General features: G+C 41.2%; 2 protein-coding genes across 4 annotated transcripts; one reads left to right on the top strand and one right to left on the bottom strand.

The window, feature by feature from the left end:
* Window positions 1–82,011: 82,011 nt before the first annotated feature.
* IFTAP (intraflagellar transport associated protein) lies at window positions 82,012–140,821 on the bottom strand. Of its 3 annotated transcripts, XM_032488482.1 has the most exons (8): window positions 140,650–140,766; window positions 127,052–127,166; window positions 122,287–122,442; window positions 101,328–101,482; window positions 99,991–100,062; window positions 98,559–98,625; window positions 89,774–89,943; window positions 82,012–82,240 (listed from the first exon to the last, which is right to left on the bottom strand). In XM_032488482.1, exons 3-8 carry the CDS (start codon window positions 122,417–122,419, stop codon window positions 82,100–82,102), a joined length of 738 nt encoding a protein of 245 aa, XP_032344373.1. In that variant the 5' UTR covers window positions 122,420–122,442; window positions 127,052–127,166; window positions 140,650–140,766; the 3' UTR covers window positions 82,012–82,099. The 3 variants fall into 3 exon arrangements, with proteins under 3 accessions (XP_032344373.1, XP_014423579.2, XP_006195208.2); XM_014568093.2 differs by lacking the exon at window positions 127,052–127,166 and having other exon boundaries at window positions 140,699–140,821; XM_006195146.3 differs by lacking the exon at window positions 127,052–127,166 and having other exon boundaries at window positions 140,650–140,801.
* Window positions 136,727–143,263, top strand: RAG2 (recombination activating 2). Its single transcript, XM_032488481.1, has 3 exons — window positions 136,727–136,984; window positions 139,726–139,793; window positions 141,088–143,263. Exon 3 carries the CDS (start codon window positions 141,116–141,118, stop codon window positions 142,697–142,699), a length of 1,584 nt encoding a protein of 527 aa, XP_032344372.1. The 5' UTR covers window positions 136,727–136,984; window positions 139,726–139,793; window positions 141,088–141,115; the 3' UTR covers window positions 142,700–143,263.
* The last annotated feature ends 916 nt before the right edge of the window (window positions 143,264–144,179 follow it).

The raw sequence follows: 144,179 nt of genomic DNA, 5'->3' as shown, positions 1-144,179 counted from the left end.
CTAAGACCAGAGCAGGGTCTCGGGGATCTAAGGGAAGGAGGGAAGATGATCTCTTGGTTTCAACCTCAGCAGATGCCAGGCAGTCAATCATGTACGTAGATTCCTACGTTTGACCCTACACTCAAGTATGAGAAACTCTCATTAGGATGTTAATCACTGGATGTTGATTATAACTCTAAGGTCACAGGTCGTGGTGTTCTCCTCTCAGAGAATAACATTTGAGATATTCATGTCTTCTTGCAAAATTTAAGAAATTGCAAAGAAGTCAATCCCAATCACCAGATTTTCCATTCCAGATTTCCATTACAGATTGTATTCAGTAGGTTATTTATTCTTTGAGACCTGTGTCCTAACTACATCACTGCTGAATTAAGAATGAGCCCTGTCAAGTGAGCTAGCCTTCACAACAGACTCTTTTAGTCCTGCGCCAAAGGCTTTGGAATCGACCCAATAAAACCTGCCTCCTTACATCCATATTATTTTACTGCTTGAGAATCACCTTTAACAGATTCCTGAACATCGGCATAGATGGTCTAGAAGCTGGTTCCCCTAAGGGCTCAGTGAGAACCAAGCCTCTGCCATCTTTCTTTTCAAAAGCCTAGCCTTCACTTGTTTTTTTAATGCCTAGGCCTTGAATAACCATTTCAATGGCAGCAGAAATATCTTCATACGCCACATCTTTCCTTGCAGCAGTGGGATGTGCCTCTGGCATTCTACTTCCCTGTTATTTCCCTATTCCTTTAAGAAATTTGAGCTCTCTCAGAAAGTTTCCATGATGCCAGCGCTTCTGTTCACATCCCTCCATAAATACAGTCTTCTCTTGCTCCTTTTCTTGCTCCTTAGATTGCTCCCGTTCCTTCTCTACCAAGCATGGGGCAACAACTCTGTTGAAACAGAAATACCTTCCAAATCTAAGGTTCAACCCAGTTCATTTCAACTGGTTTAGAAGGTTTGGGACTTTTCTGCATTCATTTTTTACCTTGCTTCAAATGCCTTTAAATTGTTAGGATGCTTAAATCATTTGGGGTTCTAGATAATGTCTGATTCATAAACAGGCAACCAAAGGGTTGAGACCCTGTAGATGAGAGGAAAATGAAAAAGGCAAGAGGAAAGTGATGAAAACTTAGGACTTCGGAGACACTGATATGCTGCATGTGTGGAAGTGTTCTGGACTTCAATGGTGAGAACAAAATATTTAACAACTGTAAATTGTTTAAAAATCTAAGAACCCAATACCGTATTATACGTCACAGTGCTTTGGAAAGTATTACGTCAGAATGAGGGACTCCTGTTAGTAGTCATCACGATTGTATAAGATGCCAGTAATGACTGTATTTATGGAGAGAGGTGGACAGAAGCGCTGGCATCACGGAAACTTTCTGAATGAGAGAGGCTGTCCTTCCCGTCAAGGTTGGTGTGAGTAAATTAGCGGTCATTTTCACGTTTTGGCAACACAGGTACTTTGTCAAAGTTAACACAAGGTTTTTACACCCTGAAAGGGAAATGTCACCTGGTCCCTGTTGCTGGCCTGAATTTAGCCAACAAAGAGCTGCCTCCTGGGTCCAGGATAGAAAAGAATAACGGTGGGGCTCAGGGCTGTCAGAGCTCAAGGCCAAGTCAGATTCACCAGCTGCATCTACATAAGGACCCTCCTAGGTGCTGCCAGGAATAAATCAGACCCTCTGACTCCACAGCTTCCAGGACACACGGGCAGGGGCGGAGATGAATATGATATGGGAGAGATCCATTATCATCCTCTCAGGCATGAGCAGACTTGGGTTTGGATCATCCTCACTAACCTACACAGCCAAACCACAGCGTGCGCCTGGCAAAGGCCCACACAGACACTGTCAGAGCAAATCCTCGGGGTGCTCTGCTGTCCCCGCTGCTTTTGATGGATGAAGTGACTGCTTGCCAAGGGATGAGAGGTCCAGGACGAGCACCGGCAGGCCCTGGAGTACTTGGAGATGATCCAGGGAGGACAAGTGTCCATCTTCAACACTCCAGAGCTACAGCCTGGTAGAAAGGCATGGTTAGCCTCCAGCCACCGTGATGGGAGGAAAGCACAAAGGGTGTCACAAAATGGTAATGAGATTGCCTAAGGGCCAGCAGATCCATTAGTCAGAACTGCTGTCCAGATATCAGCCGCTCTGGTATTGAGGACCTTGATTCTCCCTGTGACTAGGGGAAAGTGACCACACCGTGCCCAGACCGCGCCGTACCTCAGCTGCCTGGCGAGACAGCCAGTGTTCCCCAACAAGGGGCCCTGGGGCACGCTGGGGCGTCGCGCCGGGGCAGAGCAGTGTCAGGACCCCTCTATGACAAGGAGCCCTGTGGCATGCTGGGGCGTCTCCCCGGGGCAGAGCAGTGTCAGAACCCCATTATGACAGGGCTCTCCCTCTCTGTTCCACTTTCCAAGGGCTGTACGCCTGTTGTCCAGGGCCCGCCCACCTGGCAGACACTGGTTCAGCTTCACAGAATTCTGTCCTAGAGGTATACATGGAAGCTCCCACACGCATTTGGGAAGCTGAAGAAGAGGGATTTTTCTAGTATTCACTAAGAAATCATGGCAGGGGCTTTGTCCATGCTCTTATCTTGTGCTACAGGACATGATCAATGAAGACAAAATGGATTTTTCTGGCAATCCAAAGGTAATATAACGTAGTAGATTAGAAAACCCAGAATTCCAGTCCTGGCTCCGACACTAACTAGATGAGCAACCTTAGCTAAATGTTTTAACTCTCTAAGTGCCTGGAAAATGAGGGTACTCACATTTTCCCTGCCCATTTCCTGCCTCAAAAGTCTTCAGTAAAGATTAAACGGAAAATTCGGTGGGCAAGAAATTTGTCTGTTTTTTAAAAGACAAACGAACTTACAAAACAGTAACAGACTCAAACATAGAAAGGTTACCACAGAGGGAAGGGAGTGGGAATAGATAAATTGGGAGTTTGAGATTTGCAGATACTAACTAATATATATAAAATAGATAAACAACAAGTTCATACTGTACAGCACAGGGAACACTATTCAATATTTTGTAGTAACTTATGGTGAAAAAGAACATGAAAACGAATATATGTATGTTCCTGTATGACTGAAGCATTGTGCTCTACACCTGAAATTGACACGTTGCAAACTGACTATACTTCAATAAATATATATACACAAAAAAAGAAATCTGCGTTTTTTAACTTTGAAAAACACACAAATATTAATATTAGCAGGACTATGTGTCTTCTTACACTGCACCCAATTAAAACAACTTAAAAAGAGTATAAAATGTTAAGAACCAAATTAGACAAGACCCTCCCTCAAAACTCATGGCTCTGAAAGTAGCTGCTATCACTAATTAATGGAATACGTGCCCACCGAATCATTGACATTTATCGTGGGGAAGGAGCTGAGAAATTCTTTAGTAGAAGCAGTATAGCACAGCAGAGGAGAGTGTGGATTTGGAGTCAGACCACCTGGCTCTGATCCTCACCACCTTGAGCAAATATTCAGTCTTGCTAAATCTCAGCTCCTTGTCTCTAAAATTGCAATGATGATGGGACCTAGCTCATGGGTTATTTTGGAGACGGACCAAGGTAATGTGCATAAAATGTTCAGAATGCTGGGCTTAGCACTTAATGAATGCTCCATAAATGAAAGCCATCATTGTCTTACGGAGGCCAAATGTGCAGAGTAGGGAAGCTAAGCGGTTTGTGCAAACAAGAACCTGAACTCAGAGGCAATTCTTTCTCCAGGAGCCCACCCAGAATTTTGTGGTGTCTCCATGACTTGGGAAACCTAGAACAACTTTACCTGGGTATCTGGATGTCCTCACCTATCACTGGGAATGTTCATAACGTTCATGTTCAGTTATGTTTCAACTCAGTCTCAGTGCTGAAAAAAATTAAAGTGAATTAAACTAAAGGGAAAAAAAAAGAACCAGTCCAAGGCAAATTTGCAAGAGAGGCCAGCTCATGCCAGCATTACGAACTTTCCTTGCCATTACAGAGGCATTTTCTGATGCTAATTTTATACTAATTTTAAGCAGTATTGAAATATCAAGAAATATCTTATCTTGAATTTGATCTGTTGCATAGGTGTCTCCATAGATTAATTAGAGGTTTCTTATGCATGTCTTGTCACCGTCCCTGTCAGTGCAGCTGCAACAGCTGAAGGAACATTTCATACAAGGGCACATAATACCTCCAAAGAGACCAGCTTCCTTCCCTCCCCTGGCATCACAGAACTTATTTCACTCCAGGAGCACCTCTGCTTTTCTTCATCACAGATCTGACCTGAATGGAAGGTCTTCTCCTTGGCCAGGACTGTCTATGAAGTAAGCGAGGGGAGAGGCCAAAGCTAAGCCAAAAAGTTGAACGAGGAACAGTCTTGCATCTAATCCCTGTAGTTAGCCTGGCTTCTCCTCTTCTCCATCTGCCAAAAGAATACTTCTCCGATCTTCTTTCTCTTCCCATGATTCTCTGTCAGCCCTGTCAGTCTACAGCCAATGCTCTCTCACTGGGTTTTAAAGCATCACTACACTGGGAATGCAGTAATTCTGACTCAGGGCTCCAATTTATCACTACAACATTGCTTCACTTACGAGATGTCCCTTCATCCTGGATTCCTGAAGAAGGACATACTTGTATTAAAATCCCCCCACTGGGGTATTTCTCTCCGATGAACAAGTGCACTCAGTATCTGCATGTGTTTAGCAACACAACTGTTTCCAGGTATCTCCATTCTATTGTTATCTCACCCTCTTATTTAATTATTTTGTAACTTGTCTTGTGCTTGTCTCACTGCACCAACAGATTTCAAATTCCCTGAAATCAAATCATACCATGTTGTTATCTGCACTGAGGGTCCTGCCAGTGGTGTTCGGCCAAAGTACCTAGCATATCTTTGCCTTTATCAGTCACTCAACTAAAATACACACACACACACACCCCCCACTGTAATTACCTACATACAGTTTTTGCCCTAATGAGTTTCCTATACTGTAGAAGGGGTTAGCATGAAAAAGAACTTTAACAGAGTTGTAAATAGGTTTCTGTTACCTGTACCAACACCCAATAGATAGAACACCTGAAAGTCTCAGAGGGTAACAGTGAATGGTCAGCGCAAAAAAGTTGGGAAATTGTGTTAACCTCATCATCCTCGCCCACAGGGAAAGATAAATAGCGCCCAAACCTACTGTGAAAAAGAACTCCCACGAAACTTCTCTCTCTTCTCCATCTTCTCCCAACTCTAACCCTTCCCATCACCTGGACGACCTTCACCACAAAGGAACAAGAGAGGTTTCCTGTTTGCACTACCCATGAGTCTCCTCTCATCATGAGGCGGTCAATTGTTTAAAACATCCCCAAATAGTCCTTGGCCAGACTCTTTAGAAACCAATCGTCTTTGAAGGAATCAGTTTGCCTAAATTTTATATTATCAGCAAGCTGGTGGAAACACCTAAGGGAAAATGGAGAAAATAGCAAAGCTATTGGAAAACAATTACTTAGGGTATCAGAAGGAAGAAAAAGAAAGATACTATGCAAATATATGACCCCTCACTCTTGAGAGCTATTCTCTCTTGATAGCAGCGATGTTAGATCCCTCCCTGAGAATTCGGCTTGAAAGGAAATCTTCATATGGTTAATATTAGACCTCTGGGGCATCCGGCCTATCAGTGCACTTCAACATTTCAAACCACGGCTCTACTCGGATCCTTCGGTGGGTGCTGTCAGGAGTGCTGTCCTGAGGATTCTCATAAAAAGAGCGGGTTCAACAGGAGAGTGCTATGATAGATTAGCCACGTCCACCAGTGTCAGCATGGACGCCAGGGCTCTGTTAGCCCAAAAACAGACATTCCAAACAGGAGCTATCATACAGTGCCGTGGAAGGTCTGAGGAGAGGAATTAAAAAGTATTCCCAAAGGGGATTGTATGTGAGTTAAGCCTTAAAGAGGGACAGGATTTCAATGCACCGGTAAGAGGGGCCATTGGGGCAGGTGAAATGCAACAGCATGGGCAAAGGTGCAGAGGCAGGGAAGCTGGGGGCTCTGGCACCTTTGAGAAGCAGTGTGTGGCCTGTGGCAGGTGGTGGGTCCAACAGACGCTGCTGATTCAGGGTCCCCACCAGCGACGTTCAACAGAAATACAATGTGAGCCACATGTGTAATTTACATATTTCTAGTTGTCACATTTTTAAAAAGTAAAACGTTAAAAATCAGTTTCTTTTTCTTCCAAAAGCATTCCATTGTGGACTAAACATTAGAGAACTTGCAACAGAATTCAAAAGGCGTTAGACTAGCAAGAGTGGTCTCGCAGCTGAACTACGCCAGCTTCCATGGCAGATACAAGGAGAATCATAAACCATGTGATAAAGACATGATCATAAAACGAAAAGAAATAAAAGGAGATCCCAAGCGCTCTGGTTCTGATCAGACTTGCCGATAACAGGAGAGGAGATAAAAAGGAAACGGGAGGGTATCGGAGCCATAAACATGCTCTTGAGGAACGTCAGCAGTCGCATGCTCGGCCCCTTTTTACAGGCAGAAGAAATGTGGAATTCATTTTTTTCTGGGAGAATCTGAGTTGTTCCTTGTAAGATAATAACACTGAGGAGATTTGATAGTTGCTCAGCTAGATTAAATCTTCATTATCTTCATTTAGGGTCCGTCTTTTTTTTAAGTAAATCTCTTCCCATTACGATGGGACAACAACGATGAGTGCTTCCTAGTCCCTCCTTCCCAAAGCATCTCCCTGCTACCACCTCTCAGACAAAAATGCATGCACCAGATTTGAAACCCCAAGAGGACGTCAGCTAGATTTTAGTTTAGAGATTGTAAGGGAGTGAAAATGCTAAATTAGACAGCGCTACACTGCAGAAGAAGCGCACTCTGGGGAGTCAGTCCACAGTGAGTCTAAATCCTGGTTCTGCCAGTTGTTAGCTGTGAAAACTTGGGCCATTTCCTGAGCTTCACTTAGTCCCGGTTTCACAGTCGCTAAAGTGGGTATGATAACACCTGTCTTCTGGAGTTTTTGTGAAGATTAAATGAGATAATACACGTAAAGCGCCAACACAGGATAACACTGAAGATTCTCAGTAATGAGCACTTCACGCTAACAACCCATGAATGTTTATTAAGCACTTCCCATATGCGAGGCAGTGTTCCGGGTGCTGCTGAAACAACAGCGAAAAAGGCAGACTAACTAGTGTTGTTGTCTTACAACATCAACAAAAATAACTCCCATCAGTACAGACTCTCAGTATGCCAAAGAGATACTGTGACAGTTCCTGTCCTGAAACTGACATCGGACCTCTGAAGTTAGATGCTTTCCTTAGAGATCATCCAGTCCTGCTTCCTGATGAGAGCGAGGAGAAAACAGTTCCAGGATATAAAAAGACACTGAAGTCCGGGGACACAAGATGAGCAAGACTAAGTGCTGTCCCCACTAGCTGATGATTTCCACAGAGGATGGAGACACATAAAACACAGCAGCAGGTGTGTGACAGTGTAATACCAAACTCTCACTGAAGACATATTGGTTATGATTAAATATGAAAATACACATAAAGGTCTCGGCCCAGAGATGGTGGAAATGGTGATAGAAAATGTAAGAGAGGACCACATGCTGGAGCAGAAGTGATAACACTGGTATAGATGACTTGAAATGGGATCCAAGTCTATCACAATCATCAACTTCCTTGGCTGGAAAGGTTCCAGCAAAAGTGGGTCTTTGCTGCTGGATGTGAATTAGAAAACATGGAATCCTGGACAGAGATGGAAACCACCTTGGGACAGCAAAGGAAGCCAGCCTGAGGACGAGGTGACCCACACAAGTCAGAGTAGCAAGACCTAATGAAACTCAATTCTTGGTGACAATCAGTGAAGTACTGGATCTGGCCTCACCTGAAGCAGGTATACTTTTGTAGTTTTCAATTATGGGGACCTGGAATGTCTCTTTATGGTTTAATAAATTTGAGTCAGGATTTCTGGTACTTTTTACTGAAAATATCCTAATTGGTATAGCACAACCAAGCTATAGCAAGCAAATAGCCTAAATGGTACAGCAAGCCTTTAGTATTTCTTGTGTTGTGCTTATCCCACATTCATTCCCTTTCTAGAGCTTTAATTTCCTTATGGGGAATTACACCACCACCACCACTCTGTGTATCTTTGGTAAATCCAGGTGCCTGCCTCCCACTGCCTAACCCATTCTTTCCTTGGCCAAGATGAAGGCATGCTACCTAAACCCAGAAAATCAGATACTCCTGGGACTCTGAATCCTGAAAGACTTTTGCAAGAGAAAAATAAATGCTTATAGAGCATTCATTATAGTAGTAGCTGTAACCTAGTCAATTCTAGATAAAAAAATAAACTTTCTATTTCTTGTTCTCCAGATATCCTTTAGTTCTTGCTCATTCCAAACCAAATCCTCAAGTCCCTTATCAATTTTGAAAACTCCTGTGTCCTTCTAATAAATTCCCTATTGCTTCAATCATCCAGAATTTGTTTCTGTTACTTGCAACCGAGAGCCCTACTTGGACAAGGCCTACTAAGTACGTAACCTTGGTCAATCCTCAATTGCCCTTTGAAATAAACATTATTGTCTCACTTTCACCAGTGAGGACACTGAAAACCAAATGGATTAAGTAATTTTCCCTGGAGAGTCAGGATTTGAACCACAGTTTTTTATTCCAGAGTCCACACACTTTCCATTACACCTCTGCCAACGTGTGGGAAGAGAAGTGTCCAACAGTGGGAAGCAAGGGTAGGAGAACTAGATTTTCCTTCCAGCTCCATGAATCTGTCTTGCAGAATTATTTTTCTCAGTATTTTCAAGAGTCTCATGCCATCTGAAATCCTCTGATTCTGTATTAAGGGCTTTGACCATGCCACCCCTCTTGTGCAAACTAAGAAAGCTGCATTATACAAACAGAAGAAAAGTCAGGAAAGATTCACATTCAGTGATAAAGTCTCTGAGGACGAAGAGGTGACCATCAGCGGTCCAACCATATTCATTTACAGAAAATAAACCAACCAACCAACAGACTCTGATTAGTAGACACGTTCAGGAATGGAATGGGATGGTGAGGGGTGGAGAGTTCATCGTATTTGAATTTTCTGGTCAACTGATTGTCAGCAAGAATTACTCTTTATTTCAATGTTCGATGTTTTTAATATCAAGATTTTTTCTTTCCTTTTTTTTTACTTTGCAGAAATACAGTTGAATTCTTCTCTATATTGAATCCTGTAATACCATACCAGCATCACAACAAACAGTAATTCTTATTTTACCCTATTGTGGATTTTTCATTCATTCATTCATTCTCTGAGCATCCACTAAAGGACACTGTGGAGCTGTGGAACTGACACAGACAATTTCTTACAGCCCTTGAACTCACCAAGTTTATGGTAAAAAGGGACAAAGGGACTATGGACAGGAAAGGTAGCGATCACAATACAACAGGACACACGTTATGACAAGGGAAGTAGAGTGCTCATGGAAACACAAAGGAACAGCACTCCACCCAGGATTTAGGGACCAGGGAAGGTAAACATGGCCTTGAATAATAAGAATGCTCAATGCAAAAGGAATAGCATGTGCAGAGATATGAAGCTGAAAGAAAACATGGAATTTCCGAAGAACTAAGTTTAATTTGTTTGGTGTGTTGGGTGCAAGGAGACAAGTGGTAAGAAATTAGTCCTGAAAAATAAGCAGGGGTAAGATAATAAAGGACCATGCAGACTTTGTAAAGTTTAGATTTGATCCTAAGAAGACGTGAAAGATGTGGAAGGAAATGACGGTGGTGGTGGTGGTGATGAAGATGGGACGCCATGGTGATGCCCTGTGTCATTATAGGACAAATAAGTTGTAGTAGATGTGGCTGCAGCAACAGAATGAGCATCTCTTGAGCCTCTACAATGAGCCAGACTCTGTAATACGCAATTTCTTAGTTGATACTCACAATCCCCCAAGAGGAAGTACACAACTTCACTCTGGCTGCTATGTTAAGTATGGATTAGAGGAAGACAAAATTGGAAGAAAGAAAACCAATGAGTAGGCTACCACAGAATTCAAATTCAAGATCACAGTGGTTTGGACTGAACTCAGTAGCATAACAGTGACGGGAATGGGAGACTTCTGACAAGCACTAGGTCTAATACTCCCAACCCTGTAGTACTCCGTGGTTATTACTGAGAATATCGATTCTTACTGTCTGATGTAACCTAGAAAATGTAGGTGACTGTGTTTCATCTGTTTCAACCCACTTTACATGTCCTTGTTGATCAAACCTTTATAAAGAATATTATAAATTGTTTCCTTCTTACAACAAATTCAGAAATAAATGTGTTCTGTCTTTTCAGAGTTCTAGTTTGCAGGATTATGATTTTTGTCCGTTTTACCATCAACAGAGAGTGAACAGAGAAATTAGAAGGTCCCATAGAGACCCACAGACCACAATGAGATTGACCTAAATCCTTTTTTAAGAATTCCAGCAAATATCTGGCCTCCAGAGCATTGCTATAAAGAGGAATATTGAATTTGCCAATGTGACCACTGTACTGAGTGGGTCATATGGGATGGAGTGCAATCATAAAACACAAAACAGCTTTCTTTCCTTCTCCTGTGCCTGTGTCCAGCTGAGACAGCAGTCAAGCAGACCCCATGGCTTCCCTGTCCCTTCAGGTCAAGAATGATCTCACTTTAGTAATTTAAATAGCTTTTCCAGTATAATCACCAAAACTCAAAAAAAAAAAAAAAAAAACTTCATTCAATATAGAATTCCTCCCCTCTCCATGCCCCCTGCTTCAAGCTTGGAGCCTGCAGTGGGGCCAGGGGCATGGTTGGCCACTGCTGTCCCAATGACTCCCCCATTCTTCCCTACACAGTGTGTTTCTAGAAATGGTTTCTGTTTTTCTGGGCAGGGGCTCAGAGGGAAGGAGGGGGAGGGGAAGGGCACCACCAGCTCAGTCTTTGTGGCAGGGACTGCTGTAATTTGGTGTCAGGTTCCCCTGGGGTGTGGAGGTGGTTCTTCCAGGGATCAGTTTGACAGGTTTTCCAGAAATCCTCCATCTGGAACCTTTGCACCCCTGTCCTCCATCTGCCCACTCCACATGGACTCAGGGTCTGTTTGTCCCTCCAAGCAGTCCCTTTCAGAGGAAGCCCTCAGAATACATGTGCAAGTACGCACAGACACAGAGGCTGGCTCCTTACATCAAGCCCCAGGAAAACAGGTGTCTGTGCCCACACAGCTCAGTCCCAACACAGCCAAGCTAGCAGCTCCACCCAAAGCTCCCCTCTGACCTTTACTCACTAGGAGTCTTACGCTTTCTAAAGTCTAGAGATCGCGTGTCAAGCTTTCCAAGAGCTCCCTTGAAGCCTCTGTCACTGGGTCTAAGGTGAAGAGAAGCGACAGGCAGTCTTCTGCCACCACCCTCACTGTGTGGTAGGGGAAAGACATAACCCTGACAACCCTCTCCAACCACCTTCTTGACAAGGAAACTGAACCCGACCTTTACTGAGGGACCTGTCCAAGGTCCTAAAATGGAGCAAGAGTGCAGTTCATTTTGTTACACCTTCTTACTGCATGCAGTGGGGACTTGAACCTTTCTATACTGGCACAAGAGCTCTAGCCTATATGGGACTTCCAGCCACAGCAACAGCAATGCAGAATAAGGAAATTGAGGGAGGGGTACTTTTAGAAATGCTGCTTCATTTGAATTAAAAATGACTGTATTACATTGTCAGCAGCCTTAATATAACCTTAATAATATAGCCTTAACATAGCCTTAATAATATGCGCAAGAACCAAATCAGTATCCACATAAAGGAACCCTACACAAAGTTTTTATGGCTAAGCCTCTTTTTTTTAATCCACTGCCACTATATAGAAATATTTTTTCTATATAGAATATTTTAGAAATATTTTCTAAATAGAAATATTTTATTACACATACAGATATACACACGTACACATGCACACAATTCATAAAGTAAATGCTGAACTGGTTTAAGTAGAAAAGGAAATGCATTCGCTCACAAAACTCAAAATTCTAGGGTATTTTCACTTCAGAGGCTCAAAGAGAGATGCCAGTATCTGGTATCTCACCGTCTCCCAGCTCTGATCCCCGACCCATGGGCTTCAGTCTCAGACTCCATGTGGTGATATGGTAACTGCCTTTTTCTTTCCAGACCAAAACCTCTGAGCATCAACACCAATACAAAGGGGAGTGTGCTTTTCTACCAACACTCTCAGAATTGCCTCCTGGAGTCCCATTGGCTCTGACAGGGCAACTTGTCCATCTCTGAAGGAGTCACAGAATACAGATCTCTGGTTGGCCACGCTGGAGTTAAATGCCTACCCACGGGACCACCCAAAGCACACAGATGAAACAGTGAAGGAGTAGTGGTTACCAGAGGAGAAACATAGTCCTCTTTAAGAAAAAGGGTAATGAGATGATGAGAGACAAGAATTAACATAGCTACTACATTCATGAGCAAAAAGAAGAGCTTATTCAACATTATGACAAACTATCTAAATTGTACCACTGACTAAGTAATGTCTTTTCTCAAGTCTTTAAAAAAACTGAATTATCCATCTTCATCATTCCCTTTTGGGCAACATTCGCACAGGCAATCTGACCCAGGAACAATAAGGCACAAACCCTGAAGTTTGAGGTTATATTTATATTCAAAGAAACACTCATATATCCTGAAGTTTGAGGTTATATTTATATTCAAAGAAACACTCATATATCCTGTCATTCTTTAGCTGATGGCTTAAGAATAATTGGCTGGAGGAGATAAAGAGAGGAAAGGATAAAGCCTCATGCTTCTTAAAGGTTATCAGTGTGAAGCAGAGAAGGGTCCTGGTTCACGAGGGTCAGAAGCATTTGTCTCTGAAGCTGAAATGATCTCACTGACAGGTGTAAAATCCTATCATGGGGAGTCTGTAGAAAACCTTGACCACAAAGGAAAATCAAAAGCTGTGAAAATCAAACCCAAAAAAACAAAACATGTTCAGAGCTGGTTATTACTTAAGAGCTGTTCTCAAAGCTGCTTTATCCTCTTAGAAGAACTAACCAGCTCCATATTAAAAGACATGGTCACAATCTCACAGGTACCCATCATGTCTGGAACTTTGCAAACAGTAGTCACCGTGGAGATGTTTCAAGTACCCTCACGTGAGCCTGCATCATTTCAGTCCATTTTCCAAATGGCTCTAGATTATTATCTTGCCAGGTAAATTGCTTTCTAGCTCTCCTCTATGTCTCTCCCTCACCTCCCTTCACCTTTAGTTTCTGCCACAATATTTAAAAAAAAAAAAAGGAAGAGTGAATCCCTACCATCTGAGGTTTCAGGCTCTGGACTAGAGACTGAACCAAGAGGAAGAAAATAAAATTCCCAAGCAGACACTATTTACAATGATATAAAAAGAATCAAATAGCAAAGACTATATCTAACAAAAGATATACAAGACTTCTACACAGAAAACTACCAAATATTAAGAGAAATTTAATAAGACCTAAATAAATTGAGTGATATTCCAGGCTCATAGACAGTATCACTCAATGTTGTAAATCTGGCAATTCTCCACAAATTGAAGATAAATGTAAAGCAATCTATATCAAAATCTAAATCTCAGCAGCTTTATTTTTAAGAATTTTTCAATCTAGTTTTTAAATTTACAAAGTAAACAAAAGGTCGAGAATAGCCAAGATAATGATGAAAAAGAATAACAAAGTTGGAAAACCTATACTACGAGATGTTAAGACTTCTAATACCAAGACACTATAAAACTACAGTAATTAACAGCGTAGGTATAGATAAAAACATAGAAAAATAGAACAACGGAACAGAATATGGAAACAGATCCTATGTGTCCAATCACTCAGTTTATGACAAAGATGACATTAAATGCAGTAGAGAAAGAGTGGTCTTTTCAATAAATGATTTTACATCAATTGAGTATCCATAAAGAAAAAGAGTGAAGTTAGAGTTATAACTCGCAGCATACACTAAAGTCAACTGCAGACAGACTGTAAATGTAAATGTGAAAGATGAAAAACACATCTTTAAAATAAAATAAAGGACAATATCTTCATGATCTTAAGGTAAGCAAAATCTTTTAAACAGAACAAAAACGCACTAAATATAAGGAAGAAATCAATAAACCCCATGTTATCAAAATAAGGAATTCTGCTCACCAAAAGATACCATTAAGATAGTGAAAAGGCAAGGCACAGAAAAAGGAGTGGGAAGAAGTATCTGAAATATGTATCTATATATCTATATACATATATAGATGTATCTTACAAAGGACTCACATACAGAATGTTTGCAAGAAAAAGGCAGATAACCAACAGAAACATGGACAAAACAATTCAACAGGCACTTCACAAAAGAGGATGTCCAAACAGCCACTATACCTATGAAGAGATAGATGCTCAACTTCATTAGTCATCCGAAAGATGAGAATTAAAACTGCAATGTGGCTAAAATTTAAAAAAAAAAAAAACACTGAAAATGCCAAATGTTGATAAGGGTGTGTTGTATCCAACTCACTGCTAGTGAGATGATACACTGACATAATCACTTTCAAAAATCTAAATATGCACCTATCCTGTGATCCAGCAATTTCATCCACAGGTAGATAGTCAACAAAAATGAATGTACATATTCACCAAAAGGCCTGGACAAGAGCATGATTCATAACTGCCAAAGACTGGAAGACCCCCAAACACCCATCAACAGCAGGATTCATACAGTGGAAAACTGTATTACAGTATTACCTATTAGGATAGCTATTATGGTCGTGGGGTGGTGGTGACTAGGGGTCTAAGGGAGGTGGAACGTGAGTAAAATGTATACTTTTGATGTGGGTGCTGATTACACTTACATTATAATTACAAACATATAACTATATGTTCACTAGGTAAAATTCATTTATAACCTATATAGTTTTCCATATACTTACATTTCATAAAGAAGTTTCAAATATTGGAGATAAAGAGGGAAAGAATGAAAAGGGGGAAGTGCTTGCAAATGCTCAGGAAACAAATGAACTGAAACAAGTTCACTGTTGGTCCCTATTTTCTGCCAGTTGGACATGACTTCCTGTGACACCCCCAGCAGAGAGCAGCCCCATCCTGAGGCAGTTCAAACATCAATACCAAACTATGATGTTGGCCACAGTTGCAATAGTCCAGTCTCTTTCAGGGCTTGAGGAAGACGGAATATGCAAGAAAATGTTTCCTGGTCTGGCAAAGAGGGCCATTCTGCTAACATACTGTTTTCGGTTTAGCAGGCGGGCCCTATCTACTCAGTGACTTCATCCAGGCTCATAGTTTCAAATGACATCTAAATGCTGATGACTCCCAAAATGTATAAATCCAACTCAGAACTCTCCACTGAATGTCAGAATTATACAGCTTAAAGCATACAAAATTGCCATCTTTCTGGGTAAAAATGGTAACTTACAAATCAACTGCCTAATTTATATATCTAATAAGCATCTCTAATATAACTTACCCCAAACCAAATCTTCCCCTCCAGCACCTGCCCATCTCGCTACATGGTGATCCTATCTATGCTTCTTTGGCTCTGGCTAAAAACCCAGAGTCATTGCTGACTCCTCTCTCTCTGAAATCATACACTGAATTCATCACCAAATCAGCCCTGCCAAGCCTACCTTCGAATTATATCCAGAATCAGACAACTCCTCCCCACCTTCACCATATCACCTGCGTCTAAGCCACCATCACTGACTCCATGACTTTTTGTAATAATTCGCTCTGCGTGCTCCCTTGTCCCTCAACCCCCAACTTAGTTCATCCCAGAAGCCAGAGTCACCTTCAAACTGTTAAGTCAGATTGTACCACTCTTCTGCTGAAAACCCTCCAGTGGTTTCCCATATCATTCACAGTAAAGGCCAAAGACCTACAAATGTCATTGGACCACCCATCACCTCTTCCGCTCGGACTGCCCCCCCTCCTCCCCTGTTCATCCCACTCCACACTCTGGCTTCTTGCTATTCCTCCAACATACCACGCACACTCCCACCCCAGGGCTATCTGCTGTTCCTTCTGCCTGGAAACACCACCATATATCCACACTTCTTACTCCTTCCTCTCCTTCAACTCTCAGCTTTTCAAGGAGACATTTCCTAATAACCATATTTAAAATTCAGAACCTTCCCTAATACGCACTTTTTAATGACATCCGTGTTCAATTTTCCTGCATAGCATGTATCACCACCTAACATACTATGCATTTTACTTCTCCATTGTTTTATTATAAACAATTGGAACATGAGTTTCATAAGCACATGTATTTTTTTGTTTTCTGCTGTTTCCAGTATATGGATTAATGCCTGGCACATAGCAGACATGAAATAAATATTTCGTAAATGAATGAATAAGGAAAAGAGGAAAGAATACATCAGGGACCCAAACTCCTTCTAGCTTCCCACTCCACTTAGGATGTGACCCTCATCCTCAAGGCCCAAGATGGCTGCTCAATCCTTGACATCACATCTACAATCTAAGCAGCAGGACTGAGGAAGGAGAAAGAAAGGCATGCCCCCTGTATTTTAAGGAATCTTCCATAAGTCCACACTTTATTTCTGTTTATATTCTATCATCTGTAACTTAAGCCATGCTTTCCCAACCTTGGTATCATTGACATTTTGGGCCAGATAATTCTTTGCTATGGAGAGACTGTCCTGTCTCTTTGCTGGATGTTTAGCAGCATCTCTGCTAGCGTTCCACCAGATGCCAGCAGAGCATACCCTTCACCCCACCTCCAAGTTGTAACAATGAAAATGTCTCCAAACATCGCCAATTTCCCAGGAAAGGAGGGATACCCTTGGTTGAGAACCACTAACTTAAACTCAAAGAAGGTGGTACATATCACAGTGCACTTTGAGATACAACAGGAGAATGGATGTCTGGCAAGTAACCACCAGTTTCTGTTGAGAAAAAAATATTCCTCCCTAGAGGCAAGCACTGTTGTCTCAGTGTTTGGAGATAATTTCAGAAATATTCAATTCATAAAAAATTATTTTACTTATATAAAGTATAGCTTCTGTCATACTAAGCTGTGCCTTGCTTTTTTTTCCTACTTAGCAAGGCCATTTTTTTCTGAGATATGATATGACCCTTCTACCTGTAGACTCAAGTTTTGCTTTACTTCTAAAAAGTTCTCTTAAACTTTAAAATTTTAATTTAAAAAATTACATTTTTAAATATTAGTTCAGTTTCCTTATTTACCTTCATCATTAACACCAAATATGGGTATTTTTTTTTTACTTTTTTTATTGAAGTATAGTCAGTTTATGGTGTTGTGTCAATTGCTGGTATACAGCACAATGCTTCAGTCATACATGTTTATATATATATATATATATATATATATATATATTTGTTTTCAAAATATGGGTATTTTACACTTCCTGTGTCTTTGATATCTGTTATTTTTGTCCTAATCTTTAAAAAAAAAGTCCGTGGTCATTTACATCTCACTTTCCTGTGCCTTACATTCACAAATGTCTACCCTTTATAGTGTTGCATTCGAGCCTTTGTTGAACTTTTCTTTCTTCTCCATCTCTTCCCAGAGCTCTGTCAGCTCATGGAGCAGCTCTCTCTGGAATCCTACCTTTTTGTTCCTTGTTTTCTAGGGGCAATTACTTCATTATATTATTTTTAACTAGTGGTGATAGGTTTGATCATCATTATTGTTTCCTAAAGGCAATATTTTTCTGGTGAATATTCTTTATCTGCCATTAGTTGTTTCAATTCTTTTTCTCCCTTCTTTCTTCTAGTGTCTTTTATAGATCCTATGGCCACTCTCTTTTCATTGTTACTCATGAGTGAGATGAGTCTTAACTAAATTAAATATTTACAAAATATATCTCAAGGACTCACCAAGGACTATAAGCCAAACCAGAAAGAATTCTCTGTTACATGAAGCTGTGAGTGGAACTGAATTGTTTTAGACTTCTCTTTCCCCTAGTCAGCAGGGACCCATAGCTGCTCCAACTTTTCACAATACAGGTTCTCTCTCTCCAACCCCACCTCATCCCCAGTTTGCTTCCTTGTCTGTGTAATTTTTCATTCAGTCCTGCCTGCCATCCTCTTTACCAGCGAGGCCTGGCAAAGTCCCTGTAACATAGTCTCTCTGCTCAAAAAGAGAATAAGACCAAGACCACCAGTTGCTACTAACATGTGTTCTCTTTTTACTGAACCAGACTTGGGTCCGCTCACCCAACACGCAGCAAAGCCAATCTACTGACACCACAACTTGTGGTGTGAAGGAAAAAGTACAGTGTTTATTGCAAGGCACCCAATGTGGGGCCAAGCAAAGAGAACGGGTAGCTCATGTTCAGAAAGACCCAAATTTGCCTATGGCTTTCAGGGAAGGGTTTTTAAAGACAGTATTAGGGGTGAGGGTTGAAGGGTGCCTGATCAGCTCGTGGACATTCTTCTGATTGGTAATGGTGATGTAACCAGATGGCATTTCAGGAGTCATCGTCACCAACCTTCTGGTTCCAACCAGTCTGGGGTCTATGTGCTGGTGGTCAGCATGTGGTTAATTTCTTCCACCTCATGGGGGGTTTAGAATCTGCAAAACAACTCAAGGATATGACTCAGGATATTATCTATAGCCTGTGGGGGGGAACTAAAGGTCTTTGACTTGTTTTATGGCTAAACTATTATTATTTTGTTTTGCTTCACTGTTTGCCCTTGTTTCTGCATTTTCTCACTTCTCAATTTAAATCTGCTCTTTGGACCGTGGGGAAGGCCTGGGAGGCTAAAGCTTTTCTATAAATAAGAGGTGGGGCACATGACAGGTCTGTCCCCAGGATGGCCCCACAGGGTCTTGCTCAGTTTCATTATATCAGAACTGCCATATCACTGGAGATAGCAATATAAACTGCTAGAAAATTACTTTTTCTGGACTTCCTTGCAGCTTTATGTCACCATATAATCAGGTTCTAGTGGATATCTTTGGGAAGGAATTCTGGAAAGTCTCTATTAAAAAAATACGGAAAGCTGGAGAAAGTTCTTGTTACCCTCCCTACTACCGCCTGGAGCATGGGTGTGATGGCCGATGCTCCAGCAAACTCTTGGGTCAAGAGGTTACCCTAAAGATGGAAGCCACACACCAGGATGGTGGGGCCAAAAAGCAGAAAATCTGATTTTTTTGTAACGATGAAGCCACTACACCAGCTCTGGATGGCAAACCACTCTAGACTTCTTTTATGTGAGAGAAACAAATTTCTATCTGTTATTTTGAATGTTCTGTTAGGTGCACTTGAACTTAATCCTAACTAAAACAACACAGCTTTGTCCCTGAGGGTATTTTACTGACTTTGAAGAACCGCTCTGCAGGCCTTGTCTGAGATCAGCAGCCAAAGACGTCCTCTCCTGATGGAAGAACCACTATTTGACTTACTGCTTTTGACATCTCTTCCTCAAATGTTACAGTTTGGAGTTATAATTGTCTCTTAGTGTTCTTTAAGATGGAACTTGAGTTTCCTCAATTTTGAATACCCTCCTTTTTTCTTAAATGCAAGAGTAGACGGGGGAATGCTTCCCTATCCTACTACTTTGAAACTAGAAGGAGGAGAGTTTTTTTGAAGATAGAGAAGAAATAGTTTGAAAACAGCAAAAGGAAATATGAAGGGCGCATTCTCTACTTCCAGGCGCCTATCTATGAGAGATACGAGCTTCACACAGGACGTCTGCAGAGTAAGTGGTATCATCAGGAGACAGCTTGTTTTTTTCAGGGTAAAAATACTGCACTCGAAGTAGATGCTGAGGATACAGAGGTATCAGCTAAATGATAACCCAAGAGTTACAAAGACAGAGTAAGAGGGAGGGGCTGAAAGAGCAAGGTAGCGCACTGGGTGGCCAGAATCCTACGGTCATTAAAGGTCAAGGTGACATGGGTAACCTGGGAGACTGGGCTTTCTTTCTTCGTGACTGAGGAAAACCAGCAAATATCCTGAAAGCTCCAGAGGAAGGCAGATTCATCCTTCTATATTGCATTTGAGGAGATATATATCTATACCTATACTTATATAGATATAAAACTTGGATCTAAGTTGTCATATGCATGAAGAGCTACTGTCTTCTGAGGTCTTACTATTTCTTTAGCCTTGATATTCAACACCTTCAGTCTTCCATCTCTTAAAGTTTATAGAAATCTTCCCTCTACTCCCTTCCATGGTATTCAGATACTCAACATAATTATATCAATTAGATCAATTAGATGAGAGATAACAGAAAACAAAAGCCTGGAAGAAAAGTGCACTGTAGACAGCTTCTGCTATCTACCTCAATATTATCTCTCCTGAGGTAAGGAAACTTAGCACCTAGAGGAATGGCGGGGATGAAAGGGGGAAATAGAGAGAAAAACACGAATTATTATGTCAAATATTATCCTGCTCCCAAAGCCCTCCCTTGCTCTGATTCTCCAGACAGGTTATTGTGAATGAAAAATACTGCCTGCCATATCAGGAAACAAAGGATGCTGCGGCTATCAAGTCATCAGTCACTACCACCCCGACAGTGAGCCGAAGGGAACTCAGGATGGAGAGGAGCAGGCAGCCCAGCCTCTGCGCCACCCCCATGGTGTACCCTGAGGCGACTCAGGATGAGAAAGCAGGGGATTCTGGCCCCAGGTAGCTCAGGTGCATATCAAAGGAATGATTTCAATGAGCCCAGACATTTGCATCTTTCTCATACATAGAAAAGCACTAAATTCCTTAACTTGAGGTCTCTGGTTTTGTTTTTTTGTTGTTGTTGTTGTTTTCATATTTTTTTCCATCAAAGGTTAGAACAAGATATTGAACATAGTTCCCTATATACAAAAGAAACTTTTTAAAATCTATTTTTATATACAGTGGCTAACATTAATAAATCTCAAACTCCCAAATTTATCCCTTCCCACCCCCTTTTCTCAGTAACCATAAGATTGCTTACTAAGTCTGCGAATCTACTCTGTAGATGAGTTCATAGTGTCTTTTTTTTTAAGATTCCACATATGAATGATACATGGTATTTTTCTCTTCCTGACTTACTTCACTTAGAATGACGTCTAAGGTCCATCCTTAGATGACCTCTAGGTCAATCCATGTTGCTGCAAATGGTATTATTTTATTCTTCTTTATGGCAGAGTAGTATTTCATTGTACAAATATACCAGCTTCTTTATCCAGCCATCTGTTGATGGACATTTAGTTGGTTCCATGTCTTGGCTATTGCATACACTAATTAACAGTAATTTTTTGATGTTCCAACTACCTGGCCTTTGTTGTAAAAACTCCTATATATCCCAACTCCTCCCCCACCTCTTTGGAGCAGTCTCTCAGAGCTGTTTGAGAGGCCACATTCCAGGCTTAAGTCCTCAAAAATGTCCGCCAAATAAAACATAACTCTCAACTTTTAGGCTGTGCATCTCTTTCCAGTCAACAGTAACCACTGCCTTTCTCTACGGTGACTACAGCCAAACCCTGCTTTTCAGGTCAGCAGAGTAGCAATGCCCCCTTGGAGAACAGCAGGGGACCTCAGAGCCTCTCTGCCCCTAGACCTCTCCCCCTGCTCTTGTTCCTTGTGGACTCCTTTTGACCCTCATGCTTTGAGAGCAAGGGTTTTAAAATGCATTTCAAGGAAAAGCTTATCCACAATTTCAAAATGTGAAACATACAATGTCAGCATTCTGGCTGAAGCAGAGGCAGGGACCTGAGTTCTGTGCACTCAGCCTCCTCTTGTCACCGCCATCCTGGCCTGATCCTCCCCCTGCCACACACTCACCTTCCTAAAAACTCTCGATCAGGATGACCAGTTCATCCCAGTTTGCCCAGGACTTTCTGGGTTTTTTAGAACTGGAAGTCTCACATCCTGAGAATACCCTCAGTTCCATGCAAACCAGGATGACTGGTCACCTAACACTAAACACACCTCCACGGTGGTTTGAAAATCACTGATTTTAAAAAATCCATTGCCCTTGTCAAAACACAAGCATTTCTAACAAAGGTAACATGGTTAGTCATTGCTGGCTTAATATGAATTAGTTCATCAGCTACTTTCCGAACAGAAGCCAGGTGAAGAATGGGACTTAATGCCAAAAAGGACGGAACGGACGCATCTTTCACATGCCCTGTTGGTGTTCTTGTCAAAGTCAAATTCATTCACCCAGTTTCCTGCACTGTCACCCTAGCAGAGCACCTCTGTCATTCAAATGTACATGGGGCCACACCTGCCCCAGCTGGGAGAAATGAGATAGATGTTTGGGACTTGAGTACCCACCCCAAAGCAGCACCCACCCCATGCCCAAGTGTGTAGTCGGGAAATATGTAGTCAGGGCTGCAGAACAGGCTAAAACTAAGGGCCCACGTGGGACTCAAGCCTTGACTTCATTAGAATAGCTCTCTAACCAAACTAAGCAGCCATAGAGAAGCCTGGATAATTGACTTGGAAAAGCTTTCAGGCTCAAGAGTCTCTCACAGCAGCTGGAACCAAGGCCCAAACCAGAGAATGAGTGCCCAGCAGAGAAAGGGACCATTCAAAGACACCCAGATGATCCTCTTGTTGGCAAAGTTGTCCAGATGCTCATGCAGTTTTAATTAAGCCCAGTCCTAATTAATCTGTGACCTTATTCAAACCGTTTCCCTGAGCCTCTAAGGCCTCTCCAGATTCAGTTGCCCTTTCCCTCCAAGTTGAATTCAAAGGTCTGTTTTTCTTATTAAGTTTAATTGAAAGATGACTGAACCATGATCTTTCATAAACAGGGAATTCCCCCCACCAGTAGCACTTGTAAAGCAGAGGGCTGGCAAAGAGGCAGCAGAGACATAATACAGTTTCTACACAATCTGCACAATGATGAAAGGCTGGGTCCAGCCTGGACCACTTCAAAGATAGCCCATCAGACCTCAGACACCTGACAAACTGAAAGCAGCACATTGCGTTTAGAACAGCCGCACTCAGCGTGGCAGCAATGAGACCACGGACAGACGGACTGGGAGCAGGAAGCGATGAGAGAGAAGCAGTGCAGACAAGGGAGCAGCAGTCAAAGGGAGAACACCCATCCCCTGCCCTCGAACCCAGGGCTTCCCACTCCCATGCCAGGGCACGCTGTGTGCTACAAATGACTCCCAGGTGTTTCCAGATAGTGAGCCCCTCTGTGCTGGGGCTTGAGGGAGGTGGAGACGCCAGGCCAGCTGCCTCCAGCTGTGAGCAGCCTTCCTCATCTCCCCATATGCTGTAGGAATATAGTCATCGTCACGTGTGCCACGTTAAACAATGTTGAAACAGTGCTAAAAATGTTGGGGAGCACTGATAAAAATCCATTCATTACCCCCATCAAACCCTGAAACTGCATCCGGGCTTCTTCTCTACCAGAACCAATACCCCACCGACCACGACAAGCCACCGTGGTATAGAAAATGCGGGCTGCTCTTTGCAACAGCACGCTTATGTTATCGGTCTAGGATATATTAGGGTGGTCTGTTTTTCGAGGACCTGTTTCCGAAACTTGAAAGCACCTGGGTGGATTTAAGTTATGTCGCTCTCCCGTAAAGCTTCTAATTAAATCATTTCTATAGTTTCCTATTGTCTTTAGGGTAAACATCAAAGTTGTTACCAGGACCTGCAGGACCTCCCAGGGTCTGGCTTCTATGGGGCAATGAGGAGTCTTAGTTGCCCATGACAGACCCACTCTAACTGGACTCAAAGCACCTCTGGGAGAGACAGTCAGAAGGCTCCCAAGTCAGGAACAACAGCCCACCTCACCCAGACTGCTCCGCGAAGCCCTCTTGGACACTGTCCCGCACACAGACTCCCCAGTGCCCCCGACCCTCGCCCTTGCTGAGCACTGATCACCAGAACTGCTCCTGAAAGCCACTGCCACTGCTACCACACTCCCTGAGGATGGATTCTGCACGGCTCCCGCTGCCTCACCTTGCTCTCCCTTGAAAAGAAATTGCACTGGGGTGGGGCTTCTAAATGCCAGAGCTTACAACAGGGCTGCGTCCTGTCTGTAAGGGAAGCTGGGGAAGAGAGTACTTGGGTGTCTGCTAATTAGGAAGGTAGAGGGCACAGCGTGGGAAAGAGGAAAGATGACCAAAGATGGTAGACAGTTACAAACTTGACAAATGCCCATCTGCTCCACTGCCTAACACTCCACCTCCCTTGGTCCTTATCACCCCAGCCACATAGGCTCCTCTCAGTTACTCAAAACATCATCACACCTCCTTAGAGTAGAATAACCCCCCACCCAAGGATGTTCACACCCTAATCCCTGAAATTTGTGCTTATGTTGTCTCACATGCTGGAAGGAGCTCGGTAGACGTAACTGAGGACCTGGAGATGGAGAGAGTACCCTGGGTTGTCCAGCGGGGCCCAATGTAATCACAAGGGAAGCAGGAGGATCAGAATCAGAGGAGATGTAACAGGATGTGATAACAGAAGCAGAGCGTGGAGGGGTGCAAGATGGGGCCATGAGCTAAGAAATGCCGGCAGCCTCCGGGAGCTGGAAAAGACAAGGCACAGACTCTTCACTAGAACCTCCAGAAGGAACACAGCCATGCAGACACCTTCATGTTAGCCCCGTGAGAACCATTTCTGACGCTCACCTCTAGAACTGTAAGAGAATGAACCTGTGTTGCTTTGAGCCACTAAGTTTGTGGAAATCTGTTACAACAGCCAGAAGAAATGAGTACACTCCTGCCTTAGCAGGTGCTGTTCCTTCTGCCTGGAGCACATCCCCTCAGCTCCCCCTATTCCTTCACATCTTGGCTCATTCGTCCCTTTCTCAGAAACTGCCTCTAAGCTCCCAGACTAGGGCAGTTCCCCCCGCGTCTTTTCTCACAGCCCCATGAACTTGTGCTTTATGGCACTTACGACAATTACAACTTTATGCTGGAGGTATTATTTAATTCTACTCTTACCAGACTGTAAGATACCTAAGAACAGGGGCATGTCCAGTTTTGCTCACCACTGTATCTCCATCACCTGGCACAATACCTGGCACACAGCAGGTGCTCAGGTAGTATATGTTGGAAGGATGGATGGATCTCACACACATACTGTCAACCCAAAAGCAAATAATACTTGGCTGCTTATTCAAAAAAAAATATCTAGACATAGCTTCTAAAAGTAACACGGCAAAGAGCAAGCACTCAATAAACACCGGATGGATGGACCGACACACGGATGCATGGAAGCGTGGATGTGTGGATGGTTACATGGACCAACAAGAGAAGGCACAGAATGCCCTAATAACCAAACACATATTTTCAAATCTTGCTGGAGGATTAATTTTACAAGAATAATATTTTGATCAATAGAACTGCCTGGATTACAAAATAAATAAGTCATGGAGATATAATGCACAGCATGGTGACTATAGTTAATATAAAATGAATGTATTGCATAGTTGAAAGCAGCAAGCAGAGTGCATCTTGAAAGTTCTCACCATAAGGAAAAAAGTTTGCAGCTATGTAAGGTGACAGATGTTAACTGAAGTTATTGTGGTGATTATCTTGCAATATAGATAAATATTGAAACATTATACAGCAGAAGCGAATTTAATGCTATGTCGAATACACCTCAATAAAAAAAAAAAAAAAGACACTACCCTGAGACCATGACCCTTGAACACTGAATGATACTCCCCTCCTTAACTGCATTCCCTGCCTGTCATTTGCTCACTGTCTCCAGAAAACCTTTACTGAACTCTTACTATGCGCAAGCATTTCAGAGACACCAACAAGACAAGGTCAAGGATCCCCAGCTCTTCTAGAGCTCCATGACTCATCCTTCACTTCGTTTAATCCTCACACACCCTGTAAAAGAGCTCGTTTCCTGCCTGCGGCACCAGGCTGACAGCCGGCCCAGCCTGTGTGGACCCTGCCCTGGGCTCCGTTCAGATGGAGTAAGGGGCACAAAGAAGATGTTATCAGTTGGCATTTTCCAAATGCTATTCTGACGGGGATTTGAAAGCCTGACCTTGCTTGTCGAGAAGCATTGCCTTTTCCTGACAAAAGGGCTATTTTGCCGTATAGTCCTTCAGAGTCTGTATCACAGGATCCTTAACCTTTCTGGAACTTTCCTCTACCTACTGGCAGCCACCTCTCTACAAAATGGAGATATGGACATCATCTTTCGTGCCCTTTCACTCCTTCGTTCTCCCTCCTGATGCCTGTTTGTGCCTTTCTCAGTCCCAGGTGCCGGATGTCCGTCCCATTCCCAGGGGCCAATAGTTACAACACAGTTCCTTAGGTGTGCGTCCTCTCGGGATTATTTAAATTGTGCAAGATTTCCCAGAATATTAAAGTTCTTCAGAGTGAAATGGCAAAGGATAAACATTTGCGTATGATGCTTGATGAAGAGACAAAAAAATTTTTAGAGCGGAAAGTTTTGATCAGAGCCTCACAGTATCTCCTGGAGGTGGACCACCATGCCTACATCCACGCACACCACTGCACTGCCCCTTCCCTCGGAGGCCCAAAGCTGAGTTTAGCCCTTAGTGAAGAGAAGAGAGACACACAATGGTGGCACATGCTGGGAGCTAACTACTAAATGGTGATCTGCTAGAGATGGAGACACATGCATGCAAGGGACGAGGCACTTCAGACCAACTGCCCGAGCCACACCTGGCACTGGGCGATGCTGAGAGCAGCTGCTGCTGTGAGCTCTGCTGTCTCAGCCTGGCTCAGTGCTGGGGCAGGACAGAAAGCCCGGCTCTGGAGGCCGTCCTCCAAATACCTGGAATGGCTTATTTTTTTTTAAGGGTTTTTATATGTAGATAGTGAAGATACAGGGTGAAAATGAGACTCCATCATTTTTAACAAGGCCCTTTTAAACCCGGAAAGAACAGCCCCATCGATCAAGAAATTATTCTCATTAGTCACTTTCTAGCCTGTTGCCTCTGGATTGCACTAGGCTGCCGGCAGAGACACAGGGCCACAATTAGTAACGGTTATCACCACAGATGCAGGCTGCAGCCGCGGTCCGCATGGGTAAGAGTCACACAGGAGCCCGCGCACCCACCCTGCCCCAAGGCATCTCCGGGCTCCTGTCTTAGGGGCCCTTCATTTCTCAAAACTAATCCAAATGAGACTGTGAACCCACCATTCATTCGTGTGTGTGTGAGAGCAGCCTTTTCATGAAAGACCCAAGACACCAGCTGAACAGGATGAACCAGAAACAGCCCGATGTGTGAAGAGCTTGGGCCCTGAAACCTGACAGAACCACGTCTGAGCTGGGTTCTCCATTCACTAGCTGTGACCTCGGGCCAACTACTCAGCTTCTCGGGGCCCTGGTTTTCTAATCACTGGGACAGGGATAATGGTATTGTTTTGTACAGCTGCAGTGAAGGCTAGAGAAAATGTATTTAAAACACACATCCCAGCACCTGTCACTTAATAAACGGCAGGAGTTATTACTGGTAACCAACGAGCGTGCACGTGCACTGGGCTCTCTCGCCCGCTCCCTCACTCTCCACCCCCAGCCCGCCCCCAGCCCTCCTCCTCTCCCGCATCCTCCCTGAACTTGTACCTACCACAGTCCTACAGCTGCTTTTCCCTTCAGATGCCCACATGACCAGTCAGTCCCTCAAAAAGAATTTATCAACTCAGACCAGGTGCTGAGCAATAAACTAGGTCTTGTTGGAGACACTATTATTACTGCTATCAGCAATAGCTGATTTCGGCTTTCTGACATAAATTTGGCTGTTACGTATTCTGCTGCCATCAGGGAGCAATCTTACAGTGAGGACCCTTCCCTCCCTAATGGAAACATTTGGGGGAAGTGGGAGGAAATGGCCATCAAGTGGGCACAGAACAGAACAGCTGGAAGTGGCCTCCCTAGCTGGCAGCTTCCCGTATTATGACAGGTTTGAGGCAGATTCTGATGGCAAGAAGGGCGCACGCAGGGACAGAGTGGCAGACGGCACTTCCTCAGATGGAAGCCTCCACAGGCTTCCAGATGCAACCGCTCCCTCTAACCTGCATGTTCAGAGCGGCTCCAAAGTGCCCTTCCCAGGACTCCCAGGGCCATGTATCATTGTCAGCTTGGCTGCCAAGTCCGGCTTTATGGAAGCACCTGGGAAAGGCAAGGCAGCTGATGGGGGCAGGGCAATCAAGGGGAAAGACAGCTGCGCTGGGGGCCCAGGGCCCAGGCGCCCCGGGTCTGGCTCCCGTCCTGCCACCACATGAACTTCTGGCAAGTCCTTGTCCCCCTATGGGTCGCAGTTTCCTGTTGGTGAAAAGGCTGACCTGAGCCCAGCTCCCTCCTGTAGGAGGACCCCTCTGCCAGGTGCTCACTTTGCTTCTCTGTAGTTTCTACTGTGTCTACACTATACACATACGTTATACGTGTAATTTCTGAGGTTTCTTCCAACTGTACTGCTCAGGTCTTGTCCACCCCTGAGCCAGTGGAGTCAGTGGGGCCAGTTTCCAGGCTCAGCTCCACCACCAACTCACTATGTGGCATGTGCTCATCTGAAAACTAGGAACAAGAAAATTCATGTCTAATAACTTCCCAGCTTATCTCACATAGTTCTTTCGAGTGTCCAATATGATAATATGTTACAAGTCAAGACATCCAATAGCCCTGATGTCACTCAGGCGCTAGGAGGAAGTGTGCCACCTCCCACTTCCTCACTAAGCCAGCAGGACCAGGTGCACTTCAACAGTCACCGTCCAGGTGGCCGCCCAGAGCAGTCCCCAGCAGAGACTCGTCATGGCATCAGAGGGAAAGGACTGGCCCAGACAAAATGCCCTTTAATATCCCTCTCAACCCATGAACTGGAAGTAGCCTACTAAAGGAACAGAAGAGTAAAACAGCCACAGTGGACCACGGGAAGGAAACCTGTGATCTCCCCTGGATCCATCTCCTTGTGAAACCAGCTCTCAAGCTTAATCCCTCTGACACCAAACCACGTGCTCCAGCCTCCATGCCAGGATGTAATTCTGTTTCGGACCGGAGGGGTAAGGGGAGGAGGCCAGCCTCGGACCAGGGCCTCCTGACTCTCCCTCCTGGTCCGGACAAGCAGACCTGCCACTTGACTTTGCTCCTCTGTCTTCTCTCTTCCGCCTCAGGCTTAATAAGAAACCATGTTCTAGTTACACTAGAAGGCAAACTAGAGTTACATAAAATACCGTGGCCACTAGCCACAGGGGCTATTTAAACTTAAATTAATTTAAATTGAATGAAATTAGATATTTACATGTTCTACTCAACGGCACTGGTTGACACCATCAAGGAGTGGTGAATGGTCCACATATACCATTCAACTGCTTTACAATGAGCTGTATTATGTTTTTATTAGAAAAATCTGTGGAAAAGAAGAAAGGCTTTCCTATGGCAAAACAATAAATATTATATAAAGGGAAGTGAAAATTTAGGAGAAAATATTTACAAAATAGATTAGGAGAAAACTGTTAATACACTTCATAAATTAACCTAAGTGGTGAACAAAGCATAACAATAGGTAAGTCAAGGTAAAGAAATTAAAATGACAACAAAAAGCATGAGATGTCTCTCAGCACATCAATAATTTAAAAATGAAAACGAAAGCAATGAGATAAATGAAACCAGCAAGTTGCAGAAGTTATTTTACCAGGTGGTATTTTTGTAAAACATACATATTTGTATGTGATCATGCATATATAACTGTGAAATAGATTTAGAAATCAAAAACAAAGGATCCTTCAACAATACTGAGAGAGTGTGGGGAGTGTGTGTGTGTGTGTGTGTGTGTGTGTGTGTGTGTGTGTTCCAGGAAAAGGCCTATAAGAAAGATACATCCTCATCTTCCTATGGGAGTTGTCTTAGTTCGCATTTCCCCAGAGGCAGACCCTGAGACGAGGATTTGCCAGTAAGTAGTTTATTTGGGAAGTGCAAGGGACACTCTTAGGAAAGTGGGAAGGTGACCTAGGGAAGGGAAAACAACCAACAAAGAATGTATTATTAAGCCAGATTTTTTAAAAAAGAAATCCAAAACAAAGGGTTAAAGTGTTATACAAATTTCCTTACATTCTTATAATTAAATGACATCATACTTTCAAATGATCAGCCTTTATTTTCCTCTATTTATCATCAATATTATTTCTGTATTAAACCTCTTATCTGCAGCCAAAAAAAAAAATCAAAACGAACAAAGTCCGCCCAAAATGAGAAGCTTCTTAGAAAGAATGTGAGATAAACGTGCAGGATGCTCTGAGTTTTTTGGGGTTTTTTTCTTTTTTCTCTAGACATCCACATCCCATCCAAATTGCATATATACACTTCTCTTGAACCTGCTTGAGAAAAATAGTAAATTTATTGACTCATGGAATTGATGAGTCCAAAAATGGGTCTCACTTCAGGCTGAATTGGATCCAGGGGCTCAAACTATGTCATTGAGGTTTTTTTTTCTCTCCCAGTCTTTCATTTCTGTTTCCTGTTGTGTGCTGGCACCATTTTCTCCAACAAGATGCTCCTGTACACAGTCAGCAGGATGAACACCAAAGCCCCGTATCCCAGCATCCCTGGTTACAGTTGCCGTGGAAAGGGAGATACTTCTCTCCTAACTTCCACTGAATAATTCTGGGAATCGAGTCTGATTGTCCCTGCTGCTTCATGCCCCCTCCACGGACCACTAGTTCCTAGGGGAAGGCTGTCCTGTCACAGAACACCAGGCGGCAACGTTCACCTTGAAATCTACGTCAGTGGTGGCATCTGGTATTACTAGAGTTGTGCTCCACGGTGGCCCTGCTCCCAAGGGTAGGATATTATGAATGGGCAGGCCTGTGTCACATGGTACCCCTGTGTCCAGAAGGGCAGGGTCTGTTTTCAGAGAAAGGAAAACATTCTAGAGTGCCAAAATAAACCCATAATCCACTTCAATGTAACATACCAGAGTGAGAAGAAATGAAAAGAAAATTCCACACCAATCAACCCTCCCTAAGACTTCCCTGTGTACAAGGGCAGGGAGGGATGAGGGTAAACACAGCACTCTCTAAACCCTCAGAAGAAATCAATATGTGTCTGTAAGGTATGGCAGTGAGGAGGGCTCTCCTCTCCTTGAAGGAAGCAAGAACATCGACCAACACACACACACACACACGCACACGCACACACACACACACACACACACACACACACACACACGTTCTGTGGTTTGCTATGCAAATGACAAAGTCCAGCCGACCTCTGGAAACACAGCCAGCCTCAGCTTCAGAAGCCATTTTCAGTCCTGAGAACATTTTCTAAAAAGCTTAAACTAGAAAGAAGGCACAAGGCCTGGCTCGTGTTTGCAGCATCTCATCCTTTCCAATTCTCAACTCTGGTGGGCTCCTGACTTTCAGGATGTGCCCTGAGAACCTGTGAATGAACTCGTGCCATCAGCTCGAGGGGTCATGCTGGCAGGCCTTCAGAGAGGCAGCCAGGTGAGCAGGGCCACCAGGGAGCACACAACTCCCCCTGAAGCAACCAACCAGCCTCTCACATGCCCAGCTGCCCCGCCCAGCTGCCAGAGAAGGCCAGCTCCCTTGCCATTCATCACCACCGCCCATCTCCGTAGTAACGGATATCTGTTCTTTGCTCTTCTTTGCATGTTGTGCAAAAAAAATACCTGAAGCGCTCTTTTAACACTACAGATTCCTGGATCTCCTCTCAGACTTTATGATACAAACAACTAGGGACAGAGGCCTGAGACTATGTATTTATTCCTAGCCCCCTCCACTGACCGTTCTGTCAAGGTTGAGAACCACTGTAATCACACCTCCACTTGGCCTCTGTCTGAGACTCACGCATTATGAGCAGAAAACATGTAAAACCCTCAAGCAACGCTAAGCCAAGTGTCTCTGTGAACACTTCGCTGACTGATCTTACTGTTTTCTTCTCAGGACCATCTATACTGTTAAAGATACTGAGGACAACAAAGAGCTTTTATGTGAGTTATATCTACTATGTTGAACATATTAGCAATTAAAATGGAGAGATTTTAGAATATTTTATAAACTTTTTACATGTTAACATAAATAACAGGTTTATTTAAAAAAAAAAAACTGTATTTTCCAGAATCAAAAAAATTGAAGAGTGGCATTGTTTGGCATTTTAATAAATCTAACGTGTGCTGTACTAGAAGACAGCTGGGTTCCCGTGTTTGCATTTATTACCACGTATCATGCTGTCTCTGGAAAACTCCATCGGACACTCATGAGGGAACTATAGCAAGAAAAGCAAGTAACAGCTTAGCATTATTAGGAAAATCATTTTGACTGTAAGGAGACCTCCTTTAAAGGGGCTTCAAAGTCCCCAGTGATCCTCAGACCACACCTTGTCCATCCATCATACTACAGTCCCTCCATCTTCCCAGACATGCGCGTTTCTCTTTCACTGTTGGTGTATTCTGACACCTTTTTTATTTTTACAAATGTTCGACTTGTTTCTCTGATCGTGTGTTTGTGGGTGAAAACCATTAGCTTTAAGAAACAGAATCTACTCAAGCTAGGTTAAGCCAAGGGAGATTTATGGTAAAGATACACGGAAATCTCACAAAACTCCATGTGGGAGGTGCAGCTGGTTCCCCACCGTGTTTCACCCAGACTCCATGGCTCTGCACATGGGCCCACTCTGCCCTCTGCATACTGGTGTCCTTTTGCAAGGCTCTTACTCTCCCAGCAAAGCTCTGGGATACCACAAGGCTGTCTCTGCTGCATCAACTTAAAGTTCCATGTAAACAACTTCTTACTAACAAGTCTTGATTCTAAAATCCTAGGTAAGAAAATTTGGTTGGCCCAGCATGAAGAAGTCATCAGGAGGGGTGGTGGAGCATTTCGGATGTTTTATTTATATCCATAGACACAGCCCACATCAGGGACCACACGTAATCAAATACTAAAACACTGGTTCTCAACCCTGGTTTTTCAACCCCTGTCTAATTAGATGAGATCATAAGCCAGGGTTATTGGTGCGGTGGGCTGTCCTGTTCAGGCTGTGTGGTTTCACACAGAATAGAAGATGTGTGATAAAGAGGTAAGAGGCACCCCTAGTACAGACTGCCAGTGCTGTTCAGGAGAAATATAATGTGAACCATGTATATATAATTTAGACATTTTTAATTGACATGTTTAAGAAGTAAAAATAAATCGGTGAAATTAACTTCACACATTTAATTCTAACATGTCATCAGTATAAAAAAGCAATAATGAGAAATTTTACATCCTTTTGTACTAATGTCTTCAAGATCAGTTTGTATAAAATACATTTTAATTGGTACATTACATTTTCATCAGACATACTTGATCTATATTTAGGGTTCATAAAATTTATAGCTGCAAAAGCAAATCCATGTACCCAAGTTGTTCTAAACATACTTACATCTTTTCCAGTAGCTGAATCAAGTATCAGTGTTTTACATTTTAATTAATTATAATTAAATTCAATTTAAAACTCCATTTTTCAGCTGCATTAGCCACATTTCAAGCGCTCAATAGCCATATATGACCAGGGGCTCCATTTCAGACAGAGCAGGACTGGACTGAGAGCAGGAATCTGGTCCTGTCTACTCTTTGGTGCCTCCCACAGCTCCAGCAGAGACCTGCACACTAGGGATGCCAGTAACTATTGATGATGGAAACTACCCGAGTTAGAACTGCTCAAATCTAATTGCTGCAAGACTCTCAGAAGTTGTATGTAAATGTTTTTCTTTAACAAACTGCATCATTTTAAGTGCACTAAAGAATCCTGTTAGTTAAAGGAATCCTGAGTTAACTCATCAAATAAATCACCTTTCAGTCATTCGTACTAAAAAAAAAAGATTTTCTTATTATCAGATTTATTTTAAGCGAGGCACAAACAGAAAAACAACTGAAGGCCATTCAACAAAAGAGTCATCTGAGAAGCCATAAGTCACACCCTCTACCCTCATGAAGTTGAAGTGAGTTTTGCAGAAGTCCTTGAAAAACAGAAACAAAAAGGTATGATTTCTGGTTCTGTTTGGCTGATACTGGCTGCATTTAAGCGCTCCATAAGTGGTGATGGAAATTATGCGTGAAGGTTGGTAAGGGAGCTAACAGCCTTGAGCTCTTTCCAACAGATGGCACTGTAATCAAAAGGACTGCTCCATGACTCCACAAATCTGGTTTCCACAACCATTTCTGAAATCTGTGTTCACTGTATTCTAAAGCTGGCCTATGCGGCCATTTTGACTGAACAGAATTATTTAAAGCCTCCCTTTGTTCAATCAAATAAGCATTTGAACGTTTAGTGTTAGCCAAACAAGCTGTTCATTTGTTCATTTATTCATTCATCAAACCCTTCTGAAGTGCTGTCAAGTACCAGGCGCCATGACAGGGAGTTAGAAACACAAGGGAAAACAAGAATAGGTCCTTCCTGTAAGGAGCTCACAGCAGGTCAGGAAAGTTAGATATACACACAAATAACTGGAAAATAGTGAGATTCAGTCCTGAGAGAGAGGGTACAATTCTGTGCCAGGAGCATCGAGAAGAGAACTGAGGGAGTTTTTTGCATAGGGGTAAGTAGCCCTGAGACAGGTGTAGAAAGCTGGATAGTTGTCACCAGACAAAAGTGGAGAGGGAGCTGGGGAATGAACACTCCTGAATTGGGAACTAGACACACAAGAGCCTCCTATTTCTCCCTGCTCCCACTCGGAGCCCATGATGGGCTGTCCGGCCGTCACACAGCTGTCGGCATGATCCTTTTAAAAATGGCAATCAGATTCCATCACTCCCTGACCTTCAACATCCAGCTGCCTCCTATCATATCTGGAATAAAATCCAAAGTCCTCGCCACAGTCCAGGGACCTCACACAATGGATTCACGCTGTACCAGAGACCTGCCTTCCTTCTGTGTCCACCAGCACAGCCACACTGGCCTCCCTGATGCTCTTCAAATGTTCCAGGCAAGCTCCTTCTTGGGGCATTTGCAAAATGCCCTCTGTGACAATCCTACACTGATTAGGACCCTCCTTTCACTGTCTCTCCCCTCGCCCTGCTTTACTTCTCCATCCGGCACTCAGGATTATAAAACGACACACATGTACAGCGATTCCCATGTATGGTCTAACCACAAGGGCAGGGGTTTGATCTGTTTTGTTCACAGATACATCAGCAGTGCCTAGAAGAGGCTGGCCCGAGGTGGGCTCCCCAAAGTATTTGCAGAATGAATGAAGAATTGAATGAGGCTAGGGAAACTATGCATGTTTCAAGAGACTGCAAGTACCCTGGTGCACGGGTGAGGAAGGCAGGTGGGAGCAGCTAGAAATGGACGGGCGCTCAGTGACCATGTCATGCGGGGCCCAGTCCTGACTAAGGATCTGGGCTGTATTCTGAGGACACTGGCGAGCCTGTGAGGCTTGTTCAGGAAGAAAAGGACAGAATCAGATCCAGATGTTGAAAAGATGAGCCAGGCTGCCATGTGGCAGACAGGCTGGAGAGGGCCTGGAGGCAAAGAGCCGTGATAGGATACTCCTGCAATCACCTCAGTTTCCTCATCTGTAACATGGAGACAACAACACCATCCCAGTCTGAGTGATGACTGAGGGAGTTAATGCACATGAAACACCTCACATGGTACCTGACAACAGGAAGTTACCCATAGTCATTATCCGTTACCATGGAGGATACTAGGGAAGCTTGGAGGATGATACCCACACTTCTGCTAGGGTGACTGACTGCTGGAGGGTGGAGCCTTTGATCTTGATAGGGTCTAGAGAAAGAAGAACTCATCTCACGAAAGAGAAAATAAATTCTATTTTGGGCAAGTGCAGTGTGACATGGCTGTGGGATATCTAGTGAGATCTAAGGTAGGCGGACTGGTATGAAGGTCTAAAGCTCTGACGGGAAGTTTAAACCAAAGATAAAGATTCTGAGGAATCCTTTACTTTACAAGCACTTGCCCTGGTCCCTTGTAAGCAAACTCTGAATCCAAAGTACTCAAAGTAAACTCACCAGGGTAAAAAGCCTCAATGAGAAGCCATCATGCTGACTGAGCTGGAATACAAAACAAGAAAACAGGAACTGACTCTAACTCTGAGCCTCTCAGTAAGCCCTGCAGTGTTCACACAGCCCCCTCTGCACTTCCTCTGGGCACAGAGAAGAGTTTCTTGCTTGTGTGGCTCTCTCCACATCCTTCTCCAAGGCCTTCTCCAACCTATTTTCCCAACGTGCCCACAAAAGGAGAGAATGAATAGGTTCCAGAAATCTAAGTATCACAGCTGGGAGACCTTTTAGCTTTGAAGACATTTTTTTCTGACCTGAATGAATTCTAAAACACACAATGTTGTACTCCTGTTTCAAGAGTCTGTGAATTCAGGTGTACATGGTGCTGGGGGGTTGGGGAGTGACTCTATTGAGTTCCCTGGAGACAGAGGTTTAAGACAAGGAAGGTAGAGATGGAGGTGGCTCTGCAGCTGATACAGAAAAAAAGGCTTGAGGTTCACATACAAACCACCAATGTGGGTGCCACTGAAAGGGCCGTGGAGCTAGGCTCCTGGATGCACTCACACATTCATTCAACAAACAGCCGTGTAGTACCTAAAATACTCTTCTGCCACCTGAAGAGGAAGCAACAGTGAACAAGACACTTGTGGTCCTTCATGGAGCTTCATGTCGTTTCCTGTTTTCCAGAACCCTTGGGGTTATCTAAAATATCCGGCAAACCCTCTTAATTTTCATTCATTCAACAAACAATTTTGGGGAGTACAGGGCTGGCCTCTAGGGTTACAATGTTGACTAGGACCGAGCAATTACTGCTAGGTTTTAATGTCACGGTGAGGCAGACAATGTGCTCCAGAGAGGCTGCGGGAAGGGAGGGCCCTGTGTGAATACGCTTGTCCACAAATTCTTGGACGCTGCCCCCCACCCCACTGAGAGATGTCTATGTCCTCTTCCCTTGAATCCTGCCTAGTTCCAAGGCTGTGCTGACCAGCAGAAGATGACAGAAGGGATGCAGCACCCAGCCCTCAAACAGCAGCAGCACCCCCTCCTGGAAGGCCTGCTCTGGCAGAAGCCGGCTGCCGGGGACTGGGTCTGACCGTCCTGACACTGGCGCGCCGTGAGGAAGCCCATGTCAGCTGTGCGGAGAGGCCATGGGGAGAGGGGCCCAGGGAGCTGTGGCTATTCAGCTGTTCCGGCCAGACGACCACATCTGAGTAAGGAAGCTGCCCTGGATATTTCAGGTTGGACGGTGCTATGGTCTGAATGTCTGCGTCTCCCCACGATGCACATGCTGAAGTCTGGTGCCCGATATGACAGTATTATGAAGCGGGGCTTTGGCGGGGTGCTCAGGTCATGAGGGTGGAGCCTTCAAGCCTGGGACTAGCGCTCGTATAAAAGAGACCCCACAGAGATCTCTCACTCCTTCCATCATGTCAGGGCAGAAGGAGCCAGCTATGAACCAGGAAGAGGATCCTCTCCAGACCATTATTGGTACCCAGATCTCAGACTTCCCACCTCCAGAATTTTGAGGAATACATTTCTGTTGTTTATAAGCTTCCTGGTCTGAGGTATTTTATTGCAACAGCCCAAGTGAACTGAGACAGACAGGATGGGAAAAGCCTCTGTAAAGAGGGAGCATTTAATTTAAGACCTAAGTGGTGAGAAGAATTTTAACCAGCAAGGACTAAGAAGAAGAGCATTTCAGGCAGTGGAAAGGGATGTTCAAAGATCCAGACTTCGAGGAGTTCTCGGAGTGCTCAAGGAGCTGAGGCTCAACTAGTGTGGCTGGGGCATGAGCGAGGGGGAAGCAGAGGAAGAGACCAGGGAGGGGACGGGGCGCAGGGGAAGGCCTGGGAGGCCATGGCAAGGCATCTGAATTGTGTTCTGAGCACCAGCAGATGGCCTTACACAGTTTTAAACACAAAGGCAATGTGATCTATACTAAAATTTTAAGAGAATCCCTGTTGCTGCTCTGCCAGGTCTGTGAGTACCAGCTCCACGACTTTGATCACTGCTGTAACTCACCACTGAGAAGAGTACCTGGCATACAGAAGGTGTTTCCCCCAAAAATGTTAAATGGATGACTTCATAAGAATGGACTGGAGCAGGATCAGAGTAAATGCAGGGACACCAGCAAGGAAGCCACTCCTGTAACCCAAATGAAAGACACTGGGCGGGACTGGAGGCGGAGAGAAGAGGGAAGTGGTAAGGAACAGTCAGAGGCAGAAGAAACAAGACTCAAGTTCCAGCTTAGAGAGGCATCAGTTGTATGACCTTGAGAAAATCGAACTCCCCAAGCCTCTAATTCTTCACCTGTAATATCTTCTCAACACAAAAATCTCTAAGTCACACTGTTGCTGTGAGAATCTCACGAGAAGACATAAGGAAAGCACTTTATCAAACTGCACTGCGGGCTGATGTGAGGAGGGATTACTGATTGTTGCATTTTTTTCCCTATGACCTGATGGATTAATCAGAAACACTGTCACTGGTTTTTAATAGCATCTCCTGGTTTTCTAGAGTAGTGGGTACAGGAGTCCAGTCCCTCTGGTCTCTGAGGCTGACAACACGACTTCATCAGCCATTCTAACTCCTGAAGCACTTGAGCAAGGTCATAAGAAGCCAGACGTCATCTGTACCAGAAGCCCCATTCCCTCTGGATCAGGAGTTCTCAAACCTGAGCACGCATCAGAAGCTCCTGGAAGGCCTGTTAAAATGCCAACTGCTGAGCCCCAGGCCCAGAGCTTCTGACACAGCAGACCTGAGAAGAGGATAAATCTGCAGTTCTCACAAGTGCCCAGGGAGGCTGATGCTGCCCATCTGGGCTCAGCTTTAAGAACTGAGCTGAGCATGCAGTCAATTTCCACTTCTGATTAGAAGGTCTCCTATATTTCTCAGATGAGATTCCCACAAAAATTCAAGGACCAGCAAAAAAATTTCTTCCGGATTCTTAACATGAGATCTTGTTTTAAACATCTGATAGTTTTTAAGAGCATGGAGCCAAAGTGTCTGGTTTCAAAACTGTATCAGTTGCATGACCCAGGCCAAGTGCCTACCTTCTAGGGTCAACGTGAGGATTAAGAGTTAATCCACACAAAGCACTTGGAGACGCAGCTGGTACCAAGTAAGCACTTAATAAATGCTAGCTGTTGGCATTATTATTGCAAAGCGTGACTCATGTAATTGGTTGTTTTACAGTTTTCACATGAAAACTAGCAGAAAGCTCAGCTTCGAATTTGTAACCCACCTCTAGAAAATGTATGGGACAGCAATGCAGGCGTTTCAGCACTCCCAGCTTCCCCTAGCTTTTCACCTACAATTTTCTAGGACTCAGTTCCCTCGCTGCACTTTATTTTATCTTACTGAATTATTATATGGTTCCCTGCATGCCACTCTAAATCTTTTCTTAAAGGAAGTGCATCCCATGTATAAATAAATAGATCTCCATTCATTTATGCAGCCTCTCCATGAATGATTAAGGCATTTCAGGGCCAAGGTCCCTACACCCCAGCTTCTTCAGGAAGCCCCTCATTACTGTTTTACATTTTCAAGGACTATAAGCATACAGCAATAACGGTGAACCATACATGCAAACCAGACATAAGAATACGGCTGTCTCATATGTATCTGGCCAATCAACTTTCTGTCCTTCTGACTCTTGGGATGACAGAGTATGTTCTACAAAATCAAGCTGCTGTCCGACTTCTGCTGCCTTTCTCTTATGAGGATATCACGGACCTCCTACTGAGAGAACACCGTCTTTGCAGTGTTTTTGTGGCATTCACTCATTCAAGTAGCGGTTACTGAATGCCTGACATCTGTCACACATCGTGCAGGGCAGGGGAAGCGACAGTGCTCAGGACACTGTGTACTCAGGAATTTAGAATCCAGTGAGCAGGCCTATAAACACCCAGGTTACTGCATTCCGTAAGCAGCACTACAAAATGTACATACTGTAAAATGTATATTATGAATAATAAAGTTCAGCGACATTTATTGGGCATTTGCTGCATGCAGGCGCTGTTCTGTGCCTTTTACATGAATGAGGTCTTTTATCCTCACACTGACCCTATGAGGCAGGCACTACCCTTTCCCTCACCTTGTAGCAGAGGAAACAGAAGCACAGAATCCACAAGGCTCACACTCAAGAGGCAGAATCAGACTTCAACACCAGGCTGTCTAACTCCTGGGCCTGCATCCTGAATTTCTCTCCATTATGCTGCTTTTCTGCAACATAACATGAAGGAGAGTTGGAGGGATAAAGGTTCCACCAATCTTTGGACTCAATATTGCAAAAAAGTAACTTTGGACAGAGAAAAATAATTAGCCAGAAGAGAGAAGGGCAGGACCTCCAGCAAAGCAGATTAGGTAGCAGAATTAGGTAGCAGTCCACGGCACGGAACCACGGGTGGGGGAAAGGCTGAGTAAGCATCCCGCAGGAATGACCCGTGGAGCCGCGGGAAGGTGGCCACTGTAGCAAATTGCAGTACCAGCCCCCAGGGGACCAGCGGGCTGCACACAGGTAGCGCTTTTATGTAAGGATCGAAATCAGCACTTTCCGTGGAGTTCATCAACAGAGCAAGGACTACATGTAGGACCTGAGGCCTGAAGAGGCACTCCCAGCCTTCACACACAGAAGGAGACAATGGATTTTGCAGATAGGCGTTGTCTGAGAATTCTGTATCTACACGTGTTCTGTGCTTTAATGTTGGATTTGTGATAGGACGGATTTCTTTTTTTTTTCTTTTGAGGTATAGTCAGTTTACAATGTTGTGTCAATTTCTGGTGTACAGTACAATGCTTCAGTCATACATGAACATACATATATTCATTTTCATATTCTTTTTCACCATAAGCTACTACAAGATATTGAATACATTTCTCTGTGCTATACAGTATAAACTTGTTTATCTATATTATATATACCAGTCAGTATCTGCAAATCTCGAGCTCCCAGTTTATCCCTTCCTACCGCCCTCCCCCCTGGCAACCACAAGTCTGTATTCTATGTTTGTGAGTCTGTTTCTGTTTTATATATAAGTTCATCTGTCTTTTTTTTTTTTTTTTTTAGATTCCACATATGAGTGATATCATATGGTATTTTTCCTTCTCTTTCTGGCTTACTTCTTGACATTCTCCAGGGCCATCCATGTTGTTTCATTTTTTATGGCTGAGTAGTATTCCACTGTATAAATATACCACAACTCCTTTATCCAGTCATCTGTCAATGGACATTTAGGTTGTTTCCATGTCTTGGCTATTATAGATAGTGCTGCTATGAACATTGGGGTACAGGTGTCTTTTTGAATTAAGGAGGAAGGATTTCTTAATTATCTTCCAAGTCTAGTTTAGGGTCCTGTTCCAGTTACCTATTCTATGTAACATACTATCCCAAAACTGAGTAGTGAAACAGCCACCATCTTCCATTCTGCAAGTTAGGACCTTTGCAAGAAGCAGGGACGGCTATAGGATGGCTTGGACAAACAGAGATGACTATGCAACTTGCCTGGGGCCACGAGTCTGAGGCCTGGGTTCTGGATTCCACCTGAACTCCTAGGCCAGCCCTGCAAAGGCCATTTTCAAGGTTTCTTGGGATGCCCATCTTGAGTTACACCTAACAGACATGTTTTTCTGTTTGCATGTATGTTTAGCTGAGCACAAAATGCTAATTTTCCTAATGATATGCTTATTTATGCTGGCAGGTGGACTCAAGGATGCACCCAGAGTGCATGTTCTTCCAACAGTCCAAATATACTCAGGTTTGCAAAGAGCTGCAACTTCTCCCTCATACAGAGGTGTGAATCCTCTCCACAGTACTCCTGAGATACACAGAAACTCAAGAGGAGTAAACGGCCAGCACTCAGATTAGGTGTGTCAAAAAGAGGAACTTGAGGAAGAAATGAAGTCCTTCCTCTCACTCAGGTCACAGTGGGCAGACATGGAGACAGATGCAGATGTGACTGGCAGGCTCCAGCCTGCAGCTCCTCTTTCTAACAAGGGCCCCACCAAACAAGAGCAGCCTTACGCCCACCTCCAGGGGCAGCGGTTCCCCCAGATTTCTCTACCAGCCCCTATTGCAGGTCCACAGGCTGTGGGAGATGCTCCAAGCCATGAACTGCCGCCTGGACCGGTGCTTCAGGCTACCACATTTAGTGACTGTTTCTCTGGTTCTCGGATCTCCCCTCCCAGACTTTCGCTTCCTCAGCTCCTCCCATGCTTGCTGTGTAAGTTCAAGTTGCTGTGGTCAACCCCTTGTTCTACAATACTTTTTCTGACGCACAATTCAGATTGTAAATTCGTGAACCAAGAAGTATTTCTCAAAGTTTAATCCAAGACCCTCCAACATCAGAAATACCCAAAGAACCTTTTAAAAATAGAAATTCTTAAGATCCACTTCAGACCTATGACACAGTATCTCTAGTGATGAAGCCCAGGAGTCTACATTTTGATAAGCAGGCCAAGTGGCTCCTGTACACATACAGACTAAAACAATTATAGTATCACTAAGATTAAGAGCACTGGAGATCACAGAACAGTAGTTCAACATAGTGCACTACTAGTAGACGCTAAGAAATATCATATTGTACTAAAGAGTTAGGTTTCATTTTCACAACTTATATGACATTCTGTAATGTATGTTATTGTCATTGAAGAGGGGCCCCAAATCTCCAACTTTTAGGAGAGAGCTGAGAGACAGGTGTGGCCTGAAGTGGTCCTGGTAATTCCAAGAGCTTATTTCATCATTCTTTGAACTATCACTGGTTATTTGTCATGTGTGACAGACTGTGTGATGACCTGGTGATAAAGAACATCTCCTGTCCTCGTGGAGCGTAAGCTCCAGTATGTGCAACGTGAGTGCGGTAACAGTCCGTGTTTACTGAATGCTTACTGTGTGGCCACTTACACACGTGATTTCACTAACAACCTGTAAGAGACAGACTCATTTAAAAACTCATTCTCCAGGCAGGAAAGTTGAGGCTTAAAGAGCTTAAGCCCAAATGTCGCAAACCAAGGACTTCTAACCTCTGTGTCATCCTGCTTCCTGCAGAATAACGTAAGCTGGTCATCACTGACAGGCACCTTGGGCAGGAGGGCTGAAGAGTCAATCAGAATGGCAGAAACCGTAAAGGGAGAGGAACAGTTTAAACCATAAAGCAATTTAGGAACAATCTTGAAATCATATCCACATCCCTTCCACTGCTTGGGATTTGGTAATTATGAGGCATAAATATTTTGTTGTCCTCTAAGTCTGCAGATAAATGCTTTACTCCTTCTGTCAGTATAGATAGCTCTGTTAAGACATCCTGACACCCTCCCACAGCCCCCACGGCATGTACAGGTTAGGCAATTTGGATATTCAGAAGCATGACACAGGTCTGGATTGCAGTAGGAGTCTGGAGGTACTATCTGCTGTGGTTGTCGTAAGTTTTGACATTAAAAGTCTTCCGTCCAATAGAGGAGAGGGGCCTCCCTGGGGAGAAGAGACTCCTGTGGTTGCTAGACCTGGGTCCAAAGCTTGAGACCTTACACTGCTCACTCTCCTGGAGGCTCCTGACTTTCTGATGATAATAAAATAGCAAGTAATTATGAAATGCCTTTTTCTTCGTATTTTTATTCTAGGTTACTCTGGGAACTCCAGCAGGCTGTGATTATGAGGCTATCGGGACTACAGAAATAATCATGAGGAGGTAAGTAAGGTTTCCATTCCTGGGATGCAGTGTTCAGCCATAGCTGCCTGGGTCCCTTGAAGCTGCTTGATGCTCCTGTACTGTGAGAGTCCCAGGAGTGTCCTCAAAACTCAGGGCACACAGCATCCCGGACCCTTCCTGGCTGAGCTTCTCCTCTGATTCCCCATTACCATACCAAGTACCCTTGGACCAAAGTGTTTGGTACAAGAGCCCCAGATTCCCTGTTATCCTGCCAAACCCCTTAGTGTAAGGCTGGTTACAGAGCCCTGAGCCCCACCAGCTCTAGGCACTGGGAGCTAGATCTGGCCTCTCATTGTGGATCTCCAGTGCTGATGGACCCCCTGGTCTTGTGTATTTGATCACTTTTTAATTGATGGCATCCTGGAATATCACTGCTCTAGACTGGACTTCTTGATATCAAATGCTGTCTGGAGCATGCCACCTGGTGCCTTCTCCTCACTCAGTGTGACCTTGGTGAGGAGTCCTGTAAGTTCCCAGCATCCCAGACAGAGCCTCCTCTTCTCCTGTGGGTTCCTGATTCCTTGGCTTCATCTTTCTGTCCCATTTCATTCTCATATTCCTCCTGCCAGAAATACTCATGTTAGTCCCTATTTGGTCGATGTCTGACATTTTAACTAACAAATTCAAAGCAGGGTAGGTGCTATGGACTGAACTGCATCTCCCACACGACCCTCAAAGTTTGTATGTTGAATCCCTATCGCCTAATGTAACTGTATTTCGAGCTAGGGCTTTTAGGAGATAATTACAGTTAAATGACGTTAAAAGGGTAGGGTCCTAATCCAATAGCATCAGTGGCCTTGTAAGATCTCTCTCTCTCTCTCTCTTTCTCACACTCACACACACACACACACACACACACACACACACAACCATGCACATACACACTGAGGAAAAGCATGTGAGCACACAGAGAGAAGGCAGCTACCTACAAGCCAGGAAAGAACTCTCACCAGAACCCAACTATGCTGACACTTGATCTGATGCTTACAGCCATGTGAGAAATAAATTTCTATGGTTTAAGCCACCCAGTCTGCAGTATTTCTTATGGTAGCCCAAGTGGACTAAGAGAGACTTATGTTAAATTATAATAAACTAGGCCATCAAAATACACTTTGATGGGTTCTATGATGAAGGTAAACACCAGACAATACTGGACTAACTCAGCCTTAAGGGCAGGAAGTCTTCCCAGAAGAAATGATATCTAAAGCTGAATCCTAAAAGATGAACCAGGTGAAAAGTACCTTTAAAGGAGAAGCGGCCATGTTAAACTCAGAGGATAAAAGAGACCATGGCTCCACCGGTTCTGCAGATTTTTCAATACAGCAGGAGAGTTGAGTAGAAAGAACTGAGTGGAAGGAGGCGGACCTGGAGATATTAGCAGGGATGGGTTTAGAAGACCTTGCAGACCACGTTAAGAAGTCTGAAGTTTATTTTGAAAGCAAATAGAAAACATACCTGAAGAGTTTTAACAAGAAACTGACAAAACAGGAGATATATTTTAGAAGAGCCATGGGAATGAGCAGCATGTACACGTCGAGGGTGCCTTCAACAATTAACTCAACTAATATTTATTAAGTACTTATTATGGACTAGGGACCATTCTGGGTACTAGGAATATAGAAGTGAACAAAATAGGTGGAAAAAAAAAAACTTTTGCTATCACAGAACCTATATTCTGTCATGGAGATACAGCCTATAAATAAACAAACAAACAAGCAAACAAAAAAGTATATATATATAGTATGTAAGATGACAATTAAGAGCCTAGGATGAGTGACTAGGCAGAGGTAGGAGGTTATAAGGAGTGATACAAGAAGTATCTGTTAGCAAAATAACGTTTGAGCAGAGACCTGAAGGAAGTGAGGAATAAACTGGTGGAATCTGAGGTCACACTGATCCAGGCAGACTGCAAGTGCAAAGGTCCTGAGGTAGGAGCAGGCCTGTCCCAGAAATGGCTGGGAGACCAGTGTAGTTACAGCAGTGAGCGAGGGGGAGACAGGGAAAAGCTGAGGCCAGAGAGGCCAGCTCATGTGCCTTTAGGGGATGTAGTCAAAACCCTCAATTCTTGGGTTGCCAGAGCATTGCCCAGGTCCATGAAGATGTGACTCTCACCCATCTCTATGCCACACTTTGTCACCTGGACCCCAAAGCAGCTCTTTTTGGACCTAGTTTCTCCTGAACGATTTTATCAACTACTGAACACACTCCCTCAACCAGATTTCTCACAAGAATCACGTCAGTTTTCACAGCTACTCCTCTAACCAGAGGAATTTACACCCAATTCAAGCATCTCAAAGGAAACTGGTACAAAACAAAACCATCACTTCATCTTGTTCCTGCCCCCAACCAAAATCCATCCTTCTAGTCCCAACACCCACACTCACCCCCACGATTTTGTGACCATCCGAGAATAGAAACAAATACTTGGAGGAAAGGGTGGCGTTATCAGATTAACAGTACATGGCAAAATAACAGCTTACTTGCCCTGAAAACCCCAGGGCTTCCACACACCTCCCCATGAACAGATCAGGAGGTGAATTTTCACCAAATCCTTAATGAAATAAGAAAAAAGAAAGAAAGAAAGAAAGAAAAATGTAGTGGGGTTTTGTGAAATAAAGTTTCTTCAACTTAAATTTAGTTTGGGGGTATGTTTTGATTAGCTACTGTCACAAATACCAAATATCCTGGTGGTTTAATGCAATAAAAGTGTATTTCTTACTGTGCTAGTAATTAAGCTATTGTATCTCTTCTCAAAACCCACCTGTCCATATTCAGCTTTATGATGCTGGAGGTGGAATTCAGTGAACCACACTGTGCTTTGAAGGCTGTTTCCTGAAGGTTCTGTCAGTAGGGGGTGGGCTAAAACGGGTTTGCAAGGGTGGCGGAGGAATAAGGGGCGTGCTCCTTCATGGCTTGTTTGGGGGTTTTGCTTGTTTGTTAATGTTTTTGTGGGTTGTATTGTTCTGTTACACCCATCGGTGTCACCTGAACACCACTTACCTGACAAGCAGCAGCTAGTTCTAGAAGAAATCCATTCGGACTTCCAGTTTTCTTCCTCCTTCCCAGAATGCGCCTCATCACGCTCCCAGACGTATCAGCACCGCACTTCTGGCCACCGACCCCTCAGAAGTCAGAGGTTCAGCTCTCGCTCACTCGGAGTCCAGCGAGAAGGTTCCAGGTCGGCAGCGGCCTGTCCCAAAGCCGTTTGGGCACGCGGGCGACGCAGCCAGCTCTAAAGCCTCTGCGGGATATTCGGCATCCGCCCCCCATGTTGGGGAGGAGAGAGGAGGATTGTGGGAGCTTTGGGGGCCAGGACCGCGCGAGTCACGAAGCTCACTTCCGCCCCCTCCCCTGGGCCCGTCTAAGTGCAAGGGATGCTGGGAACTGTAGTCCACCCGCCTGTGGCTTTGTCTGAATGCACGGCCTTCACTGCCGCAATGTCCTTCTAACGCTTCGGTGTTAAAACGTCTTCTCATAAATTAGAGTAACAGTAGATGATTGGCTTTGTATTGGCAAAATAAAAGGTTACTTGCCCCCAGAACCCCAGCGCTCAGTAGGTCAGTGAAATTCAAAAGGCTGAGAACCACTGTTTCTTGTTAACACATCTGGCCTCAGATGCCTTCTTCATGGTCACATCAAATGATGTCCTGGATGTGTTTATGCTCATTTCTAAGTTACAGTCTTTCCTCTTGAACACCGTATGCATAAAATTCCTCCCCCACTTATGTATGGAAAACCTACAATCATAGGTCATCCTTGATTCCCAAATGTCAGGGTCATAATTGTTCTCTGGTGAACTAGCATATTACAGGCTTCAGATGAGTATTCAAACTGGAACAGCATTGGCCACATTCTTTGAGCTCCCTAGAAAATATTTTCTGTTAGAAAGAAGGAAAGAAAGAAGGAAAGAAGGAAGGAAGGAAGGAAGGAGAGAAAGAAAGAGAAAGAAAGAAAGAAAGAAAGAAAGAAAGGAAGGAAGGAAGGAAGGAAGGAAGGAAGGAAGGAAGGAAGGAAGGAAGGAAGGAAGGAAGGAAGGAAGAATTACATAGTTTAGTCTCTAAGGTAGTTTTGGTATTACACTCTTTTCTAGCTTTTGTTAAACTTTCCAGATAGTTGGTTAAGTTAATGTAATTATACTTGGCTCCTTCATGAATCTTTGCAAAGTATGAACTGTTTTGCATGAATCTCTACCTACCTACAAATTACTGTTGAACTCTTATCAGATATAGGCCACTGTAAAAGAATAAGTCATCTGACCTTTAGAAAGCAATTCTGATTATGAGACCCTCTTAGGATATCATCCTCTTTCCTACAAAATAAAAACAAGTTTAGCCTTCAGTGCTATTTCCATTTTAAAAAATAATAATAATTGAACTAGAAGTTTTCAGGATAAGTAGACAGAACCCTTGTAATTAGTGTAGGAAGAATTTTTTAAACCCAAGTCAGGGCTGTGGGAGGTAAAGAGGCAATTAATAGTCTTTCGCTCTCTTTATATTCATAATAAAAACATTTAAAAGGAGCAACATCATGCCAGCAGGGCTTTTTAAAAACAGCTATTTTTTTCTTTTTTCTGTAACTCTTGCAAATCCAGGGTGAGCTAGACTGTACCTGACTATAGCTGGAATATCTTAAGTTCCAACTGCCCCATGAACATCAAACCCGATGCATTAAAGACCTCCAGAAATCTATTCCTCTGCCATCTTTTCTCTCCTGTTCAAAGACACATCAACATGCGTCAAGTCACAGAAGCTAGAAAACTTAGAATCATCCTTGTCAATCTCTCGTGTACTATTTCTGTACGCATGTCTATCACTGAATGCATGACGTTAGCTTGTATGTATTTATTATCATACTTGCCTCTCCTTCCAGCTACTTACACACAGGAACCATCCCTTAATTGTTTTTGTATCTCTGGTTCTTAGTACAGTACTAGCAAAGAGTAAACACCGAGTAAATGGATTTGAACTCTTCCACTTCCCAAGCTCTATTTCTGGTCACTACATCCTGCTCATTTTTACCCTGAAATGTCTCTTGAATCCATCCTCTTCCTCAACATCAGACCCTTGTCACTCTCACTTGAACTATCCAGATCTTCCATCAACTGTTTCCTCTGACTCCAGGCTCACCTCTCCTCTGTCTGCCCTCCATACAATTACCCATTTACCTTTCTAAAACACCAGTCTGATTGAATTACCTGGTTGTCCCACACCTTCAGTAGTTCCCTAGCATCCAAAGGAGGGTCCAGATTTCTTAGCATGTTTCTCAGCACAGCCCACCTGCCCAAGTCCATCTCCAGAAACTTGCCCCTGTGTGTCCTGAGCTCTAGCCATTCCAAACGACTGATCATTTCATCAAGAAGTAATCCTTTAGGACTCCATGGTCTGTTCTTTTCCTTCTTCCATTTAAAATGCCTTTCCCACTCTCCTCAGAAAACTCTTATCCATCTATCAAAACCTAGATTAGGTGTCACTTCTCTGAAGCCGAATTTTCCAAACATTTGCTGATAGATCCTCCTCTTCCACTAAATTTGTGCCACTGAAGAATCGGAACTCTGTCTAAATTCTTATGGTATGCCTCGTGCCCGATTCAGTTTCTGACACCATCAGCATCAACAAATCTTTATTAAGAATAATAGCCAACCTTTATTCCTTTGATAACTATGTAATTTTAAAAAGTTAAAGCTCTAATCTGTTCTTAGAAACAATGACCAGTATATATACATAAACTAAAAAAAAAAAGTGCAGTATATTGTATACATGTATTTACATGCAACATAATGTATATGTGAAGTCAAACTGTAATAACTCTACCTAATAAACTGAAAAAAGAAAAAAAGAGTAATTGCCAACCAGCACCTGGAATTCTTTGGTATTCTGAAATCCTAATTGGTAGCTTCACTTCTACAAAGGCTGGGTGCCTGCTCTTCAGGAACGACTCCCCCAAATGTGTTATTATAGTACAAACTGGAAACCCTCCAGGACCAAAGTCACAGACATGGTAACATCCCTTTTTAAGTAGCTAAAGAAAGTGAATTTATTTCTTTCCAAAAAAAACAAAACAACAACAACAACAACAAAAAAACCTGCTGGTGTATAAATCAGAGGTAAAATTAACACATAGTTCTTTTCGTTGGTGATGATTTTGGCACTCTCACCTTGACGGAGTAATTTTTAAACCACTTCCTCGTGTTATCTCACCTACTGACGTGGCTGCAAATAGTCAAATGCATTAGCAAGGAATGATTTGGAGCTTGGTATCAGCGTGGCAAAGGTTCCAGCCTCAGCTCCCCCATTTCCCCATTTGCTAAATACTTGGCCTTGGAAGCACTACTTAACCTCCTTAAGCCTCCTTAAGCCCATGTTTCCTCACCAGTAAAATTGGAACAATGACAGTAAGAATAATTATTGAGTGTTTTATATGAAAACACAATTCTAAGCGGTTTACATAGAATCCATTTAGTCTTATGACAAGTAAACACCATGAACTGCCTTTAATCTGGAGACTGAGGCACAGCTAGTAAATGGGAGGGCCAGGATGGGGACCTGGACTCCTACCTACTATGGAAACCACCTCAGAGATTTTCTTAAGAACTAAATCACAGCCCTTAGCACAAAGCCTGAGCTTAGTAAATCCTTGATAAACACTGGCTATTACTATTATCTAGAAGGACAGCAGCCATCATTCAGCTGAACTCTAGTGTAATCTAATCACTGCCTTTGCTACCACCAAAACAGATTTGGCCACTTTCCTCCCGCCTCAGAGGCAGGAATTTCTCGAAGGGTGCACATCACTTGCATTTAGCCACCCTGTTCCCAGAAGGGGGACTGCTCATTTTCACCCCTAACAATCAGCCCAATCCTATAGCAAAGTGAAAAGGGCCCTAGAATGGGTTTCCTGAGGACACAAGTCATGTGATAATCCTGTCTGTATCCACGTGGGAGCCAGCATAACAGAGAAAAAACCACCCAAACCCAGCCCCCCTCACTCCATCCCCCTGACACGCTTACACAGGGTTCCCTCTTCAAATTTAGCTGCCTTCCATGTCTTACCATTGGACCTAGTTCCTCCTTTCCAGACCACATGGATTTACTCTCCTTCCTTATGGTTTTACTGAAAACAAAAGAATAGCAACTACCATTTAAAATAAAATGGGATTGATTATTTTTAATTAAAATAAAACCTGTTACTTTAGGTGCCTCATATGTGTCAAGCAAAGATTCCCTCTGTGGGAAGCTCTGTAGCAGTGAGTCCAGTGAAACTTTCTGTGATGATTTTCTGTTATCTTCACTGTCCAATATGGTAGCCACTCGCCACATGTCCATGGTGGGTTTTTCAAATATGCCTCCAGCAACTGAGGAACTAAATTTTTTATTTCATCTAATTTTAATAAATGTAAATAGCCACACATAGCAAGTGGCTACCATGCTGGACAGTTTAAACTATCATCCACTTCTATTAGTCAGTGCAGAATGGCTACTCAGGGCTCAGGATGTGACCTCATAAGGCAACCAAAAAAGTAAACTCAGGGGAAGCCAGTCCACTGAGAGTAAGACAACTTATATAGATGACCATAACAAGTTATTTCTAAAATTTGCTTCTAGAAGGACTAAAAGGCTGATTCTCAAATTGGCTGTAGGCCACTTAATCACTATTCAATTCAAGCATGTGAGACAATGAGTCTTCCATCAGTTTTAAGTAAGGATGGGCTAAGGACACTTAAACTGCAGGAAGCGTCTGGAGTTGACTGCTGCAATCACCACAAGTACTAAAAGAAGAAACTAAAAATCAAGTATGGCCCAAAGAGAAGCAGAAAAATTTGTCTCTAGTCTTCATCCCTTACAGAAGCATGTCCCTAGTCATCGTTGGGCTGCGAACTGGGCTGATTTGCTTTCCTATAAAGATGGATTTGCTACGATACAAAGGAAGGTGACAAGTTCCATGAGGCACGTCACAAGCCAATGCCAAGACTTTGTGGGGATGCAAGTGTGTGCAAAGAAGTGGGGCTCATGTCTTGAGAACAGCAGGAAGCCTCTGGACTATTTGAAGCAGGGAGGGGACATGATCAACTTGGAGTTTTGTAGAGATGGCTGTGGTGTCCGTGTGAAGAAACATTTCAAGTGGGGTGTTTCTATTAATTAAAAAAAAAACAAACAAATAAACTTTTAGTTTGATGAATTATCTCACTTTTCAGCCCATAAAAAGTGATGCCCAGAAGCAGCAGAATGACAAGGAGGATGTCTCTAGAATTCAGCTTTCACCAATCACAGCTCCATCCTTGTAGAACTCCAGGCTGCCAACCCCTCTGGAAAAGAATGCATTCCTCACTTAGTTTGGAAACTCCATGGGGTACGTTCCCACACTCTGCTAAATGACCATCTGTCTTTGCCACACTTACCTGCCCTTTTGTCTGCTCTTTAGGCTGGGATGGGCTTAAAATTTCAATCTTTTCTGACTTGCAGCGCCTCTACTGGCCACTTCCTCGCTCTGCAGTCACATGGTCCTTGAGTCCGGAGAAGGCGGTAGTCACACACCCAGGCATCCACAGGGGTCATGTTTGCACTCAGCCGCTACCCAGCTCCAGCCTGTTATCATGTGGAAATAACCAGTATTGCTGAAGTTAATGAGTTTTTAAGAGAAGCTGAAACTGTGAGGTTTATTTTTCTAATGAAATCTCTACTTTTAAATGTCAAGATCAGATTTTTTTTTTTTTTTTTTTTTTTTTTAATTTCAGAAGACCATCGGGGCCAAGCAAAATCTTTTACAGTCCCCATTCGTCCCATGGGCCATCAACTTGTGACTTTTGGTCTCATGGGTGCCTCATGGACAGTATTCACGTATTCATTCATGATTTATCCCTAACTGATATCCTTTCCCCCTGAATCTGAATGCATCCTCGGAATCTATCTCAACACAATCCTCCAGGCAGATAATGTTCCAAATATTCAGAGTGCATGTGAGTTGAAACTTATTTTCCATGTGTATTCTAGTGGTGACCACAGAATATGCTATTCCACAGAAACATGAGAACATCACAAAATGCCCCTGAAGTCTCTCTCCTCTCCTTCCTTCAAGAGAAACTGCCTTGAAGCACACACACAAATGCCAGGATTCTTTCGGCACCTGTGTCTATTAGCACATATTGTGTTCTCTGAGTCTACAAACTATTCCCATATCCTTTGCACCTTGTCTCTGCTCAGTGACCTTTTAAACAGCATGGTAGTTCAATTGAATCAACATCTTTTTCTTTTTCTGTTCACTCTTGGCCTTCACCTCTCCTCTCAACTTTTCTTTTTTTTTTGTTTTGAAATCTCAACAGCATTTGAAACCTCCACAGCATTTCCCTAAACACCTCATCATGATTAAAAGCAAGACCGGGACACTGTTTTCTACATAATTCTCTAATGTGATGATAATTGATGGAAAAGCCTTTCCATACCCTCACCTCAGACCTCAAGGGCACTGGGAATTATCTACAAGCCCTTGTACTTCCTGCAAAGTGACCTGCTTGGTTTTCACCCGAGTTTAAATGAATTGAAGAAAGAGTTTCCATTCATTCCAATTAGTAAAAAACCAATCATTTTCCCATGTAAAAATTAAAGCTTAGCAGGCACCTTTCCTTGGGAAGACATGAAGCTGAACACTTTTAATTTAAGCCAAACAGGAGCATTAAGAAGATATATTCCTCCAGAGCTACACTCTTTCAGGGCCCTTGAATGCCAGTTATTGGCTTACTTTTTAGCCAAAGTAAAAGCTCTTTTTGCTGCTGCAAACCAGCTTCTCTCTCTCCTCACACCTCCTTCCTCTTCTCCTCCTTATTCCACTGGAGAGAGGATTGTCCCTAGGCTGCCAAGCTTCCAAAGGACAGGCCCTGCCATTCATCCAGGCAGACTGGCTAGAAAAACCTCAGTCCCCATTTCCGGGGAAGAGAATCTGATGGTCCCAGCTGAGGTCTGCTGTTTCCTGTGGTCCACTTGGTTATAATCCAAGTGATGTCGTCACCTATTTCACACATGACTCTTCTGGGCTCAGCCCTTCCAACTGGGGTGATTCCTATAGGAAATGGGTGGGGGGTGGAGATACCTGTTCACTGGCCTGTGAGTAGGGTGGATTTCTAAAATTTGCCACTGGGTGGGTAAAGATCTTTTTTCTGCCTGTCCCACTCTTTTTGTCAGACCTTAGCACCAGTTTCTGTCCTGCTAACTAGCCTAGCGAGCTCTTTCTCCTCCTGAAGCGTGGACAGTAGGTAACTATAGCAACTGATTGCACAGGTAATTGCTATAAAACATCGCCCGGGGGTTAGGAAGCCACGGAGACAGTGATCCCTACATTCAACTGGGGCATTAGTTCACAGCTAAGGTGAGTTTCTTGTCTCCAGAACAATCAATGTTTTGCCTTTTCAAAATAAAGAAAAGTGTGCGTGTGCCACAATTCTGTCTGAAAGCTCAGGCATTGAAGTGGGCCCAGGAGAAGCAATTTCAAACAAGGCTCACCTTTTCATACTCCAGGTTCGTGGCTTGGTTAGGTCTCAGCAGCCTCTAATCTTCTCCTTTGTTGTCTTGGCTTCGGCTGCCCGCCATTTCCAGGAGCGGGCTGACGGGAAAGACACACGTGTTCGGTAACATCACCTTTAGATCTGAGAAGACGGCATTCCCTCAGGTGTGATCAGTTCATCCCCCAGAGGTCCAGCCAGCATGGTAGGCACCCCGGACACCTCGGGCTCCTAGTGACCTCTCTCTTCACTTGTTCACTCTCACGGAATTCACGGACACAAGGCCAATATCCTTCCCTCTCTCTAAAGAACGTGTAGAATTGGAACCACTGGGATAAAGACACAAACATAATCCAGGGTGTTATGGACCCGTGTCCTCTCTTACCAGCCATGTGGGAGACAGCAGAGTGATATAAGCACATGGATCCTGGAGCCAGGCCGCCTCTGCTACTTCCCAACTCTACCTTGGACAAGTCACTGGCCTCTGTGAGCCTCAGTTTCCTTAGAGAGTTGTTACGATCATTAAATGAGCTAATATACCTAAAGCGCTCAGAGCTACGTAGTTTATTGTTATTATTACTACCATCTGTGACAAGATGTAGAGGCATTCCTCTCCAGTCTTCATTCAGCACATTCTACTTTCCTGCCTCCTTTTCCTGCATCCTTCCCAGCACCCAAGCACCTGGGAGCCTCATGCAAACATCCTCCATCAGGCCCCACGCAGAACTCACTCCCAAGGGGGCTGCACTGTCTGAAAGCGTTGACTGTCTGAGAGAAAGGTAGTTCCTCTCTCTTGTAAAAAAAAAATGCCCTCAATATCTTCTGTTTCCTCTTTTTAAGAGTTTTTTTCTGCTTTTTCTCCCGTAACACCCATGCATCTGTAGCTAATTGGGTTACACCAATTTACTGGTCATCTCCTAAAGCTGTTCCCTGCCCGGCATCCTCACTGCAACTGGCTGAGTTTGGACCCCTTCGTCTCTCACCGGGGCCATGATATCAGCCTCCCTGTTTGGTCATGCTACAGATTTCGTCTCCAGTCTGCTGTCCATAGTGTGAGCATGGGGCTTTTTCTAAAACTTTTAGTTAGTCACAGATTAAATATTTTTCTTGATAAAACAATATGAAGGTTCCCTGTTGCCTAAGAGGTATATTCTAAAGTTCTGTGTATGGCCCAGCAGCCCCCTCCGGATCCCTACCTACTTTTTCAGCCTAATCTCCTACCACTCCGCTTAGCCCACACCTTTAGCCACAGAAAGCCACAAGCTGTTGCCATTCTGCTCTAAGTATTTCTATGCAGGGTGTGGTTACTTCCAGCTGGAGTATCCCAGACTTCCACGCATCCACCTGGCTAACTCTTATCCATGTTTCAAGATCCGACTCAGCAGATCTCTCTTCTAAAAGCCTTCTATGGTTCCCCCCAGAATAATCAATTACACCCTCCTCCTTGTTGACTTAATACAACATATATGACAAAGCACTCTACATACTAGTTTTCTAGACTTCGTCCTACTTTTATGAAGCCACCTTATTGAGGTATGGTTGACATGTAAAATGTATAGGAGAGTCCTACAACTCAACACCCACATTAAAAAGTGGGCAAACGACTCAAATAGACATTTCTCCAAAGATGACATAAGCATGGCCAAAGGTATATGAAAAAGGGCTTATGATTAATCATCAGGGAGACGCAAATCAAAAACCTCAGTGGGATATCACCTGATACCTGTTAGGATAGTTATTAAAAAAAAAAAAAAAAGAGAAACAGGGAATCTTGGTACCCTGTTGAGGGGAATGGAAATTGGTACTACCATTATGGAAAGCAGTATGGCAATTTCTCCTCTACTCTAAGCTCTTTGAGGTCAGAAATCATGTTGTACCAATCTTATTACTTCCCTCTGCACTGAGCCCAGAAAAGGTATGAGCGATAATAAACATGGGACAAGAGAAGGAACAAGGGAGAAAGGAGGAAAGCACTATTCTTTACCTACAGCAGTAACAATACTACAGCCCGATCAACACACTTCGCCTTTGGATATGTTTCCCAACATTGGGATGTATTGTGTAGATGCATCCATACTCCCTCATCCTTGTTACACTGGAACTAATGATTACAGTAGGGCTGTGAGAGATTCATCCATCTCTGACTAGGGACGAAGCCAACTGGCTCCACCCTTGAAGGAAATTCTGATCTTGGCTCCCTCATCATCACTCGCTCTCCAGCTGAGCCCAGACCCTTGCATGAGGTCAGCTCGCACCATAGCCCAGCAGTGGGATTGAGAAATGTAAGCACAGTCTGCTTCACCCTGCAATGAAACTGACAAAGCACACGCGTTGCATGTCGGTGGATGGAAACCTTCCTTCCTTCGTACTTTCTTTCCTTCCCTCCTTCTTTTCTTCCTTCTTTCACGGCACAATAGCAAATGTGGTGCAAGGGCACACTTGAACCTAACAACTTTGATGGTTGATTAAACTCTTCAGTTTCACTCCCCTGCTGATCAACCACAAAAGCCTTCTATACACACACCAACCTCAGAGAGGTTTTATCACTTAATTACTATAAAACAACCCCACAGGTTAATGCATGCTTGATCTCAAAGGAGTGGCAATAACCATCATGCTATTTATATCAATTTGCACAGTAAGAAAATTCAGGCCTAGAAATATGACACAAAACCTGACTTAAGGGAATGTGCTTTCTTGAAAGCACATCGTTGACTGAAAAAATATGCACAACCTAAAAGCTGAGAGTTATGTTTTATTCGTCAGACTTTCTGAGACTGGAGCCCGGGAGGCGGCCTCTCAGATGGCTCTGAGACTGCTTGGAAGAGGCAAGGAAAGAGCCAGGCTATATATGTGTTTTTGCAACAAAGACCAGGTGGCTGGAACATCAAAAGATTACTATTAATTAAAGAAAGTAAGACAGTACAAGTTAAATAATTTAGAGTAGAGCTTTTCTACATATGGGAAGGCGCAGGAGTCTGGGCTCATTGAAATCATTCTTTGATATGCTCCTTAGCTGTCTAGGGCCGGTGTCCTGTCCTTTCCCATCCCGAGCCCACTCAGGAGGCACCACTGTGGGCGGCTGCAGACACCGGGCTGCCTGATCCTCTCCATCCTGAGTTCCTCCCACTCACTGTCGGGGGTGGTGGTAGTGGCTGATGACTTATCTATGGCAGGCAGTATTTGTCAGTTACAGCATCCTTGGCCCCCACTAACACTCATCAAATCTTGATCTTCCATTTTGCTAGAGTGTGAAATTTTAGAACCAGAAATATATTTCTTTGGGGATTTTTTTTTTTCTGTTAAAAAGCAAATATCATATAGGATGGATTGCATATCAAACCATGGTCCATCATTTGTGCCTTAGATAAGTCTAAATCGTTTTAGCCATTTTCTAGGGCCCTGGTGTTTATAGAGAACTGAAAAAGGGTAGCTGGAGGTGATGGCCCGAGGAGCTGGGGCAAGTCCACCATCAAGGGTGGACAACAAGGCAAAAGAGGAGTAAGGGTCTAAGAAAGCAAGCCATGCCTGTTTCATATCTGTACCCCCTTGCTTGGCATTGAGGAAACTGGGGACAACTACGTGGAAATAGGAGGTCAAGGAGTCTGACCGGAGCCCGCAATCCTAATCTGCTGGATTGAGTTACTGAGATTTTCTGCCTCTGATTTTGTATCGCTGGCATCCCCAGAATGAGGCAACATGAATTCCAACGCAGTGTTTCCCTGTAGACAGTGCATGTGCTTCTGACAAGCCCTGGGTAACTAATTTTTCCCTAAGGCAAATCACAATATAGGCATTCCAGGGGAGAACTGGTGAGGAGATCACCTTGAACAGTAAAAATGTCTCGACTATTTTGTATAAATGCTAGCTTTTTTACATTAGGCTTGCTGGCTAAGAAGTACCCTGACTATGTGTTTGCCTCTCTCTGGAAGGCAGAATATTTTGAACTCTATGACGCTACTGATTTCATTTACAAAATGCCCACTCGGGTGGGCAAGGTTCTGCAGAAGTACCCTGCTGACCTCTCTCTGCCTACATGGGATGCCTAGAGTAAATACGACCATGCCCAAACTGCAGAGAGGTTTGTTCTTCTGAAAGTTAGTAGAGGAATGAGCAGTCAGTCTCCTCCCTTGGGAAACAGACAGGATGCCAGGAGCTAGATAAGAGACTTCTTTTAGCTATTGGCTCTTATAGCGAGAAAAACTGATAAAAAGTGTCTTTGAACAAAAGCCTCAGTTTCATTGAAATTGTTCATAGAAACTCAAGAAGAATGATGTGTATCATATGAGGTTAGACACTCCACTTGCATCCAACATGCAAGGGTCAGCAATCGAAAGGATGCTGTGAATAGAAAAGCACACTCTGTATCTCATCAACTCAACTGGGTTTGCACAAGATGGTCCTTGCACTCAATAGCGAAAATAATTGGCTTTTTAGGCAGTACCCTGGGGACAAAATGAAGCATGCCCCCGAAGTACGTGGGAACAAGGGTGCACACCAAGTAAATCAACACTGAATAGGAGAAACCAAAAAGTCTCCCAGGTTCTTTCTGAAACACAACGCATGATACCGGTGCATTGGGACCTTACCCTAGCCCAAAAGAAATTTTCCTCAAAGCTATCTGCATCCTTCTGCTTTGAATCCTTACTCAACAATCTGTTGATTGACAGCACGGCTCAGTGTCTAGTAAAGGGGCCAGCCAGGCACAGGCAGGAGTTCCCTTTTGTTGTAAATAATCACATCGGCAGCCTAGTTTATCTATCAATCTCATGTGAATTGACTTAGTGAATAGCCATCACTTTAAATCTGGTCAATTCTAAGTCGGCTGACAAAGCCCAGCTTCTGTAGCCCAATAGACAGCAAGCAGCACACTTACAAAGCCGCTGCTGCCTACCACCCAAAAGCCTTTCTATGGCTTATTCCTCTCCTTTGCCACTGGTCTTCCTCCATTCTTTCACCGTTGAGTGAAAGGTTAACTTCCTTTCCTTTACTGGTTTGACTCATAAGCAATATCTATGCAATACAAAAAGAGCGAGTTGATCTCTTTGACTTGTTCAGTGAAAAACCCAGTCAAAATGGTTGTTTAGCAAAATAGAGAGAGACGCAAGGCTAGACTCAAGGTTAACAATAACACCTGAGACTAAACTTTTTAGAGCCACAGACCCCTTTAAGAATCTGATAAAAGCTATGGGTCCCCTTTCCCTTAAAATGCACGATCACAAGATTTGGAGTTTGGGGTGGTCCATGAATCCCATCTATAGACTGCTGTTTCAGAACCCTGACCTCATGCCAACCCATGGTACTGTAGACAGGGAAACTGAGGCTCTGTGACTGGCAATGACTAACCCAAGGTTACACAGCTAGTTCCAGGCGGAAGCAGAATTAGGTCTTTAACATCTTCAAACCAACATTCATATGACCAATTTTTTTTCACTGTGTAACAAGTCATATTGACATCAAGTACACACAGCAATAATGTGGAAATCAGTCAGTTCATTCTGCTTGGGTACCAGCCTCTCCTGAGGCATAGAAAGGCTCGAAAATGATCTCCTCACCCAGCTGACCCCGATTCTCTAAGCCACACTGCATCAAGTCACCCAGCTCTTCAGCCTTTGTTCATAGCTTTTAAAATGTGAGCTGAAAGAGGGAAACAGAGCTGACCAACCCAACGTGGAGAAGATTCCAGAAGTTACCAGTGCTTCCTCCTGCCATCTGAACTACATTATGCAAACTTGGGGTTTGTTCAGTGATTTCAGTCAAACAAGAATGAGATTGTGGAAAGAAAATGGCCAATTGATCTGAACTAACTAGGCTGGTCAATGAAAACAGACCATCTAAGGGAACCAGGAAGCCTTCACCTAAAGCAATTTCTCTGCAAAATATTAATTAACAATTCCATGATGTTTTATATTCCATAAAGTGCTTTCAGGTACATAAATTAACTGAGGAAAGAAAAATAAAAGGGAAGGAGGGAGTAGCAAATCCTTACATTAAATGGTTTATTTCCAAAACAACTCTGAAATAAAGACCTCTCTTTTTAATGCATAAAGAATCAGACTCAGAGTGGCTAATTATTTCACACAAAGTCACAGAGTAATTAGCAGAGCCAGGATTCAAATCCTGAAATCCGAGTACAATCTCACTTTTCTAGATGACAAATTGAGGTTCTAAGAGCTTAAGTCACTGCTTTTATTCATCCAGCTCCTAAGTGATGGTGCTTGCATTTGAATTCGCATCTTTAGATCCTAAAGCAATCCTTTCATTCCAGTGAGTCAGTGTTTCTCAATATTCTCTGTAAAGCACCTAAATGAGAACCACCCAATTGCCCATTCTTTGAGAAAAACAGGTCTTGAGTAAGGATTCTCAAAGTGTGGCACTTGGACCATCAGCTGAGAACACTGGGTAGAAATGCAAGTTCTCAGATGCCACCCGGGACCTAGTGAATCAGAAACTCTGGGGGTGGGGGCCAGGAGTTTGTGTTTTAAGTGCTCCAGGTGATTCTGATGCCTGCTAAGATTTGAGACCAGTCGCGAATCTAGCGGCGTTCTTTTCCCTTAACCCCCTCCCTGAGACAACTCACTTACACCTGAATCTTTTCTAGACAGAACAGTTCTAACCCATGTAACCTCACCTTAAAATCATTGAAAGGTATTCACTGTTTAATCTCAGTGCATCATACTTTGCAAGGTTCCAAACTCTGTGACATTTGATTATACCACATACTTTCACTAAAATGAAGTAAGTAGCTTATTCTCTTAGAAAAACCCCCTCCTCTGCCTTCAGAGGGCCAGCCCAAATGTCTCGTTTTACGTGAAGTACAAACTCATCTCCACGGATGAAGAGAAAAGCCACCCTGAATTTATCTTTTTCATCGAGGAAAACACCAAAGCTGTCAGTCACACTGTGGGAGCAAGAGAGGTTCTTCGTCTCCTGCTGCAAATGATGAGGTTTCCAGACAAGAAGTGTGTGTGTGTTTAGTTTTGAAAGCAGTGTTTTATTCTAGTATTTTAAAATAGTCTCTTTCCCCCAGTGAGAAGCCAGAGGACCCAAGAATCAGCTGAAAGAACTCAGCCCTGAACATGGCCTCAGGATTGTTTCCTAATGCAGAGGAAAAAGCCTCCCAACCATATCATTTCCTGAGGAGTATCTCACAACTCTAAAAAGAATTTTTAATGGAGATGCTTAGATTATAAAACAGTTTCCTCCAAGAGAACCCACCAGGGTAGGTTGTAAGGCTTTGTTTTGAGCTGAGCTTGGCAACATGACGTTGGTGTGTGGGACTTTCACAGTTTACTTATTTCTTGGTGGGTGGTTTGTCTTATGACACTAAATATTCTTCTCAAGCAGGTGTCAGCCGGATAGAGTAAAACTAATTAGGTTGATTTGGGGAAAAACCGAGCTGATAAAACTGGAATTCAGATTGTGTCCACATTCATTATTTCCTTGAATTACACAGCGTTCTAACAAGGGGTGAAAATGTATGACTTTTCCCGTTGTATGCTGTATTTTATCATGGAAAACACAATCAGCGGTACCAAATGCAAGTATAATGTTCACTGGTTAAACCAACACCATCTTGCATCTCCCAATTTATTGCTTAGCAATTGAATTTACCTGGAATCCGGCTGTGGGCGAAGCTTTCACGAGGAATGATGCAACACTGCCACCATGTGGTTCCCAGATGAAAGTGTCAGAGGCAGAAATAACCATCTCCATTAAATAGATGCACAGCTTCCAGGGCCTCCCTGCACACTTAACCTTTGCGTTTTCAGCTCAGAATTCAGCTGGAAGAGGAAAGACGAGGCCTTTTTCCAGACGGATGCAGTGCATTAGTCAGACAGTGCAGTAGCATCTGGGTAATCAGGTACCCTTAGGAGCCCCCATTTTCACCTCTCGTTCGATTCATTCTATTCTCTCTCTTTACCCTGTTCCTTTCTTGTTAGTAGCTATTATTTGACTGCAGTTTAATCAGTGTCCATGCCTTTCCTGAATCTCAGCTTCTGGCCGTTTCAGGGTGCCCCCAAGGTCCCACTTCCATTATGTTTCCCTAGGTATCACTGAGCCCAAGTCCAACCATTAGGAATCAAATCATACTGGTCTGTAAGAATGAAAACAGCTGGGGGCCTGAGTAGAACTCTTTTTTTTTTTTTTTTTTTTGAAGTATAGTCGCTTTACAATGTTGTGTTGATTTCTGGTACACAGCATAGTGATTCAGTTATGCATATATATATATATATGTACATATTCCTTATATTTTTTTCAGTATAGGCTATTACAAGGTATTTGTTTTGTTTTTTGTTATCTTTTAACAAGGTATTGAACATAGTTCCCTGTGCTGTACAGTGGGACCTTTGTTTATTTTATAAACAGTAGTTAGTATCTGCAAATCCTAGACTCTTCAAGCCTCAGTTTTCTCATCAATAGACTCAATACATAAATCTCTACCTCGTGGGGATATTAAGAGGATTAAATGAGATAGTGCATGAAAAGATGTGCAAGTTCGTGGCACAGAATAGCAAATGGTAGCCCTCCACTGCTTTCAACCAGCACACTTCTGACGAAGAAAAATCTGGTTGCCCCTTAATTTTACAGGTTTCCCCATATTATTAGTGGCCCAGCTGCATGCCTGGGCCTGGCTACGTCCTCCATGTCCATGCTATTTCTAATTCTCAGGTGAGAATGAGAGAACTTTGCTTTTATAAAATACTGCTTTCAAAACTAAACACACACATACTTCTTGCCTGGAAATCTCATTATTTGCAGCAGGAGATGAAGAACCTCTCTTGCTCCCATGGTATGACTGACAGCTTTGGTGTTTTCCTCGATGAAAAAGTTAAATTCAGGGTGGCTTTTCTCTTCATCCCTGGAGATGAGTTTGCACTTCAAGTAAAACGAGACATTTGGGCTGACCCTCTGAAGGCAGAGGAGGGGGTTTTTCTAAGAGAATACTCTCATTTGCTTGTCTGCTGGGATCTGCTTGTCTGCTGGGATCTGCTTGCCAGCAGCTTCAGTCAAACCATCATGCTGGCCCTCCCAGCTCAAGCAGACCTCACCTGAAGCAATCACCCAGAAGCTTTTCCCCCCACATTCCTTCCACCTTGGGAGGCACTGCCTCCTGCTTACACCTGTATAAACGGAGGTCTAACTTTGGAGCTTACAGAGAAAGCTGGGAAATGTTCATTCCCAGAGAATTTAAAGAAACATAAAACACACTCACACTGTAACAGGATCAATATTCACTTACACTATACTCAGATGTGCGAAAACAAATAGACTTTTTATTCCTCTGTAATTGATCTGGCTTCCCTCGCAGGCCTTCACCCAGCTGCTGGCAGGAGAAAAAAATGAAATGTTTGTCCAGCCTAGTGATTTAGTCTTGGTGGTATCCCGTCTCGGCTCGGAGGACTTGGATACACGCTCACTGTTTCAGAGTTGGCCCCCACCCTTCCCCTGATCCTCGTAAGGTGGCATCTTAGAGTCTGGAAGGAAGAATGTAGCTGTGTGACCTCGCGGTGGCAGAGGGGAGATGGCTGGGGTCCTTAAGATGTTGGCTGGCATCTGCCCTGAGGACCCTGGGGATACGAGCATGCGCCCTGGACATTCTGCCCGTGCCTCTGAGTTGGTGGCTGGCATCACTCAGAGCCCGTGGGATGAGCCTGATCTCTGCTCTTGCTGGCACAATGGACACCCCCATGAGGCCTGGCCAGGAACCCCTGCCCTGCTGTCCTCAGCCACCCCAGCTCCTCTGCCCACCAAAGACACCCCTTTCTGCCAGGCTTCCCAGTCAGGCTCCACAAAATTCAGTGGCCGACCTGGGGGCACGAGGAAATCCTAGGTCCCTTTCATCAGTGGTTCAGAAGAGCCAGGCCCTCATCTGCCTAACCAGGCTGCGCAGACCAGTTACCTCTGGTGAAGCTGCCCACAGGTTGCTGCAGAGGCAGCCTGTGAAAGACATCTACGCCCAGGATCCCAGCTCGCTGCTGGTGTCTTACACACACACACACACACACACACACACACACACACACACACACACACACATGCTTCCCACCTCCAGGGCTCAGGCCCAGAAGAAAGATCTCACCCCCTCCTTCACTTCCTTTCTCCCCCTCCTCTGTTCCCAATCCCCCCATGCCAAAGGGGTAGACCAGGGGTTTTCCATTTCCTCTACAAATCACCCTTTTTCTGGACGTCAAGCCTTGTGCCCTGCCTGTCCTAGGCAGCAGGTGGAGCATCTGCACTTGGAAACCCTTGATGCGGCCTCTCTGTGTGCTAGGAAGGAGAGGGAGCAATAAAAGGAGTCCGAGGTCTCTTTTCCTCTCGGGAAAAATATCTTCTCTTACTGCAGAATCAAAAATATCACTCTAAATATCAGACCTGGAGTATTAACTCCTCTCTCTTTGCAGCCCTCTTGTCTCCATTCTAAGAGGGAAAAGGGTGCCTCAAGTTAACTTGGGGGAAGATTATGTGTAGGAAAATGTAAAATAAAAAAAATTTCAAAATATCACCTCGTGGTACTACCCCAGCTCTTTAGTTAAATTCTCCAGATCCTTCCTGAGTCCCTGCCACACCCTCGACATTGGAGAAAGCAACACAGGAAGTACAGAAGAGCCATTGGACAGGGTCACAACCTCAGAGACCCTTCAGTCTAACGGTAAGAGAGACTCCTGAATAATCAAAGGGAAGACCTGACTTGCACAAGTGGATGGTGAGGACAAGAAAATGCTCCAGCTGGCTGTTCAGAAGGCACTCTCTCCACCCCTGATTTCCCTTCCTCCTCTCTTATCTTAAGTTTGTTTTGTTTTGTTTTTTAAATCACTGCTTGAAAGAAAAGCACTGAAGCAGAGAGAAAGCAAGCAACCACTGCAGGTTGGTGTCTGCAGACAACCCTATTGTCAGGAAAAAGTGATTCCACAGGGGACCAGGGGAGTGGATGAGGACACCTCCTGGGTCTCCATTTTGCAGATGCAATTTGTGCCCATAATTATTTTGATTCTTTCACGGGTCACGTAAGGCTTTGCCAAGCCAACAGCCACTAATTAAATGCTATGCAAAATGTCTCATTCCTGTGCAGGCTTCTATATGAGAAATACAGTCCACTGAAAAATAAATCTCACAGCAAGAGACTTTTACCTGTCTGCTCTATCTTTGGTAAGACCTCTTACGAGAATGGTAGATGTTGATTCTTTTTTTTAAAGTCAGCCTTCATAGAGAGAAGATTTAAAAGGACAGAACTAAATATTGCCAGTAGTTACTCTGGATGGTGTGTCCGTGTTTGCATGTGTGTTTCTTTGTGCTTTGAAGATTAGCATCAACACTGAATAAGCCAAATAGAGGCACGAAAAAGTGTGACATTCAGAAGCCAAAAATCTCAGGTGATGCTGTTGCTGGCAGTGAAAGGGTAAATACCAATTAGAAGTAAGGAAAAAAAAAAATTAATTCTCCCTGAGGCAAAGAAAATGGAAAGACGCCTTCTTCCAACTCCCTTTTTCATTGAGGATTTATCTTAAAAAACCTCATCGTTGTCAGCACTGTCTCTGCCTCATCGAAATGTATGTAAATCTTTCCAGAAGCTAAATAAGCCTCTTGCCAATTTTACAATCCAGGAAGGTGTCCTCAAGGGCCAGGGAGCCATCTCTTTGAAAAGAGAATCATCAAGAAAGATAAGGGCCCCTGTCTTCTGGTTTCCTGGGAGGACAGGCGCCTAAGCTCCTGGATTCGTGTTGCAGACTTACCTCCTGTCCTGAAGATAGGAGAAACTGACTTTTCCCTTGTGTAAAGGCAACTCGCGAACACAGATGGTTATCCCAGTTATAAGGTGAATGTAGGATGAGCTATGTGTGGCCAATAGGGCTGTCAAGTCCTCTTACCTGAAGACTCATTATCCTTTATCTTGAGATCTGTATGGAATGGGTTGTCTGCTTGGTTACACAAAAGCATGAGATTTCTTCCTGTCTCTGTAATCTCTAAATGGATCACCTGTGAGGTGCCTCACAGTCTGGTTTAATACTCACTCAGTAATAAAACTGCTTCTTTCTAACCTTGTGGAGAGGTTTTCTGGGTTGGCAGGAGGTTTTGTTTCTCCAATGTGATTTTTCCTTGCTACTCCAAACTTTCTGTATTCAATATTTATTACATTTGTGATTTAAAATATTTTAATATTATGCCATGGAATTGATGTGAGAGTTGAACCCATCTGAATGGTATTTAGTTGGTTTGAATTGAAAAACAAAAAAGGAATTAAATACCAGGAAGCAGGGATAATTCTGGAATATTCTGGATAATTTTTTTAAACATGATTGAGTAACTATTATAGACCTTGATTTCTCTCTGAAAAAAATGAGAATTATATAACTCATATATTAATCAATTACAGATTTGGGGGGATGTTTAAACATCTTTTCAGTATGTCCCAAAGTACAGTGAACATCCGGCTTCATCACATACCTCTAACTCCAGGGCCACCTGTCATCTATAAAAGCTTTCCAGGGGTGGAGTAAGTCTTCTTTTGAAACCTATTGCTCTCCTGTTAAGGAAAAAACAAAAACAGTTCAGGACTTTCCCAGTGATTTCCAAGGTAAAGATACACAAAGTTGGAAAAAAAAAAAAAAAAAAGGAGTGTCTTTGACATTGGTATAAAGTCACCACCCTACCTTATCTGCATTATTCTATTTCTATCAGCAAAATATTCAGAGAATTGATCATTGGGCATGTTTGGGTTTTTTTTTTTTAATTACACATGTATTTTAAATCCTAGATATAAACACTGTTGCTTACATTTAAAGAATGCCACAGCAATGAATAATGGCCTTATAACAAAGATCAATAATACTTTCTATTGCATTAAATCTTTTGGCCATCCTAAATTCAAAACCAGTCATGCTAAAATAACAATGAATAAGAGAAACAAAAGGCTATCAGGTGTCTAAATCTCTACATGAAAGCTCACAGGAAGACCTAATGAGGTGGGAAGCCCCATGAAAAGACCAGTAGGACCCACAGGCAGGGCCACTACTTTCCCGCCGGTGCTATTCGGTTCCCTGGCCCAGTGGCATTATCTCGCTTTTGTGCTTCTGTAAGACGGCTTGCTTCTAGGAAAACGAAACTTACCCCTAAGATCCTGTTGGTTCCCAAAGCTCACTCCTGATTTGTCCATTTCCAACACCTCATTTGCATACGGTATGAAAATGGAAACCTAAAACTCTATAAACCTATAGGTGTAAACCTATAGATGAGGTCCAGAGCTTGGAGTGTTAACTCCTCTGCTGGCATAATAAACCTGAGTTCTTCAACCCTCCGAGTGTTGCTTGGTCTCTTGCCAGGATTCAGGTTGCTGTAACACTTTGCTGTAACACTATAGACTAAATATCATATATATCTTTAAAAGTATATTTTGTTATTTACATTATTTAAATTAAGATTAATTTTAGCAGTTTAGCACTTAACCACTAATCATACAAGAAGCCCCCAGATTCCTCAGAGCCCATGACCTGAACATTTAAGAGCACAGATTTTGAATCAAATAGATGTGGCTGAACAGTTAACTAACAGTGTGACCTGGGTCAAGTATTTAACCTCACTATGAAGTTTCCTCAGCTGAAAGTTGAGTTAGAATTAAATGAGACAATACCCTTAATAAAGCGTAGCCATTAGAAATTGTTACATAATTGCTCTATCCAGCCCTGTTGTTCAAAGTTCTTGTCTTCGTGGTTGCCAGTACCTCAGTTTATGACCTTGGTAATTTGTTGTTGTTGTTGTTGTTGTTTTAAAAAGAAAACAGAAGTTTGCAAAATGCTCTCACAAATTATCATGTAACCGAAAGCCAATAAAACTCAGCCTGACTTTCAAGTAAGGGACAGATTTTTTGGTTTGCCCCTTTAAGAAGGCAGAGCTCCGAGTCCACCACTCAGCCAAAAATAAAATAAAAATCCAACTGCAGCTCACTCCTATCAGAGAGACTTACAGCTTTCAACCCAATTTAGCATTCTATGGTACAAATCAGCATCACTACAGACATGTTTCAAATTAATTAAAAGAGATTCCTTTCCATCCAAGGTATAATCAAGGCAATTTACTTCCAAACATAATCAAGAAATTATGTGAAGGAAGATTAACCATATGAAGAATTTTTTCATGTGTGAAGTTAATTGATTTTCATATCTTTGTTAATGTTTCAAATAAGGAGTCTAAAAGACTGGGTTTTCCAAAATATCTCAACCTGGCAGAGTTTTGAAAAACTCTTCAAAGGAGATCACACTTTCCACCAAAAAGAGCTCCCAAGCTATGGGGGGCAAGGCGGCACTTGGTGAATTTGTTATGGGCCTGCAGCAGCTACATTTAGAGTTTCCTGGAACTCTTGGCCAGAATTTCTTTGAATACTCAGAAGAGAGTAAAAAGAATGATGGAAATAGGTTCTTCCAGTGAAGCTTGGAGCTATGTATTTTAACAGTCCAGGCAGGGACAAGACCATTAGCAGCATTTAGACTGGGAGAGCAAGAGAGAGGAAAGACTGCTGGCCATGTTTGCTCATCTGTAATTCTCTGGGAAAACAAAACAAAACAAAACTGCTCACCTGCAATATTCACTTCCATAAAGAGGATTGGTTCTCTCTATTGAAAACCCAATAAGAGGCTTATTAAGACAAGTACACACAGCTGCCCCCAGTGCAAATAGGGATTCTAAAAGGTTTCCCCAGCCCCAAATCTCTATGCTAGCACTTCCATGGCCCCTTAAATTTACTCCCAAGTCACCCTAGTGAATGCCCCTCTGACATAAGAATATTGCAGGAGGGCAACATTATGGTCCCATGAGCAGTCATCATCCTGACTGCCCAATGTCTTCCCCATTAAAAAGAAGTATCGTTTTATCATACCCTTCCCCTCACTCCATTGAAAGATCTTGTTAATAACTAATAATAAGCTAACAGTATTTATTAACAATCTTTTGTTCCCTGTTTTTGTTTGCTTTTTTTTTAACAAAGGAACTGAAAATGACCATTTAAGCTCTGGTCAGCACAGGGCTTCCAACATCACCACAGTGAGTTGACATGATCCCAATTGACATCTTGTTAAGACTGGTTCAGCGCCCAGACTCCGGAGTCAGAGCATCCGGGTTAGAATCCCAGCTCTGCCACTTGCCAGCTGTGTGACTTTGGATGAGTTACACAAACTCTCTGTGCTTCAGCTGTCTCCTCTATGAGCTGCTAGTAATAATAGTACCTATCCATAGGGTTGTTGGAGAGACTAAATGAGTTCATATGTTTAAAGAAGTTATAACAGTGCCTGAAATAAAGTAAATGCTAATTTGTGCTAGCTCTAATTTTAAAAACTGCTTTATTTCTAGAAATAACTCCAGGAAATACCTCTAGAAACGTGTGTCCCCTGGATGGCTGCATCTAAGAGAAGGACTTTACATTAAGGCTTTTTAAATTGCATCTGGTTTTTATGTGGCCCACAATTCAGCTCTCACCACTGTAATTAATCACAGCTTGAATACCATCATTCTGTAGCAGGTGAGGTGAAAATAAATAAAAATTATCTGTAATATACTAAATGTGCCAGTAACACTAATGTTAATCAGCTAAATTCTAGACTTTTAAAATACCCACTTCTTCATTCATAAAGCATCACTAGGACATACATATCATTTCCATTTCCTTCATTTTATTTGGAACGTCAAGATATGAATGTTTGAGAAAAGCTAAGCACTTCACAGGGGCAGGGGAGAGGTAATAGGTAATAGAAGGGCAGGAGAAGTCAACTGGTACTATCAGATTTCTGGGGGAAATAGGTGCCCCAAAAGCCCTAAATTACAAACTCTATTACTATGCCTAGAAAAAAAAAAGAACACAGTCATCTCATCATAATGAAATAACTCTGAAAATGTCAAGTGCTGAAATGGGTAACTATCCAGGCGGTGAGAGTCGGGCTGGACAGACCCCCCTCCCTGCCATCCTCAGAGCCACCAGCACTTGGGACGCTTTTCCCAAGTGCTTCTCTGTATACAGACATTCCCTCCACCACCACCACCACCACCACCACTGCCACCCCATCAGTTTCTAATATGAGCTCTGTGAACTGAAGAAGTTACTCTGTGGCTTGATTTCCTCATTTGTACCCTAGAGATAATACCTGTACCCACCTGCACAGGGTTTTATAAGGATTGAATGAGTTAATGTATGTAAAGCTTCTAGAATAGTGCCTGGCACAAATTAAGTGTTATCTAAGTCTAAACTATTGCCTTTATTTAAAAAAAAATATATATATATACATATATACATACACATAGGTTCCTAGTGAGTTGGAATCTGCAAATCTTCCCCTAGGTGATTCTGATGTGGAACAGCTTTAGGAGCTCTGGATGGGCAACTTGATTATTATCTTAAGTGAGAATATCACTTAGTTATCTCATTTAAAGTCTCTCCAAATGAGATTGCTTAAAAAACTAAAAATAGACTTACCATATGATCCAGCAATCCCACTCCTGGGTATACATCTGGAAGGAACTCTAATTTGAAAAGATATATGCATCCCAATGTTCATAGCAGCACTGTATACAATAGCCAAGACATGGAAACAACCTAAATGTCCATTGGCAGATGACTGGATAAAGAAGTTGTGGTATATTTACATAATGGAATACTACTCAGCCATCAAAAGAATGAAATGGCATTTTCTACAACATGGATGGACCTGGAGATCATCATTCTAAGTGAAGTAACACAGAAAGAGAAAGAAAAATAACATATGATATCACATATATGTGGAATCTTTTTTTAAAAGGCACAAATGAACATATTTACAAAACAGAAACAGACTCAGACATCGAAAACAAACTTATGGTTACCAGGGGGAAAGGGAGTGGGAAGGGATAAATTGGGAGTTCAAGATTTGCAGATACTAACTACTATATATAAAATAGATAAACAAGAAAGTCCTACTGTATAACACAGGGAACTGTATTCAATGTTTTGTAGTAACCTATAACAAAAACAAATCTGAAAATGAATATATAGTATGTAAATGTATGACTGAAACATGCTGTGCACCAAAAATTTACACAACATTGTAAACTGATTATACTTCAATTAAAAAAATGAAAATGAAAATGAAAAATAAACCTCTCCAAATGGGTCAAAAAATACAAACTTCCAGTTATAGAATAAACAAGTCCTGAGGATGTAATGTGCAGAATGGTGACTATAGTTAACAATACTGTATTGTACACTTGAAAGTTGCTAAGACAGTAGATCTTAAAAGTTCTCATCACACACACACACACACACACACACACACACACACACACACACAATCCTAGTGGTATATGGTGATGGAGGTTAACGTGTGGTGATTATTTCACAGAATATAAAAATATTAAATTATTATGCTGTACTCTTGAAACTAATATAATGTTATATGTCAATTACACTTCAATAAAAAAATTTTTAAAACCAAAAGAATGAGGCACTTAACAGGAAGAATGAAAAAAATCTCCAAATGGCCCAGGAACAGAAATATGAGATAACTTGATGGATCTACACCAGCAGCTCTCAACTGGGGTAAGTTTTGCCCACCAGAGCACACACATCAATTCATGGAGAAGTGTTTGCTTGTCATCGTTGGAAGGGGAGTGCTCCTGGTGTCTAGTGGGCAGAAGCCAGAGATGATGTAAGCATCCTACAGTGCACAGAACAGCCCCTCAATAGAGAACTGTCAGCCCAGAATGTCAATAGAGCTAACATTTGAGAAACTCTGAGAAGCCTATGCTTCTCAAACATTTACGTGCATACGAATCCCCTGGAAATACTGTGAAATAATCATCAGTAAATCCAGGGTGAGACCTGAGACTCTGCTTTTCCAACAAGCATCACCAAGGAGCTTGTTAGAATCATTTCAGGCCCCAGCCCAGAACTATTGGTCCATAATCCGTATTTTAACAAGTTCCCTGGGAGATGTGCATGCACATTAGTGTTTGAGAAACATTGCTTCAGAAAACCCAATCAGAGTCACACTAATCCACCAAAGAGAAAGCTATTTTTCAGATGTATTAACAAAGAATCAGACTGGACATTCTTGCCTAGACAATTTTTTTCCATTTAAATAACTGATGATGGAAAACTGTAGGGATGTTATTAGATGAGTCCCTGTGTTGGATTATTCAGCCATTCAAAGTAGGTCTTAGTGTTCCTTAGTCAAAACCCCCCAAATCTTAGGGGTATTCCAGGAGGCAGGAAAGGGAGAAGAAAAGTGGGGAGGGACAGGAGGGGGAAAGGAGATGTTTTCAACATTTGATCATAGAAGCTTTTTATTACAGAGCATCTCAAGGCCTTGATAGTCTAAGGAACTCACCTCTGGAAAGGTTGGTCTAAGTAAACCATTTTCTTTCCTGGGGCTTTGAAAGGACTGTCATGCTCACATCTTTCCAGACCACTCAACTTCTAGGGCCTTTGTATCCCGTAGGAACCAGAACAGGCACTGTAAAAGTTGCAGGTACTATTTCAACCATCTGGCACATACCAGGCACCGGGCTAGACACTTGATGTATATTTTCTCTGGTCCTCACAACAAGCCGGCAAGACAAGAATGAACTCAATTTATACCTTAAGAAAATGAGACACGGAGAGGCTGGAAAATTTGCCCCAAACTATGCATGCTGGTGAAGGCCGACGTGCTTATTGAGCTCCCCTTGAGGGAACATTGTCTTCCGGGACATGAGGGTAAAAAGTCAAGAGCCTCCCACCACATTCAAATCCTGGCCATAGATATCTGTCCTCCTTGGAGACCCAGCTTCCTTTTTGACAGTAAATGGCCTGGCCTCTGTCTCGATTTCTAAGCCACATCTCCATCATCCTCACTTGCTTGCATTTAACATTTCTACTTGGCTCAGTGTCCTCTGCTGTGACCGACTTTCACAGACACACCCACATCCTTCTTTCCCACAAATGAGCCCCTGGGATGGAGACCCACGCCTGGGAGTTCAGGCTCACTCTCAGATTTCCGAGATGCGTTGCCATCACTTCTAATCCCTGCTTGGGAGGAAGCCCACCCAGCAGATGAAGGTATTCGCAGACCAACAGCTCCTGTCTAGGGTCCCCCTTCCACATTCGGTATCTAGTAAGCTCTGGAGATTTGGTGTCTGTTGTCACATTGGAGTAACCGATCGTCCTCACACTGGACTTGACTAGGCAGCCTAGCTCACCACCTGATGCTCTGCATTCTTTACCCCCTCCCTTCACCAGATACAACATCTGCCTACAACAACTCACAATGGAGTCATTATTTGGTGACTTAGCACCCTGCTAAGTGCTTACTCGTATCATCCCTTTTCAACCTCACAAAACTGCAAAGTAAATAATATCACCCCCATGTGAAGAAGAGCAAATCAACCCAACAGAAGGTCCACTATCCACACTATCACTCAGCTAAGACTTGCTGAACTCAAACCCTGGTCCTCCTGACCCCAGAACTCATCCTCTTCCCCACTGCGCCCTGACGACCCTCAACAAAACAACTAAAGGCTCGTAAAATTCTATTGGAAATGGATAAAGAGGGGGCACTGACAAATCATGCACGTTGCTTGGTTTCCTCGGGAAAGGCACCTCGTGAAGTTTTCTTGGCAAATATTTCCAATGACAGATGTGCAAACTAAGGAAGCATGCCATGGTATTTTTCCAGGCCAACTTCACAGCTCAACGGATTTTTGGTTCATGTCAAAACAAGGGGCTAAAAACAGGTTTCCAAGCTCCAGTTTCACAGAGATGTGGGTTTGTGAAGAAAGTTGATCAAAATCACCACACTGAAAAATGAGCCTTATGCAAAACTGCCCACCATTCCTGGCTTGGTTTTTGGTGGACAAGATCAGCCAGTGCCCTTTACCGTTGTTGTCTGAGCCCTACGAGAATTTTCCCTCTCGGAAGCTATCCTTAGGATATGAGTTACTTCATCTGAAAATGAGGTAATGGAACCAAACAGTCTCAGGAAGTGCCTTCCAACTCCAAATTTTATGGCTTTCTGAAATGCAAAACCAATTTCAAGTCACCCCTTAGGAGTGGCTTCTAGAGGAGAAATAGATCAAATTGGTCCTCTCTACACATGGGTTTTCAATCACTTATCCAACCGGTTTCATCTTCTCCACCATGTACATTCCTGGAATTCCTCCACTGGCTTCTCGTCTCAGCTTTTCAGATCCCCACAGAGGTTACACACATCAGGAGAGCCCTGGACACCCCAGAACCCACTTGTGATTGGAACAAGCCAAGCAGGAAAGAGCAAGAACCAGCTCTGTTCCCCTCCAGTACCTGACCTGCCATGTGATGTGACCACATCCACTTCCCTCACTTGGAAAGGCAATGACATCGTCTGTTGTCCTAACCAGTGCTTCTTAAACTGTTTGGGGGTGAAAAACCAATAGGTCTTTTTTTTTTGTTTTTGTCAGTTTAATTTCCAGTCCATCTTAGATGGATGTTTTATAAAATAGAATAAAAGTAAATTACTGGAAAAATGAAATGCTACTTGGATTTCACAGCAATTTCAATTTGCTGTAAGTCTCTACATGTTTATTCTCTATTTCCAAACTTATCTTGCCGTGGACCTGTCACAGACAATTCACAGAACTACACAGGACTGCAGACCACACGGAGCGCCATGGCCCTAAATCCCTTTTCAATTCCAGACATTTATTAGGCGATTTCTATGTCCGTGATAGGTACTGTGAGCACCACCACTATTTGGATGACTGGCTTAAAACCTCTTTCAGATGCTGAGATGAATGAGAAGGAGGCTGGCCTATTGCAAAGTGATAGTATTATTAAATGATCCATAGGTCTCAACTTGAAAAGGGGGAAGACAGCACATGGCTTGAGAAGTGTCATAAATCAGAGAAGATGTATTTAATAAAGAATGAAAATTCCTACATTATCATATTATGTTAGGAAGTTCCACACACATCTCAACAGCCTGTCCACATGTTTTTCTCTATACAGCTTTACCCTCAGAGAGTGGAAGAGAAGACTGTGAAGTGAAAACTTAGGAGTCAGCCTCAACTCTTATCAACTCACCTTGCCCCTATCTAACCCCTTACGAAACGCCATCAGCTCCATCTCCAGAGCAAGTCCTGAAACCATCCACATCTCTCCACCTCCACCACTGACACCCAGGCCCCCATCACCTCCCACCTGGATGACTGCAATCCCAGCTGCGCAGCTGGCCGCCCGGCGTCTCCTCTTGACCCCGTCTCAACCCTGTCAAGCAGAGTTGATCTATGAAAATACAAAGCACATCAGAGAATTAAAGAAAAACAACAACCCGATGGCTTCCCATAACACTGAGATTAGAACCCAACTCCCTGCCATGACCTATAACATCCTATGGTCTCTGGATCCCCCTTCCTTCCTGACTCATCTCCAGCGACCTTTGCTTTCCCTCCTTACACTCCAGCCACACGGGCTTTCCTTATTTTCCCTCTGGTCACCAGGCTTCTTCCCACTCGAGCTATTGACTCAACCAGGAACACACTTCCTCCCGGTCACTGCAAGCCTGGCTCCATCTTGTCATGACAGTCTCAGCTCACCTGTAAGCTCCTCAATGAGGTTTTCCCTTCCACCCCAACCCTCTCTTTCACTTCATCCAGACTGGTGTCCATCACAGCACTTACCAGCAAGATGTGTTCGGTCTTCACTGCTGTACCCCAGCTCACCGGTGCCTTGTGTCATAAGCACTCAATAAAAATTTGTTTTCCATAGGAAACTTTCAGCACCATCCAGGAGTTTGTGCTTAGTTGCTACTTAGTATGAAAAATAACGAATTCCCTTTAAAAAAAAAAAGTACAATAAAAGAAGCTGAGGGATTTGTTTGCTGACTTACTTGGGATTTAATTACATGGAGGATTTTGATGAAAAGAAGGAAAAATATTGTAGTACATTATGGTGCTAATGTGTGGGAGTTTTCATTGTTTACCCCTGTCTCCTTCCTAGGGTTTTATTAATGAGCCAACTATCTTGTGTGTGATAATGTATTACAATGAGTTCCCTTTGGTTGTGGGTCAAGATAAAATAGCACAGTGTAATTTAAACAAAATGATGTTTGCTTGGTGAATGACTCGTTTAATGCTTGTTTCTCTTCTGCTGCCCTTGCGCTGGGCACACCCCGGGTGGAACAGACCCAGACTCCCTCCTCTCTAACTGATGGGAGCAGGTGGTTGAGATCTAATTTGACCTCCGAAACCACAAGCATCAAGGTGGCCCCTCCAACGGCCACTTGTTGCAAAGGACTGACCACCTTGCCTGACGGTCTCTGAACAATCATGGGTCTTTGGACCCTCTGATTTTCTGAAAAGCTGGGCAGACATGCACCACCTGGTTACTTCTCAGAGCAGCTCCTGGGCCAAAGCAGGGCACTGATCCCAGAGAAGTGGTGTGCCACTTCAACAGACAACCTTCAAAAGACGGGCAGCGCCTTACGCCCACCTGTGCTAACTGCCAGCCGCCCACAAGAGAGCACAGTGGTGGGAATGCCCCTCTTATCTCCGGCTTTCATCGCTGTGGTGGTGAGAAGCTGCTCTTGTGGGCTGAGAGGGATGGGTTTCAAGGGTTTCTTCACTTTTGATGTCAACCCCTCACCACCGCAAGATGTGCACGTGCCAGCTGTGGTGTAGTGTCTGACGGGGGGAGCGGGGCAGGCAGGGGAGCGCATACAGATACAGGTATTTGCCATTGACGCCACATGATGGAGGTGAGCCGTCTCTCCCCAAAAGAACATGGAGCTTCTAGAAAGTAAGGTCTGTTCACCTCTCTTAGCTGTAAAATGTCAATGATTTATCTGAAGCAATGAGTCCAGCGGGTGTAGTACTAGTCACCACTGGGTTCCCAGGATATTGCATTGATGTCCCTTTCCTGTGTCAAAATTGGCCTCGCTGTGATGTTATAAAATATTTAGCCACTCTTTCTCCTCCCACATCTCACCGAAGATGATGGTGAATGTGTAGTAAACACTCAATTGACACAGTATTTTCTTAATAATTTCTCTTTTGATAAATTGCTACTTCAAATGTAATGACTGTCAAACTGGGGGGAAATGAACATGAGAGCACATTTTTTGCAAACTGTATTTCATTTCTCATTCTAAACTCTGGCGATGGCATTGGATGGTTGTGTATTTGATACGTAACATATTAGAGGTTAACGTCATTACAATGAGAAGTGATCACTATGGGTACCATCTGTATAAAACCTTCTCTGATCCTTGCAAATTGATGACAATAACTGAATAGAATTTAACAGACTCATTTAGGCTGACAAATACAGAAGCCATTATGTAAGTGAAGAAATTTTCTAGAAATACTATGACTAGCACTTTCACAGTCCCCGGCATGTAAGGGACCCAGGTGTCCTTATTGTTTTGGACACAGAAGCACCTCAAGTCCAACACCCAAGCCCTCATGTGCAACTTGCAAATATTCTTTTTGTTTTAAATGAAACTCCTTCTTCATAGTTCTGTGCACCTGCACACCAGCAGCCAGGTGTTCAGCTGTTCAAACCCCAAACAGCCACCAACACGTACCTCCCTCTGTTACACTTACACTCAGTGCATTGGGGGGAGCAGAAACAGATGCTATAGGCAAAGCCCATGGGATAGAACAATAAAAAGGAAGAGAGATGAAGAAAAATGCTGCATTTTTTTTCCCAGACAAAGGTCAGCAAACTAAATTTCAGCAAAACAAAAAGGCAACACAGACAAATCAATCTGTGGATTTTAGTCACATTTGAAAATAAGTTGGATTCACTGCAAAATAATATAAATATATATATGAAAATACATATCATGCATATACAGAGAGAGATATAAAAACACTGAGTCATCAGAAGTCATTGGAGTCAATAACAGGACAATACTATAACCAAAGCATTTAAAGAACAGCAGAAACTATTCTCCAGAAACTAAAGTCTCTTCAGGAATCAACTGACCTTTAAGTCTTCCTCTATAAGTTCAAGACACCGACCTTCGTAAACACAAAGGATTTAGGGGATCATTTTTGCAAAGAAATCTGATACCATGTTTTTGTTTTTATTCAATGCCCCAATATGTCTATGATTCAAATACTTTCCAGGTTTTTCCCTTCCTTGTGGGGGGCGGAGGGGAACAAGATGAGAATAATTAGTGTTTTTTTCTGCCTAGTAGTTAAACACCCTAATTACTTCAAGCGCCATTACCGCCACTTGCACAGAAGCCATCCTTTGAAAATACTTTCCAATTTAAACTAAAATTGATGCTGATTTCTACTGAGAATATAGCCAATATTAACACAATTTGGAGAGTTATTGGATTTACTTTTTTAATCTTAACAGGGATGTCAATATTCTAAGTGCACACAATGGAGATAATCTGCTACCGTCTGAAGTGGAACCAACAACAACAAAAAAACTCTTTAAAAGACCGCCTGTTTTTATAGATGTGAAAATTATTATAATTATATATCATATACCATAACCTTTATTACCGATGGGCCACTATTTTGGTACTAAAATGTCTTCCTCTATTCCTTCATGCAAAATTTACTTCCGTTAGAATCATATTATTGGGTCTTTTTTCCCTTCCACTTTCATACCAGATGGAATTACTTTTTCTGACTGTTCGGTCAATAAATCAACACTCAGGTGCAGCCTGTGCAAACATTTTGCATTCATTTCTTTACCATAAATTCAATGGGTTAAGAGATTATGACATTAACTATTTGTTTCCATAACAAAATATAACAGACACCATACAGTAGATAAACAGTCGAATGAATAAATCTTATTGCGATCCATTTTTGTGGCACTCATCCTGGATTTTGTCAGTTAAATGAAGCCAGTGATGAGGACCATAAAATGCCAGAGACAGTGCTTACTAGAGATGCAAGAATAAATGAGATTTGATGCTTGCCCTCAGAGTTGGCGGGAAACGTGTGCACAAATAATATGAGGCAGAACGTGACAAGTACCAACAGTGTTACAAAATGATGTTAAGGTTCTGGGAAAGATGAAATTATACCTGGTTGGGAGAAGCAGAAAGGTTTCATGAAGGAGGTGACCCCTGGAGCACATCTTACAGGATGAGTAGAAATTCGCTGGGCAGAAATGGAGGGTGACCATCCAGAAAGAAAGAACAATAAAAAGAAAAGCATGAAGGTGGAAGACAACGTTCGGGAGCCACTCGTAGTCAGTTTTATCTGTATCGTCGGGGTATGTGGGAATAGGGCCTTGAATGGCAAATCGAGACGTTTTTAATAATTCAGTAGACAATGAGCTGCTAGCGGTAGTTTTGAAGCAAGACAGCAACATGAAGATTACTGTGAAAGCAACGTGTACAACAAGCTAGAACTGGAAGAATAGAGGCATTTAGAGACTATTTGGAAAGTAGAAAGGCTTCCAGGGAGAAATAAGGAAAATTGAAGGCTTGAATCATGGCAAGTGGTGTACAGAGGAGGGACTGGAACCAAAAGGCAGTGCAGAGGTAAAAAATAACAGACTGGCAACCAGTGTGGTGCCATAAACAAAAATAGGATTATCAGGAAGAGAAAAAGAAGCCACTTTTAGAAGATGGAGTACCTAACACATGAATGCCTTGTATATATCAAAAGCAACCCAGCACCCTAAGGCATCTCTCCCCTCTTTCACTGTCAGGGACCTAGAACTCACCTAGCCTCCACCTGGTCACACCTGAGGCTTTCTGCAACACGTTAGGAATATCCAAGACCCTCCTGACACCTCCATTTCCTATTGCTCATTCATTCAGCGTAATAAACACAAGTGCTTCCCATCAGAAGGCACCTCGTTCAGCCTTATCAAGGATGAGACACCATCTCTTCCTTCACAATTCTGCTGGTCTAGTTCTGACGCAACTCTGCATGCTGCCCTGATCGCTCTGGATGTGGTTTCTCGATGTTTGCCCTTATTTTTTCATCTCATGGTAATGCCTTTACTAATTAGTGGATATAAGAATAATATAAAATTCAAAAGAGAAAGTAATATACACACTGCAATTTAAAAATGGGGAAGATAAAGTTGAGAAAAATCTCAGAAAACAGAGCAAAAAGAAAAAAAACAAGGAAGAGAGGACAAAAGCATTAGAGTAGCTAACTAAGAAGTTCAACATCTGAAAAGTGGACATTCTAGGAAGAAATGGAAGTAAGAAAATCATCAAAAAAAGAATTCAAGACAATTTCCCGGAACTAAGGAGGCAGCTTTCCAGACTAAAAGGATACTGAGTGCATAGCACAAAAGATGAAAATCGACCTGTGTCAACACAGATCATTGTAAATTTTCAGAATCCTGGGGTAACAAAATCGTATAAACTTCCAGAGAGAAAACAATAAAAAAAAGCCCTTTTACAATCCAGCCCAGCACACTCCCCCAGTGTTACTTCCTCCCAGCCCAGCCCCTTTACCAGCCTATCTCCCCACAAATGTAAATCAGATCATGTCCCTCCTGTTTAAAATCTTCTTGTAGCTTACACTGCACTCAGAATAGATAAAAATGTAAAGAAAACAGGGGAATTAGGCTTCAAGGCTGCCTCTAAAATTTGACGACTCATGAGCATTAGCCCTTCTGAATGAATGGATAAAGGATTCTGCTTTATTACCAAAATGGAATTTTTCTTCTCCCTACCTCACTCGTTAAATCTTGTTTTCTTTTCCCTTTCCAGTTTTCATTTAGTCATCAACCCACACTGTTTCATGCAGAATGTTGGTGATGTCAGTACTGTATCACACGAATGACTCCTGAATAGGGTTTTGATGTAAGAAGTCATAACAAAGTTTCAAAAGAGCAGTTGACAAGTGGGTCAAGTTCCCATGTGAACTAAGATTCTCTCAGTTCTCCTTGGGGTTAGGGCGAGGAAAAGAAGAAACAGGTTAAATGGAGCAGTGCTAGCCAGTCAAGCGAGGCTTCCCAAATTTGCACTGACCACCGGATTATCATGCAATTAGGAAGTAAGAACTTGTCTATGCCTTAAATGCAAAGTGGTCGATACAGGTCTAACCAGACGGAATTGATGAAATGGGCTTGGGTCCTTTCACACTAATAAGCTTGCCCTTAAGATTTGATTCATTACATGAATATTTATTGAACATCTACTTTATGGCAGGCCCTTTTCAAGTGTTGGGGACACAGCAATGAGAAGGCAGAGGAGGTCTGTGCCCTCTCGCAGTTTACGATCTCATGGGAGTCAGACAGGACCCAAGACAAGGTAGGGTGATGGATGCACAGGGATGAGGTGGACGTTGTGAAAATGAGAGTAGATGGTGTCGTCAGAGAGACTCTGGGGAGACACATTTCACAGGGACCTGAGTAATGAGGAGGACCCCGCCACACCAAGACCAGGGAAGGCCAGGCAGAAAGAAGAACAAGAGCGAAGGCTCTAAGGTGGAAACAAAGTGGAGTGTTTGGAAAACAAAAAGAATACAAACTGGTCAGAACATACTAAGAGATGAGGAAGAAGCACTTCCCCATCAATCCTAGAAGCCCATCCTCTCAGCACTCTCATTCATACTACCATCTCTGGAGGGCTGGGACCCGTGACCTGCCCACATAATCAATTCTCTGGCCTCTGCGTCTTCAATCGTCCTTCCCTCTCAAGGGGGTAGGGCAATGCTTCCAATCTTTGTTACAATACCCAATGTTACCAAGTTGCAGTGTTCTCATCAAATGGACCCTTCTGCAGGTGCTCCGTCCTGTCCCCATCTGCCACCTCCATCTCTTCCCCCCGACACGAGCCATGGGATGCAGCCACGTGACAGAAGAGAGCTCTGTAAGGGCAGAGATCCCTTTGGTCTTGTGGGTTGCATCTCCCTACCGACAAATAACTGATAAATCAGTGCACACCTGAATTTCCACAAAGGGGATTACAGTAGGCTTATCTTTTATTCTAATGTTGCTTGAATAAGAACAAAATAAAAACAAACACAAAGATGTGCTGGCGGATCAGTCACAGGGTGCTCTTTCTCTTCTGCTTGGAAAGCTCTTTGACGGCGTCTATCTCTGCAGGAGTGAACTTGGGGGTTAGCACCACGGCGTCATAATCAAACTCTTCATCAAGTGAGAAGGGCTGAACTTCATCTCCGATTATCTATAAAAGACAACAAAGGAGGAAAATCATGTATAATCACAGTAAAGGAAGATGGAGTTGAAAACACAAACTTCCTATTAGTATTTAATTAAAAATTTTTTAAAGACTTCAGCCCTCTCAGCTGATTTAGCTGTTTTTAATTAAAATAATAAATTCAGTTATTCAATTTGACCTAATTTAAGCCTCTTAATATGCCCCATTTGTACCATCCTGGATCTGAATGAATATCATTAAATAATTCTGCCCACGGCAAGAATCAGAAAGTCTCTCTTGAACACATTCATTATATTTTTACCATTTGTATTTTTAGGGCTATAGACATATGGAAAAACTAAGAGCTATATTCAAATGTGAGAAAATATATCTTAAGATTTTGGTCAACCTTAAAGACATTTTTACCACTTACCAAAAAAAAAAAAAAAAACTTGTATCAATAAAACATAATTTTCAAAGATAAAAATACTCCATACTGAACGCACTCCTTCAGATTATACCTGGGCCAATAACAGTAGGAATTTAAACACATAGTAGCACCATAAATTTAAAAGTTCAGGATCCCTTTTTCCTACCAAGAATTTAAAAAATATTACAGGCTTTACCTGCTACTCAGAGTAGCTGCAAAGAGACGTAATAATTTTGTATCTATTTATTCACAATCTGTGACTTTTAAAGACTTCCTAAAAGAAGGCAGATTTAAAAAAGCATATTTTCCAATAAACTGAAGAGAATGCCTTAAATCTCACTGTATCACCTCTTAAAAAGCCTCTCCAAAAGCAAATGGTGTGTGATACAATGAAATCACCCAGTACTTCCAGGTAGCTCTATATTAAGTATGGTGATGCTGAAATAATTGAAAACTATGGCTTATGCAAGAATGAAAAAAAATGCCCCGAAGCTATAATCAGCTTTAAATATTCTTGCATGGTAAAATGATCTCATTGAGTGGCTTTTGTAATGTTCTTGAAAATGGAGCATCTAGCTCAGAAACCATGTGCTGTTATCAAAGGTGGAAAAAAAAACCAAAAAACAAAAAACAAAACCCACAAAAACATGAGAAGCAGATACCTCCTGTCGGTTTAGCAAGTTGCATCTTGCAGTTGGGTGTGCAGTGCTAATAGGAAACACCTAGTCATCTATCATCCTTTCTTGGTAAAACCAGCAAGAGAACAAATTTCAGAGACCTCGTTTACTTCCTCTTAATTAGAAAGGGTCTGTGTGCCCTCCTGACAAAGGTAGTCATGGGAGCTGCCATTGAGTGAGTTCCCACCACATGCAAGCCCCAGGACTGGGGACCACGTGGGCATTAGCAGGCTCTGAAAGGTTAAGTACCTGGCCAAGGCTGCACAGTTAGTAAGGGAGAGAAGCCAGACGTGAATCCAGGAGAATCTGCTTCAGATAAAGCTTTGCCTTCTCAACAAGAAACACCAGCAAGAATTAACCTTGAAGTTTTCACTAAGCCAAGTCATAGCTCTTCGGGAGAGAAGTTCTTTTCCAAATAAGCTTAAAAAAAAATCTCCAGAGACTCTCATAAAAAATGCATTCAAGGCTGCACATAATAATATGACTATCTTTAAAAGAACAGCCGTACACAGGAAGCGAATCCGTCTTCAGAATGAAGGATCTGTCCGTTTTGGTCACTTCCTGAGATAAAATTTACTATTGCCACAGCCAAAGTGACAGTGGGGTAGTATGGCTAAGACCAGCTCCAGTGAAGAAACCCAGACGCAAAGACACAATATGTTCATTTCCTGAACACAAGTATCCTTGCCATCTCCAACTCTCTCCAGCAGGAAGCGCTGAGGCTTGCCGGCTGGCCACAACCCCACCCTGAGCTGACTCTAACAGGAGCCCCACCTCTACCAGTGCGTTCCGTCTGATTGGATCCTTGCTGCCCTTACACACCTGGCTGAAGGCCTGCCATCCACAGGTCCCCCAAGATTCAGGCTGCCCATGGTACTAGGACTTTGAACCCCACCTGGAAGTCCGCAAAGCCCGCCCCAGCCTTACTAGCCACTCACAAATGCAGTCACTTTGCCTTCACCTACCCTCCTCCGGGGCTGGAAAGCAGTGTTAAACTAGACACAGCCTTTTGCTGAGCTAAAGCCCCAGCCACACCACGCCATCCTCCTGACACCCCCTCACGCAGCACAGACAGCCCTCACGTCCCCACCTCCCTTCCCTCTACTTGCTCACTCCATGAACACTTACTGAGGGTTGCATGTGTGTTAGATCCTAGGAACATGAGGATGGAAGAAACCACTATCTGTGTCCATGAGGTTTTATAGCTTTGGGAGAAGACAGAAGTGAATGAGTGATTTCATTAACACGCTCCATGCTCCCTGACAGAGGAATGCAGAAAGGGATACGGAAGCAGAGAGGAGAAAGTACTGAGGCTTAACTTACTCTCAACTGAGTGTTGCCACTGCCAGAAAATCGTACCCGCCTCCCCACTCATCACCCCACTCAACACCCACCTGGTTTCAGCAACTCAGACAGAGGCAGGCTTGTATGCTGGACTTCTAGACTCTCTGACGAGGGCTTACTGCCGTGGTCAAGTTAGTTCTTTCTCCCAGATATGGCCCAATCCATCACCTTCTCATTCCTTTCCCTTCCCTGAGGTCTCAACACAACTTTTGGCCATGATAGTCAACATTATGCAACTATAGATATAGATATTTATCCTGAATTGGAAATTTTTTTATTTTCCTGTAAGTTCTTTTTTATATATTTGAGTTCTGTGTATGGAGTGTGATTTCCTTCATCAGTCATTTGGTACTCGCCAAAACAGTAGCAAGGAATAAGTTTTTAACTAGCCAATAAATATATGATGCCAACCCAAGAATTATTCATTTATAATACACTTAAAAATATAAATTTCTACAGTTAGAAACTGAGTTATTAACAGCAGCTATTGTTAGAGTAATTCCTTACGCAATGCTAAAATACAAAAGCAAGAAACCAAGAATAATAATTCTTTCATATTTGCAATGCCAAATATGATATTCAAAACATTGTAAAACCAGTTGGGAGTATCACTGTCACTCTATACTGCAAGGTGGCCAGTATATCTCTGAGTCAAAATGTCAGAGGAATGGCCTTCTGCAGTCATTCAGTTATATTCCATTCTTTCCCCAGATGTTCCTATTAAAATCTGGCTTTGCTGACAAACACGGGTCTCGTGAGCAGGCCAAGGAAGTAAGACAGAATTTCACATACGTGGATTTTCAAGTATTCGGTGTTGTCAGGGCATGAAGTGGCCAGCAGAGACTGGCCAGAGATGAAGATAAAGATCGTGACAGCTCTTACATGCTGTTCATCCTCAAGATGATGAAAAGTCACTGAAGATGTTTTGAAAGCATGGTAAATCCCTGGTCATTGATACATTTCAAATAAATTCCTTCCTTCAGTCAAACATTAACTGAGCAACTACAATGAGACAGGTGCTGGGGACACAGGTGTGCAGAAAACAGAAGGATATCCTGCCCTTTTGGGGGTTACATCTTGAAGGTCACTTTGAAGACTGCACAGAGGGTAGATCTGGAGTCAGAAGACCAGTCGGGAGTCTGCAGAAGCAGGCCAGGCACGGGATAAGGAGAACAGGGTACTGGGAGGAGAGATCTGAAAATATCAGAAAGTAAAACTGGCAGCACGTGATGACGGATGTGGCTAGAGGGCGGGAAGAGCAAGAAGGCAGGAAGGGAAGCAGGTAGAGACAGGCTCAGTTTTTACCACGCTGATCTAAATGTACCTGAAGGAGTCTAGATAGAATTGTCAACAGGCAACTGAATACACAAACCTGAAGCTCAGAAAAAGGTCTGGAGCTGGAGATACAGATTTGGAGAAAAAGGCACAAAAGGTAGTAGAAAATGGATCCAAGTACGTAAGTGGGAAGAGCCGTAGGTTTAGCATGGAACCCTGAGGAACACCAACTCATGTAAGGGGAGCTTGGAGGGAAAACCCCCACAGGAGGCAGGGGAAACACTCAGGCAAACACACAAAGAATCAGAGGAGGGCAGGGAAGAGAGAACCGGTGGACTACGAGCATCAGGGAAAATCAGTGGAGAAAAACACAGTAGACAGAGCCATGAAAATAAAGACTGAAAAGTGTCCATGAGGATTTGGCAGTTATAAGGTACTTGGTACGTTTATTCTGAATATGTTCATGCAGGTGATTAGACCAAGGACGTTTCACAGTATTTTGAATGAGGAATGAGGGGAAAGGAAGCAGAGCCCATGAGTAAGGTCGAGTCTAATGGTTTCTGAAGTCTAGATGAAAAGAAAGGAAAAAGAATAGACTAGCCAAGAAAGGTCCAAGGCAAAGGGAACGTTGTTTTTTCTTTAGTTTTGTTTCATTTTGTTAAGGATGGGAGAGACTTAAACATGTTTCCACGTTGAGGAGACTGAACCAATAGAGGAGAAAGACAGAACGACCCTAATCATGTTATTATACCAGAAAATCACTCCCAGTAGCTAGTGAGTTTTTTTGATTGTTTACTTGTTCATTCAGTATTTATTGCATGTCTCCTATATGCATAGCACTGAACTCAGCACTCGTTCTGACTTTTTTTTTTTTTGCATTTTAATTAAGTAACCTTATAGAGACACACACGAGTGAATTGAGAGTCTTCCAAGGGGCACATATGTAACTCAAAGTGAACCCTGATGTACACTGTAGCTCAGAAGATACCACTATGATCTTCAAAATGACAGCTTTTAAAATACAGCAAAGCTGCCGTTCTGTTTATGCATTTCAGCTGTTGGCTACTGTGGAACACTTTGGAATTCTCTTCTTTCAAGTCAGGTTCATCTTAGGGTTTTAAGCTATAAGGCTCCAAGGTTTTTAGATTACAAACTGAACTCCTGATTTATTTCAAAGAGGAGAATTTGTGCAATGGAACACCAAATCCCCTGCTACTAAACAGAAAACAACTGTGAATTAAGTTATTAACTTGTTATTTTTGCCTAAGGAGCTGAGAGAAATATGTGGATTTCAGGTGTCTAATTTCAAATCTAATTGAAATCTTTTTGTGGCCTCTCAGGGAAGAGCATTTATACACGATTAGAGAACTGCTGGTCTTCTTAAGATTGCTCGCGTGACTTATTCTGAGAGGGACACTGTTACAGGAGGAGCCATTTCCATTCACAGCACCGCACAGGCTAATTAAAGGAAATAGAACTGATGCTCAAATAAGTAAGAGGAGCATTTAGCTGGAGGCTAATCTTGCACAGTAATGTGGTAAATAAACTGTCTTTATAGGTAAAAAAATTTTTAAGTCCCATTATGAGTTGGAAAAAACAGATCTCCCATCAAAACACTATGAAAGTTTCTTCTATGATCTGTTCTACAGTTTAGGGGATACGGAAGGAACTCACAATTTTTCGCCTTCTTAATGTGAATTCTTTTCATTCTCTAAAGCTGTTCAAAACTTCCAAAATTCATCAAGATAGAGTAACTAAAGCAAGAAGTTATTCACCAAAGGAAAGTGGAAGGTTCTTGGAAAATGTTCAGCTGTAAGGGGGAAATGTGCATGTATAAAAGCAGTGATAAAATTAGAGGGAAAAATTAAATTGGTCCAGTCCCTTTCAGGAAGTTATGGATTCTTATCAGGTAATTAAGAGGAAGACAGGACATCCAGTATACATTTCATCTTTTGAGACTGAAGTCACAGAAACCGATTACCATCTCTAGCCCAAAATAGCCCCTTGGTAGGTCTTTATAGGACACAGGTGCCTGAAATTGGTGATTATGTTCTTTTATTTGCATTGGGTGCCTTAAAATAAGGTTAATACTTATTAAACCAAGGCAGAGTTGGTGCAGTACTGTGATTCTGAAAAGTTTCTCCAACATATAGTGATTAAAAGTAAAAATCCCAACCAAAATATTACTCCGGGTATTCAAAATGCGGCAAGAATTATCCACCTAAGTCTCATGAGTTTGCCAACACAAAGACTGTTCAGATCATTTTGATTCCAACATTTTAAAATGTTCACATTTTCTGGGAAGAAATTTATATTCCTCTTAAAGATACAATCACATACAGGGTTTTAACTTATATTTTACTGGCTATATGATAGATTCCAGAGATCATTCAGGTTTTTTTTTTTAACCTATCAACTAAAACCATTTCGTAACAATTTCTATAATGGCATTAGGTGTCACTGACCACTGGCTCATCCAATAATTTGTATGGTCACAACTGAAGTTAAGAACATGAACATGTCTTTAAAAGGAACTGATTCCTGCTAGAAATCACCTTGCAATTTCACTTTCTTACAAGTCAGAGAAAGCAATCTATAATTCAAAAAGCATATTGAATGGTGGCTGTCCCTACCAATTCAACTGGTAACCAATTTGAGGGTTTAATACAAACCTGCAAGTATCCTAGGTAGACTTTTGTGATGGCAGTAACAAAAGTCCTATGTGAAAGAAGTGGTTTAAAATTGAAATGTGTGGATTATTTCTAATTGAACAACTGCTTCCATAACAGAATATCTTCAAGTGAATGACTGAATAATCAAGAAACACCCTAGGAGTTTTATTAGGAAGCAGTAATAAAGAGCCCTTAACAACTTCTTATATCTGAAGCCCTTTATGCTAGAGTCAAAAAGGTGACAAAGGTCCCTACTGGGCACCACCAGCAGCCTCGGTCGGTGCATGTTTGTTTAGTGTACACAGAAGAGTTGCAAATGACGGCAAAAGATGACTTTCAAGTTGTGCATTTGGGAGAGTTAATATGTGAAAGATCCCACTCTCTGGCGCTTGTGAAGCACATGGCTAGAGGACCTCTCCCAGCCTCCCCGGTGACTGGACAGGAACACGGAAGAAGTGGTTGCCAATGGAACGTGAGCAGAAATGAAGAGCCCTGCGCCCTCAGCCTTGGGCGAATCGCGCTGCGCCCCCCACCCCCGCACCCTCATCTGCTGCCCCTCCAGGTAGGACAGTGGCCTGACTCTGAACGTGCACTTGAGAACAATGTCCTAAGGCACAGTGGAGACCCAGAGAGAAGGAACCTGGGCCCTGATGACCCCAGGGAACAGAGCCACCCACTCACTTTAAAGGCTCTCCACTGACTGTTACATGACAGAAATAAACTTCTCTCTCCTTTCAGCCACTGCATTATTGTTGAGATTCCCTACTATAGCAGCCTGGCCTTACCTTAAGTGATGTAAAACGTTTATGGGACCTTGGAAACAGTAATAAAAAGAAAAATGGCCAGTGCAGACTGAAAGAGATAAGAAAACTGTCCATCCTATCTACCTCGTAGTCCCCAGGGAACATTGTCCTGTAGCATGGCGTACATCATGACACAAACATAGTTTCCGCATAAAAACATAATTGCTCTCTGTGTGTTTAAAAGGAATTATACACATTAAAGAGTTAGCAGTGAGAGGGTCCCAATTAAGCAACCTGAATTCTAAATTTTCCCAAATCTGAGAAAAATACAGACGCACACAGGTACACTGCCATTTCTCTGAAAGGACACACTGCACAATCGAGGCAATTTCAGGAGAATTGAATTCCTTGTGGAGTACCTCTTCCCTTTGTCTGTCTACTCCTTTTATGGCGGCGGCGGCGGCGGTGGCGGCGGCGGTGGCAGCGGCCCTTGGCTTCACTCCAGGGGTAAGAGGCTGGGCCGCAGAAGAAATATAAGAAGAGACACTGGTGCTCACATTCTCCTCCACCTCTCCTGGAAGCAGCAAATCTGTTGAATACAAAATATTTCACTTGATCTTTTCACCAAGGTCACAATTGATCTAAATCATCTAAAAGCCTATAACAGTCAAAAGGATGAAGCAAATATGCTCAAGTAAAGTAGGTCCATTGCACAATGCCTGTCCTCGTTCTGGAACTTGGCTCAAGGGACTGATGCATTTGCTTTTATCTTATTGTTGCAGAGTTACAATCCATCCAAAAGGTCTGGGAGAAATGTTGTTTGGGGAGTAACTTGATCATCCCTCTCATCCTCAACCCAATTCCTACTTCTGTAGGAAAATAAGTCAAGAAAGACACGAACTTTTGCCTCATTTTGCCACACTTTCCTGAGGGGTGAAGAGAAAGAAAATGGAGGGCTGATTTCATCCTGTAACAACTTGGCAATATTTCAAATATATATATAAAACAATGATGCCAGAAGGAAGGAACTTTAATTTTCAGCAGGAAAAATGAAACACTCTGTCATACTCAGAATGCATGGCCTAATTCTCAACACTTGCAAACAACAACAATGTGTTTTTTTACGGCCTGTTTAACACAATCCCAAGAATTCAAAAGCCGATCTTGGCTTTCTGATCAGTCCAGTAGCGGTGGATGTGTTCCCTTATTTTCGCATGTGTGACAACAAGGATGGACCACACAAAACCGGTGATCTTCCACATTTCTCCCTGAAGACAGAAAAACAAACAGAAGCGCAGCAGGATTCCTCCCCGGCCTAAGTTTTCGCAGGACCGGAAGGGCTGCCGGAGCCAGCCGATAACTTGCAGCTGGCGCAGGCTGCCGCTGCCTGCTACTCGATGATGATCCTAATTAAGACACTAATTAAGTTCTCAGTGGAAGTCATTAATTAACAACAGGCTTGCCTTGGCTGTTGCCAACGGCAGCATATTTGGGGAGATAACTGAGCAGGTACTGACATTCAAAACCTGCAACTTACTTGAAATACATCTCTCAACCACCGCAGATATAACCTTCACAAGAGACACGACTAGCAAATGCTTCAGACTCCAGCAACAGAGAACATAAACCTAGAAACTGAGTACGTGGGTAGCGGGATGGGGAAGAAGGGCGTTCTACTATGATTAATTACTGAAATCATAGAATATGACCTAATTAATGAGGAGAAATAGAAACAACAATAGTAGCCGGCATTTTAAATGCATTAATTCAGCTAATCCTCTCAGCAACTCTCATTTCCCATCTTACAGGCAGTGAGCTTGAACACAGAGTTAACCGCACGCAGGGCGCCAAGCCGCAGTCTGTCTGCAGAGCCCCCGCTCTCAGCCCACGACGTCACATTATGAACTTCTTTTAACTAAGCACTTTCATCACATGTATGATTCAGATCTATCAGATGACACCTCCCAACTCAGGGCCAAGAAATGTCACTACGGTAGCACATTGACATGATTATTCAGCGTTAAGTGCATTTACACATTTTATAACCAGAGAAGTAATATTTTTAAACTCAATAAGTTTGGTGTAAAGACTGGCTTTCTAAGGTGTCCTTTTATGAGTCCAAAGTCCCTCCTTCACTGGTGGGGATGAAGGCAAGAGGAGAAAGGTTCAAGCCTCTTAATGTGAAAACCAATATCTACCAGACCCCTTGGCTGCCAGTGCAAACATCAGTTCAAATGTGAAATCAAATTCAATTCTGCTTTCAGAACTATTTAAAATCTGACTGGCAATATTGAGCACCAGGAAGGACAACTCTTCAATTGCTTTGCTGAAACTTTTCACTTTCCTAGTATGTTTGCAAAGAAGGTAGGGTTTTCAACAAAAATGGTTTCTTTCATAAAAACTCCACTGCCGTGGGAAGAAGTCTTTCAAAACCATATGACTCAGTATCCACCACGTTTCAAATTCTTGTCACTTGTTTCTTCAGTGTGAAAGGAAAATGCACAAATGCATAGCTGTTGGAGCCTAACACAGCACCTTACGCACAGTAAATTCTCAACACATACTGGCAGAGAGGAAATGAATTTCCTGCATCTCGACTTTTAAACTGAACAGCAAGTATGAAGAAACTACTGACCCACAGGACTTTGTGAATGATGTCTAGTCCTCAGCCTCAAAAACTAAATTTTGTTACAGGGTTAAGATTTTTCACACATATAATCAGAGATCAATCAACAACAACACTGAACTGCTTTAACTCTATAAAGAGGACAGATTTATGAAACAGTGAAACCAATGTGGACAGGAATAGTCTGATAAAACATAACATATAAAGAAAGCTACCTTATCTTTTAGCCATTTTACAATTACTGGTGGGTAATTTTTATATTCATTCTCTCAGGGGGAAAATGATTGTGTTCATTGATGGTGGGGAATGAAGTTCTCTGTAAAACTGTCAGAAACTGAAATCTGATTTTTAAGATACAATCTGATCTATTGTTTCTAAAACAATTAGTTTTCATCTTAACTAAATACCATCATCTTGACTGACATGCTTTGTAGAGTCAAGGCAACTCTCAAAAATGAGTGTTGATGTTGGATGGTAAGCCTGATTGAAAGTATTTCAGTCTCTTTCTCAACTACATGATAAGAATTTTCTTTGTTTATAAACTATGTGTTTGTGCCATTTGTCTTTCTGTACTTATTCAATGACCAACAAGTCAAAGGTTATAATCATGTAATTAAATACAACATTAAAAAGAAAGAAATCTACCTAACATCTGATAATCTAGACAACCATAAATTTGATCTGCCTATCATATTTGTAAAGTTAATGAATCCATTCCTTTGTTGCCATGTAGAAATGGCCAAAATTTCCTGAAATTTTCGGTATGCCTCAAAACCAAAGAGGATATAGATAAGAAATGCACTCAGACCTCTTCTGCACATAGCTTCCAGATAGGATAGTTTATCTCTGTGGTTCTTGTTTTGGGTTTTTCAAGACCCCAAAGAAGTTTTGTTTATGGGGGTTATATCTATCAATATTTACCACATTAGAAATTAAAAAAGACAATTTTTAAAATATTTGATTATTGTATCATTAAAACAATACCATCATGTATTAAAATAAATATTTTTATTAAAAATCTATTTTCCAAAAATAAAGAAAGTAGAAGAGAAGCATTGGTTTACATTTTTTCAAGCTTTCAAATATCTGCCTTAAATGGAAGAAAGCTAGATTCTGTATTTGCTTCTGCATTCAGTTTTTGGAATATGCTGTTTCAGTTGATGAAAATAAACAACTTCTAGGCTCACACACATATGTAGTTGGAAAGAGGATGAGTATTTTAATAGTATTTTTATATAATTGTGGATATTCTTCTTTGATACCACACTAGATCAAGACAAATGATAAAGATTTTAAAAAATAGTTTCATTGTGCAATACAAAACCATTTCAGTGAACTTTTCATACTCATGTTAAAATCCATTGGTCTATCTTACATGTTGAATGCCTTTCTCCTGTGCATGATTTTGTAACATTATAAATTGGTTATTTGGAAAATGTTGGTTCACTGTGTTACGCAGATCTTCCAAATGTTGACATATTTCATTATGCAATATAAAAATCACATAAGTTAACATTACCAATTTTATCAGAAAAGGCTTTAAATATTGGGAAGTTGTCAAGCTCACAGTACTGGATGTAATTTTTCCAAAAATCCAATTTTCACTTGATCCATTGCCAATTTTATCTTTGGCAATGAACACAATCAGTTGTTTGTCTCGAAGAGACAGGCTCACTTCATCCATTCTTGTATACTACACTTTGTCAGTCATTCATTCAAATAAAATGATCCATGAAAGAAAAAAAAAAAAACCTAGTTCACATTATTCAGTTGCACAAGTGTTTTTTCATGAAAAAGTGTTCTTTATTTTTTCTATGAAAAAATTTTCAGGTATTTCATGTGTATGTGAAATATAACTATTGTATTTCAGCATGCAGTGGAAGTGCTTTATACACACAAAACATTAAAAAGAGGTATACTCAAGGATCAAGATGTAATAAAATTAGTAATTTTTACCATCTCATCAAGGACATTTTCAATGGAAACTGGCATTTGTTTTAACTACAAATTCATGACAGTAAAGATTACAATGACTGCTAGTATAGATTGGTGCCTCTACCTTGACTCACACTAAGTTACTAGCATCTTTACCCATCACTGCGTTTACAGTATCAGTGCAAACATCAACACATTTGACCTTCAGACCTTGGGGTTTCCCCAAGGAGCTCTCAGACCACATCTAATATCAATCCAACCCTCCCACCAAGAACACTAGAAAATCTGGGTAAATCACAAAAATCAACTACTTTAAAGACATTGGAGAGCCACCAGGGAAGCCCACGACTTGAGGGGCCAAGATCCCAGAGAGAAGGGAAATACTGAAGGTGAGTCTAAGAGTCTAAGCTGTCTTTCAACTTATGGCATTTACTGATTTGTAGGCAGAGGCTGACAAACTGAGAAGTGAAGAAGAAACAGGCTAAGAGGCTGAGAAGCTTAGCAGAACTACTAACAGATTCACAGTGCTGTGAAGACAGAAAACAGAGCTCAGGACCTCCAAGGAGGAGGGGCTGCGATTTACCTTGAAGAGCCACACCCTAGGAGTACGCAAGAACTAGAGGCAGAACAGCCCTCTTACAGCCTGAAACCCAGGCACCAAATCAGCTCAATCCTAGGTTGGATCAGGATGATCTATTACTACTGTCTCTGCTGGCAAAATGTTGAAGAAAAGCTTCTCTAGAACAAGACTAAGATAACATCACCCACCTTCCAAACAGCATGAACCCGAAAGAAGAAACGAAGGGGCTCATCCATACGCATAAAGGTTTTTTCCCCCAAATCTCTCCAACTAGATAAAGCCTTCCTTTTCCCTTGAGGAGAAATAAGGAAAGTAGTTGTTTGAAAGCGCAGAATTATCTTCCCAATTCTGTTCTCTTCTCAGGAATGGAGTGGAAGCAGCTTTGCCTTTGTGGTTGACATGGCTTTCAAGCTGGACTTTCACAAATGGGTAAGTTAGCATATTAAAAAAAAAATTGGAGGAACAGGGATAGAGGAACATTTTGAAGCAAGGAATTTTTCCCTCTCAATGTTTTTAGTAATCTTCCAAGCAATGAAAGAATGATTTTTAACAGTCCTAAATGTAAAATAAATGAAGTGCCTGAAACATGCCATCTTCTCCTAGCTCAGGACCTTTGCACATGCTATTCTTTATGCTGTACCTGTACTCTCCTACCCACCCCTTACCCTCACCACTCCCTTCACCTAGTTAATAGGTTATCCTTTAGATCTCAGGCTCTCAGCACTTTCTCTGATCCCACAGACAAATCAAATTCCCCTGCCATATGCTCTTTAGATCTAGAACAATTTGTAATTATATATTTGTGATTATCTGGTTAATGTCTGATTCTTGCAATAAACTATGAATTTCCATGAGGACAAGGACCAGATCTGTTTTATTCTTTATTATATTTCAGGGTCCAGTCACAGTTGTTAAATATCTGTTGAATAAGAATCCAGGTCATTCACAGCCTACATAAAGCTGCTTAAAATTGCAGATAAGGAAAAAATGAAAGAAAGAAAGAAAGAAAGAAAGAAAGAAAGAAAGAAAGAAAGAAAGAAAGAAAGAAAGAAAGAAAGAAAGAAAGAAAGAAAGAAAGAAAGAAAGAAAGAAAGAAAGAAAGAAAGAAAGAAAGAAAGAAAGAAGAAAGAAAGAAAGAAAGAAAGAAAGAAAGAAAGAAAGAAAGAAAGAAAGAAAGAAAGAAAGAAAGAAAGAAAGAAAGAAAGAGCTGACTGATGCCTTCAATTAGAATTGGGAGTACTGGAGAGCTTGAAAATGAAAATCAAATAAGGCTGCCAATATCTGAGCAGGAATCAGCTGCCCATTTTCATCTAATACAATCAACCACAGCATAAGTACACCCACTGGTCAAGAGACTTGTATAAAACAGTATAATTCTGAAAACCAGACCTCAAAAATAGTCTCTTCGACCTATTGCACTCAGCGAGAAAAACAGGCTGGGCCAACTGAAGTGGGGTAAAAATAAAGATGACCAGAAGATTCTTCCTACCCTAATGGCCAGAGCATAATAACTAATTCATATGCCAAATAATAATCTTTCTGGATAACAGTCTGGAGCACGACAGTAACTAACCAACAGATTACCTATCTTATCTCAAATTCAAAGGAGGGAGGAAAAGGGGCGTAATTTGATGTCAAATAAACACCAGGCACCAGACCTTGTGGCCAGTGTTCCCTCGGACAACTGCTCAACAGCACTGCACTGAGTTGGCTGCTTGGAAAAACTGTCTCCACTTGGGCTGCCAAAACGATAAGCCAAGTACAGAATCAAGCTCCTGAATCTTGGAGAATATTTATGAAAATGAAAAAAGGTGAACAACTAAAGTCAGTGGTAGAAAAACAATATGCAACTCACTTCCTTGTTGCCCCAGGCAAATCTGTTGCTTAAACAATAACAACAGAATCTAATCAGTAAACCTCTCAGCTGCCAGAATTATACAAGCAACTTGCCTATTTAAAATGTCACATTTCCCATCTGATGTAAATATCTGCCTTCTGCTCACATTCCTGGAGTTTAATACAAATTAGACCCAAACTAAAATTCACCTTGGCACAAACTATTTCCTTTTTTTTTTTTTTTCCTTTCAAATGACCCAGATTGTGCATTATGGAAATTGCAAAGCTTGGTGGTCTTTTTGGTAATTGGACTAGATCATTAAAGCCTAGGCTGCTTTTCAGCCTTAGTTTTTCACATGATTTTACACAAAGGAAGGTTTGAATAGCTCATTCAAGTCCGCTGAGACTTGGTTCGGTCTCAGTAACCTTTTATACACGAACGCAAGGAGCCTGTTATCTGATTTCTGGAAAAATCATACTAATGAGACATTTTGATGCTATTTTTTAAATTACAAAAATAGATCTGGTAATTAAAAAAAATTACTTAAAAAATGTTTAAAGAAAACAATGTAAAAATAATGGAAAAGGTAAAAAGACGAATTTAAAAGATTGATATAGCCCAAATCAGATTTGCTGGTTATGTAGGATTATGTCAGTATACAGACCTCCTCATTACTGGCAGGAAGCAAGAAATTTAAACCATCACAAAAATGTCCAACTCTTGCATTTTTGTGCCCTCCTCTGAAATTAATTTTACACTGCAAATGTACTACATGCAGACTAGAACCATTTCTCTCCAAGTGTCATCCACAGATGAACTATATCAGAATACCCTGGGGTGGTGGTTAAAAATGCAGATCACTAGATGCCACAACAGACCTTCCGAATTAGACTCTTTCTTGGGAGCATGACCCAGGAATCTGCTTCCTCTCCCCAGATCACCCAAAACCCAGAAACAATGTGTTTGCTCTACAAACTTGGCTTCCTTGTAAGTCCTTAGCTACCCCTTCTAATCCAATCAAAGCCCCTAAACTGCTCCTATAAAGAAATTCCAAGCTGCCTTAAGCATTAAAGTTAAGAGAACCTCTCCCAGGAGTATATGATTCAGTTAGATCACTGATCTCACTTGAACCAGTGAGCAAGGAAAAAAATCTGCAGAGTCTACTGGTTAATTCTGGGCTTGAGAACAGTCCTTTCAGCTGAGTAGTGTGATGTTTGGAAGCAGAATAAAAATGTTAATTGCTTCCAATTACCAAAGCCTCTCAAATTCACGCAACCAGAGAAGCCAAAGCAGAGGTTTACACAGCCAATTTACAGACAGTGGCCACCCCCAAACTAACCACCCTTCACTTTACCTCCTGTGTGACTAAAAGAAGGCCCCGACCAAACATAATGACAAGATTCCTGTTTATGACTATCTAACAACTGTCAGCAATTAAACACCAGCAACCAAACCCCACGGATAACTGCGCCTTCCCTAACATTCAACAGTCATTTTGAGATATTCTTGCATATTCAATTAGGAATGAGAGTTTTCAAAACAAATAACTCTAATTTTGAACATATTTCAAAGCTCCTTTGAGCAACAAAGGATGTCAATGCTTACACAGAAATGTTAACCAGGAAAGGAAAAAGCTCTCATCTACATAAACATCAAAGGACCAGCACTGTCTCTCTCAGCTCGGCCCACGCGGGAAGACGCCCCAGAAGAAACATTTACAATAGATCGTTAGTCTTAAGTGTTCGGCTTACATGTTAATAAATATTTATAACAGCAAAGATTTGGATTTTATTTTCTTTTTGTTTATTTTATGATCAATTCTGATACTTTCATAATTTTTATGATCAACCTATATTTTATGTAGTACTTAAAAATAATTTCAATGTATAACATGGTGCTTCCAAGAAATTAGGGTTTGCCTTAAGTGGCTCTGAGACAATTATCCAAAAATCAATCATGTGGTAAATGGGGGTGGGGAGACACCTTTATTTCATTTAAGGCCAAAGGTTTTACAACCTTTGACAAGCTTTGTTTGACCTTTCAGCTGAAATCTTTGTTATCAACAGAGATTACAGGACTTGAGTTTTCCCTCTCTCGGGGCAGGCAGAGGTAAGGACTGCCAGAAAACAGGAAAAAAAAATGAAAGAAAAAGAAAAGCTGTCTAAAGTCTTATTTGTAGTTTCTAGAAAGAGGTTAAGCAGCATAGAAAGGCAACAAAAAGCATACCCTGGCTCATTTGGGGCTTGATCTCTTCATCCACATCCAAATCTTCCAAATCTAGGAAATTGTCTACCTAGAAAAGGATTAACATCACTTTTATGCATATTAGACCTAGAGAAAAAAATGCAATTAAGAATCAATGAATGCACTTCCACAATACACAAGTGAGTAACTGAATCCACTTTTCCAATTAACTTTTGAGTCCCAGCTAGAGATCTTTGTGTTCACCGTGCTTTCGCAGAGACATCTGAAAGAAGCAGTAAATCTGGAAGTTGGCCTGGATTTTGAAGGCACCATATCAAGATCTCTACACTGAAAGCGAAAAAACAGTCTGGGGAGATTTTGAAAAGGGACTTTGTTCCTGATTCTATCCCAGAACATACACCACCACCAAGACAGTCCAAAACAGTGTCTCTGTGTTTTGCTTTTCTTTTATTGCTTGCTCCTCAAGCAAATGATGGTGGTGGGTCAGCTGTTATCATAGTAGTGTGCTTTAAACTCCAAAGAGTCAGAGAGAAGAAACTAAAGAAAGCAGGAGAGAAGGTTCATTCAAAACAAAACCATTCAGCTGCAAGTAAATCACAAGAAAGGTGAGCAGGGCAAAAAAATCAAGTGTTCTCTCTTTCAAGCAAATAAAACTGAAAATTACTTAAAAGGTAAAAAGCAGAGTAAATGACCTTTATGGACACAATAGCAGCATTTCAATGAAAAACTATTCCACGTGGAATACTGCTTCCCACCGCACACTGACAATGAGATGGTTTAAATTAACAAAATGGTAACATTTCAGACATGAACTAATTTATCTCAGGTGGCTATCAAAGAGTGTAAATAAGAAAATGATTTCACCATTTACTAGTAAAGGTATAATGTCACAATACCTTTTATGCTTATGACCTCAAACATGTGCATAACAAAATACCATAAAGTTACAAATTTAGATCTCATCACTGGAATTTAAAAACACACCTTGGGTCTTTCTTCCCCACTCTCTACTAGCCAGACCATGGCTCTTTCATGCGAATTAAAAATGGTAGGTTCCATTGCTTATAAGTACATAACTGCAGCTATTTCTTGACATCCAAGTGACAGTAAAAATTTATTGTGCACATGATGATTTCAACACTGAAACCTGTGGATCTGTTATATTGTCATTTCTCTTAATGGTATATATTCAGGGGGACAAGAGTCGTGTGTCTCTATGGAAGCTGCTCTTCCGTTTGTTAAGCTTTGAGGAGAAAAAAGATCCAGAACCCAGTCAATCAAGGATAGTTCAAGACACTCAAAAATCTATTTTTTTAAAAAACCATAAGGACAAAGTCTGCTGAGTTCTCCAACTTTGTATGAGAGACAGCAAACAAATCTTGTGAGGTTTTTGTTGTTGTTGTTTTGTTTTGTTTTGTTTTTGGCCATGGAAGAAACTTGAATCCTCCCTTACCTTCACCTTCCCTGCCCGATTCAGATCACCTCGAAAGAAACTGCCAACTTTTTGGCCTTCATCCATCACTATCTGAAACAAACAAACAAACAAACAAACAAACAAACAAACAAACCAAAAAACAGTGAGGACATATTGATGGGAAAAGGAAACAACCAAAAATAAAGGAGCTGATTTTGTAGCCCTTGAGGCGGTAAAACTCCCTTTCTAGTTTTTTCCTAATTAGCTATGCTCGATGGACCGGATACACCTAGCCATAGCAGAGGTCAGGGAACAGGTTTTAGGAGGTCTGGTTTCTACTTCTGTCCTCTAGACTCATCCACAGTGTAACCAAAAGCAAATTACTTAACCTTAGTTTTCTTATGTGTAAAACAGGAACACTCCCCACTTTACTATCCTTACTCCCACCCCAGCCCCATGAACCTCTGAAGGACAGATCAGAGAATGCTAATACAACACTTTCAGGTTATTAGGAAAAAAATACCACGGAACAAGTCTTTGCCTCTCACATGCTGGTTAAAGACTCAACAGAATGTAATTCCAATTGCCAATGACTGCCAGTAGAGAGTGAGTCTTCTAGGGGAAAAAAAAAAATTCTTGTTCCATAATCATCTCCCTGGAAACAAATTATGGAATTAAAGAATTATAGCCCTTTGCCGTATAGAAACACATTTCTAATGTGGAGATTTTTTTTTCCCCTTGCATAAAACCACAATCTCGTATGCAATTCTGTCCACAATATAACAGGGAAGACACAGTGAGACAGAAGGTAGAAATTCAATGGTTTAAAAAAGTAGAAGAATTTCCACTAGGATTCCTTGATAGTTAAAAACCACAGCTAAGGAGACTTGTCGATACAGTCTACAAAGATTTGAAGATTAGGAAAAGGGCATCTAACATTTATTTATTGACCATTCTTGGAAAAATCAAGATAACAGATTCCACTGTAAGTCCATAGACATGAATCCAGGACAGGTAAAACAAACTCCCATTTTACACAGAAAATTATGAAAAGGAACTCTTTTGTCCCAAACAGAGGACAAGCTAAAATATAGAAATAATTTTTTTTAAAAAAATCTGCAGATGGCAGATCCTTATGAGGTTTTTAACAAAAATTGAGGATAACCACGTTACCATCATAAACGCTGGCTGCTGAAATCAGGAAATGTGATGGTGATTCTCAATAAAGTGTCTCAAGGGCGCTCCTTCTAAAATCAGGAGTCTGAGTTACTGATCTAATAACTGTCCAATGTTTCTTATGTTCTTATGGTCTCTTTTTTATTTAATTCATGATGAATTTTTTTTTCTCTGTTTCTGTAAATGTGCTGTGGTATTACCTGTTCTTCTTCTGAACACTGTGATGAAGAACGAAGAAAGATGGCTTTATTTCTAAGATGATGATCATTTGGCTCATTTCTGGGAGTAAATTTTATTGAAGTAAATGTGTTTTCTAGAGAACTGGTCCCAAAGGCTCCTCTTTTGGTCACATTATCTGAAATGAAAAATTACATAATATTAGAAAAGACTCACCATACCGAGGCTAGTTTATTTTGTGTTTATTGAGAATCTTTCTTCCAAACAAAAAGATACCTTTCCATGAAGTCCACAAACTGAATGCCTGAAGCATTTAGCACTCTTAACTTATAAAGTTATTCTTAAATGCATAGAAAGATAACACCATTTCATTCACTATTCCACGAATATTTCTAAGTGCTTACTATTTAAACAGTGCTCTCCTCAGTCATTGTTAAAAGGTCAGTGAAGTTCAGTATTTGCAAGACTCTTAGACATTACTTATCTCATTTTTTTCCCTAAATTTGAGGGGTTTTCCCCTTGTATGGAAGCAATGTATGGATAACTTAAGAAAATTTGTAAGAGAAGAAAATTGAAGTTAGAAAATCACTCATAATCCTACAAGACAGAAAATCTGCAACAGAATGTTTTCAGTGGCTATTTTTCTCATCTTTTATCTACGTATCCATAAACTTCTAAAAAGCAAATGGAATTATACTGTACGTACTATAAGTCAGCTGGAAAGCAATATTTCTTTCCATATTATTGCACATTTTTCTACATAATTTTAATGGTTACAGAGAATTACACTGTATATATTTAACATAATTTATTTAACCAATTCCTATTCTCAACTATTTTAAACTACAAACAATTAATTTAAATTAATTTAGTTTAATACCTTTGTACTAAATTTTTGCACATTCATGATTATCTCCTTAGAATAAGGAAAGAATCTAACATTCATCCTAAATTAAGAGAAAATTACGATACCATGATGCCATTAACAGAAATGTGGGGGATAAAATCAGATGAGAGAGAATGAATTTAACCTTTGTCCATGCTGCATTTGAGGTGCCAGTGGAAACTGTGAGGGAAATATCCCAGAGGCAGCTGCAAATATAGGCTAAAATGTGGGAGAAAGCTCACAGCTATAGGTTAAGAGCCAGTAGTCGACTACACTGGGGTAATGGTATAAGCCAAAAAATTATTTTTAATATTATCAGTAATATTAAAATAGATAATAAGGGTTAACATTTATTTGAGTGTGAGACTGTCTTTTATGAGCATCTCAGAAATCTCATTTAAGCCTCACAACAACCCTAGAGGTAGGTACTGTTAGTATCTCCATTTTACAGATGAGGAAACCAAGGCCTACAGAGAGAGTAAGTAACTAGTTCAAAATTACACAGCTGGTAAGTGGCAGAGTGGGGATTTGAACCCAGTCCTTCCTAACCACTGTGCTGTGCAACTCAGAATAATAGAGCCAATAAAGGGAAAGGGTCCTAGAGAAGAGAAGACTAAAGCAGGAAAAAAAAATTTTAAATCCCAGAAAGAAGACAAAGAAGAAAAGTTAACAACAGTACAAGAAGAACCAAGGGTGCACGGCATATACCAAACTTGCACTCGCTTGCTGCAAATGACAGTAGCAAACACAGGGACCTGCATCTGGGGTCACTAGAAGAGTGATAAAGAAATTCAAAAGAAGCCCACCAGTGGCAGAAATCAGGCTACTGTCAGGTTGGCGGAACCTGTTCCATTCCCTTAAAATACCCCACCAGGAAGAAATCCCAGAGACATGGGTTTGTTTTATCTGTGAGCAACTTAAGCAGGTATCTAACTGAACAGGTTACGAGACAGCCTAACCCAGCAAAGTGGTCAGGTTTGTCTCTCTTGAGCTGTTGGCTGCATGAATCAAAATCAGCAAGATGTTTGCTGTTCTGATGATCAGAGCCTGGTGCAAGGCAGCCAGAATCCTTTACTTGCTTCTGAATACCATCACTGGTAGAAGTAAGACTTATGGGGATGTCTACAGGACATTAACACAGAAATACTGCAGGGATGCAGAGATAAGGTAACTTAGTCTGTACTACAGTCCTAGCTCAATAAGCCAGAGAGGGATAACACAAATATTGAATGCACCACTTTTTCTCTAAAGGGTTTTATTAGCACATAATACCAGTTCAGGTCAGCTCTCTCTACTGCCTCCTGCACCAGCACCCATAACTCCTAACCAGCTACTATCCGGAGAGGCGACTTCTGCCTCGTGCCTCAACAAATTCCTAGAAATTCTGATAGGCCTTGGCTGCTGGGGGACCGAGTGGGTAAGGAAATAGGAGGGTTAGAAGAATGGAGTGACCAGCACTATGGAAGACCAGAGAAGTGAGGATGAAATGGTCTTAGGACTTATCCTCCCTGACTTCTTCCTGTTTCACAGCCACAAAGATGTCCTTACCAGAAAGATGTCGTAAATCATCAGTCCTAGGGCAAAGGTAAGCACTGCAGCCGGGTGGAGCAAGGTAGGCATGGACATGCTTGGAAACAGGAGGAGTGAGGAGGAATGAAAGGGTTCCTCAAACTTCACCCAAGCCAGAGGCAAGAAGACGGCTTGTGGCTACCTGCCATGCCTCCATGCCCTGTTCTAATAAGAGGTGGAATAGTTTCCGTTCTCCCTGCTTATCCTGTAAGTCTAGCACAGCCTAAATCTAGTATTTCCTGAAAAAAAAAAAAGATACGACGCACCCAGTACAACACTACTGTAATAATCCATTGACTTAAGTACTTGAAAATCACAGTGATGTCTGGGAAGAACAGCTGTTCCTTAAGGACCAGTTCTGTTTGTCCCCATGATCGCTCAGTGCACTCCTCTGCCATCTCCAGCACAATGCCAGGTTGGCTGACAGGCAACCAGATGAAACGCTTTCGACACAGAGAGAAAAACATCACCAAGTCCCAGCTTCTGATGCTGACGTGGAACTACTGTTGAGGTCTCAGATCTAAGAAAACTTCTTGCTCACTCTTTGAAAACTTCTTTCTGGCATAAATATAAAGCTTTCATGTTTAAAATACCAAAAGGTGCAGAAAAGAAGCTGTTCGCTCTCTGACTTAACCTACAGTTTAAGCCTCCTTCCTAACCCTTGAAAACAGTCCCACAAGAGCGCACACTATTTCACTCCAAAGACCGAGAAGCACACAAGTGTACTTCTTATTTTAAAAAATAAATACATAAAAATAAAACAAAACAACAACAAAAAACAGCAGATAATAAACCTCTTGGCAGAATGAGATGAAAAATAGTTCTTTTTCAATATGATAGTGTCAGAATGGCCGATGCTGGCACAGCCCAGAATCCAAAGTGGCCGATAAGCCTGATTAGAGAGCCGGATGCTGCCGCCCAGAGTGATCCTGGTGGCAAGCCAAACACGCCACCCAAGTGCGCGTCTCTTCTTCTTCTGTTTCTGTTTTCCATCAGAGTCCTTTTCCACCCTTTCATCTTGTCCCTAATGTTTCTTGCTTTGAAATAAGTGTCAGACATAATACACTTTTGAAATCTCACAGCAATATTTCAGAGAACAAGTAGGTTACTGAGACCTGAAACAGCATTTCTTTGGGCATTTCTGAGTCAAAACTTCCATACAGATGAAACAAAGGTTTTTTGGTTTTTGTTTTTTTCCCCTAAAGGTTTTTAAAGGTTTCATTATTTGGAAGCAATGGAATTTCAATTTTCTTTTGATACCAAATAGACAAGCTTCCAACAGATCTCCCTTACAATGTAGGCCATCAACTGTACCTATAACGTCTAATTTCAGGTCAAAGGAAAAGGTCACACTCCTTGAAAAGGTTGAAACTACTGATGCCTTGATAAATTAATCATATATTGATTACATAGCTTACAGATGAAAGCAATCAGTTTCAGAGAATTCAATTTTGAAAGAAACTTTTTAAAAGTCCAGATTCATCCAATCAAAGGCCAGACTAGTGTCCACGAGCTGAGAAATCTCACCACGCGTACAGGAAAGTCTTCACAGATCAACACAACCAACATCAGAATTCACAACCAAATCTTGTCAGCAACCTCTGGGTGTCTGTTCTCCTGCACTGCGGTCATAGCAATATAAATCAGGAGCATGTTCTCAGTCATGAAGAGATACTGAATATGTGGCTAGAAGAAAAGAAAAATTCATGGAGGGAAAAATTCTGTGCAACACTGGATAGTTGCAAAAAGCCTTCTGCCAAGAGCATGGGGACTAAGCAATCATGCTTATAACAAGGTTGGGTACTTTGAAAGTCAGAGGGGTGATTTTCACATCATACTCCTAGCCTAGAGCAATGTTTCTCTGGACAGTAATATTTGCCCTTGACTTGCCCAGCCAAGTTACTTCACTCTACTGCTTCTTCATCACATGCTCCTTGGTATCTGGCGTCCCCTGGAGCAATACTCATTAGGACTAAATAAGCAATTTTAAAACCAATCAATCATAAATCAGAATAAATCCAAAGAAGCTAAATTCAGCAGACAAATGTTTTGTCTAAATTCCCTTTGTAGTGCGCTGAATTCCAGTTGTTTTATGTTCTTCATTTGAAAGTGCAGAGGGAGGAGAGGATTACCTCAGCCGGGCCAGTCAGGAATAATTGTGCTTTCCCCGAGGCTGGATGATAATTGACTCATTATTCACAGTCACAGCTCTCAAGCTGCCAAGACACAAATGCACAACCCTGGCCCGGAAAAACGTGTGTCGGAAGTCCAGGATGAAGGACACAAGAGCAGTAAGCTGAAACTTTTGAAAGGTCCACTGTTAGGCACTTACAGAGAGAATAAATGTGAAGAGAGAATAAAGCAGCTGGAAGTTTATTTTCAGGAAGAAAAGCTGAGTCGTAGTTGAGTTATGCAACCCATTCAGCCCAAAAGCTCTCTTCTGGCTATCAACTATGTGCATGGTGACCAAGATGGGTAAGACCCAGTCCCTGCCTTCACAGAGTTTACAAACGAAGAAGTTAAGCCAGGTATGCAAACCACTCAAGTAGGACACTCAAGTAGGACACTCAACTAAGGCAGAGGCTAAGGGAGTGCAAAGTTAGAGAATGGTGAAATCACAGTTGGTTAGGGAGACTCACAAAAGGCTTCACACGGGAATGGGGAGTCTGAGCTGGGCTCTGAAAGGCGGCTATGATTTCCACAGGTGAGCAAGAGAGGAGGTCTCCCACGAAAGGAAAGCTGCATGACCAAAGCCCTAAGGTGGGAACACATGGGGCCTGAAGAAGAACCACAACGTATTCCAAGAAGACGGGAATACATATTTAGTGATGCATGCAGGGGATGCTATTTGCAGCGCCTGACAAAAAGTCTGTACTATACCAAGGCCCTTGGTAGTCACAATGCGAGCTGTGCTCTAAGAAGATGAAATGGATGGAATGGGGCAGACTGGTTCAGATACTGGAGGTAGAAATACTGAAGCTATTGTAGTAATCCAGATGAGAAGTAAAGAGGGCCTCAAAGATGGATTTAAGAAAGGAAAAAAGAAGTCACTCAGTGAATTCTTTTTGTGTTTCCAGAACAGAAATAAAGATACTGTCTCCAAGTGGTTGTATTTCCTCCCTGTCTATATCTCAGAATGTTCACCTTATCTTTCCACTGCCATCTGTACTTTTCTTTTAATTTGGCATGCCCTAGATAACCTTTAAAACAATCTCTGTGATGGTGGCAGTAGATAATATGGCATGCTTGCAATCTGTCAAATGGATTCCACTTTGATGCAAAGAGGCCACACATATCAAATCATCCCATAAGAAAGCTCACCTTCCCAACTGATTTAGTCAAGGCCATGGGAGGGAGGGGCTCCCGAGTGGGAGCACATACAGCACAGTAGAGCATAGCTTCCCTTAGCTCCCAGAATCCCTAACAGGGTGACACCTGTCTTCTTGGAATACGTTGTGGTTCTTGCTCAGGCCCCATGCATTCCCACCTTGGGTCATGCAGTTTTCCCTTCGTGGGAGACCTCTCGTACCGACCTGGTGACACTGTCTACACAAGGTAGGATCTTGTTGCATCCAAGAAGTTTGTTTCTTTTCGTATCACAGTCCTTATCTACTTAAAACTGTCAAGTCTATGCACAAATGATTTATTTTCTTAACAGAAAATATTTACAACAAGCAGGACCTTCCTAAGTTCTTCAGTCAAATTCAGAGTCACAAGGCCACATGCTCACCCAGTGAAGAACTCAGGTACGGATCTAAGTATCCACGAACAGTAGCTCCACCTCTCCACAGCTTTATTGGGGAATATTCACAAAATTCACTTAAAGTGTACAATTCAATGATTTTTAATAACTTATACAGAAAGTTGTGCAACCATCAGTACAATTAAATTTTTAGATCATTTCCATCACCCTAAAAAGTCCCAGGTACTCATCTACAGTCACTCCTCCTTCCTACTGCCAGAAGCAGGCAACCACTAATCTACTTTTTAAAGCTACAGATTTGCCTTTCCTAGACATTCCATATACATACAGTCATACGATATGTGGTCTTTTGTACCTGACTTCTTAGCATGACATCTTTGAGGTTCATCCATGCTGTAGCATGTATTAGCATTTCATTCCTTTTTATTGTCAAGAACTATTCCATTATATGGATAGATCACATTTTGTTTTTCCATTCACCAGTTAAAGGACATTTGGATTGTTTCCACATTGGATATCCCCTTGATTCTAACGCTGAGTTTGATCCAAAGACCACCATCACCAATCCAATTCCGTGCGGTGCCACCTGTTGAAATCAAAACAAAGGACAACTACAGAGTTCCAGCTTCCCTCCGCATCCAGGCAAGGGGAGAAACACAGGCATTAACTGAAGCTACAACTGTCTGACCATCTTATCTCCTCATATGGTCACAGCCTGAGAAACAGGGTCCTCTTTTCTTCAAATGTATCTGAAATCATCTGCAACTACCTTTCTTAATTGTTCATTGTCTATCTCTTCCCACTAAAATGTAAGCCTAAGAAGAATGGGGATCTCGATCAGAAACGGGAAGGGGGAATGTTCATTCTCTGTTCCCAAGGGCATATAGCAGTTAAGACTGGAAGGTAGACTGATACTCAACACTTCAACCAGCAAGCTCACTGTGTGTGTAACGCAGTGCTAGGCTGGAAGACTGGAAGAGGAGTTAAGAAAGTTCCAAGACATGACCTCTGCCTATGAGAAATAGGATCTATTCCCTTAAAAGTTTTACTCACTCAAAGGCATAACATTTTGCATATCTTTCAGCCAGCATTTCCATGTCTAAGAATTTATCCAAAAGAAATAATTATATGGGCAAGGATTTCACTACAAAGCCAAAAAATGTCTGATCTATTCCCTTGAAAATTTTTACTTAATCAAGGCCTTAAATTTTTGCATATCTTTGAACCAGCATTTCCATGTGTAAAAGCTTATCCAAAGACCATAAATAAGAAGGGTGCAAAAATGTAGCTACCAATAATAATAATGAGGCCAAAGTCATTACAAGGACCTACAAGGCTATCCATGCCTTGTCTGCCCTGACCTCACACCCCAGCTTCCTACTTCCCTCACCCCTGCTCCAGCCACCCTGGCATACTGGCCTCCTCATTGTTCCCCAACCAGGCCGGAAGCTACTGTCGCTGGGCCTCTGCACTGATTGTTCCCTTGGCCTCAAATGCTTTTCCCTCAAGTCTCTACAGGCTTAACTCCCTCACTTCCTTCCAATCCTCGTTGAAATTTTACCTTCCCAAGGAGGCTTAACCAGATCACCCCAAGTAAAATTGCAACCCTACACTGCTACCAGCACTCATGATCCTCCACACTCTGTTCCAGACTTTTCTTCTTTCCCAGAGCAATTACTATTTTCCTACACAGGTATTTTTCTTCTTTATTATGTTTATTGTTTGCTATCTATCTCCCCCTTACAAGATGCAAATTCCCTGAAGGTAATGATTTTTATCTCTTTTGTTCATTTATGTGAGCAGTACTCAGCACATACTAGGTGTTCAATAAGCATGAACTGAATGAACGAGCATGTGCAATATAGCATCTTTTACAGAAGCCAAAAATTGGAAATAACTTATGTCCAACAAAAAGGTTGGTTGCCAAGGGGGTGGAGGGTGGGAAGGGATAGACTGGGATTTCAAAATTGTAGAATAAACAAGATTATACTGTATAGCACAGGGAAATATATATAAGATCTTATGGTAGCTCACAGAGAAAAAAATGTGACAATGAATATATATATGTTCATGTATAACTGAAAAATTGTGCTCTACACTGGAATTTGACACAACATTGTAAAATGATTATAAATCAATAATAAATGTTAAAAAAAAGGTTGGTTAAGTAAATAATGGCATATCCATATGATTAAATACAATGCAGCCATGAAAAATATTGTTAAATAACCATATTTATTGACATGGAAAGACTGTACATAATTCAATGTTATGTGAAAAAGCGAGTTACAAAAAGAGTATGTATAGTGTTATCACACTTTTACAAAATAATTATAATAAATTTGCTGAATACATGAATGAATGAAACTATTAGGTTGAGCCCTTACTATAATTCAGGTGCTGTTAATATAAATAAACATATATGTGTATGTATATATTTTATATAAATATATATAATTATTTAACCCTAAGAACAAGCCTATGAGGTAGAGGTTATTATATCTATCTTACAAATGACAAAAGTGAAGCTCAGAGATATTAAATAACTTTCCTAAGAACACCTAGCTGAGAAGTAGCAGAGCTCAGGTTAAAATCCTAGTTGTCACCAAGTCTCATGTTCTTAACTAATAACTGTATACATGTAAATAAATTAATCAATGGGAAAATTCAGGAAGGATGTATACACCTACGGTTTATCTCTAAGATACAGGATTATGGTTTTATTAATTAGTTAATTGGGTATAGGTTTGCCTACATGAAACAGATACCCAAAAGTAACAGTTGGTTAAACAAGATGGAAGTTTATTTCTCGCTCATGCAACAGTACGGATATAGTTAATCCAGGGCTAATATGGTTGTTCTGCTCCACAAAGTCATCCTAGAACCCACCTCCATCTTTCTGCTCTGCCATTCCTAAGGTACCACCCTTCTCCACATGGTCCAGGATGATGCACTACCACACCCTTGCTCCCAGCAAGAGAATGAAGAAAGAGAAGGAGAAAGCCAGTCTGTCTTTTCCCCACTGTTACTAGGGAAGGCTTGGTTTAAGCTACTACATCAAGGAGGCACCAAAATAGAGCAGCTGAAACAAGAATTTTATTTCTCTCTTAAGCAACAGGTTAGAGCAGGTGGGCAGGCTCTGCCCTATGAGACAACCCAGGGATCCAAGCTGGTAGGGTGCTCTGCAACCCTCAGCACATGGCTTCCACCTCTGGGTCTAAGGAGTTACTCCCATGATCGCCCATTTCTAGCCAGGGGAAGAAGAATAAAAAGTCCAGGGCATGTTTCTTAAGGCCATGAGTCAGAAGTTTCACATGTCAGTTTCTCTTACTTCTTATTGGCACCTACTTAGTCAGATGGTTATACCCAACTGCAAGGGAGAACGGGAAACATAATCTTCATTTTGAGTGGCCCCAGAGTAGCTAAACACTTTATTGCTAAGAAAGAGTACAGTTTTTGTTTTGTTGTGTGTGTATATGTATGCGTGTTGGTGCCACTCTGTATTTTCTAACTTTCCCATCATGAACAAAAAAATTAAACATTTATTTGGAGAGGTAAACGCATTTCCTTCTGACCCTCAATCTAAGGAAAATACCTACATAAATCTTTCTTTTTAAGAAGTCATTCTTAGAAATACTGAAGAAAAAAATACATATATATATAATATTTTACATTTATATTTTTATGTTTGGGACTCAAGATTCATTTAATATTTAACTTTGAGGCCCCTCTTTTTTTTCCATTTTTTTTAAACAAGTATAGTCAGTTTACAATGCTGCATCAATTTCTGGTGTACAGCATGATGTTTCAGTCATACATATACACACATATGTTCATTTTCATATTCCTTTTCATTATAGGTTACTATAAGATATTGAATATAGTTCCCTGTACTATACAGTAGAACCTTGTTGTTTATCTATTTTATATATGTAGTTAGTATCTACAAGTTCTGAACTGTCAGTTTATCCTTCCCCACCCCCTTCCCCCTCTGGTAACCATCAGTTTGTTTCCTATGTCTGCAAGTCTGCTTCTGTTTTGTAAATAAGCTCATTTGTGTCTTTTTCTTAGATGCCACATATAAGTGATATTATATGGTATTTTTCTTTCTCTTTCTGGCTTACTTCACTTTGAATGACAATCTCCATGTTGCTGCAAATGGCATTATTTTATTATTTTTATGGCTGAGTAGTATTCCATTGTACAAATATACCACAACTTCTTTATCCAGTCATTTGTCAATGGACATTTATGTTGTTTTCATGTCTTGGCTATTGTAAATAGTGCTGTTATGAACACTGGAGTGCATGTATCTTTTCAAATTAGAGTACCCTCCGGATATATGTCCAGGAGTGGGATTGCTGGATCATATGGTAAGTCTATTTTTAGTTTTCTGAGGAATCTCCATACTATTTTCCATACTGGCTGCACCAAACTACATTCCCATGTGGTCCCTCTTTTAAATCATAGTTACCCTAATCATAAAACTTTATGCTTCAGTAAATTTTTTAAACTTACCAAGTACCTTCATGTATGAATTATATAGCATATATATAATATATATTACATATAATGCAAATTATATAAAATATATAATAATATAAAATTATTGGAGGGTCATTTCCTAGCAGTACATGCAGTAAGATGCCTTCATAGCCCAGGTGGTCTCCCAAGTCTCTTCCCTCTGTACTTGCTAATGGCAGTTCTTCTGGCAAGAATAGAAGTAGATATACTTCCCTGTGATTGGGTAACTTTGGTTTATAAACACATGTGCTATAATCCTTCAGACTTGAGATATACAGTGAACTGAAGCCCACCCTAAAATTCTGTAAGCTATTATATCCTAGCCTCTGTATCAGAGATTAGCAAGATCACAGTAAAATTATTCCTAGAACCTGTCATGCTTTTTCACTGTCAAAGCACCTTTGATAATATAAAATGGTGAAATGATACAAAAAGTTATATTTAAACTAAAATAATTGTTCTTACCCTTTGGGTGAAAAGTATGGACTATTTCATGAAAGCTATGGAATTTATTTCTAGAGAAATGCAGTATATAGAAAAGCATAGAATTTTGAGGAATTCATCCATCTTCCTATACCCTTCCTTAATCTCGGTTAGGGTGTGTCTCTCAAAACTGGTCTCAAGGTCAAGGCTCCCGGGCTGCTTACTAGAACTACTAAATCAGAGTTTGGGGATTATTTCCCTGGGAACCTGCATTTTAATAAGCATCTCCCTAGCTGATCTTTACATATACTTAAGGTAGGAGTCCCAAGCAAAGATCCATGGAGTAGAATCTAAAAATTTAAAATTAAAAAGAAGTTTCTGATATTTTATCTTTGTCAAAGCACATTAACACCTTTGCCTGAAGGTTATGTGTAGACATACTATTTAGTCCATCCACCAGAGGCCAGTGTAGGATTACTCCCTGCATTGTATAGTCTTACACTGTACAATACACACTGCACACAGATGCTACACAATACCTACCACACATAGTTGGTTTTAATGACATCAAGGATTAGAGTATGGATGACTAACACTGTGGACAGTATTTTACATTTTTTATATTGTATAATCAAGATTTCTTTAATATTTAACCTTGATGTTCCTCTTTTAAATCATAAATAGTCCCCATAGTCATAAAACATCGCACTTGAGTAAATCTTTAAAACCTACCAAGTACCTTCATGTATATTTTATCTGATTCTCACCATAACCATATAAGACACACCAAGCAGACAGAAGTACCTCTGATTTACAGATTCAGAGAAAGTCAGTGGCAGGTCTGCAGTCTCAAAGAATTAATAAATGCCTGGACCAGGTCTTCTGACTTCAAGGCTAGAACAGCATTGTTTCCATCACACTGGCCCTGCCCACAACAACATAAGAAATCTAAGGGCAATATGCCAAATTCTTCATAAAACTAAATCCCACCAACCTAAGTAACTTCTCTGCGCCCTCAGATCATGCCTGGCTGCCTGCTACACAAGGACGTATCTACTTAAGACAACGTCTTTTGCCCACATAGGTTGGAGAAAGTTGGAGTCTTTTTTTTTTTCTTCCCCCTTTATAAATAAATGCTTCTTAGGAGTTTTCAAACTTTATGAGACAGAATAACCTCTTCTGCACAAATTTGTAATAATATAGGACTCGGACTTTGGCGTCTGAGAGCAATGCAAGAACAGACTTAAATTATACATGTCTTTCACACGCCCTCCATTTTTCCAGAGTACTTCTACGACACCCTTTGAATAGAAAACAAGCTTTGAAGTAAAACAAGAAAAAGTCTAAAAATTCACTTTTCTAATCATTCTTACTGCTCTTTTCTTAACTCATGTAGTGTTTATTCAGTCTAAAATTGAGACCCCCCCAAGACCAAAGGCGCTGTTCTGGATACTGTTTTATCAGCACTGTGTAAAGGGTACTTAGCACAGGCCTTCCTGACAACCTGTAACTGTACGATGAACAAGCACAGAGACCGCTCTGTGCCTTCACACGTCTGGAGCGTGTGGGACACCCAGCACGCAGAAATAAACAAGAACAACACATCGTTCATTGTGCATTCCCAGATTCTAGTTCAATGCCTGAATTACAGCAGGAACGACCTCAACGTGAGCAAGAAGAACTGGATTGACACTACAATACCCAGGACTAGATGACTGGCTACAAGTCACACGAAGCATAATTTGGAGAAGGTGGAAAACAAGAGAAAGTGGTACTTGATTCATAGTCCCTTTTTTAAAACAAGCGATTCGCACACTACAAACACTACCGCAACAGCAGGCTAAGTCTGGAAAGCATGTGAACATGGAATAATGGTCCTCGCTGTGCTTGAGGGGCTGCGAGAAGAGTGAGCCACCTGGAGTCACGTCACTCCATCCCACCTGGAACGAAGCCAGATAGGAAGGAAAACACACACACACAAATCTCATACTAGACAGACTGTGGTTTGATTTTCATACAAGGAAGATACAAGTTTGGTTAACATAGTTTCCTGTTTGTATCCCTTTGGGTTTAGCTGACCATTTCAAAGAAAATATTATTGTTCCATGGCTGAAAGAACATTTTGCTAAAACCATCCAGATGTGAATACGTGCCCATTCACTGAATCAGAGGACACAGTTTTATGACCACCTAAGTCTAGTAATTAACTCTTTCCATTAAGTATAACAACACATTGACAACAACGAGTATAAATAATGTCACACGTTAAAGAGGAATGCATACAAAACAAATGTGCATGCTCTTCATATTGTTTAAATTGGCTACTTAAAGGTTGATAGTGATCAACCTGAAAGTTTCTTTGGCTATGAGTAATTCTTTGCTGGGGTTTTGTAAAAGTTCAAAATTCCATTTGCCAAAGAAAGTTCACCTCTCTAATTTATATATACATATAAAATATACTATATAACAAATATGTGTGTGTTGAGAAGCTATAAAGAGAGAAATAAAATGATTCATTTATTTGGACATAAACCTAATTTAAAAACTTCTCATAATATCTTACTTTACTGAGAAAACATACTAGAAAAATATTTATTGTAACAAAATACTAAGCATTAAAAACTGTGGAAAATTAATTTAATGATTATAATTCAAAATGTTGTAAATACTTAAATACATTTTCTTTCCTTATCCAATTACACCTAAAACACAGCAGACACAGAAAACAAATGACTCTTTATGGCCCAGATATTCATGAGTAGAATAAATACGAATTGTAACAACTGCAGCTAAAGATTTATGCTAGCACATCTAAAACAAAATGGCTCGATCAGCTCAAAAATCCATCATAATTTGAGGAGGGGGAATTCCTTCTGCAACTGAACCAGCGGTTTTCTGTGTTTCATAATTTGTCAATGTGTCCCCTAAGTGCAGTGATTTAGTGATGACAAAAGAAATAGAGAAACAAATGAAAATGGCTTAATTACAGTTTGCAGATGTTCCCCCAAAGAGAAAGAACAGGTTAAACCACTGAGGCTGATTCTTCCATAGAACTCTGCTATAAATTAGTTCACTTCATTCAATACTTTTTTCCCTCCCTCAGTGTTCTATGTGATATTTGATGTTATGTAGTGATAAAGAAGTCACATTTAGATAGCTACTAAATTTATGATCAGTATAAAACTGTGAACTTTTTTCCTTCTCCTTTTATTCTTTTTAGCAATACGCCCCCCAATCAATCAATCAATCAATCAATATTACTGCTTCTTTATTCTCTCTCTTGGGATGTCAGATTAATTAAGCTGGGGCTTTTCTTCATCGCCTAGTTACTTTTATTAGCAAGTCCTCATATGACGCCTTCTACAAATTTCTCTTGAAGTTAACATCCCAGGGGCCTACGTCTTAAGTTAAAGCAAGTTTACTGCTACTTGCTGTGTTATTTTCAATAGTGCACTTTACTGTTAAACTCACATTTGCAAAAGTGCTTCCCGAGTTGCCTTTTTTTTCTCAATGGGGGTAACGTAAAAAAGGAAACAGAAAGAAGCTGCAAATGGCGTGTGAACTAAAAACACCACTCAATATTCAGTAGGGAATTAAATGACTGATAACAACAACGCAGAAAATGCAGCTTAAGTGCCACCTGGAAGCACAGAGCTGGTCAGTTCGTTTCCAACTTCCGCGGGCGGGCAATCTGCCAGTTGCAAGGGTATCAAAACAATGCTAGCCTGCTGGTCTCCATCTAACACTCAACAAAAAACAACTGCAAAAGGCCACACAGCAAGGATTCTTTTTTGCTGTTGTGTTTTCTGTTATGAGAGAAGGCTGTCTTTATGCTCGACTGAAATTCCTTTCCTGCTCTGAAATTGGTAAGAAGGCCAGCTGCTTTCTATATTTTTCTCTGCGGTATTTTTCTAAAGATTTTTAAATTCCTTCCTCAGATGGGGAAAAAACTCTTTGTCCCCCGTGCAAGTTTAAAGATGCATTCTAACATTCACATTTAAGATAGCTTTGGGGACCAAAATGATATGTCAACTTCCGAAGCGTGTTGTTTTATGTGCTGTCACTGGTTTCACTTTTAATTATATATTTTAGAAGTTGTCATGTGTGAGTGGTGTTATTCCTTTGGCTGAACTGACAACTCAAAATTTATCAGTCCAGAAGTGTAAACCAAATCCCAACCCAAGATTCTAAGCTCTTCACAGAACATACGCTCAATAAGGAAAAAAACAAAAGGCTCCTCAAACGAGAGATCTGAACAAGTCACTCGGCCTCGGTGGGCCTCTCCCAGGCAAGAGACTTGTGACTCATCTTTCTCCCTAATCCTCTGCCAGTCACCTGTTACCAAGTGCTGTCAATCCCTCACTTACACTGCAGTGTCCCATTGGCCCTGTTTCTTTTCCACTTGTTCCTCCACTGCCCCACTGGAGACCATACCACCATATATGTATTTCTGCCTGGCCTCCCAGCCAGTCTCCCTGACTCTAGTTGCTTCTCTTCTTCTTCGCCTCTACCTTTCAAAATCACTTGCAGTGTGTGTGCGTGTGTGTGTGTGTGTGTGTGTGTGTGCACATGCGTGCATGTGCTGAAATTCTACTGTGGCTCCCAATTAGCTAGTATATCAAGTCCAAACTTGGGGCATCACGTGGGCTCTTCTTGCTGTGCTTATCCACTAAACATGGATTCCTCTTTGGGGTTGGTCTCTATTTCTGCTGGTCTGTGTGCTCTTATCTTCTCTTTGTTTCATTTATTCAACAAATATGTGTTAACCGTCTACTTAGTCTACATTACCAGGCATTGCTTTAGACACTAGAATAACAATGGTGGAAAAAACCCACAAACCCACAAGCCACCAGCCTTCATGCAGCTCACAGTCTGGAGAAGGCAGAAGAACTACATTTGGAGGTGGCACACCCATTCCTAAGGCTTGTATTATCCATGTGCCAGTGACTCCCAGATCTCCAGACCTGCCCGATGCTGTAAGGAAGGCAGAAAAGCAAAATGGTTCAGGGTGTGGGATTTGCAGTCACGGTGACTAGGCCCACAATCCAGTTCTGTCACTAAGTAGTTACATGACCTTGGGCAAGTCTGTTAGGGCTGCCATAACAAAACGCCACAAGCTGAGTGGCTGCAACAACACAGATTTATTTTCTCACACTCCTGGAAGCTAGAAGTCAGGGATGAAGCAAGGTGTTGGCAGGTTTGGTTTCTCCTGAGACCTCTTCCCTCTGGCTGCCTTCTTGCCATGGCCTCCGTGGTCTTTCCTCTGTGTGCGTGTATCCCCCGTGTGTCTCTTTCTTCTCATGAGGACACCAGTCACACTGAGTTAGGACCCCACCCTCATGACCTCATTTAATCTTCATTACCTCCCAAAAGGCCCTGACTCCAAATACAGTTGCTTTGTGGGTTGGGGCCACAACAGATAAATTCTGAAGGGACACAATTTAGTCCATAATAGCAAGTTATTTAAACTTAAGCCTTGGTTTCCTCATCTGTAAGTTGAGAATAATAAATATAAAAATTAAAATGTAAAAAAGGAATTCACTAGGTTATCATAAAGATTAATTAAGATGATCCAGGTAAAGTGCTAAACATAATACCTATTACTTAATAAATGTTAGCTGCTTATCAATGAGGAGATCAAACTCTCTCACGATTACTAAGATTATTAAAACCTAAGAAAAACTGAAACCTCTTTAGAGGTTTCGAAACTAAGACTTTGGGACAAAGACCAGACCACCACCAGATCATTAAGTCACAGGCATGGCCATTTGTCCAGAACATTCAGATATACAATGTTCTACCTAAGGGGGGATTTAATTCTAATATTAACAAGTATGAAGGGAGAAAGGGAGGTTGAATTGACAGGAACTGTTTTTTCAAAGGTATGTTGAAAGAATAAAATGCTAAAAGCACAACGTATTGCAAGTGAAATGAGAATGGCATAAAGAAAACGAGGAGCGAAATTACAGATCAAAATCAGAAACAAAATCTTTGATCCAGACACACGAAAATAGGCCAAGGCAGACAACAAGCATGGCAGGGAAGAAAGAGAGAGAGCTGTTGTTACTGGTGGTACAGACGCGGGCAGAGTCCCTTGGGAAACTGGATCCTAGGTATTTTAAGAACAAAACGAGAGAATGAAAAACAAAGCCTTATTTAAGAGTTAATCATGAAATTACAGTAGCTTCAGTTCAATTTCCAAACTATTTTAAGCAGAAGTTAGGCAGCCTTAATGGAAATTAATCATTTAGCCTAAAGCACAAAATCAGAACAATAATGGTGGGGGGGGGGGAAGGTATGTGAGAGAGAGACTAGAGTACTTGAGAACATAAACCATATCTTAATTATTCTTGAACCCTCAGCATCTAAAACAAGAAAGTCTGACCATAACAAGACACTCAGTGAATTACTGAATGAATAAATGAATGAACGCATTCACAGAAAACCAGATAGACGTATTTACATCTGTGCTTTTGTAACCTAAAAAAAAAGACAGAAATATGAGACACGAAGGAAGAGGCATTTACTTCCTTTAGGCAGATATTCTAAAAAGGCCTATAAATTAATCATATTCACAAAGAAACTGAAATACCAAAGATTGAAAGTCAGCCTCTTATCTTTACCCACAATAATGTCAAAAATACAATAATGTCTTCACCAATAATGAATAAAACCAAAATCTGCATGCTGATTTTCTAATACAAGTCTTACAACTTGGTCTTAATTTTCTTGAATGAAGATACTATTGAGAATTCAATTATAACTGTCTGTTTAAAACTAATAATTAATATGCTCTTTAAACATTTTGATGAAACATTGGATTTATCATCAAATATACACCGTGATTTTAAAAACCAAAGCTACTTAAAAAAAACAACTGCAAAACACGTTCAACACAAAGGTACTGAAGTGAGAATTATGCTACAATATTAAGTTTCCAACTGGTTTCTAAGAGTCTGAAGCAGTAATGTGAATTTCTTCAATAAGGCTATAGTTTAATTTTTTCCAGGGAAATATTTTTAATAGGATTACTGACCCTTTTAATGCTCTTGGAAAGAAAATGAATCCCATAAGCATTCTGGCAGGTAACTAATATAAAAATAAATAGAACAGTCAATCAGTGGAAATGGAAATGTACTTGAGAAACTAAACTTTCTAAAAAAACGTACATAAGTATATGTGGTGATAACCACCTTAACAGAGAAAAGATTCCACTTCATATCAGCAAGACAACCAAACACACTATGAAATGAAGGGCTGGAAAGGAGAAAACTAAGAAATGGCTTTCACATCTTCCTTAAAACAGAATTAACCACATTCACTTTGATTGATTCTGTCAACTATCATTAGACTCTTAGGCTGACCCTAAGTCCTGCTTGGATTCTCAGAAGGCATTTAAATGTTTCAGGGGGGCAAAAAGGACACATACTGATTTAAGACATATTTTTGCACTCGCAACTCTTTGTGCTTTAGGAGGAATTTTTTCAGGTCATTAGTTTATAATGTGAACTGGCGCCTAGGGATATTTTGAAAGGAAAAAAAAACAGTGTGCTTGGAGATGCAGTTTATGTGACTTGCGTCATCATTTATTTCAGCTCAGTTTGGGGCCCAAAACTGACCTCAAAATGAAGTCATCACATCTGCAACAGTTTCTTTATTGGCATGCAACGATCATACAGAAATCTGAAAACAGTACAGACTCCCTATCCCAAAAACAAAAACAGAGTAATAACCTCCTTAAAATACCCAAGCCCCTGCGAGAAGTTCTTACTCTTTCAGAGTACAAAAATAAAGTCAGCCTTGAAAATAATATCCAAGATAATCTGAGCTATCAAAATGCCCTGGGCATACCAAAATGCATTAATTCCGCTGGTTTTACCCTTATTTCCACACCCTACGGCAGCCATTCATACCATCATGTTTGGGTCCAGAAAACAAGGAACTAAATCATTAGGCTCAGAGAAAGCAAACATCTTCCTAAACTCAGGATCACAGACCAAAAGATGATTTGGCCATTATCAAAATTAATTTGATCCATGTATCATACCAGAATAGATCATTCACAGCCCCAGATTAACTAGATACTTCCTAAATTCTCTATTTCCCTTAAGTGCAAACAAAACACATAACAATATCCCCACTACCCTGCACAATAAAAGAAACAGGTTAGAATCACTACCCTTCAGTATAACTGCCCTTCTTTTATATTTGTTAAGGACATGTGAACTAGGGCTTCAAATCATGAAGTCGAGTATCCTGAGATTGTCATGACCTCAAAGATTATGAAACTCCCTGTTCCCAATCTTGGGTACACATTAGAATTACCAGAGGAAGTTTTATAAAATCCCAATTCCCAGGCCCCAGTTGGGCCCTGGTCTTAAGATGCTCTGAAAGCTCCTCAGCTGAGTCCAGTGTGCAGCCAGGTCAACAGTCTCCCAAACGTGGATCAATGACCCAGAAAGGACTAAGGTTGAGAGCAAGACAGTGGCAATCTGAAGCACAACTCAGTGCCTCCAGGAGCCACTTAAGTGAAGGAAGCAGGCAAGGTACACACATGTTTTTAGAGTGTGGCAGAGACAGAGAGTGTGTCAAATTAGGGAGGTCACAGGGCAAGGGCTCCTAGCTCTAGCTGATACTGACAGCAGGGAAATAAGAGGCAACAGATCTGCTCACTTAATTAGGAAAAAAAAAAACCCACAAATCAAGATTTTTATGTAATATATCCCAACTTTTAAATGCTGGCTCAATAAAACAACAATACTGTATGAATTCTTCGATCAGCTCTAGTAGTTTGTGTGTGGACCTTTTAGGGTTTTCTATATATAGTATCATGTCATCTGCATAGAGTGACACTTTTACCTCTTCTTTCCCAATTTGGATCCCTTTTATTTCTCTCTCTTGCCTGATTGCTGTGGCTAGGACTTTCAAGACGATGTTGAATAGGAGTGGTAATAGTGGGCAGCCTTGTCTTGTCCCAGATTTTTGTGGGAAGCTTTTGAGTTTTTCACTGTTGAGTACTATGTAGGTTTGCCATATACAGCTTTTATTATGTTGAGATATGTTCCCTCTATACCCACTTTGGTGAGAGTTTTTATCATAAATGGGTGTTGAATTTTATCAATGCTTTTTCTGCATCTATTGAGATGATCATGTGGTTTTTGTCCTTTCTCTTGTTGATGTGATGTATTATATTGATTGATTTGTGTCTGTTGAACCACCCTTGTGTCCCTGGGATGAACCCCACTTGATCATGATGTATAATCTTTTTTATGTGCTGTTGGATTATATTTGCTTGTATTTTGGTGAGGATTTTTGCATCTATGTTCATCAGTGATATTGGCAACCAAACACATTACGAAACACACAACACAGGTTTGAGCTTTATGCTAAGAGTTTTACATGGATTATGTCAATTAACCCTCATCAACCTTTAAGACACTATTATTATTACCCATTTACTCAATGACCACAGCCCACACCAGAAAGTGGCAATGCCAGAATCCAAATGTGTATATGTGAATCCCTACCCTGTACTAGGTTATATTTCTTAAACGTTTTAAATATGTTTTGAAAAATCTCCACTCTCTGCACTTGTGTTTCTTCAAAAATACAATGACGGGACTGTACTAAATGATTTCTCACATCCTTTTTAGTTTTCAAATTCAGTGGCTCTGTCTCCGTAATACAGCTGTTGGTTGGATAAAAATGTTGGTGTTTACGTGCATCAGCTGCGAATGCCCTGGTGAGAATTACCTGATCAAACAAATGGAATGAACGGATGCTTATAAAATAGTCTTTCTGAAAAGACAGCAAAGACATAAAGTTATAACAAAATTCTTGATCTCTACCACTACAGAAAGTTTATTCTCCATTTTACCTTTTGAAAGATGAGGGAAAGTGCTCAGAAATTCTTCATATGTTTGTTCATGACAGTTAACAAATTTGTCCATGGCTTCTTCAATTAACCGATCTTCATCCATCATCTCCAATTCTGGTATCTGCACAGGCATTCCTATTCACAAGGCCACTTCATCTATGAGACAAAGAAAAACATGGGCTCCAGAGAGCTGTGCAGTACCAACCTCTCTTGAAAATACCCTAGAAGGGTAGGTGGAAGGATTCCAAAACCCCAAAAGGACAGATCAAGACAGTTACTAGAGCAATAAGCCCTAGTTCAAGAGACCAGACTTTTATTCATACCTCAACTGCTGAATTGTTAACTCTCACTTCATTTTTGCTTCAGTTTCCTTATTACCATCTTCTTAATTCACAGGAATTTTATCACAGTTACACAATTAGAAATTCAAAATCTTTCAAGGTGAGGTGAACTTCAAAGAGTAAATCAACCAACCACACACATCCAAAGACGACAACTTATTTGGCACTTACTGGGTACCAGGTACTATTCTGAGCACTTTAATGTTAATTTCACAACAATTCTAGCCCAGATCACAGAATAGGTAGAAGTGCTGTTTCTAGACATCTGATCCTAGAACCCATGCCCTTAAGCATCCTCACTGTTTCTCTATACATTGCATGACACACCCCTCCTTCCACACTGTTGTAGACTTGTGTGTGCTTCAACACACCCAGGGTCTGGGAACTCTGGAAGAAGCCTTTGGAGCCTTTGTTAAAGCCTCCTCCTAAAATTGGGTCTAAATCCATTTCCCTGTACCCTATCCCAACTGGTCCCTGAGCCTCGAGATGGGACTGAATAATTTTGATCTTTTCTATACATCATATCCTTCCAACTATTTGAACAAGCCTATTCTGTCCTTTCTCAATCTTCTCACTTCATTCACTTTAACAAAATTCCTTTTCAAAACCCAGCTCAGAATTCAGTTTCTCTCTGAAGGCTTTAGTTTTCCATCTCCCATCACCCCAGAAAAAGCAAATCATAGTTTCTCTCTGCTGCCCCTCTATCCTGTGTCTACTGTTCCGCTTATTATGTGGGGTTGGAAATGGCTGTGTACACTTCTGTGTCCTCTATTAGACTCAAAGCCTGAGAAAGGCAGTCTCCATACCTTTTTGTAGCTTAGGGTGTGGCACAGAGCTGGCTGTCCATCAGTTGTAAGCTAAAATTACTCATTTGAGCAGGTACTGTATTCAAATATTGCTGGAAGTTGGCAAAACACTCACCTAAACCTGCCCAACCCCTGTACCTGTACCTAATATGACATGGCTTCAAATCTTTTCACCCTCCTGATCCATCTACCTGGAAGCAACTTCACACTGCCTGCATCCCTTTAAAATATGCCATCCGGAAATGAAGACAAGACTCCAGAGAAGGTCTGGATACAATGAGACTTGACTAACTCACATTCTAAATATTGCACTCTTGCACTATGTGATCATATTCACATAGTGGCCCATTCACACTGTCAGTCCATTGAATACTCCACTAACTAAATGCTGGTCAGCTAAGACACAGTGCTTCAATCCTTGCACAGTTTGAACTTTGCTTTTAGTTGTGATATTTCATCTTGTTAAATTCCATTCATTCTGTGTGAAATATGATTCTTACATAGCTTTCAGAAAAATGACTATCTACAGAAAGCTGGAGAATAATTACAGCCTAAGTGGCCAGTGTAATTCATGGGGGATAATAGAAAGGAGGGTTTCTCCAATACCGTACAGCAAGAAGAGAAAGCACCATGGTTCTTCTGTATTTCCAAAATAAGAGTGAAAATCTGGTATCCGTTATTAACTTTATTTATTTGGTATTTACCAAAAAGCTCAGGAAAAGTAATGTATTCATAAGATGATACCCAAATTCATTTAGTGGCAATACCTGACCTGAATTAACATGAAAGTATTTATGGCTTTCATTTATTCGGTATGAATAGTGTAACTACGCATATGTTTCCCTGAAAAAAAAAAATGGGTGTGTTTTGAGGTGCTTTCCCAGACCCCACTGGAGATTTCCTGTAACATGTGGCATTTGCCCTGATTACGTTTATAAACTCCAAAAAATTCTGAAATCTGATACACATCTGACCCCAACGGTTTTAAATAGGAACTGTGAAGCTACAAGTACCTCCTAAGATTGTTATGAGGATTAAATGAGTACATATGGGGCCTCAAGAACTGCTGATGGTGGTTGGTGGTCATGAGGATGAGGATGAGGACAAGGATGGATCAGTCTTAGTGCTCTGTCTTTTGTCTACACAAAGACCTGTTTTGACTGTGACCCCTTTGACTCTGAAGGTACCAACGTTACCTACAGATCAATCAAGAGAATTCATGATGCATCACAACCTTAGATAATACATGATGTTGTAAAAGTCCAAGTGAAATAAAAAGCGCAGCTATGCACCTACTCAAAATGAAAGAAAATGTTTCAAGCTACTGGTACCTGAAAATTAGACATAGGAAAAGGCACCAGGTACAGTTTATGCAAATTTACCTGTAACACTGCCAGGCTTCAGCAATCCAAAGTTTAATATATTACGCCTGGAGTTGCTAGATCATAAATAAGGATAAATTCAAAGGTGGCTATTATTTCACCATCAGTAGGACATGTTCTTAATTACAAGAATGTCAAATCAATCTGCTTTTCCAGAGGTACCCCAACTAAATTCCAACACTGTATTATAGCAGTCTCTTCCTCAAACCATCTCAGGTAATCTACTTCAGTAAGCAAATACCAAACAGAAGCTGCCAGGTTGTATTTTATATTGCTGTAAATGTCTTCTCATGAATGCTTTAACAGCGATAATAGAAATTCCTTGAAACTTTCTTTGCAGTTCTCAGACTGGTAACATTTTGAGTATTTAGCCTTAACACATCTCAGTTTTACTAAAGGGAAATAATTAATAGGCTGTGCACAGCACAAACTCAAAATCTTTCAATGCCTTTCATTTTATTCACATGGTTATCAAAATACAGAAGGGGTTACGTTTTTTACTGACTTTTTAAAAGACTTTTGGAGAATCCAGTTTTACAAACTGTCATTTAAGAGTTTAACAAATATCCACCTTCAAATTTAGAACTTTCCTTATCAGCAAAAATACAAATAACCTCACATTCAAAGTCCCCAGAGACTGACAGGGCAGATAATCATTTACCAGTCAAGTGGTTTATGCAAATCCTAGTGGTTTTCTAGAAGGAAGCAATGCTTTTTCAGTTACCATTCACAGTAGTTTGTGTTTTTATCATGAAGTATTTTTCCAAAAGAGAAAAAGGAAGAGAGAGAGAGAGAAACTTGCCTGGATAACAGGATTCTTTTTTTTTTTTTTTTTTTTGGTTTAGTTCTTGTGTTAAGGCTTAATGCTCCACATAAAAGAGCCAGAATATATTGTGCTGATAAGTAAGTGTGTATAAATATCTACTGGTAGATCATAAGTAACACTTTCACAATCACAGTCTCCAGTAGGAAACACTGGGAGGATGTATTGCCCTGCTTGGACCATAAACTTCACAGGAAGACCACAGGCTTGGTTAGGAACAGGGTTCTCTTCTTACCAGGTCACTGAGAGCAAGAAAATCACATAACCTCCCTGAAGTCCCATTCTCTACTATCAAATAATGAATAACTAACAACTGCCCAAGCCAGTTAGTGTCATGTACCCTCTGAAAGGATATATAACCAAACGAGGCCAGAACCAAATCCAAGTTCAGCTGCTTACCACTCAAAAGGCCAATACTAGAGAGGCAAGTGTTGGTAGAAAAGGGAAAGTTGCTTTATTCAGGAGGCCAGCAACCTGGGAAGATGGTGGACTAATGTCCTAAGACCATCTTCAAGTCACTGCTTAGGAGACAAAGGTTTTAAAGGGGAGTTTCGGGGGTGTACAGGTAGGGGCCCACGTGCAGAACAGCGCAATCAGCTCTGATAAGCGTCTCGAAGCTGGCCATGTGGTGGTGTAGGTAATCTTCAATTCAGGGTCGTTCCGTTACCGTGTCCTTGAGGTTAGTTTCTGGGATTCTTAAGCAAGCAAGGTTAGCTCTCTCCTAGTCAACTAGTCATTATTGAAATAGCTCTAAGACATGCCAGGGTTAGCAGGAAAGGAAAATGCATGTAAGTTTGAAAATCTGTGCTGCTCAAGATGGAGCAGCTTACGCTACGGCTATAACCCCCCACTGTCAATCCTTCTATGGAAAAGGGGCAAATGTTTGTCTTTTGTAATTTTTTTTCTAGGAGCAGGCAAAAGCAATGGATGAGACATTTTATTATTTACTTAGAGCCTTCATGATGGTTTAGGAGTTTCAGTTTTTAACTGACCCTTCCCATGTCATCAGTCTCAGATCCGCTTGGGGCCAGCTGGTTGAAGCCACAGGACATTATCTCGACAGATTGGGGTCATAAAGCAACACACCAGTTCAAGCTAACAGTCATGGAAAAGATTATGTCAGGTTTGTTTTTCCTTTGTTTCTGAGTTCCCTCACTTCCTTAGTTAGATGCTTAAATATGCTCTTTGGAACTAAGGGAAGGTCTCGGAGACTAAAGCCTTTTTACAGAGAAGAGGCAGGTGGAGGACATGGCGGGGTAGGGGTGTGGGGGGTTTGTCCCGGAAGGCCCCACAGGGTCCTGCTCCGTTACAGACACCATCATGAAACATGATAGGTGGAATTACCACCACTGATTTAGCACGTCTTTGATGCTTTTGATGCTTATCTTCAGAGCCCTGCTTAATGTGACTTACCTGAACTGAACACAACTTTCAGAGACTCAGTGGTAACTCTTAAGACACAAGTCGCCCTGAGCTAGTCTCTTCTCAAAGTACACAACCTGCTTTTTAACAGCACAGAGGTGTATGTCTGCAAAAAAAAAAGTTTTTTTTTAAACTGTGATGTTTACCACTGATACTTGAAAGTAATAAATAATAACATATTTTTAAAGAGTTTTGCAGGGTCTATCAAAGCTCACTTTCTCAAATTCTCATAGTTCTGCCCAATTAGAAGCTTCTGCTGTGGTGAAAGGTAAAATGGGATAGTTTAAAAATAATTCACCTCGCCTGAGGAATGAAACCATCAACCTTGGCACTTCACAGGCTAGGTTTCCTTTCTGTACTTTGGAAAATGGACAAATCTCAAAAGACCAAATTACATTGTAAAGGTACAGATTTATTTATATGATAGAAGAGACTCGACTTCTCGTGTCATGACTGAACAATGATTTTGCATCATATAATATTTTTATGTCATTTAGAAAATATTAAGAAGAGAGAAAGAAATCCAATGACAGAAACTGCCAGAGTCTCAGAGCTGAGAGAAATCTAAAGGTCATCTAATCCAACCATAGAAAACAAATGAATGAATCTGGGAAAGAAAGTTTCAATGAGGTTTTTGTCTACTGATGAGCAGTATCTTGTGGTTCCCATATCATAAAGAGTAATGAAATGCTCATACTTATGATTTTTAAGGCATACATGAAGTTATTAGGAATTTAGCAAAAAAGCAGCAATCTCACCCTGGTTGGGTGTATCTGTATCTTTGACTACAATTACATCCTGTACCCCAATAACATACAAAATACCTTGAGGCAGAGCATACAAACACACACACATACACAAACACACACACATACGCACCACTGTTTCAGACACCTACCAATACAAACAAGAAAACAAAGGAAAAGAGAAAGGCATAAATACAAAGCTTCTGAGGAAACACAAAAGGATCTAAATTCCTTTACCATTTTTCATCAGGATGAGATAAAAACAATTCTAGCATCAAAGAATATACTGCACTTCAAGTTATAAGCTTCTCCCAACAAGCCTTTTCTAACACTTAAAAGGCATGGGATTCTCCATTATCACCAAAAAAGTTGACAGCACAAGCATCTAGACTTCTATATAACTCTCCCAGGTACGCCCTCTGCAGAGAGTAGTAAAGGAAGCATTTGCTGGGCGGGAGGAGGCGCAGGGATGACTCCTGACTACAAAGTTTTGGAAGAGAGAAGTTATATACTGTCATCTGTGCAGAGGCCTTGGAAGCAGGCAAGTTTGTTATACCTTTTCCTTGATAAAAATCTCACCTTAAAGAAAAGAGAAAGAGAAGATACCCACACCCACAGTAACAAACCACATCTAATAAAAAAAAAAAAAAGTGGGTTCAGTCCATGCTTACTATGAACATAGATATCCCAAAGATTGCCATAACAGAAACAGAGCTAGTCTCTTCCCCAAAGAGGATTATAATCTATGTATTCTACACAAGACTCCACTTTTGCAACAGGAATGACTCTGATAACCTGTTTCATGATTATTTTTTAAAATTAGAACAACATGAAACTTAGTGAAATTATCTTAAAATGAAGGATGTACTAGGAATAAGAACATTAAAATCATATAAAGGCAAGACTGGATTTTATGAAGGAAGCAGGAAAAGTTTTTTAGGACATTAGACAAGGCAAAGAGTTATTAGACTTGATACTCAAAGCATGAGTTATAAAAGAAAAATTGATAAATAAGCCTCATCAAGATTTAAAACTTTGCTCTGTGAAACATCCTATTAAGATGATGAAAGAAAAATTGTATTTATAAATCAGATACCCAATAAAGGGCTAGCATATAGAATATATAAGGAATCCTCAAAACTCTAAGTTAAAGAAAAAGGTGCCATTCAAAAAAGATAAAAGACATTCACAGACATTTCACCAAAGAGGATATATAAATGGCAAACAATCACATGAAAAGACATTCAGCATCATGAGCCATCAGAGAAATGCAAATTAAAACCACACTGAGATACCACTACACACTTACCAGAATGGCTAAAATGAAAAATGCTGATAACACCAAATGCTGGCAAGCATACAGAGAAATTGGATCACTCATAATGGCGGTGGCAATGTAAAATGATACAGCCACTTGGAAAATAGTTTGGCAGTTACTTTCAAAATTAAAAATGGACTTACCATACACACTAACAATCGCACTATTGGGCATTTATCCCAGAGAATGAAGACTTACTTCTATGTAAGAACATGTACACCAATGTTTGTAGCAGCTTTATTTGTAATAGCCCAAAACTAGAAAATACTGAAATGTCCCTTCATGGCTAAACGGTTAAACAGCTGTACATCCATACCATGGAATTCATACTCAGCAATAAAAAGGAAGAAACTATTGATTCACGCAATAACTTGGATGAGCCATGAAGAAATTATACTAAGTGAAAAAAGCCAGTCTCAAAAGACTACATACATACTGCATGAGTCCATTTGTTTAACATGAACATAATTAGGAAGACGGAGAACAGATTAACGGTTGCTAGAGTCAGGGAAGGGGCAGGGGATGGGTGTAGTTATAAAGGGGTAACACGTCTTGTAATGGTGGTACAGCTGAGTGCTGTGATTGTGGCGGTGGTTATGCAAGGTTATACATGTGATACAGTTGAGCTACACACACACACACACACACACACACACACACACACACACAAATGAGTGTATATATAACTTGAGTATGTTCTGTGGATTGTACCAATATCAATTCCCCAGAATGTCCGTTATCCTACAGTCATACAAGATGTAAACGTTGCAAAAGGCTGGAGCAAAGTGGCATGGAATCTCCCTGGACATTTCTTTGCAACTTCATGAAAGTCTAGCCTGTGGATCTATATTTCAAAATTAAAAGTTTTAAAAGGAGGTGAAGGAGCAGGAGAAGAAAGGTAAGCCAGTTAAGGCAAAAGAAATTTAGGAACAGAAAATTATCACTACAAGTTTACCAAGAATGTTGGAGTTCGGGCGTGTTCATTGTTTTCCTGTTGCCAAAAGCTCTGGGGATGGGAATAGTACTAATCTATGAAATTAATGTTTAAGCAGAAACTTTCCTCTTGAAAAATCTGCTTCCCTTTCCTGCTCATCCATCCAAGCCACTGTAATGAGGTTTCTTAAGGCCATCATTCATTAAGCTTTGCATTTCATCAACAGACTGTATAAAATCAATTTTATTTCCTCAAAATATAGTCTTCCTCCAAGCTGTTTAATTCAATCCAGAAATGTCTACGTTGACGCACTAATGCAGGTCAACTGAGTATTAGACTGTTTTCAATTACAAGTTATTAATTCCATTAAACAGAAATGCAAACACTTAAGCATTCGAGCTTCCTATTGTTTTTTTTTTAAAGCAAATTACCTGTGGATATGGAAGCTGAAGGATAAACCCATAAGACAAATTTCAAGAAAACAGGAAGATCACCTTTCCACTACCATCTTTATTTACTTTTTTGAAAACTGTAAGAGTTTGTGTAATCACAACTAAATACCCTTCCTTTACCCCCTAACAAAACTCCTACAAGCATATTAATTGACCTCTACACTAGTACATTTTATCGAGACAAACATACAATACACATATTTCAACCATATTCAAAATTGAGCTCCTATCCTCAGAAATGTGATTAACTACATCCATGAGTTATGGGCAGTAACAGTGAGTGTTTCAGTGAACATTTTTTTCAAGGTCCATGATAAAGCTGTGAATCCATAAGGTAGTAGAGTTTCTAAGTCAACTTTATAGCTCTATAATCATGTGATGAGATTTCAATCATAAAAGATTCATTAGCTCAACTGTAATCCCACTTTCACATGGGATGCCATGTCCCATCAATGCTCATTTTATCTGTGTTGCAGAACAACTGTGCCACAAAGGCATCCACCCTTAAACTTATCCCCTTCTTGAACCCTCCTACACTGCTGGTCGGAATGCAGTTTGATGCAGCCACTGTGGAAAACAGTATGGAGATTCCTCAAAAGACTAGGAATAGACTTACCATATGACCCAGGAATCCCGCTCCTGGGCATATATCCAGAAGGAACCCTACTTCAAAATGACACCTGCACCCCAATGTTCATAGCAGCATTATTTACAATAGCCAAGACATGGAAAAGCCTAAATGTCCATCAATGGATAACTGGATAAAGAAGATGTGGTATAGTTATATGATGGAATACCATTCAGCCATAAAAACGGACAACATAACTGCCATTTGCAGCAACATGGATATTCCTGGAGAATGTCATTCTAAGTGAAGTAAACCAGAAAGAGAAAGAAAAATACCATATGAGATCGCTCATATGTGGAAGCTAAAATCAAACAAATAAACAAAGCATAAATACAAAACAGAAATAGACTCACAGACATAGAATACAAACTTGTGGGTGCCAAGGGGGCGGGGGGTGGGAAGGGATAGACTGGGATTTCAAAATTGTAGAATAGATGAACAAGATTATACTGTATGCACAGGGAAATATATACAAGATCTTATGGTAGCTCACAGAGAAAAAAATGTGACAATGAATATATGTATGTTTATGTATAACTGAAAAATTGTGCTCTACACTGGAATTATGACACAACATTGTAAAATGATTATAAGTCAATTAAAAATGTTAAAAAAAATAAAGAATATACCAAACTAAAAAAAAAAACCAAAAAACAAAAAACAACTTATCCACTTATCCCCTTCTCTCCAGCATCCCAGACTGCTGACCATGTGCACAGGTCACGGTACTTTCACAATACCAGGAAGCCTACTTTAAAGCAACATCTGCACAGCTAGTTAGGAGCAGGTGTAAACCAACCAAACTAAATCAACCCTGCTTTTAGGAGTTCATTTGTAAATGTTTCGAAATGCCAGATCTTGCAAATAAAATCAACCTTTTCATCTGACACTCTCTTAAAAGAAGATTTTAAAGCTGGATTTCTCAACGATTTTTGATTCTAAATTCCAATGACTGTGGAATAATAAATGGCCTTTAAGAAGTAATATAGTGCTTCCCTAGCCTCCAATTTCTCAGCACTTTATTTGCAATTTTATCTCAATGTACACATTATTACACATATACCTAGATATAACCAATTTCTTTTTGCTAACATGGTTTCTATACTCAAATGTAGAAATTAAAAAATTAAACACAAATTCCTTTCTCTAAAAATAAAAATTTCAAGTGCATTTTCTTTCTAGTACGACACTGTAAAACAACTCTGAAACTCTTCTCCATTTTTTTTTTATAGCTAAGAGTCTACTTTAAATCAGAGAGGTCTGGTCAGGTGGCTGTATTTAATTAATTGCTTTAAATAAAAAGTGACAAGTCATTTGTCATGTTCCTCTCTTGCCAATCCATCATACTAACTGGAGATTGCTTCCTTCTATGTGCTTCTTTTCCTTCCTCTTTTCTCCTCACTAGTTTCAGTCGTGGCTCCCACGGTGGGATTCATTCAACTAGCCAAACATCTCCCTTTCCTACACTATTTATATTATTTCCTTAGAAATCAGCCATTTCTTTAAAAAGTAAAAATTGTCTATGCCTCTCTGAATGCTATGAACAGCTGCCACCGACCTTATTTCAAACACTTGATAACCCATTGAGCAACAATGTCATTTAGGTTGTTTCTCCATTTATAAAACAGGGATGGAAATGCTTGAGAAGTCACTGCATTTCCTGAGAAACACTGTCATGAGTTCACAAAACTGTGCTCCCCCCCGCCCCGCTCCCCTCGACTCACCACGTACACACACCCCTGCAGCAGGTGACCCTCGTCAAGTTACTTAACGTTTCTAGCCTTAAGCAGTTTGAATGTAAATACAGACGCACTGGACTTGAAGTTATCTTCCATCTCAGACGTTCTAATTTTCTCCAATTATGCTTCCTTTTCATTCAATTACCATGTCAGTATATTCCATTACTAAGTCTATTTTTTCCCCTCTGTGGAGTAAAAATTATTTTACTCTGTAATGACACTCACTTGTATTCTTTCATTGCCCACTGTCTTTGGATTTAAGGTAGACGATACCAATACATTTCAGTAGAAGCTTGAATTTGACTCTGCCCCAAGGTTTAAGAATGGGCTGAGTAACCTATAATTGTGATTTCTTGGTGAACTTTCAAGAACTTTTAAGAAAGGGTAAATATAGGAAGAAGGTAAAACATGTTTATCTACAATCAAAAGCTTTTTTGTCCTGCTACCATGCATGTTCCTTAAGGGCAAGATCTGTGTGTGATTTTTTTTTCCAAATTCTCCACATGACTCTGTACATAGCAGATGCTTAAAAAATATTGTTCACTATTTCACATTTAGTTTCTATGCTGAGGACTTTGGCAGACTGGGGACCTTGACTGAGATCACTATCACTGCACGTCTAATGCTCTCCTAATGTGTGGCAAGGGCTTAGGATTTTAAAACCCATTTCCAAATGCGTTGCTAATTTCCAGTTTCTTCAGGAGACAGCTAACCCATTCAGTAACAAACTGCCTATTTTCTGGTGTTAGTAAAATGCGAAGGTTAAAACGTCCCCTAAACCTACCCCTGGTTTCTACGTTGTATTTCTTATTTTGTATTTACTGTGGAGATACTCAATATGTCAATTTTATGAGAGCTGTCATTGACGCTGGAATTTCAAGTGCCATAATCATTATATGACACCATAAGTAGGTTAGGGAAATAACCCAATACTCTTTTGCAGGCAAAGAAAAAACCATAACTAGAAGAGATGGTGATGCTCTTTTAAAGAATGGACCAACATTTCAAATGATGAGAAACAGCCAAACAACTGAGCTACATGTCCGTTTTTAAAAACTCTGAAAATATATCCTAAAATTTTGCAAAAAATGAAAATATTCACTTATACAAATAATTTATGGCACCATCACACAAGATTTCTTGAGTACACTCTTTATACCAGACAGTTTATATCAATTCATCCTCACGATAAGGCAGGTATTGTCCTTGCTTCAGAGATAAGGAAACTGAAGCTCTAAAAGACCATTCGCCTAGTTAAGTGGCAGAACAGACTAAAATCCAGATCTCTCTACTGCTGCTCACTGCATCTAAGCCAAAGAGAAACCGATTAAATGACAAACAGTAGTGAATGGTCTGATAAATTATGTTACATTTACTGAATGGAATTTTAGGAAACTATTAAAAATGGTAAAAGTGGAAATAAAATATACATTTCACAGCATAAATGAAATAATGGTACATTAAAAAGGAAAAAACAAAATTTAAATACATTCTTATTATAACTAAGTAAACATGTGTATACGTTTGGATAAAAATTAGGATAGAGTACAAAGAAATGAAAAATGTTATAGTCAGGTAATGACTAGGCTTAATGAGTGGTATGTATTTTTCTTGATGGAACTATTTTTAATGAATTGTTTTAAAATCAAGTCAACTACAGTAATCAAGACAGTATGGTATTGGTGAAAAAATATATATACAAATAGACTAATGGAATAGAATAGAGAGTCCAGAAACAGGCTCACATAAGTATAGTTAACTCATCTTTCACCAAGGCACACAGATAATACAATAGAGAGAAGACAGCCTTTTCAACAAAGGGTGCTGGAACAACTGGACATCCACATGCAAAAAAAAATGATAAAAAATAAAAAGAATCTAGACACAGACCTTACACCCTTCACAAGAATATACTCAAAATGGATCACAGATCTAAGTGAAAACCACAAAATTACAAAATTCCCAGAAAATAACACAGAAGAAAACCTAGATGGCCTTGGATATGGTGATGACTTTTCAGATACAACACTAAAGGCACGACCCATGAAAGAAATAACTGATAAGCTGAACTTCATTAAAATTAAAACCTTATGCTCTCCAAAAGACACCGACAAGAGAATGAAAAGAAAAGCCAGAGAATGGGAGAAAATACTTGCAAAAGACACATCTGGTAAAGGACTATTATCCAAAATATACAAAGAACTCTTTAAATTCAAACCCAATTTTAAAATGTGCCAAACACCTTAGTAGACACCCCACTAAAGACATACAGATGACAAATAAGCAAGTGAAAAGACGCTCAACGTCATATGCCAGTAGGGAAATGCAAGTTAAAATGAGGTGGCACTACACACCAATAAGAATGGCCAAAATCCAGAACACTGACACCACCAACTGCTGGAGAGGACATACAGCAACAGGGACTCTCACACATTGCTGGGGGTATGCAAAATCATGCGGCCACTTTGGAAGGCAGTTTGAAGGTTTCTTACAAAACTAAACATACTCTTCCCGTAAGATCCATCAATAGTGCCCCTTGGCATTTACCCAAAGGAGCTGAAAACTTACAACCACACAAAAACCTGCACATGGATGTTTATAGTAGCTTCAGTCATAACTCCCCAAACCTGAAAGCAACCAAGATATCCCTCAGCAGGAAAATACATAAACTGGAATATCCAGACAATGGAATATTATTCAGAGCTAAAAAGAAATGATCTATCAAGTCATAAAAAGACATGGAGGAAACTTAAGAGAAAGAAGCCAATCTGAAAACTATATGACATTCTGGGGTTTGCAGAACGATGGAAACAGTAAAAAGATCAGTGTTTGTCAGGGGTCGCAGGGAGGGAGGGGTGAATAGATTGAGCACGGAGTATTTCTAGGGCAGTGAGATTATGCTGCGTGATATTGTAACAGTAGATACATGTCATCACACATTTGTCCAAACCCACAGAATGTACAACACCAAGAGTGAATGCTAATGTAAACTACGGACTCTGAGTGATAATGATGTGTCAGTGTAGGTTCACCAGTTGTAACAAATGCACCTCTGGTGAGAGATACTGATGATGAGGGAGGCTGTGAACAAGTCGGGTCAGGAAATACATGGGAAATCTCTGTACCTTCCACACAATTTTGCTGCAAACCTACAACTACTCTAAAAAATATGGTCAATTTAAAAAAATTAAGTCAGCTCTTGCCACATCTGTTCTCAATCCTTTGGTTTATTCTTCCTTTGACTGTGAAACTTTAGAGTGGGAGTGAGAGAAGCTAACACAGTTTTGAAGACTACTGTGGAATATTGTCCTTGGCTGAGCACTTAAAGACATTATCTCATTTAATCTTCTTGCAGCAATCTTTTGAGGTAAATATTTCTATTATCCCCATTTCAGAGATGGGGAAACAGAGGCTTAAGGATTAAGATGACCCCTCCTGAAAAAAATGGCAAAGCTGGCAGTGAAAACCAGGCCAGCTCGACTCTGAGGCCAATTTTCTTCATCACTCCACTGTACAATGTTACACAGAAGTTCCCTGATATAAAATTGGTAGCAGGCCTCTAATGATTAGAACTCCTTCTGAATCCTGTATCAAAGAAAATGAGATCACTGAAGAGCAATTCAAAGTCAACATTACAGACATTGGTATTAGTAGCCTCTGCTTTAGGAAAAATAATTTCCCATTTGAATCATGGTAGTATTTATTTAAATCATATTAATTACATTCATTTTTCTAAAATGTTTTTTAATAATCAGGTTTTGACCAGATTTGGGGTTTTTTTTTTGTTTTGTTTTGTTTCTGTCTTTACAAATAGTAGATTATGTCTCCATTGTTTGCCAGTAAGGAAATAGTTAAATCTTGAGGGTACACCCTGGTGGATATCTCCCTCAAACATCTAAAGGAAAAAAAAAAAAAAGGTCACAGTCAGTTACTCCTGTTAGATCAGTGTTCACTGGAACATCTGTAGGCACACACACACTCTCTTTACCGTCACCTTCCGCTGGCCACGGTCAGAGTGAGCAGTGAATCTTCCCCAAGTGCTGACATTTAATACCTGGTCTAGCGGCAAAGATTCAGAGAGGGGTGAGTAGCCTCTCTGGCCTTCAGGTAGGTCCAATAACTTCATTTCTACCAGAGCTAAACCACAGGAGCCTACGATGATCCCCTTCGGCAGGGTGTCAGTTACAGTTGGACTGGGTGGCCAGAGGGGGAAGGGATGATGCAGGGTTTGGAAAGAGAGGGGCTTTCTGGTCTCAGGCTGCTGTGGCATCAGAGCCTATGTGTTAATCTTAATGTGTAAATAATTCTCTGGCATAAGTGTCAGAAGGAAAACCTAATCCTGGTTTTACAGCCAGAAAAAAAAAAATCAAATAATGCATGCCTCAAACCTGATTAACCGTGCAAGACAGTGTCAATTCATACCCAAAAAGGCACTGCAGTCACATGAGGTTACCTGCTACTTTGGAGCAATCAGGAAAACATGGGCAACACTGATCAGTAAGATTTAATGCTTCAGAGTATAGCAACACTCTTTGAAAGGAAAAAAAGAGTCAGTTCAGACACAGGAAACTACAAACCCAGACCTCATACCATTAGTCCTCTTTTGATTCTCAGCTATGCACTAGCTTCAGTGAATAAATGAAAATCTCCCTGCTGAGGAATGTTAGCATGGGGCTGGGAAACTTGTATAAATTTATCGGTCCTATATTTCTGTCTTTTTAAAAGGAATCTTTTAATGTGTTGACTTTGAAACTTCCTTCAGTTGAGGAATAGTGTCTTCTTCAAAATCTGCCTGTTTTTATCTGGCCTATTTAAAGAAAACCACTTCAGTAGATTATTTTAGTTCTAGTATACCCTTTGAAAAATTCATTTAAAAACCAAGATGTGACAAATAAGAGTCACATTAAAACCATGGAGAATATACCATAGTCGACTCCCGTAAAGACATATGTAAGTTAGCAGAGCAAAATTTCAAAAACTAAACAAATATGGGAAAATAATGTGAAAATACTTTCAATGTTCCTCTTTATTCTTTAAATACATAAGTCATCTGGTCATGGTTTAAAACAGGTAATCTAAAAATTAAATACAAAAATACCTAAACTATGTTCAAGAGGAGGTAATTCATCTTAACAGTAATCAACCTGACCACTATTTTTAGGGCCCTAAAGTTGTGAGGTAAGTCAACAGCAGGGCACCAAAAGGGAAACAGGTCAGAAATCTTTGGGGATCTGAAATAAGCTATAGAAAGGGGTAGTACTCCTTATGTCTTGCCCAAGGAAATGTTTCTGTTTAATCTACAATAATCATGTTTTCCCTTGTGAGAAGCCAAAATCCCTGTGAATATTAAAATGAAGCCAATAGGTTACAATGAAGACTTAAAACAAAAACAAAAACAAAAACTTGCTGTTTAAAAACAAGTGTTCTTGGTGTATGTTCACCCCTTGGGATCTGGGATCCGTTACCTCTGCAGAACTTGTTTTCTAGCCCAATAACTTTCTTCACAGGTGTTTAAAACAAGCAGGCTTTCGTGCTCCCTCAGCCCAAAAGTGGGCAACTCTGAAAATCACACATCCCACTGAGTGTAATCACTTACGGTTTTCATTTACGGAATTGAGTGTCAACAATATTTCCTCTGAGCTCCTAGAGAGAGCATTTTCTTAGTGGCACAGATGCCTTCTCTTAAGTATACTTGGATAGGCCTTGAGTAAATAAAACACTTGCCCAGGTTATTTCATAAGCAAGGCAAGTTGCTGAAGCTACGAACCACCACGGTCTGAGGAAGAAAGAGGCTGGCTTTCATAACCTTAGTAATAATTCTTCTCATTCCCCATGTCTTCACTTGGTTTAATAACCCACAAGATGATTATTAAAATATCACATCTTGAGGACTCCCCCAAGTAAGCTAAACATGGTAAGTAGAAGAGAATCATTAGCAATTAATTACATCTGATCTTCAAGGCAAAAAGCCCCACCAACATCTCGTTAGACTGACGATAGGTTCCAAATGGTCCAAGGAAACTTTGTAGGGGGAATAAAAATAAATTACAGTATCAATTAACATCTACTGAATACTTGTTACATGCCAGGCTCTGTGCTATGTGGTTTGTGTTATCCCATTTATTCTTCAAAACCACCTGATATATAGGTACTAATATCCTCCCCACTTTGCAGACAAGAAAGAACAGAGAGAAAAGAACTTGCTCAAGATGATTACACAGCAACTAACTTTTAGAGCCCAAATTTGGACTCAACCTACTTCAGAGTCTGCATGTTTAATGAGAGGTTAGAGAAAGGGTAACAAGAAGAATGAAATACTTCCTGTTATTTAAATTGAACTCACCACCAGCACCTCCATTGTATATGCTTCTCCAATTCTAACTAGTCTAAAAAAGTATTGACCTACACCCACTGAACAGATTTCCAGAACTCAAAGCCCTCCTAATCACCTCCAACATTATACACATCTGCCACAACTGGCAGGTGATTGTGCACTTAAAAACCTCATTTTTTATAAGGTCAAGCATAATCATTTAAACTATGACTTACAGTGTGCAAAGCCCTGTTCTAAGTGTTTTTCATGTATTAACTTATTAATTATAACTTACATTAACTTGTGAGAAGGCAAAATTGTTATTTCACTTTACAAACGACGAAGCTAAGACAAAGAGAGATTAAATTACTTGCCCAAAGTCACATAGTAAATGATAGAGCCAGGATTTGAATCCAGCCAGTCAGCCTTTAGAGACCATACTCTTAGCCACTGTTTTATACTGTTTTTGAAACATATTAGTAACTTATTCTTAAAATCAAGGAATCTGTGCTATTTTGTTTCCTTTAATCTTTAGTGCCCAGGACTTCTCTGCAAACAGGGAGTGTATTTCGCCTTAAGGCTTGTGACATCTCTCCAAGGCAGGTAATAATTTTTAAAAAAATTAAAATTTATCAAACTTACTTCATCTGGTAAATATCTGTTTTAAAAAATCATAAAAGTATTACATTCTGAATAATTCCGGCACCTCTTTGCTTAGTGCCTGCTTACTACAGTTACTAAAGAATTACTTCAAGGGTTCTTGGACTGAAAAGAGAGATCTGAAGTAACAGCCACTAACTCTTATTTTCTTATCCAAAAAGAGGGAAGAAGGGAGAGAGGGAGGGAGGGGGAGAAAGGAAGGAAGAGAGGCGGGGAAGGATGTACGGAGGGAGGAGAGCAGAGAGAGAGGGAGGGAGGGAGGAGGGTTGAGAGAGGTGTTCGGAAACTTCTCTGCTTCCCAAAAAGAACTCTAAAAACCGGAGCAAGAGCAGCTGAGAAAACAAAGGGCCTTTGTCGCGGTACTCCCTAAAGTCTAATTACTGTATTCCCATGACTAAATACAGGAGTGATAAAAATCATTGTCAGGTAATTTCTCTCCTGCACTCCAGGTATTCAGCGACCGATCTTTTTGTTCTGCAAAATACTCACAGCTTTTGTACCCTCGAAGCCCCCCTCAAATCCCAACCCTAGCAACCTAAGGATACCCAGGGGTGCAATTCAGAGTCGAGCTCCAAAGCGTCCCGGCAGGAGTCCGTGAGGACACCTCGGCCGGGCGTCCCTCCAGCCTGGGGTTTCCAGGCAACCCCACTCCGGCCTGAAGCAGCTGTGCTTCCTACCGGGTCACCTAAGAGTTGCCAGGAGAGGCTCCAGCAACACCCGGGCGGGGGCAGCCGGACGCCCCTCCCGGTGCCGCCGCTTTCCTGTAACCCGGATGTTGGGTCTGCGTCAGCATTCTCACCTCCCATTCCCTAGTTTTCCGCCTTGGCTCCCATCTAGTCACTTCGCACCTTAGGCGTCTTTATTCAGAGAGACTCAGAGACTCCTCTCCCGGTGCGACGAACTCTCCCAGCTACACATCCCATGGAGAACGGATTCCTGGAAAATGTAGTTCTTTCTGTTGACAAGTGGTGAATCTTTACGGGAAAAGGACTACAATTCCCAGAAATCCAAGGGAGGATAGTGCATGTCTAAATCATGTCCCCGCTGGTTGGATTGGATTAGGCGGGAAGGTTCTGTGTCTCTTTGCATGCCTAGCTGCCTGGATTTTTGCCCACTACAAGCTTGTGGGACAACTTTCTTTTGTTAACATGCTTTTTATGTGTGAGAGGATCTAAACACAGTTTTATTTATATGAAGAGATATGGTAAGTAAAAAAAATGTTTTTTAATTCTTTCAGATAAGAGATCTACCCATCATCAGAAAATATGTCACTACAGATGGTGACAGTTGGTAATAACATAGCCTTAATTCAACCAGGCTTCTCATTAATGAATTTTGATGGGCAAATTTTCTTCTTTGGCCAAAAAGGCTGGCCCAAGAGGTCCTGCCCCACTGGAGTTTTCCATTTTGATGTAAAGCATAATCATCTCAAACTGAAGCCTGCAGTTTTCTCTAAGGATTCCTGCTACCTTCCTCCTCTTCGCTACCCAGCTACTTGCACATTCAAAGGCAGCCTAGAATCTGAAAAGCACCAGTACATCATCCATGGAGGGAAAACACCAAACAATGAGCTTTCAGATAAGATTTATGTCATGTCTGTTGTTTGCAAGAATAACAAAAAAGTTACTTTTCGCTGCACAGAGAAAGACTTGGTAGGTGATGTTCCTGAAGGCAGATATGGTCATTCCATTGATGTGGTGTATAGTAGAGGGAAAAGTATGGGTGTTCTCTTTGGAGGACGTTCATACATACCTTCTGCCCAAAGAACCACAGAAAAATGGAATAGTGTAGCTGACTGCCTGCCCCATGTTTTCTTGGTGGATTTTGAATTTGGGTGCTCTACATCATACATTCTTCCAGAACTTCAGGATGGGCTATCTTTTCATGTCTCCATTGCCAGAAATGATACCATTTATATTTTAGGAGGACATTCACTTGCCAATAACATCCGCCCTGCCAATCTATACAGAATAAGGGTTGATCTCCCCCTGGGTAGTCCAGCTGTGAATTGCACAGTCTTGCCAGGAGGAATCTCTGTATCCAGTGCAATCCTGACTCAAACAAGCAATGATGAGTTTGTTATTGTTGGTGGCTATCAGCTTGAAAATCAAAAAAGAATGATCTGCAACATCATCTCTTTTGAGGACAACAAGATAGAAATACGTGAGATGGAAACCCCAGATTGGACTCCAGATATTAAACACAGCAAGATATGGTTTGGAAGCAACATGGGAAATGGAACTGTTTTCCTTGGCATACCAGGAGACAACAAACAGGCTGTTTCAGAAGCATTCTATTTCTATATGTTGAAATACGCTGAAGACGATGTGAATGAAGATCAGAAAACATTCACAAATAGTCAGACGTCAACAGAAGACCCAGGGGACTCTACTCCCTTTGAAGACTCGGAAGAATTTTGTTTCAGTGCAGAAGCGAATAGTTTTGATGGCGATGATGAGTTTGACACCTATAATGAAGATGATGAGGAAGATGAGTCTGAGACAGGCTACTGGATTACATGCTGCCCTACTTGTGATGTGGATATCAATACTTGGGTACCATTTTATTCAACTGAGCTCAACAAACCTGCCATGATCTACTGCTCTCATGGAGATGGGCACTGGGTCCATGCCCAGTGCATGGATCTGGCAGAACGCACACTCATCCATCTGTCAGAAGGAAGCAACAAGTATTACTGCAATGAGCATGTGGAGATAGCAAGAGCACTGCAAACCCCCAAAAGAGTCCCACCCTTAAAAAAGCCTCCACTGAAATCCCTCCATAAAAAAGGTTCCGGGAAAATTCTTACTCCCGCCAAGAAATCCTTTCTTAGAAGGTTGTTTGATTAGTTTCACAAAAGCCATTCAGATTCAAGTGCATCAGATTTTAAAATCTATTTTAAAGAATCATAACAATGATAAAAATTATATTCCTATTTTTGTTTACTGAAAATGTTTAATGTTTTCTTTTAGTTATACAAATTAAATACCAGGGAAAAGTGCTTGTAATACAGTACTAAATACAGTCATTGTATTTAAACCTATATAGAACCTGTAACCTGTATTTTGAAAATATTTTACTCAAATGTATCTTCAGTGAGAATATATGGTCTGAATTTTTTATTCAAGGACTCAAACACAGAAGCAGTAATAATAATTAAGGTATGCTTATTATCCCTTATACAGCTTTTGGTAACAAATAACCTAAAGGGTCATTAAGACAAATTTAACCAGTAAAGAAACTAACACCCAAAGAAAGTAGATGAATTTTTTGTGCAATATAAAAATTTGGTGGTTGGCCAAAAATTAAAACTGAGATCATCTGTATCCCACAGGAATGTTCTTTATACTTCTCTAAGATGGTTACTTGACTATGCCCATGGTCAGAAAAAGCTGTAAGAAGATAGGTAGGTAGGTAGGTAGGCAGGAAAGAAGGAAGGAAGGAAGGAAGGAAGGAAGGAAGGAAGGAAGGAAGGAAGAAAGAAAGAAAGAAAGAAAGAAAGAAAGAAAGAAAGAAAGAAAGAAAGAAAGAAAGAAAGAAGAAAGAAAGAAAGAAAGAAAGAAAGAAAGAAAGAAAGAAAGAAAGAAAGAAAGAAAGAAAGAAAGGAAGAAAGAAAAGAAAGAAAGGGAAAGAAAGAAAGAAAGAAAAAGGAAGGAAGGGAAAGAAAGAAAGAAAAAGGAAGGAAGGAAGAAAAATAGATAATCTACACTGACATGAAGGAAGAGAAAAGGAATGGACATCAGGTCTGTTACATTTTATCACGCTATTCATATGCACTTTCTTCAGAGGACTCCCCCTCCCCCACCATAAGGTCCATGTGTGATGAACCACAGCTGGTCACTTAAACCAATCCTTTGAGAGACTTAATGAAAACGGAAGTCCACTGCTACTTAGCACTCTGAAACAGGGAGATGAGTGACAGCACACTAGGAAAGAACCACCAAACAAATCTCATGGAGAGATTATTTCACCAATTAATATTGACTACTTGCCCAAATAAAGTTTAAAGAATTTGATAAAGTTAACAAGTAGATTTTAAAAGGGGAGAAAGAAATTCATGTGTATGTTTATAAGTCTAGTTATATGTGGAGTTTGCTGCCAATGAAAATTATAAAGTCAGTGAGCTAGCTAAGGTTCAATTAGATACCTGCTAAAATTAAAATTAAAAGGACTGTTAATTTTGAGGCTTCACTACATCAGTTGATAATTAGATGACCTTAGATATAAATGTTTTCCTTCCTGCAGTATTTTTCTGGAGAAGCATTTCACTTTAGACTAAGAGCTTAAACCATCACTTCTAATTTATCAGCCTTCATTAAGGGTCCTCAG

Source organism: Camelus ferus, chromosome 10, assembly GCF_009834535.1.
Source record: "Camelus ferus isolate YT-003-E chromosome 10, BCGSAC_Cfer_1.0, whole genome shotgun sequence".
Taxonomy (NCBI): Eukaryota; Metazoa; Chordata; class Mammalia; order Artiodactyla; family Camelidae; genus Camelus; species Camelus ferus.
This window is presented reverse-complemented; position numbering and strand designations above follow the sequence as displayed.

Coding starts and splice junctions, on each gene's coding strand:
- IFTAP (XM_014568093.2), bottom strand. CDS start 122,419: ATGCCTGTGCAGATACCAGAATTGGAGATGATGGATGAAGATCGGTTA. Junction 101,483..122,286: donor TTTCCCTCATCTTTCAAAAG/GTAAAATGGAGA, acceptor TTTTCATTTCAG/ATAATGTGACCAAAAGAGGA. Junction 100,063..101,327: donor AGTGTTCAGAAGAAGAACAG/GTAATACCACAG, acceptor TGTTTGTTTCAG/ATAGTGATGGATGAAGGCCA.
- RAG2 (XM_032488481.1), top strand. CDS start 141,116: ATGTCACTACAGATGGTGACAGTTGGTAATAACATAGCCTTAATTCAA.